The sequence below is a fragment of the Myotis yumanensis genome, unplaced genomic scaffold (genome assembly GCF_028538775.1).
Source record: "Myotis yumanensis isolate MYYU_CA2020_CCGP unplaced genomic scaffold, mMyoYum1.0.hap1 SCAF_3, whole genome shotgun sequence".
Taxonomy (NCBI): domain Eukaryota; kingdom Metazoa; phylum Chordata; class Mammalia; order Chiroptera; family Vespertilionidae; genus Myotis; species Myotis yumanensis.
In genome coordinates, this window is record NW_027223754.1 from 19,480,868 (window position 1) to 19,604,564 (window position 123,697).

The 123,697-nt window shown below is 44.8% G+C and overlaps 4 protein-coding genes and 3 non-coding genes across 11 annotated transcripts; 2 read left to right on the plus strand and 5 right to left on the minus strand.

The window, feature by feature from the left end:
• Window positions 1-1,583: 1,583 nt before the first annotated feature.
• Window positions 1,584-10,852, plus strand: MAK16 (MAK16 homolog). 2 transcript variants are annotated; one of them, XM_070408376.1, is made up of 10 exons: window positions 1,584-1,671; window positions 4,126-4,175; window positions 4,266-4,375; window positions 4,477-4,541; window positions 4,958-5,109; window positions 5,797-5,851; window positions 8,415-8,489; window positions 9,180-9,293; window positions 10,159-10,224; window positions 10,375-10,852. In XM_070408376.1, exons 1-10 carry the CDS (start codon window positions 1,657-1,659, stop codon window positions 10,567-10,569), a joined length of 897 nt encoding a protein of 298 aa, XP_070264477.1. In that variant the 5' UTR covers window positions 1,584-1,656; the 3' UTR covers window positions 10,570-10,852. The 2 variants fall into 2 exon arrangements, with proteins under 2 accessions (XP_070264477.1, XP_070264476.1); XM_070408375.1 differs by lacking the exon at window positions 1,584-1,671 and having other exon boundaries at window positions 4,102-4,175.
• Window positions 10,853-11,103: 251 nt separating this feature from the next.
• On the minus strand, window positions 11,104-21,525 carry TTI2 (TELO2 interacting protein 2). 2 transcript variants are annotated; one of them, XM_070408372.1, is made up of 7 exons: window positions 20,486-21,525; window positions 17,840-18,026; window positions 17,219-17,311; window positions 15,174-15,361; window positions 14,954-15,097; window positions 12,713-12,875; window positions 11,104-11,409 (listed from the first exon to the last, which is right to left on the minus strand). In XM_070408372.1, exons 1-7 carry the CDS (start codon window positions 21,130-21,132, stop codon window positions 11,305-11,307), a joined length of 1,527 nt encoding a protein of 508 aa, XP_070264473.1. In that variant the 5' UTR covers window positions 21,133-21,525; the 3' UTR covers window positions 11,104-11,304. The 2 variants fall into 2 exon arrangements, with proteins under 2 accessions (XP_070264473.1, XP_070264475.1); XM_070408374.1 differs by lacking the exon at window positions 11,104-11,409 and adding an exon at window positions 11,432-11,661.
• Window positions 21,526-21,889: 364 nt separating this feature from the next.
• LOC139007942 (small nucleolar RNA U13) lies at window positions 21,890-21,993 on the plus strand. Its single transcript, XR_011471066.1, has one exon. It is a non-coding gene; the product is annotated as a small nucleolar RNA U13 (small nucleolar RNA).
• Window positions 21,994-45,654: 23,661 nt separating this feature from the next.
• RNF122 (ring finger protein 122) lies at window positions 45,655-58,572 on the minus strand. 2 transcript variants are annotated; one of them, XM_070407387.1, is made up of 6 exons: window positions 58,149-58,572; window positions 52,299-52,455; window positions 48,346-48,391; window positions 47,988-48,029; window positions 46,953-47,032; window positions 45,655-46,693 (listed from the first exon to the last, which is right to left on the minus strand). In XM_070407387.1, the coding sequence occupies exons 1-6, from the start codon at window positions 58,171-58,173 to the stop codon at window positions 46,579-46,581; spliced, it is 465 nt and encodes a 154-aa protein (XP_070263488.1). In that variant the 5' UTR covers window positions 58,174-58,572; the 3' UTR covers window positions 45,655-46,578. The 2 variants fall into 2 exon arrangements, with proteins under 2 accessions (XP_070263488.1, XP_070263487.1); XM_070407386.1 differs by having other exon boundaries at window positions 45,656-46,693; window positions 46,953-47,035.
• A 15,484-nt stretch (window positions 58,573-74,056) lies between these two features.
• Window positions 74,057-81,366, minus strand: DUSP26 (dual specificity phosphatase 26). 2 transcript variants are annotated; one of them, XM_070408378.1, is made up of 4 exons: window positions 81,226-81,366; window positions 78,565-78,856; window positions 76,545-76,759; window positions 74,057-74,920 (listed from the first exon to the last, which is right to left on the minus strand). In XM_070408378.1, the coding sequence occupies exons 2-4, from the start codon at window positions 78,780-78,782 to the stop codon at window positions 74,721-74,723; spliced, it is 633 nt and encodes a 210-aa protein (XP_070264479.1). In that variant the 5' UTR covers window positions 78,783-78,856; window positions 81,226-81,366; the 3' UTR covers window positions 74,057-74,720. The 2 variants fall into 2 exon arrangements, with proteins under 2 accessions (XP_070264479.1, XP_070264478.1); XM_070408377.1 differs by lacking the exon at window positions 81,226-81,366 and adding an exon at window positions 80,738-80,987.
• On the minus strand, window positions 76,042-76,147 carry LOC139007762 (U6 spliceosomal RNA). The gene has a single exon (XR_011470925.1). It is a non-coding gene; the product is annotated as a U6 spliceosomal RNA (small nuclear RNA).
• A 19,071-nt stretch (window positions 81,367-100,437) lies between the features above and the next one.
• LOC139007764 (U6 spliceosomal RNA) lies at window positions 100,438-100,544 on the minus strand. Its single transcript, XR_011470927.1, has one exon. It is a non-coding gene; the product is annotated as a U6 spliceosomal RNA (small nuclear RNA).
• Window positions 100,545-123,697: the final 23,153 nt, after the last annotated feature.

Sequence of the window (123,697 nt, forward strand, 5' to 3'; positions counted from 1 at the left end):
GGTTTGGCTCAGTGGATAGAGCGTCGGCCTGCGTACTGAAAGGTCCCGGGTTCGATTCTGGTCAAGGGCATGTACCTGGGTTGCAGGCACGTCCCCAGTAGGGGATGTGCAGGAGGCAGCTGATCGATGTTTCTCTCTCATCGATGTTTCTAACTCTCTATCTCTCTCCCTTCCTCTCTGTAAAAAATCAATAAAATATATTTAAAAAAATAAAATAAAAAATAAAAGAAGAATCCAGTAAGAAGTGGGAAGGAGCCCAGGCCAGTTTGGCTCAGTGGATAGAGCATTGGCCTGATACCAGCCAACAGCACATGCCCAGCTCGATTCCCCCCAGCAGGGGGCGTACAGGAGTCAGCCAATCAAGGATTCTCATCACTGATGTTTCTCTCTCCCTTCCTCTCTGACATCAATAAAAAAGGGCAATAAAAATATATATATTTAAAAAATAAAAAAAGAATATTTAAAAAAAAGAAGGGGGAAGGAAGGAGCCAAAGACTTATACAGCACTTCACAAAGAAGGAAAGTGACGAGCCAATAAGCATGTGAAAAGATGCTTAACTTTTTTTAAAATATATTTTTATTGATTTCAGAGGGGGAGAGGGAGAGAGTGATAGAAACATAATGATGAGAGAGAACCATTGACCGGCTGCCTCCTGCGCGCCCCCTACTGGGTTCGACCCCACAACCCCGGCAGGTGCCCTGACCGGGAATCCAACCGTGGTCTCCTGGTCAAGCCCAGCCACTGAGCACACAGGCAGGGGAAACTTTTTTAATGAATCAATGTAAACCATGGGTTTAACACACAGCCCCATTATTCACATGAAAAAGTTTGATAAAGGTTAAGTGACTTGCCCAAAGATATTTAGTTAACGCTAGTTGGTTTGTTTTTTTTTTTCTTTTTTCCAGTTGGTTTTTATAACCTAAGCTGGGCTCCAAAAATCCGTGTTGAAACCATGCTGTCTAGCAGGGTGGTCCTAATTCAGAGGTTTCACCTGCCTGCAGCACAATCACTTACAACACATTGAACTGCTGTATGTGACATGCAAAGCCGGGGCCCGTGCTTATTCTGAGATTGTGCCTCTCTTACTCTTTTGGTATTAAAATGGCCTTTCTTTTGAAAAACGATATGAACTAGTAAAGGTGTTTGCCCTCCCCGCCTCCGTCAAAATATATAAAGCTGAAAAAAGTTGTTAGTCCTTCGAAAATATGTTTGAATTTCTAAAACCTGGACCCCATGCCGCACCAAACAAGTGTCTGCGGGCGCGAGGGTCTCTAGTTACCAGGACCGACTTAGAGACCCACTCACTGGGCGAAGCAAGTAGCCCTGACCCGCCTGCAGGGCCCGGCACCCGGGAGGCCGGGGACCAGGGCGCGCCGGCCACTCTCGGCTCCGCGCTTGGGGCCTCGGCGCCTTCTCCGCGGGCTGCCCGGCGCCACGAGCCGCGTCGGGGCCCTCGGCCGCCGGTGCCTGACGGATCGAGCGGGGGCCGGGAAGGCGCGAGCGCACGTCCCACCGCCAGGCGGCGCTGTGTGCGAGTCTGAGACCGCGGAGCTCTCGCGGTAGGTGAGACTAAGGCGTTCCGGAAGTGAGTCGCCGGAAGAAGCATGGTTGCTTCCGGGGATCTGGCCAGCTTCGCACGCTGAATTGCCGGCACCATGCAGTCCGATGATGTGAGTCTCCTGTGCTCTGCACCCGGGGTTTACGCAGGGTGTCTCGCAGGGTGTCTGGGTGTCTCGACTCAGAGGCGCATACTCAGCTCGCCCCTGTCTCGTGTGGCTTCGGAAGCGAGGCTTCCGGTTTCCGGGCGTGGGGCTCTCACGTGTCTGCCCTGGACCTCCAGCCTGTGGCCCCAGCGGGGTTAGGGGGCCAGAACACCCCCCTCAGTCCAAAGGGTCGGCGATTGCAGCCCCTGTGCCCAGCAGTGAAGGGCTGTGCGTCTGGGTCTGGGGGACTTGGGGCGCGGACGGGGGCTGAGGGGGGGGGCGATACGGCGAAGTCTCGGCATCCACTTTAAGGATCCTTTTCATGCTGTGCACTCTACTTTTCGTCTGCTTTTGCTGGGTGTGGGTTTTTCTTTACATGTGTCCCACTGTCTGCCCAAGTTACGGTTTTGGAAGCATCCTAGATTCATTCCTTGAGTCATGTGTAGGAGAAACATCTGCGTGCTTGCAGTGTGCCAGGATGGTGGTCATTCCTAGAGGTGTGGTTGTTAATAAGCCAGGCAGACGACCTGCTTCCCCGGAGCCCTCTGTCGGGGAGACGAGTGAACAAACCAGGACCATTGCGGGGCCTCACAGGGCTTTGAAAGACCAGAGGTGATGGCGTAGAGAGCAGTTGGGAGAGACCACGTTAGATAGGGAAGGTGTCCCTGAATAGAAGACCTTTGAGCTGAGATCTAGAGGATGAGAATGGGCCGCCACGGAGGGGCTGAGCTAAAAGCAGTCAATCCAGGCGGTAGGAGCGTCAAGTACAGAGATCCGGAGGTAAGAGAGAAGGAATATATTCAAGGACACCAAGAGCATGTGAAGTCTTGTAAGAAGTGTTCTTAGGGGTTTTCATGGGAAATGATATCTGGTTTACAATTGTGTAAAGTTCTCTAGTTGTGTGAAAGGTTTTTGAAGGAGAGAAAGAATGGAAGCAGGGAGACTAGAATATCAGGAAGGAAGCTTCAATTAAGGTAGTCATGGCGGATATGGAAAGAAATGGATAAATGTGAGGTTTAATAGAAAAGACTTGGCGATGGGTTAAATGAAAAAAGAGAGATCAAGGATATTTTGAGTGGTGGTTTTATTTCTGGAGAGGGGAAGGCTGGGAGAGGAGCACAGTATTCTTTTGAGAGAGGTGGAGTCGAGAGCTCCATGTGGACATGTTAATGTGTACGATACCTTTTAGACCACCAAGCCGAGATGTCAAGCAGCAGCTGGATGTATATCCGAGTCTGGTGCTCAGAAGAGAAAAATAAAAATTTAGGAATCACAATTTAGAGATATTTAAAGCCACCAACCTGATTGAGTCCTACTTCTCCAGTTTCATTTCCTCTAACCTGTTTCCTTCCATCCCCTGCCAAACACATCCTACAAAATTCCAGACAGGTTTGCTCCCTTCTTTTATGTTTGTGTTTTTCCCTTTAGCTACTTTAAAGCCTCTCCCAGTTCCTCAGGGCAGCTCGCTCAGAGGCTCTCATACAATCTTCACCTCTTTGGTACTTAGATTGCTGCTTTGTGTATGTGTCTTTCTCCCTAACTAGATAGATAACACCCTTTAAGGACTGGACCTTTCTTCATTCAACAAGTACTCCAGTGTCTCCTGTTTGTCAGGATTTGGGGGTGTCAGTGCCTTACATAAATTAAGTACACAGTAAATGCTGGATGAATAAAGAACACATTAGTCCAGGCCAGGTAGCTCAGTTGGATGCAGCGGTCGCCAACCTTTCGGACCTCACAGACCACCAGTGGTTCGCAGACCACCGGTTGGTGACTGTTGGGTTAGAGCATCATCCTGATATTCCAAGGTTGCCAGTTCAATCCAGGGTCAGAGCACATAAGAATAAGACAATGAGTGTATCAATAAGTGGAACAACAAATTGATGTTCTCTCCCTCTTTCTCTCTAAAAAAAATTAAAAATATAAAAAAGTATTAAAAAAAAAACACATTAGTGGAGGATAGCAATAGGATATTTTTCTTGCCCTCAATGAAAAATTGTATGTATTTCCAAAAGTCTAGTACTGTGCAGCCTTTTACACTGGATAGTGAACATTTTGAGTAGAAAAGGAAAGTTACAAAATATATAATATGACCTCATGTTGTTGAAAACATACATATAGGCATACTAGTTCTTGGAATGTATACACATACAGAAAAAGTTGAAAATATTTACAAAATAATAATGAAATATCTGGGTCATGGGTTATGGTTATTGCTAATTTGTATTTACTTTTTCTATAAGAACCTGTTATATGTGTAAAGAAAAGAAGTCAGACTATTTTACAAAGCATTTTTTCCTCATTCCTCAAAGAGTTCTTTCCTCAGTAGAGCAGGGCACTGCCCTAGGGCATTGTTTCTTGGATTACTATGTCACCTATTGGGTCAGAGCCGTTGAAATGGGTTTATACTTTGTCTTGCAGGTTATCTGGGATACACTAGGAAACAAGCAATTTTGTTCCTTCAAGATAAGGTGAGTCTAGATTTGCAGCTTGGACAAAGATTCCTTTAGTTGCCCTCTTGGTGACCCATCTTGTAACGCTTGCTGTTCCTCGCATTCTAGAACCAAGACACAGGGCTTTTGCAGAAATGAGTACAGCCTGACTGGCCTGTGTAACCGGTCGTCCTGTCCCCTGGCGAACAGTCAGTATGCCACTATCAAAGAAGAGAAAGGTAAGGCCCGGTTGCACCTTTCATGAGAACCACTCAGCAGCTTTTCAAAGGATGTTCTTTAGTCTCTAGATAATATTAAAGGTATTAACTTTATCCCGCAGGACAGTGCTTCCTGTACATGAAGGTGATAGAACGAGCAGCTTTTCCTAGGCGGCTCTGGGAACGGGTAAGACTTGGAACATAATTTTACAGTGACCATTGCTCAAGAGCAAAAATGCCACATTTTTCCCTCTTCTGTGATCATATCTAGATGAAACTTTGAAGCCATCCTTATTAGGTCCCATAGTGCTGTTAACAGTGAAGACCTAATCATTTATCCTTGCCCTTCAAGCTTCCTTTTTCTTTTCTTTTTTAAATATATTTTTATTGATTTCAGGAAGAGGAAGAGAGAGATAGAAACATCGATGATGAGAGACAATCGTTGATTTGGCTGCCTCCTGCACGCCCCCTATGGGGATCCAGCCACAACCCAAGCACATGCCCTGACTAGGAATCAAACCATGATCTCCTGGTTCATAGGTTGATGCTCAACCATTGAGCCACACCAGCTGGGCTCAAGCTTCCTTTTTATCTGTTTGATAGGTCCGGCTTCACAAAAACTATGAGAAAGCACTGGAGCAAATAGATGAAAATCTAATTTACTGGCCCCGTTTCATTCGACACAAGTGTAAGCAGAGATTCACCAAGATCACCCAGTACCTAATTCGAATTCGAAAACTTACGCTAAAGCGACAGTAAGTATTTAGACCATTTATTTATTTTTACATCTGTTTTTTCATGGATCATATTATGAAACAGTGTTGTGAAACCTCTAGTAATACTGTTATATTATAATCAAATTCAACTTGGGATAGCCTTTTGTGGTATGCTAAGAATAAACTTCACCTCAGGTTAAAGGCGTGCCCTTCGATTTTGCAGGAATTTAAAAACAGTATAGTACAACTTGACTATCCCCTCCCTGTCTGAAAACCAGCTTCAGAACATTCTGTTTATAACTCCCTGCAGGAACCTTAAAACGGGGGGGATTTTAAAATGACCTAAAAATGTGAATGAACAGGAATGTAAGAACTTTACTTTGAGTACAGTGCAAACTCATTTTTAAAAGAGACATGAAATCCAGACTTAATGGACTTGTGACCTGTGGAGAATACTAAAGCTGTCAGTCTTCTACAACAAAGTCCTTTTAGTTCACTGAAGCATTGTTGGCATAGTGAATGTCCTTAGAAGTCTCAGAACACCTCAAGAAAACAAAAACAGCCACATTAAAGTAGATACAAAAATGTTTGATTTTTTAAGTATATAATCTTGCTGTATTGATCTGAATCCTACAAAATGAATTCCAATCCTTTTCTTCTCATTTTTTAAAGGAACACATAGCACATGTAGTTGAGTTTTCTGATAACGTGTTTTATTTCCCGTAGGAGGAAACTTGTTCCTTTGAGTAAGAAGGTGGAGCGGAGAGAAAAAAGAAGAGAGGTAACGTATTGTTCTGATATTCATAGTGTCTGTGTTTTCATTGAGGGTAGGCTATGTAGGTAGAAAAAGATTCAGTCACCATTGTCTGTGAACTTCTCAAGCCCTGGATAACACTAATGGATAACAGTAAAAGTTGCATAAGATATCCGATATTCTATATTCTAAGATTATGACTTTCAGGGCAGGTTAAAATGTGGGCGCTTGGGGATGTATGTGATGGGGAAGACATAGAGAATCCCTTAGAGAGCCACAACTCCTTGCCTGAAATTCTGGAGGTCAGATGTTTCAGAATTCAGAATTTAGGTATGTCTGATCTTACATATTGCCCTCAGCATTCTAATCAAACGCACTAGTAGTTTTGCAGTGAAATATAAGAACGCTCATTCACATTAGATGGAATTTTTTAAATCGCTTTAATTAGACTCCTGTGACATCAGGTCATATTAGGCCACTAAATTGAGGTGTGTGTTTTTCATTATTATTTTGAAATTGTTAGTAAGGAACAGACTGGAATTATTTCTTAGAAGTAAACTGAGCAGCTTTGTTACCAAAGTAACGACTGGCGATGTTAATGGCCTGCTGTCCATGGAAAATCTAGTCGGGAAACTCCAGCTTTGTCACAGAGAGCAATCAGCCTCTCCACCTCGCTGATACTTTGGTTGAGCTGAATTTTCTTAGGCTTTTCAAGACCCAGGAATTAGCTTTTCCCGACAAGTCCAGCCATTCATTCTAGGTATTTGCTTTGCTTACTTCCTTTCTAGCAATAGACATTTACCTGATTATTTGTCAAGTTCTGTCAAGAAATAACTTTAATAATGTTGATGTTTTTGTTTCCATTAATCCATGGAGTTCTGTATCTCAAATCCATTTTATCATTGGTCTTTAAGCTTTTTTGATCACTTACCCCATCAATAAAATTTTTAGCATATGCTCCCGTTATATCATTTATAAGTGTTGTACATGCATACTTGCGCTCATAGGTATAAGTAATTGTTTGTGATGGCCTGGTTCTCAGCCGAGTATAAATTTGTCCTTATGGGCTCTCATAATTGATAGGTATGGCAGGGATGCCTAGAGAAGTGCATTGTGATTGTTTGCTCTTTATTTTCACTCTCCACCCCCAATAGTTAAACAGGTGTTCATGCAAGTCTTTCAGAAGAAATTAAATTTTTCCATTTATGCCAAATAATTTTGAAGCTCTCTGGAAAATGATTTTTTAATGGTTTGGGAAATTATGTCTCCAGATTTTTAAATTGTGGGACTGAAATTTTTGTAGGAGACATGTTTTCAGCAATATCACATAGATGTAATCCTTTTCTTTTTAAGGTGCTCTATCCACAATTTTTTTTTTCTTTAAACTCACTGGTAAAATATTCCCTTTCTCTTGAAAGAACAGATAAATGTATTTACTTTTTTTTTTTTTTAAATATATATTTTATTGATTATTTTACATAGAGGAAGGGAGAAGGATAAAGAGTTAGAAACATTGATGAGAGAGAAACATCGATCAGCCGCCTCCTGCACACCTCCTACTGGGGATGTGCCCGCAACCAAGGTACATGCCCTTGACCGGAATCGAACCTGGGACCTTCCAGTCCGCAGGCCGATGCTCTATCCACTGAGCCAAACCGGTTAGGGCAAATGTATTTACTTTTTAAAACTCCTGCTACGTTACATAATACGGACAGCCATTTGTCATTTTAAAAAAGGTTGGCAAATGTTCACTCTATCGGACATATAGCTATTTGTTTTATCTTGTTCACTGTATCTGACACAACTATTTGCTCTGTGGACAGATCAAGTCACCAATGTCAGTATGCATAAACAATATTTGTAACATTTAAGTTCTGAGTATTTTCTTCCTACATCTCACTGGATCACTCTTTGAGGTGTAAGCATCTACTTAGAGAATGATGTAGAACACCACAGTAGACTCAACTAACCCATGTGCCCCAGTCTTCTGCATTGTGATTTATCTGACACTGTTCTTCATGCTAACACAGCTTCAGTGTGTAACACTTTGAAATCCTCTATGATTTTCACTAATTAATGCACAATCTTAGGCTAGAAAGGCGGGTTGAGGTGAGATTTGTATGTTTTGGTTGTGAGTGGTACAGGTTGATGCCATGTATAATTTCCTGTGAGAGATCATTGAAGGAAGAGATTTTTTTTTCTTTTTTGTATCAAGGGGTCTACTATGGTGTTAGAAAACGTAAATGAATGAGGGTCTCTGTTCCCTTTTCTGTGAGTCTGCTTCAGGATTGCTTATTTTCTAAGACTCTTAAATGTATGTAGACCTACCTGCTTTGTTTATCTATCAAAGGCTTTTTAGAATTTAAAATGCTATTTATAAAAACTCTAGGAATTTTTTACATTGAAAGGTTACCAAGAAGGGTCGAGAGGTAAAGAAATACATCTGGTTGGAGAGGCAGAAGTCCCCATAATAGCAAGAGGGAGAAGTGGTTACATCTTCTTTCTTATAAAAACTTAATAGTTTCTTCTTCTTGTACAGGCTAGAAAATGAATACTAGTGAGGTAAATGGGTTTGCTCTTTTTCTTACAGGAAAAGGCACTAATAGCTGCCCAGCTGGATAATGCCATTGAAAAGGAATTGCTGGAGAGACTTAAACAAGAGACGGTGAGAAAGCTAGGAGCTTGGGGTACGGATTTTGTTTTAGGTGGTACTGTCATGCTAGGAAATGTGGGACTAGTGAGAAATGGGTCTTATTTTTAAAGGTGCTAGATGTTCACCATGATTTTATTCCTGGAACAAATAACATATGGGTCCTGGCTTCTTCATTTAAGTTCGTTGATGCCAGCACATAAGATGCTTTGGTTGTTCTTGATACTCCATTCGGTACGAGACCTCTCTCTTGCTTTTGCCATTATTCCCAACTCCTGTTCCCAAACGCAGCAATTCCAGATCTTTGTGCAAAAACCATCGTTCTGACCCTCCTGTCTATTCTCCTCTTTTAAAGATTTAATGTCATTTATAGAGACAGTATGAATAAAAAAATTTTCTTTATTCCCCTTTATCAGCAAAATTTTACATCTGTCCTACTCCTTGGGTTTTACAGACTACTAAGTTTTAAGTGATTTTTTCTTCCATCCTTCATAGAAGTTACCAGTTTGGTATTAACCACTGACTATTTAAATGTTAAAATGGGCTTTTTAAAGACACTGCCAGCTCTAGACTTGAAAACAAGATAGAAATATTACACATCAAATTAAATATTCTCATTTCACTGAGGAAAAAGTACGCTTGTTGGACAGTGGACTTTAAATGTGAGATTCAAATATAGTTAAAGCCAATCTGTGTGTTCTTCAGTATGGCGACATCTACAACTTCCCCATCCATGCCTTCGACAAGGCCCTGGAACAGCAGGAGGCAGGGAGTGACTCTTCAGATGCTGAGGAACAAGATGATGAAGATGATGAGGAAGTAAGCCTTGTTTGTATTTTTGTTTTGTCCAGCAGTAATCTATAGGACTAGATCTATTTTGAGAGACAGCTGTCATTTTCAGTCTCTTAACCAAAAGTAATGAAATGATCTTAGTTTTCTATCGTGAGGTTAATTCTGGTTCAGCAGTGGCTTCTGTGTTCTCCAGGTTCAGCTAACCAAATATGCATTGACAATTTTAATCTTACTGATGGGCTTCCTAATATTTTTCCTGTGAAGGACAAAGGAAGAACCTTCATCATCTGCAAGAATACACCATTAAGGAACCTACTGAAAGTTAAAAGGATTTAATCTTACTATTAACATACTATTTTTAGAAGGGCAGATTTAGCAAGTAGATGGTTAGCCACACAGTATACTCTCTCACATTAGGTACAGAAGCATACTTTTCCTATTACTAAACTAGTTTTTGATTATTTGAAATTAATAATTTTAGTTGAATGTTTGTAAATCTTAAATACTGATTTCAGAAGTATTAAACTTGGAAATAGGTAGACTTGAGTTGCCTAGCAAGTAAATACTGATTCTGGTTGTTATTTATGCATTTACTTATCAAAGACTATAAAACAGCGGTTCTCAACCTGTGGGTCACGACCCCTTTGGGGATCAAATGACCCTTTCACAGGGGTCACCTGAGACCATCCTGCATATCAGATATTTACATTACAATTCATAACAGTAGCAGCATTACAGTTATGAAGTAGCAACGAAAATAATTTTATGGCTGGGTCACAACATGAGGAGCTGTATTTAAAGGGCCAGAAGGTTGAGTACCACTGCATAAAACTAGTTGTCTAAGTTGAATTTTCATTATGTATTTTGACCTAACAGTTATGTTTTATTTTAGGATGTGGGGAAAAGAGAGTTTGTGGAAGCTGATGAGGTGGATGAGAGTGACATAAGTGACTTTGAGGTGAGATTTATGGGTGACAGGAAGAAGGGTTTCCAAACACACAGAGGCAGATAAATCCTCTAGTTTGTTCAAAATTGAGAGGACAATGGAGTTTGGGGAGTGAGTCTACTAGCGTCTTCCCTGCTCTTACTTCTTTCCTCCCCATGCTAGGATATGGACAAACTGGATGCCAGCAGTGATGAAGACGAGGATGAGAAATCCTCCAGTGAGGAAGAAGAAAAGGCCCTTGACGCCAAACACAAAGGCAAAACACCCTTGAAAGGAACTTTGCGGAGAAAACGAGCCTATGTGGAGATTGAGTATGAGCAGGAGACGGAGCCTGTGGCCAAGGCCAAAACCACGTGAATTACGTTCAGACATTTGTAACAGGACTGAACATTTTGAACTTTATCCTATCGTCATCACATACATACCTCCAGTTTTCACTCTTTGTTTTGTATGTAACACAATATTTGTGTTTTTTATATTTATGCCACTTCTGTAGAGCAAGAAATCTGGGGGAGAGTGGAGGAAATCCTTAAAGTTGTAAACAGAGTGTTTTTATAGCTTTGGAATGTGTTGAGGTGATAGCTTGACAGATGAGTTTATGATTGTAAATATCTTATCTAATAAAGAGGCAATATGCAAATTGACCATCACACCCTTTACAACATGGCAGTGCCCAGAGCAGGGGCAGGGCCAGCTGCTCCCCCAGCTGCCCAGGGCCAGCCGAGGCCTGCGCTGCCTGTTGGAGCAGCAGAGGTGTGATGGGGTGTTGATACCAGCCCCCTGAGGGCTCCCGGACTGTGAGAGGGGCAGGCCGGGCTGAGGGACACCCCCCACACCTCCAGTGCATGAATTTTCATGCACCAGGCCTCTAGTTTATAAATGATAGCCACCTTAAGTGCCCCCCCAAAACTTTATTCAGAAATGTCCAGACTTCAGTTTTTCTTGTTCTTTGCCTACTTCTATTAGAAGTAAAAGACAAGAAGGAAAAAGATCTAAATTATATTGTCCAGTACAAAAATACCTTTTTCTTTAAATAATTCCATTTATACAAAAAGAAAATCCTCTTCTCTTTAGGAAAGTACTGCAAAGTTTTTAAGTTCCACTGTAGGGAGCGCCTTCAGAAACCAGCTGCACCTTTCTGACACACTCCACCACCTTGCTGTCTTCGCAGCTTTGGGGAATTTTAGCCAGGAGACCCTGAAACATGAAACCAAACAAGTTTTGATTTTTTTTTTTTTTTTTTTTTTTTTTTTGGTAATTTTTTTTCCTTTTACCTTGGTTCTTCTTTCTTGGTTTCATACTCAAAGAAGGAAAGAATAGATGACACTAGGGGACAGTTCACAGAACAAGTGTAACTAAGAATTGTTGGCATGCTTGGAAATGGCTCATGAAGCAGCAGCTTAATACCAGCTGAGATGAATTAGATGGGATCTAGGACTTGAAAACTGCCTGAAATTAAAGAGCAAAGATGAAGTTTAATCTGAATAAATTAATAAAACAAGAAACTATGCTATCTCTAAGTATTTTTAGGATAGAATTTCTTTTCATGCTGCCTTACACCTTTTCAAATGAAGACTTCTAATGGGGTAAGAAATGAGGCAATAGTTTATTAAATATATATGAACACACACATACCTATTATATGCTACCAGTGATTTAGTGCAAGGAATCATGCACATTGAAAGGAAATTAATTAGAAGGTGGCTGGTGGGGCGGGACTGGGCAAGACAGGCCGGACACACCCTGGAGCCAACCTGCGGTCCCTCCATGATCGGCCGCACCTGGGGTGGCACTGTGGCTCGAAGGGCGTCTGTGGAATGAGTGGGGTCCCCTCAACAGGTGGGGTCCCTCGGCCTGGCCTGCAGGGATCGGGCTGAAACTGGCTCTCCTACATCCCCTGAGGGGTCCCAGAGTGCAAGCGGGCACTCTGCAAAGTTGCTGTACAGGGTTTGGAACACAAACACAAGTGCTCAGTTAACCAGATATTAGGCCAGGAATCGAACTGGTGACCTCTTGGTTCCTGGGTCGTTGCTCATCTGCTGAGCCACACGTGGCTGGGCATGTTTTTTTTTTAACTGGAACAGAATTTACAAACACTTGATCATGATCCTTTTGCCCATTTTCTATCCTAGGCCCAGAGATATTTTCTTTTTTTCGGGGGGGAGGGGGTGCGCGAGGGGAATATGTTCATTAATGCTGGGGACAATGAAACCAAGGAAGAAATTAGGATAGAAGAAACACGGCTTAGGCGGTGCTCTGCTTTGGCTCTCGAGAAATGTTACAGGAAAGAAGACCCCAGAGATATTTTCTAATCCTTCTGCCTTTTGAGCTGAACAGTTCTGAATACCTTTGCTCAAAGTCTATAGAAGGTTAGAGGGCTCCAGAAATGGAGCCCTGAACCCTCTACATTCACTTACAGACTTGGTCAGACACATGAATAGCAAACAGGACTTAAGGATAATGAGGCCTAACTGAAACCACGTGGCACACTGTCCCTCACCTTCACTTGTCCTTGAGAGCAGCGATCCAGGAGAAGCAGGCAGTCTGTGGCCTCCTCTAATAAAGCACCCTTAACAGGCTCCGGTGTAAGGCTTGAATCCCTTGCTACATCACATATCAGTTTCAAGAGAGCCTTCAGTAAGACCACAAGTCTACAGGAAACTCTGGAATCAAGAAGAAAAACTGTTCATACTCTAAATCAGGATGTTAAACTGGAGACTTCACAAATGAAGGAACGAAAGTCAAATGACAAAGAGCTGGAAGCAGAACCAGAAACCAGACTCGATTTCCTCAGGCCCCACTGTTTTCTAAGCACTGCTCATACACACACCCTGGCCTGTTCCCCTTTGGAAGCCTGCCTCCACTCTAAGGAAACAGCCGCTCCTGAAAAGGGAACTGTGATTTCCCCTCACCAGGGTCCCACACTTTCGGCCAGAGAACAGGAAGTAGCCCATTATCCTTTAACGTCTATGCAGTCTCAGGCTAGAAAGTTAAAAAGAGGACATAAGCGTGGCTTCAGGGACTTAAGTGTCAATCTGAATTTTCTATCAATCAGTGAAACCCGTCCTATTCACTTATGCTTATTAGCCTTTCTAAGAAAATTGTGATGGTTGCACAAAATTGGAAATGTACCTAATGAACTGTACATTTTAAAATAGTAAATGTTTGTGTGTATGTTTTTTACCACAATAAAAACTAAAAAGCTTTCATGGCAGCTGGAAAGTAATTTTAACATAGTGTGAAAATATGCATAATAAACGATTACGGGCAGAAATATGATGGAAAAGTTTGCATCCCCTGCCTTAATCTAAAAAATGAAATGTTTTCCTATAATCTGTGTATGGCTTAGCCTTCTACCTGTCATTATTCAATATGTAATCTGCTGTTTCCCAAGCCCCACCCCTCCACAATACATCACATTCACTTTCTAACCCTTACGTTTGCTTGCCAATCTCTCTACTTTGAGTCTTGGTCTCTGCTCTTTAAAGGCCTGACAGTATTAGTATGATTCAGTTTCATTTGTCCATCTATTACATTCTTCAAATATTTGTGCACCTAATACCAGGTATTGAGTAAACTCTGGTACGCTCAGTATACCAAAGTGGTCTTCATCCTCCTGGAGCCTATAATTCCGTAGGGAGAAAGAGTAAACAAATGCAACCTGGTTACAAATGTGACTTAGGGAAACACTTGGGTACATTATAAAGAAATGAGATAAAGGCTAGGGGAAGGTCAAGGGGAGAAAAAAAAAAGGAGACATATATAATACTCTTTGTAATACTTTAAACAATAAAACAATTAAAAAATGAGATAATACGGTTCAGAATAGATCTGTATGTAGTTAAGGCACTGGACTCTAGATGAATTAAACTTTGCTATTTCATGCAAGAAAGCCTTTTGTTGCCCTGGCTCAGCTGGAGTGTTGTCTCATACACCAAAAAGTTGTGAGTTTGATTTTCGGTCAGGGCACACACCTAGATTTTGGATTCAATCCCCAGTCTGGGCCCATACAGGAGAATTAAAAAAAAAAAAAAAAAAAGCCTTCTGTTGACTTAACATGTTTGGATACCAGTTTACTGTTCCCGATACCTACTTCAAGCCAGAGTTGCAATGCTTTCTAAGCAATCAGATTCTAACCTGGTATTCTGATCACTGTTCAGTATTGTGCTATGAAGTGCTCTGGTCCCAACTGGATATCAAAAACATTAATATGAACAAAGCTAGGCCTGTCTTTACTGAAGCACTTCTACATGGCCTTTTAAATTTAATGTGCCTATTAATCTAGAGAGATGTACACCTGAAGCAACAATGGGTACAGTTTATCTTTTAAATGACATTTTCCTGCCCTAACCGGTTTGGCTCAGTGGATAGAGCGTCGGCCTGCAGACTTAAGGGTCCCAGGTTCGATTCCGGTCAAGGGCATGTACCTTGGTTGCGGGCACATCCCCAGTGGGAGATGTGCAGGAGGCAGCTGATCAATATTTCTCTCTCATCGATGTTTCTAACTCTCTATCCCTCTCCCTTCCTCTCTGTAAAAAATCAATAAAATATATATAAAAATAAATAAATAAAAATAAATAAATAAATAAATAAATAAATGACATTTTCCTCAGTTCAATAGGTATGGGAGGTATACGTGGCATATCCTTAACACTCTGCACTGCATGGACATCTGGTCAAGTTCTGAAGAGGAAATCTGAGGTTTGCCCCTCTCACCACACATGTCTGCTGGCCGTTATACCTGGGCCAAGTATACTGCATGAGAAGTTTTAGGGTTTCCAATATCTTCAATCTCGCCTCCTCCTCTGGCCCATCATAAACCTCCAGATAACCAAGGATGACTCGCTCTAGCCTCTTCAAGTGCCGGACGGTCAGGATCCCCAGTCTACAAACAAAAGAAAAAATGTGACAGCAAAGGAATGCAGTCTGGAGTATGGCCAACCAGCAGCCCGAGCACTCACCTCTTCACAAAAGCTGGCAGATTCCTCGCGTAGGTCCTGCGTAAGAGAATGCGGTGCTCTGGCTCCATGTGGGTCAGGATCAGCTGCAGGACCTCATCACAGTGTGTGGTGGGTCGAGCTGCACCTCCCTTCCAGTGCAGGCCCTTCTCTAGGACTGGAAACAGATCCAGCAGACACAGCAACACAGCCTAGCAGAGAGTAATGGACAGGAGCTGTAGCCATCCATTCGCATTCACAACCCTCTCTGAGGTTTCTAACAACGTTAATAATCTATTCATGTAATGTCATAAAATTCTAAAACATACTAGTTATAATACATTAAGTGTATATTACTTTATATTTTTTAATCTCTCTTTTTTTTTTTTTTTTACATTATCTCTATCTGACAGTCCCAAATAAGTTAATACTTTCTCCTCAGGACTGTTCTTTGCTCAGCTATAAAATGGGAAGGCAGAGCTGGGACCTTAACCCAAATTTTAGGAGTCTGAGTCTATTGTCACTGTATTACTAAGTCCAAGTGATACTTACATGTACTTAAAACAAAACTGCTTCTAAATAGAATCTAAGATGGTCCTCATTTGTGTCCAATTGGACCACTGTATCTGAGGTTTCAGTGTTTAGGCAATCCCTTCTAGCTCTCCTGGCTCTTTGGTTTTCTTGTAGTTTTTTGGTAGTGATTTTTTCCTCTCAAACACCATCTCAAGAGTCCTAACCTTTCTAGTTGTAAAGTACCTGGATTTTCAATGCCTAGAACAGTGATGGCAAACCTTTTGAGCTCGGCGTGTCAGCATTTTGAAAAACCCTAACTTAACTCTGATGCCGTGTCACATATAGAAATTTTTTGATATTTGCAACCATAGTAAAACAAAGACTTATATTTTTGATATTTATTTTATATATTTAAATGCCATTTAACAAAGAAAAATCAACCAAAAAAATGAGTTCGCGTGTCACCTCTGACACGCGTGTCATAGGTTCGCCATCACTGGCCTAGAATAATATTTAAAAAAGAAAGGTGGCAAAGTGAGGGGTTAAGTGTGGGTAGGCATAAAATAAGAAACATGGTGCCAGCCTGTGTGGCTCAGCATTTGAATGTCGACCCAAGAACCAAGAGGTCATCAGTTCAATTCCCAGTCAGGGTACATGCCCGGGTTGCAGGCTCAATCCCCAGTAGGGGGCATGCAGGAGGCAGTTGATCGATGATGTTTCCTCTCATTGATGCTTCTATCTCTCTATCCCTCTCCCTTCCTCTCTCTCTAAAGATCAATAAAAACAAATTAAAAAAAAAGAAATATGGTTATTTCTACCTCTAATTTTATGTAACTTGTTTATAACTTGTTCCTTCTGTTGTGAGAATATTCTCTTCCTCCTCCCCATCAAAACTCCAATTTATCCTTCATAAGCAAATACTACCTCCTCTGGAATCCTCCTAAAACCACCACCAAACCTGGTTAGCTGCTTATTGCTGGACACCCACTGCACTTTATACAAACCTCTTTTAATAGATTTATCACTTTATACTGTAGACATATGTATAAACATTTATATTCACATAAAAATCTCCCAAAGGGTCTCTGGCTCTAAGAAATCCTGTCTGATTCATTCACTCTTGGAACCTACAATGGTTACTGGCACACAGTAGGTATTCAATTTCTATTGGAGGAAAGAATAAATGACACTAACACATCCAACATACAAGGGATTTCAAATGTGTGTGTGTTTATAATAAGTCAGCCACAAAAGACACTTAAATTAATAAAAATAGAACTTTTCAGACATAAAGTTGCCCCCAAGTGATATGTAATTGACCCAGATAAAGAAAAAACACTGGCTTTTCTGTGGGTACGCAAGAATGTGGATGGTGGCTTGGTATGGAGATATTTTCACCAGTCACTGCTACCTTCATATTCTCAACTTGGCAATGGCTTTTAGTTATCATCCTCACTCTCCAAGAAAATGTCTCTCAACTATTCTTATTCACATAAAGCCACCTTCCACTCAAATTTGAGAACGTAGACTCAGTTACCAACAAATCTTACAATTACCTGAATGAGGTGGTGCTCTGGTGTGTACAGATGGTTGAAAAGGGCATGGTATAGGACCTGGGCCCTGTTATACTGGAGCAAATCAGCAGCTGGCTGCAATCAGACAAATCACCCAATTAAAAGAAAAGTTAGCCAAGGCAGGCAAATGTTGATAATTTAAAAAATTGAATTATGGGTATATGGGATCCATTATACCACTCTCTCTATTTCTGTGTGTATTTTAAAAGCTCTATGACACACAGTTAAGAAAGAAATATACAAACTTCCTCGAGTAATAGCTTGCACATCTGAATATAACCCCTGCCAGTTTGATTTTTTTGATCCTTGAAAGTCAACTGTTAATTACTCAAATCTTTCAGTTTGAAAGTGGCCTATATGCACAATAATAGCCCATGTTTCTTATATATATTACCTATGAGATATAACCTCTACTAGGTTGGCAGATGGAATGAATATAAAGAGAAAAAAACATAAATAAGCTAATTTAGTCACATAACTGCAATAATAGAAAGTTAGTTAATAAAAGATACAAACATACTAGTAGGCAAAATAAACTAGTGACATCATGGATGGGGAACAGCCATATGACTCAGTCTGTCCATCAGAGCAGAGGTTGCTTACCACATTAAGCACAATGTGATGGAGGCAATGGACACCCAGGACTTTGTTCTCAATTTGATAGTCATCTGAGATGAGCAAGGATGGGGGAAGTATCCTTTCTAGGTGTTGGTTCAGCCAGGGTCTAGTGACCTGTTGCAGAGTCCAGGAGAAAACATGTTTGGTGGCAGGGTTATTCTTCCAGGATTCCCTAAGTGGGAGTGTGAAGCCAAATTAAGTACAGTGACATGGTGTTAACTAGCAAAGAAAATTAAGCTAAACAGAGTATGCCCTTGTCATTGAAAAAAATACATCCCACATAAGGTAACTCCTGATGTTAATAACATATATTTTAAGACTTAAATCAAAATAACTTACAGAACTTACACTACATACATTTAACATTTACCCAGAGCTCTGAGTCTAAAGCTTATCCAATGAGAAGAAGCCATTCATAAGCACAGCAATGCAAAGGATCTGTGGCAATGGTGGAAGTGGCTACAGTGAGGATATGTTGAGAAGGGAGAGATAACTAATGAAAATGTCTTCAGATTCTTTTATTTTTTAAATATATTTTATTGATTTTTTTTTACAGAGAGGAAGGGAGAGGGATAGAGAGTTAGAAATATCGATGGAAGAGAAACATCAATCAGCTGCCTCCTGCACACCTCCTACTGGGGATGTGCCCGCAACCCAGTACATGCCCCTGACCGGAATCGAACCTGGGACCTTTCAGTCCGCAGGCCTACGCTCTATCCACTGAGCCAAACCGGTCAGGCCTGTCTTCAGATTCTTGTTGCTGCTGTTGTTACTATTATTATTATAAGGGAATCAAAATTTGAACAGCAGTTTGTAAATCTGAACAGCAAGTAATGAGTTTACACACATTACTCAACTAATCTTCAAAATAACTGTAACAGGCAATATTACCTTTATGTTACAAATAATGAAACTGAGGATCGAAGAGATTATTTGACCTGGTCTTACTCAGAAGCAATAAAGGGAAGCACCACCAGCCTCAAAACTAAGCCTTTTACAGTGGATAGAGCGTCGGCCTGCGGACTGAAAGGTCCCAGGTTCGATTCCGGTCAAGGGCATGTACGTGGGTTGCGGGCACATCCCCAGTAGGAGATGTGCAGGAGGCAGCTGATCGATGTTTCTCTCTCATCGATGTTTCTAACTCTCTATCCCTCTCCCTTCCTCTCTGTAAAAAATCAATAAAAAATATATTTAAAAAAACAAAAACTAAGCCTTTTAATTCCAAGTTCCTAGTACAATGACAGCTATGCACACAGTTTCTATTACTGCAGTGCTACGATACCCTTGCAGCACATTAGGTCCAAACATCCATGAGCATCTTTGGTCCATGCCAAACAGCCCGACATTTGGTCCTGTCAACAATGTCCACACTTAGCAAATGTCGCTGGGCCCAAAGAACCCACAACGTTTATTTATACTCCTGGTTTGCAGGATTCATACATAAAATACTATCACATTTTATTGGTCCCATAATTGTGCTGTGCCTGTATTGCCAATAATAACCCTTCTCCACTGGACAGCCTTGCTGGTCCTAACACATGGGGTTAGGGAGATGAGCTAGCATGGACCAAATGTCTTGTGGATGTTTTGGAAAAGACCTCATTTCAAGAACCTTTTGGCTAAATCAACTGTCTCCATGGTCATCTTGGACAGGAACAAATGTCCACTCAGCACAAACACTAACACACAAAGTAGCAAGTGGAAACTCACAACATAATACTTTATCTAGCCCTAACCAGTTTGGCTCAATGGACAGAGCATCAGCCGTGGACTGCAGGATCACAGGTTCAATGCCGGTCAAGGGCATGTACCTTGGTTGCAGGCTTGATCCCCAGTTGGGGGCGTGCAGGAGGCAGCTGATGGAGGTTTCTCTCTCATTATTTATAATTCTCTATCCCTCTCCCTTCCTCTCTATAAAGTGTTTAAAAAAACAAGTGTTAAAAAAAAAGAGAAAGACAGAATAAAGATTTTTTAAAAAAAAAATACTTTATCTAATAGCAATCTAAAGCTTATATTTTTCATCCCAAACACTGCTTCCATATCTAATAACTATCCCTCCCTATCTACTAGCGATGACTTTCAAGATCCCTAAGTTCAAACTACCAAGTTTAAATCCTCTCCAAGCTCCCACCTCCATCTTATTTCAGAGAGTTCAATCTAAATAAATGAGAACTTCCCATTTCCAGGGTAGTCGTCAGGAGGACCGACAAGAACACCAGAAAGTGGAGTCTGAAGACTTGTATGCTAATGTCAAATTTACCACTCGCTGCCTATGTCATTTATATATTTTATTGATTTTTTACAGAGAGGAAGGGAGAGGGACAGAGAGTTAGAAACATCGATGAGAGAGAAACATCGATCAGCTGCCTCCTGCACACCCCCTACTGGGGATGTGCCCGCAACCAAGGTACATGCCCTTGACCGGAATCGAACCCAAGACCCCCTCAGTCCACAGGCCGACGCTCTATCCATTGAGCCAAACCGGCCGGGGCAACTTATGTCATTTATAGAGACCCAACGTTTCTGGGCCTTAACCGCCTTTGCGCTCTCACATTCTCAAACAGCCTGCAGTACCCCCCCCCCCACTACCCCCCCCCCCCCATGGCCCTTTCTGCAGGGGTAGGTACTTACTTATTCAAATCGGGCTGGAGGAGCCCCATTATCTCAGCAAACCTCCCTTTCTCGCCTTCGTGTTCCCCGCGGAGGAATCCTGCCACAGAACCACACTCAGTAACGCGCAGCAGTGAGGTGAGCACCTCTCTAGCAACGTCCCGAGACCCCGGCCTGGTCCACGGCTGCTGCAGACTGTGTGTGACGGCGAACACATACATGGGTCCGGCCAGGTCGCGCAGGCCTCTCTTCCCTGCGAGGCAACCCGGGGACTCCTTGGCCGACTCCACTCTCCTCAGGAGCTTGGTGAACAGCAGCCCAACCGCCGCCGCCTTCTCGGCCACCGCAGAGCACCCATCCCCTCCGCCTTCCTCCTCCTTGCGGGGCGCTGCGTGCTTCTCCAGGGCGGCTGTCACCTCCCCCAGCGTCCCGGGCGCTCCGCCGAGCGGCGTGTCACTCCCCGCAAATAACCGATCGCACTCTGTGGCTTCCAGGAGAGCGCCGAGGTCCTGGAGAGCTGCATTCCTGGCTCGGCCCCGTCGGGACTCCGGGCCGGTCAGACGGTGCAGGATCTGGGACAGGGCCTGTCCGAGGTCAGAAGCAGGGCCCTCTCCAGGCGGGGAAGAGCCCTCCCGCGGTGGAGACCGCGGAGAGCCCTCCCGCTCCATTCCCGACCGCGGCGAGCGAGGGGCCGGGTTCCCCGGGGGACGAAGATGGAGGCGAGAGGGGGGTCCGCTCAGGAGGCACCGGAAGCTGGACTTCTCCCAAAGAACAGAACTAAAACCAAATTAAACGACGAGACATCATTCTAGAAGGGAGGGCGAGTCTAACCAGCCTAAGAGTCAAGTGTGCGTAAAGGAACCGACGCAGGGAAGGGAGAGCGACCTCTCCGGGGCCAGTAACAGAATCTCCGACTCCCAGCAGTGAAGTGGGGGGATTACTCTCGCCTTCCTGAAGACTCAAAAACAAGCAGACAAAAACAAACTCTAAAGCTAGATACGAAAACGGATGCCGCTACCTGCAGCCCTTGCACACCTGCAGCCCGCCCTGCACCTCTTGAACCTATCCGGACGCGAACTTACCTAGAGTCGTTGCCGTAAAGCACAAGGCTAGCTTCCGCCAATGCTACGTCAATGCTCCGTTATTTCACGACATATTGTCGTAAAGCAATACAGAGTCGGGTTTTATAAAGGGCGGGGCTAATGCGAGAAATTTGCATAGAGAATGATCCCCCTCGCTAATTTTGTTTCTGTTTTCACTTATTAAAGTAGAAACAAAAGAATAAAATCACAGGGTATCGGTGATATTTTAAAAATATACATGATCTTGTGTGTCTACACTGAGTACATGCGGACTATGTATGTCACCCTTTCTGTAAACTCAGTGGGCTGTATCCGAGGTTCCTTAACCAAAACCCTATAACCGATCCTTTCGGAGTTCATAAGCGTGATGATTGGGTGTTCACGCTGCTGTGTGAGATGTGCCGCCCACGAACCTTGTTACGCTTCTGGTACATGACCCGTCTGACGTGAACTTGAAGGATCATTGTAAGCCAGAGTTGTCTCAACAGCACCAAATGTTGCTTACGCTGTTCTTTAGAATGAGCTGTGGCGTTCGGGTTGCAGTTATGAGCGGGGGCTGTAGGCACGCGGTCTGGTCCGGTTGGGGGCACGCTCGCCGCGGGTGGGTGCAGGTGCTGCCGGCTGCGGCGCGCGGGGCTTGGGCCGGGGCTGGGCGGCAGGCAGCGGCTGCTGCCAGATGGCGGGATGGCGAGCGAGGAGCTGCGCCCTGCATGCAGCTAGTCTCAATCCGGTTTTGAATGAGGAAGGGAGCCACAACCCTTTCGTCCCAGGCGGTCTCACAGGGCGTCTGCCGTGCTTCTTTCCCCTGCGGTGGGTTCTCTGAGAGTAGAAGGCCGGTCCCCGTACCTCAACAACTTTGGAAGTTCGTACGTGGCTTCATATATTTTTATAGGAGGAGCCCGGAATAGCAAACTTCATTGGTGCCAAGGCCTGGGCACGAGCGCAGAGAGATGGGCGTCGGACACCGGGAGGGTCGGAGAGCCGGCTCGTGGGGGTGGGGGTGAGGGTGGAGGTGGGGGGTAGGGGTGGGGGTGGGGGTGAGGGTGGGGGTGGGGGGGCGGCAGCTGCCTCGCAGACGGTGGGCCGGCTCAGCCTCGGCGGTGCACCCAGCAGGTCGCCTTCTGGCTTTGGGATTCCTCCAGCCTCCGAGCCCCCAAAAGTGCATAGAAAGCCCCCAAAGCATTTTCCTGTGGGGATCGGGGCGGGGGGGGGGGGGGAGGAAGGGCGGGAGGGAGATGTCACGAGTAGGCTCTTCTCCCCCAGCGAGTGGTGAGGCTGCGGAGAGATTTCAGCATCCTTGGAGAGGGGACTGCTTGCAAGTATCCAATGTTTCCTTCTTTGCTCCCTCCCTCCCTCGCCGTGTGACCTTGGGCAAAAGCTCCCTAATCTCTCTGTGCCTTAATTTCCTTACCTGTAAAATTCGGGTAAATAATAGTCACTGCTTCTCTCTTTATTTTATATTTTTGGCATTGATTTTTTAGCATTGTTGCTTTATTGTTGAAAGTATTACAGATGTCCCCTTCTTTTATTTTTTAAAATTTTTATTTAGCCCCTACTTAAGCTTGTTATGAGAAATAAAGGAGTTAAATAAATATGCAGACTGCTTAGAGCTCTCTGCTCAGTGTTAAGATATACTGTACAGATGTTAGCGCTTGTAGTTAAACCACAGCTTCTGTATTAAGTTACATCTCTTTTCGGGAGAATCGTGGTTAGGGCCCTTCTCTGCCTCTTTCATTTGGTCTTGCCTTTTCTGACCAAATGGTGGCACTCGTGATGTTCTAAGCCATTTCAAACAGAGATAAAAATCATTTCCTCCCAAGGGGGTTCTCCCATACTAAGGACCAGCAAGATGCCAACCCACAGACAGTTACTGCATCGGTCCTGTGTGGGAGCCTGTCTTCCCTGTTGCAGGGGTCCCTGGTGCTAAGTAGATCCAAGATCTCACTCCCTTATGAGGAAAGTACTTGTATTGCAGAGGTCTCCCCCTACACACGCAGTTTTCTGAGGCCAGACACCCTGCACTTACCCTCAGCGCCTGGCACAGTTTAAGTCATGCAATTGTGACCCCCACATGGCCATCCACAGAGGACGGGTTGAATAGACCACCGTACACCCACACAATGCAGCTCTGTGCAGCTGGACAAAGGAATGAAGACCATCTCTGTGGAAGGCCGTGGAACTCCACTACAAATTAAGTGAAAAAGCAAGGCTGAGACCATGTACCAGTATATGTTGCCTTTCTTCTTAGAAAGATGTGTGCATTTGCTTACATTTTAAAGAAGCGAGGAAAGTATAAATTACAAACTCGTAAAGATGGTCACACATAAGAGAACAGGGTGAAAGGAATGGGAATGGAAGCTAGACTTTATATACTGTGTTTTATAGTTTGACTTTGGAATCGTGTGCATGTTTTACATAATTTTTAAAAAGAAAAAAAGCCATTAATCAAAGTACAGAGTGGAGCAAAAGTAAGTTTACAGTTGTTTATATGGAAAATAATACAATAATAAATAAAAATATAAGAACAAAATCTGTGTTTTTCAGACTCATAACTGTAAACTTACCTTTTTCCACCCTGTATTCATGGGGTTACTCCTATAACTGCACAGAACAATAAGAAGCTGACTTTAAAACTCATTATTTTCACTATATATCCTTATGGTAACATATCCTAAGGACAAAAAAGAATAGCAAACAGACCAAACTGCATGTAGGTATAATATTTGTTAGTAATAATGCTAGTATTGTTATTTAGATGCTATTTTATACATTATGTACATTTTACATACATGTATATAAAATAGCAAATAAATATCAATATTGTTGGAAACCAAGGTCTTCAGTCAGAGATAAAAGAGACACAAATATCAAATCAGTATAGGTAGGTATAAGTTCTGTAATCAAAATTTTGAATTGGCAATTATAGTATGAATTTATGATTAAATTTTATCTTTCTACAAAATACATATATCCTAGTTGTGTTCACTGAAAAAGCCAAGAAGCAATGACAATCTAATGATTGTGAGCAACCCTCGTCTTTAAATTCATAATCTAAATGCCATTGTCCACTAAGAGGAACCAGGACTTCTTTAGGCAACTATTGATTTCAGGACTGGGGCAGGCATTTTATTATGCCAGAAAGCCAGGTAGCTATCAAATACCACTGAGGTTATGTCAAAAGACCCCAAGATGATGGGACACTATTTGGCCAAACGTGGAACAATTTGGATTTTAAAAAGAATAATGACTATTGGATAGATATATATATCAACTATAGCCTGGCCGGCATGGCTCAGTGGTTGAGCATCAACCTATGAACCAGGAGGTCACAGTTCGATTCCTGGTCAGGGTACGGGGTGTGCAGGAGGCAGCCGATCAATAATTCTCTCTCATCATTGATGTTTCTATCTCTCTCTCCCTCTTCCTTCTTCTCTGAAATCAATAAAAAATATATTTTTTAAAAAGAAATATATCAACTATAGGCAAAATCCATGAGTTCATAGTAATACTCAAAAAGAAAAAAAAATCCCTCATCATTCACCTTTGGATCAGCTAAGTACCAACTCTTTATTTTAAAAATTGGTAAATTGGGGGGGGGGGGGGAGAATCAAGCATTTATTCTGCTATATATTTCAAGACGCCCAGATTGTTTATAAAGGTAACAAATGCAACAGGCCTGATAGACTTGGAAAGTCAGTAATCACAACTCCTAATGAAGCATTGAGCAGAGGCAACAATCATCTATAGTTGTTACAATTATGGGGTAGAATGTTGATGGGAAGCTTTATGCTGGCTGTATTGAGGTAACAAAACCTGAACCCACTGATTTATCACAAAAAGTGAGACCACCAGATACCATGGGCCTCCTAATGCAATGCAATAGGAAGTGCACACACACCATCTATGAAATATTCTTGCACAAATTGAACCTAAATCTAATCGAACATCTAGTTCTAATTACCCAAATGGGAAGAAATATGGAGAACAAAGAAACAAATTAAACGATACCAGGAAAATATAATCAGCCAAGGTAAGGATGTGGGGAATTCCACAAATTACCCAGTTTCATCAATAAATAACTAGCATGAAAGAAACGGAGTAGAGGAAGAACTGATTTAGATTAAAAGTTTTTGAAGACACCTCACTCAATCAAATGCAACGTTGGATCTCGTATTCAATAAATGAATTGTAAAAAGATATATTCACATCGATTGGGGGCATGTGAACATAGATTCATAACTAAGGTGTTTATATAATTTGTCATCTAAACAGGGCATGTTGAGAGTTAAAGGAGACACTATGAATAATTGTGCTCGTACAAAGGTGGAGCTTGGATCTCTCCCAGGCAAACTTGATTTCCCTGGTATTGCACAACGCTGTGGAGTTACTGTTGGTTATTATGTTTAAGGTTTTTTGCATTATATTAGTTTCAGGTGTACAACATAATGATGCAATCTATGTGTATATTGCAAAATGTTCACCACAATAAGTCTAATTAATATCCATCACCACACAGTTGCAAATTTCTTTTTCTTGTGATAAGAACTTTTAAGATCTACTCTCAGCAACTTTCAAATATACAATGCAATATTATTAACTATATTCACCAGGCTGTACATTATATGCCCAAGACATATTTGTTTTATAATTGGGCATTTGTACCTTTTTATTATCTTTACCCATTTTGCCTGTCCCCCACACCCCTACCTCTGGCAACCACCAATCTGCCCTCTGTATCTATGAACTTGGTTTGAACTTTTTTTTAATGTTTTCTTAAATGTTTTTAAAGCTATTTGTTAGAAAAACAACTCTCAAACATTTTAGTCTCAGAATCTTTAACACACTTAAAAATTACTGAATCATACTCACAAGGATAGCTAGAATCAAGAACACTGAAAATAAATGTTGGCAGGGATGTGGAGAAATTGGAATGCTTACACACTGGTGGTTCAAATGTAAAATGGTACAGCTGCTGTGGAAAACAGTTTGACAGTTTCTCAAAAAGTTAAAAATAGAGTAACATAGAGTTAAACATATGACCCAGCAATTCTATTCCTAGGGATATAACCAAGAGAACTAAAAACATGTATTCATACAAAAACTTGGGCACAAATGTTCATAGCAGCATTATTCATAATAACCCACAGTGGAAACCACATAAAAGTCTATCAGCTAATGAATGGACAAACAAAATGGGCCATATAGGTACAATGGACTATTCGTCATCCATAAAAAGGAATAAGGTCCTGATGTATGTTATAATATGGCTAAACTTTAAAGACATTAGGGTAAATGAAATAAGCCAGACACAAGAGATCCCATTTATATGAAATGTCCAAAATAGACGAATCAGTAGAGTCAGAAGTAGATTAGTGGTTGGCAGGGGATGGGGACAAAGGAGAATTGGGTAGGTATGGACTTTCCATTTAGGGTGATGAGTGTTCTGGTATTAACTGGTGGTGATGGCTACTCAACCTTGTAAATATGCTAAACCTGCTGAATTTTGTACTTTAAAATGGTGAATCCTATGGTATATGAATTAAATCTCAACTTAAAAACTATTTTAAGAACATATTGAGGACTTCAAAGACCTTGGCTTTATGTGAGATATTCAGATATTTTCTATATTAAAATGAAAAAACTTTTAAAATATTGATTTGATTCTTTGAAAAATACCAACAAGGCTGGACTGGCGTGGCTCAGTGGTTGAGCATTGACCCATGAACCAGGAGGTCACAGTTTGATTCCTGGGCCAGGGCACATGCCCCGGTTGCAGGCTTGATCCCCAGGGTGAGGCATGCAGGAGGCAGCCAATCAATGATTCTCTCTCATCATTGATGTTTCTATCCCTCTCTCCCCCTCTCCCTTTCTCTCTGAAATCAATAAAAATATATTTTTAAAAAAGAAAGAGCCCTAACCGGTTTGGCTCAGCGGATAGAGCGTCAGGTTGCGAACTAAAGGGTCCCGGCTTCGATTCCGGTCAAGGGCATGTACCTTGGTTGCGGGCACATCCCCAGTGGGGGTGTGCAGGAGGCAGCTGATCGGTGTTTCTCTCTCATCGATGTTTCTAACTCTCTATCTCTCTCCCTTTCTCTCTGTAAAAAATCAATAAAATATATTTTTTTAAAAAGAAAGAAAAATATCTACAATAAGCACATCACAGAAAAATATCTTTTCCCAGACCCGTGAAAGTCCCCCTCCACAGAGGCCCAGGAGTGACCTAGGGGAGTCCACAGTTTGTAGGAGAAGAACTAATAGTAATGTCAGCTCAGTTGGTCTTCACCCTGCACTGTCCCCTCATTCAATCTACACAATTTAAATTCAGGGAGGAAGCATTATATCCTTTCTCTCCTTGACTTGCTCTTCCTCCAGTTTTTGGAAAGCACCACGACAACATCTCTTAAAAGAATAAATGAATTTAGTGGCAGCTGTACTCCTGAGAATTGATCAAATATGAATACCCATATTTAAGGATATGTGTTCAAGTCCACCAGGATAAACAAGAAGGTTCCCTGTGTCACTGTTCATAGGGCAAGAACCTAAACAAAGTGAAGGCTCATTCCCGGCACATCCACATTGGGAAATTCTCCAGCCATTTATTAAAAGAAGTGGAATGAAACGAGAGGACTAGGAGGGGTTTCCACGAGGGCTGTTCCCTGATGAATGGCAGATGCAAGAGAGGCTATGGTCCCCTGTTTATAAGACAATGCTTTGAAACAATGAATGCCTGCATATGTAGATACATACATATGTGTAGGCCTAAGAGCACTTAAGTCGGGAGAAAATATGGGGGACTATCCCAGGTTCTCGGTGTAGATGACCTTGGGTGCCGATGCAGAGGAAAGGAGGAAGAGAGAGATGGAAGGGCCAAGCCAAACAAAAGGAATGGAAAGAAAAGAATGGCCACACCTCTTTACAAAGCACATAGGCGAGTGTGTATATGTACTTCAGTAAAATGATGTCTGAGTGTGATTATGTATAATGAGATTAAATTGTAAAGTATTTCCTTTACAGAGAAATGGAAGAATGCAATAAATTCCAGAGATTTTGTGGCTAAACATTTAGGCATGCCTCTTTGTTTCCCAAAGACCATATGATTAATGATTTAGGCTGAAACCTCTTCGTAAGGAAAAGCAAAAGTGAGAGGAAGTAAAAAAAGAAGTGCTTTGCCCTAGCTGGTTTGGCTCAGTGGTTAGAGGGTCAGCCTACGGACAGAAGGGTCCCGGGGTTGATTCTGGTCAAGAGCACGAACCTCGGTGGCTGGCTCAATCCCTGGCCCGGGTTGGGGCAGGTGCAGGAGGCTACCAATGGATGTGTCCCTCTCACATCGATATTTCTGTGTGTGTGTGTGTGTGTGTGTGTGTGTTCTCTTCCCCTCCCTTCCACTCTGTCTAAAAATCTATGGAAAAATATCCTTGGGTGAGGGTTAACACCAGAAAAAAAGAAACTTTTAAAAAGAGAAGTGCTTGCTCTCCTTTATCCTAATAAGAATAACACTGATGTGATTACAGCATGACAACTAGTCTTTCAAGGTTCAGATGGTCTAAATGTGGTTAATAACAGGATTTTGAAACACACTGTAAGATAATTACTGCTTGCAGCAGAGCTACTTTTCTGATTACAGGCCAAATGGAAAAATGATAGTGCAATATTTACAGCCCTTAAATTCCTGTGGTGAATGAGGCAACCACTACACTCGTTTGCATATGAAACAGCAACATTTTAAACATTGATCATGAAGACTGGTTTCGGCTAAAGAGCACACTAATTTATTTTGAAGGTTCACATGTTTATAAGATGTGTAGAATAGCAGCGATGGTCCTTAATGACCCCAAATCATTTGAAATGGTGTAAAGAGAGCTATCAACAAAAGAATATCACAAACATACAATATCGGTCAAAATAAAAAATGTCATAGCAACTGAGAAAGACAAATATCACATGATCTCACTTATTTGTGGAGTCTAATGAACAAAATGAATTGATCAACAAAATAAGACCCAAAGCAGGGAGGCATGGAACAGACTGACATACCCCGATGTGGGGTTGGGGGTATGAGAAGAGATAAACCAAACAACTTATATACTTACTAGAGGCCCGGTGGACGGATTCATGCACCGGTGGGGTCCCTCGGCCTGGCCTGCAGGGATAGGGCTGAAACTGGTTCTCCAACATCCCCCAAGAGGTTCTGGATTTTGAGAGGGCGCAGGCCAGGCTGAGGGACCCCACCAGTGCAAAAATTCATGCACTGGGCCTCTAGTATGCATATAAGATCTTTGATTAATCTCTTCCCACCCTCCCCTCTCCCCCCTTCCCTCTGAGATTCATCAGTCTGTTCCATGTTTCCATGCCTGTGGTTTCACTCCTGTGTTGATCATCTGCTTCCTGGTGGTCAGTGAGCGTCATAGCTACCGGTTGGACAGTCGAACAGTTGACCAGTCGCTTAGGCTTTTATATATATACTCGGAGCTCAGCGCACAATTGAAAATCTGATTGGAAATTGCGCAGCACCGCCCACCCTCCAGTCGCCTAGGGATATTTTCCCATTAATTTTTATAGAGCATGGAAGAGAGAGGGAAAGACAAAGAGAAACATCAACGTGAGAGGGACACATCGATTGGTTGCCTCCTGCATGAGCCCTGACCTGGGCCCACAGCACAGCAGCCCCTACAGCCACTGCTGGTCCAGCCCTGCCTCGCTCCCTGGGCCCCGCAGCCTGCTGGTCCGGCCCTGCCTCGCTCCCCGGCCCCGCAGCCTGCTGATCAGGACCTCCCCAGGCGCAGGCATGTGGAGACCCCTGCCGCCCCGCCCCGATGCTGGGCAACCCATTCCTGTTCGTTTGACCAGTTACAGCATTCTGGTTAATTAGCATATTTCTCTATTTGATATAGAGATAGATAGATAGATAGATAGATAGATAGATAGATAGATAGATATAGATATAGATATGCATAGCCCATGGACAGGGACAATAGGATAATGAAGACCTGGGGGAGGAGGGAGGGGCTGGCGAGAGAGTGGAAAGGGGGGGAAATGGGAGATATCTGTAATACTATCAACAATAAAATATATATTTAAAATTTTTTTTTAAGTCATAGCAAGTTTAAAATTTGACTGTAATAAGTTGGCTTTCTCTGTGGTATTTAGTCCACTGCATTGCCAATATACCTTTCTCTCCCTAAAATTCTAAGCTCGCTTAGTTTCCTTTTCATGTCTGTGCCATGAGCTTAATTTACCACAAGTTTTTTTTATTATTATTAAGGTAGTATATGAGTTCAGTACATCTTCCCCCAAAACTGTTCCTTCCACAGGGAGTGTGGATCCTGCTCCCGTGTTTTGCCTTGAGGACCTCATTCCAATGGCATTCCCCTTTTGTGCTCTCTACTCAATTATTCCCATCAGTGCCCCAAAACGCTCACTGTGTTCCATCATTAAAATGTTCCTTCTGTTGCCATATTCCTTCTCAGGAACCACCCTATTTCTCTGCTCACCAAAGTGTCTTCAAACAAAAAACAAAACAGTGAACCCACATATGTTGTCCTCAGTTGTTCATTCACTAAGTTGTTCTTTATTATGGAAAGTTTGCACCTGGTTATATCTTGCAAGTTTTTAAAACTTTATAAGAGTTCCTCTGCCCCTTTTTCTTTAATGCCATTGAAGAAACAAGGCCATTTGTGCTGCAAAAGGACTGAAACTCTGGACTTGGCAGAATGCTTCTTTGTGATGTCACTGAATTTGTTCCTCTATGTGCCCCATTTCCTGTAAATAGCTGTTTAGATCCGGAGGCAGCATTAAATTCAGGACCCATCTTGCATAGGGGTGGGGCTGTGTACTTCTGACTGTAACACAGGAGGCATGGAATGTCCCACTTTTATTGATGATAAGAGGGTTATCTGATATAAACTTACCCACCAATTTCCCCCCTGGTGACTTCGCAGCTATCGGTGATCATTGCTTAATTCTTGTAGTTCATTAAGGGTTACGAAATGGCAATTTTGTAATTCTGTTATTTTCCTTTGCATGTTTTACCTGGAACTCTGCTTTAAATAGAACCTTCCCTCAACTAGTTATTTGATCACCCTGAAATACAGTTTTTACAGGAAAAGCAGGATAAGTGCTTGATCCTTCCCCTCACCAAGTTTTAAAATAATGAGTTTAGTGCTCTAGCAGCCTTCAGTGAATACCTATTTCTTGTTGTTCTTAGATCTCAAAAAGTTCTTATAGTTTCCGAGAAAGACAAATGTCACATGATCTCACTTATTTGTGGAGTCTAATGAACAAAATGAATTGACCAACAAAATAAGACCCAAAGCATGGAGGCATGGAACGGACTGACATACCTTGATGTGGGGTTGGGGGGATGAGAGGAGATAATCCAAAGAACTTATATAGTTATACACATAGCCCATGGACATGGGCAAGAGGGTAGTGAGGACCTAGAGGGTGGGTAGGGGCTGGGAGGAGGGGGCGGTGGGGGGAAAATGGGAGACATCTGTAATACTATCCTATATAATAAAAGCCTAATATGCAAATTGTCCCCTCAACCAGGAGTTCAACCAGGGAGTGGGGCTGGCTGGCCAGCCTCCTGCATCCCCTCCCCTCGATGGCCCAGCCTTATTGGCCCCGATTGGGATGGGCCAGCTGGACCCCACCTGTGCACGAATTTGTGCACCAGGCCTCTAGTCTATCTACACTAATAAAAGACAAACATGCAAATTGACTGTACCTTTGCTACGCCTTCAGCCATGCCCCCAGCCAATCAGAGCGAATATATGCAAATTAACCCAACCAAGATGGCGGCCGGCAGCCACGGAGCTGGAGCGAGCAGGAGGCTTGGTTGCTCCAGTGATGGAGGAAGCCAAGCTTCCCACCTGCCACGGATGGCTCTCAGCTCCACTCAAGGCTACAAAGTTTCAATTATAGAAGGTAAATAAATCCCAGAATAAAAGAAAAAAAAAGAAAAAAAGGAGAAGCTGGGAGCTTCCATCGCTGGGGGGCTTGGTCAGCCTGAAAATGGACCTCAGCCTCTCACCCAGACTGGCCAGGCACCCCAGTGGTGACCCCCACCACACCCTAAAGGGGGTGTGGCCAGCCTGAAAACAGCCATCACTCAGGCTGGCCAAACCTCCATGGGGTGAGGGTCCCCACTGGCCGGGGGGGGTTTGACCAGCCTGCAAGCAGCCATCACCCCCTCACCCAGGCTGGCCAGGCACCCCAGTGGAACCCCCACCCTGATCCGGGACACCATTCAGGGCAAACCAGCCGGCCCCCACCTGTGCACCAGGCCTCTATCCTATATAATAAAAGGGTAATATGCAAACTGACCCTAACAGCAGAAAGACTGGGAATGACTGGTCACTATGACACACACTGACCACCAGGGGGCAGATGCTCAATGCAGGAGCTGCCCCCTGGTGGTCAGTGTGCTCCCACAGGAGGAGCTCTGCTCAGCCACAAGCCAAGCTGATGGCTGCCAGCACAGCGGTGGTGGTGGGAGCCTCTCCCTCCTCCTCAGCAGCACTAAGGATGTCCGACTGCAGCTTAGGTCTGCTCCCCGCTGGTAAATGGACATCTCCTGAGGGCTCCTGGGCTGCCAGAGGGATGTCTGATTGCCAGCTTAGGCCCAATCCCCTGGGGAGTGGGCCTAAGCCAGCAGGTGGTCATCCTCCGAGGGGTCCCAGACTGCGAGAGGGCACAGGCTGGGCTGAGGGAACCCCTCCCCCCCCCCCGAAGTGCACAAATTTTTGTGCGCCAGGCCTCTAGTCTACACTAATAAAAGAGAAAAATGGTAATTGGCGTACGACCGCTACCCTTCCCATTGGCTAATCAGCGTATCCTTATGCAAATTAACTGTCAGCCAAGATGGCGGCCGGCAGCCAGGCAGCTGGAAGCGAACAGGAGGCTTGCTTGCTCCAGTGACTGCAGACTCCAACGTTCCCCGCCTGACTTGACTTGCCGGCCTCTGAGCTGGCAGTTTGAAACATTCTAACAAATATAGAAGGCCGGGATCTCAGAGCTGAAGTTATACATTGTTTCGATTATAGAACCAAAACAAACCAGCAGCGGAAGCCTCAGAGCTAGAGCCAGAGCTAAAGCTGGCCCAGAAGAAAAAAAGAAAATGAAAAAAAGGAGCGGTTGGGAGCTTCAATCAATCGCAAGCCTTAAGGCAGCCCTCAGCCCCTCACCCAGACTGGCCAGGCACCCCAGTGGGGACCCCCACCCTGAAGGGTGTGTGACCAGCTGCAAACAGCCATCATCCCCTCATCCAGGCTGGCCAGGCACCCCAGTGGGGACCCCCACCCTGATCCAGGACACCCTTCAGGGCAAACCAGCCGGCCCCCAGGCCTCTATCCTATATAGTATAAGGGTAATATGCCTCCCAGCACTGGGATCAGCGGAGCCGAGAGGTCTCCTGGCACCAGATCAGCATGACAGGGTGCAGCGCCCAAACCCCCTGATCGCCCTGCGGCTCTGTGTGTGACAGGGTGTGGCATCCCAACCCCCTGATCGGCCCTGCTCTGTGTGTGACAGGGTGCAGTGCCCCAAGCCCCTGATTGGCCCTGCTCTGTGGGTGACAGAGGCCGGCACCCCAACCCCCCCCACCACGGGCCCTGCTCTGTGTGTGACAGGGTAGAGCCATAACCTCCCTATCAGCCCTGCCCTGAGTGTGGCAGTAGTGGTGCCCCAACTCCCTGATCCACCCTGCTCTGTGTGTGACAGGAGGCGGTGCCCTAACTCCCCTATCGGCCCCTACTCCCCTACTCTGTGCGTGACGGGGGAGCTCCCCAACCCCCTGATGGGCCCTGCTCTGTGCGTGATGGGGTGGGGGGGCAGTGCTCCAACCCCCTGATTGGCCCTGCTCTGTGCGTGACAGGGGGCGGTGCCTCAACCCCCCAATCAGCCCTACCCTGAGCGTGACTGAGGGTGGCATCACAACCTCCCAATCCGCCCTGCTCTGTGCATGACAGGGGGCGGCGCCCCAACTCCCCAATCAGCCCTGCTCTGAGCCCGACCAGGGGCTGCACCTAGGGATTGGGCCTGCCCTCTGCCACCCAGGAGCAGGCCTAAGCCAGCAGGTCGTTATCTCCCGAGGGGTCCCAGACTGCGAGAGGGCACAGGCTGGGCTGAGGGACCCCGCCCCCCCGAAGTGCACAAATTTTTGTGCACCGGGCCTCTAGTATATATATAAAAGCCCAGAGACCGGAACAGTGGAATGACCAGAACAACCAGTGACTGTGATGTGCACTGCGGCAGCCAACCAGCCTGATCCAGGCCCTGATCACCCCCCACCCTAGCCAGCCTGGCCCCCGATTGGCCCCCAACACCCCGATCAGGGGTGGGGTCAGCCAATCACCTGCGGCCCCTCCCCCCTGCTGGCCCATCCTGATGGGCCCCCATCGGGGTCTGCGGGCCAGACCTCACCCTCGCATGAATTTGTGCAACCGAGCCCCTAGTCAACAATAAAAATACATTTTATGATGGAAAAAAAAGAATTTTATAGTTTTGATGACTTTTATTTCCTTGTCATTATTCTTTTTATATTCAAATTGTCCTATCCTTTTCCAAGAGGGAGTCTAAAAAATATATTTTTTAATAAACTTTATTTTTTAAGTATGTTTTTATTGATTTCAGAGAGAGGAAGGGAGAGGGAGAGAGAGATAGAAACATCAGTGATAAGAGAGAGAATCATTAATTGAATGCCTCCTGCACACTCCCTATTTGGGATAAAGCCTGCATGTGCTCTGGCTAGGAATCAAACCATGACCTTCTTGTTCGTAGGTTGATGCTCAACCACTGAGCCACACCAGCCAGGTGTACATTTTATTTTTTAGAGCAAAATTTAGTGGAAGGTACAGAGGTTTTTCACATATTCCCTGCCCCCACACATGTGCAACTCAATGGGAGTCTTTTCATTTTGGCTCCTGTATAATTTTTCACATTTTTTATTTTCTTTTTATTGTCTAAAGTTTTACATATGTCTCCTTTTTCCCCTATTGACCCCCCCCCCCCCCTCCCAGCCATTCCCACCCCAGGCAAGCCCCCACTGCCAAGTACCTGTGTTCATTGGTTATGCTAATATGTATGCATACAAGTCCTTTGGTTGCTCTCTAACTCCCCACCTCATCTGTCATTTGTCTCTGGATCTATTTTTGTTCATCAGCTTATGTTGATCATTATATCTCACATATGAGTGAGATCATGTGATATTTATCTTTCTCTGACTGGCTTATTTTGCTTAGCATAATGCTCTCCAGTTCCATCCATGCTGTTGCAAATGGTAAAAGTTCCTTCTTTTTTATAGCAGCATAGTATTCCATTGTGTAGATGTACCACTGTTTTTTAATCCACTCATCTGCTGATGGGCACTTAGGTTGTTTCCAAATCTTAGCTATTGTAGATTGTGCTGCTATGAACATAGGGGTGCATATATGCTTTCTGATTGGCGTTTCTGGTTTCTTGGGATATAGTCCTAGAAGTGGGATTACTGGGTCAACTGGGAGTTTCATTTTTAACTTTCTGAGGAAACTCCATACTGTCTTCCATAGTGGCTGCACCAGTCTGCATTCCCACCAGCAGTGCATGAGGGTTCCTTTTTCTCCACATCCTTGCCAGCACTTGTCGTTTGTTGATTTGTTGATGATAGCCATTCTGACAGGTGTGAAATGGTACCTCACTGTTGTTTTGATTTGCATCTCTCAGATGATTAGTGACTTTGAGCATGTGTTTTCATATGTCTCTTGGCTTTCTGTATGTCCTCTTTCGAAAAGTGTCTATTTAGGTCCTTTGCCCATTTTTTGATTGGATTGTTTATCTTCCTTTTCTTAAGTTGTATGAGCTCTCTGTAAATTTTTTTTAATCTTTATTGTTCAGATTATTACAGTTGTTCCTCTTCCCCCCCCCCATAGCTCCCCTCCACCCAGTTCCCACTCCACCCCCTGCCCTTACCCACCCCCCACCCCCCATCCATAGGTGTACGATTTTTGTCCAGTCTCTTCCCACACCCCCATACCCCTTTCCCCCCAAGAATTTTCAGTCCACTCCCTTTCTATGCCCCTGATTCTATTACATTCACCAGTTTATTCTGTTCATCAGATTTTTTATTCACTTGATTTTTAGATTCACTTGTTGATAGATATGTATTTGTTGTTCATAATTTATTTTTCCCTTTTTCTTCTTCTTCCTCTTCTTAAAGAATACCTTTCAGCATTTCATATAATACTGGTTTGGTGGTGATGAACTCCTTTAGCTTTTCCTTATCTGTGAAGCTCTTTATCTGACCTTCAATTCTGAATGATAGCTTTGCTGGGTAAAGTAATCTTGGTTGTAGGTTCTTGCTATTCATCACTTTGAATATTTCTTGCCACTCCCTTCTGGCCTGCATAGTTTCTGTTGAGAAATCAGCTGACAATCGTATAGGTACTCCCTTGTAGGTAACTAACTGTTTTTCTCTTGCTGCTTTTAAGATTCTCTCTTTGTCTTTTGCTCTTGGCATTTTAATGATGATGTGTCTTGGTGTGGTCCTCTTTGGATTCCTTTTGTTTGGGGTTCTCTGAGCTTCCTGGAGTTGTAAGTCTATTTCTTTCACCAGGTAGGGGAAGTTTTCTGTCATTATTTCTTCAAATAGGTTTTCAATATCTTGCTCTCTCTCTTCTTCTGGTACCCCCATAATTCAAATGTTGGTAAGCTTGAAGTTGTCCTAGAGGCTCCTTACACTATCTTCCTGTAAATTTTGGAGATTAAACCCTTATCTGAAATAGCATTGGCAAATATGTTCTCTCATGCAGTGGGCTTTCTTGTTGTCTTGTTGATGGTTTCTTTTGCTGTGCAGAAGCTTTTCATTTTGATGTAGTCCCATTTGTTTATTTTCTCCTTAGTCTCCATTTCCCTAGGAGCTGTGTTGGTACAGCTATTGCTACGACATATGTCTGCTATTTTGCTGCCTATGGAGTCTTGTAGGATTTTTATGGTTTCCCGTCTTACATTTAAGTCCTTTAGCCATTTTGAGTTTGTTTTTGTGTATGGTGTAAGTTGATGATCTAGTTTCATTTGGCTCCTGTATCATTTTGACATGACTCAGTAGTCTGGATTTCTTCCTTGCTTTCTAGAATGACAAAATTGAATCAGCCATTTTCCCAAAGAGCCCTAGTTCCTTCTAAGGGAAAATGCTATTTAAAGGCTACAGCCCAAACAGTGGGATGCCATTGCTTCAGAGTTTTTATTACTTTTAGGCTTCCGGGCTCAGCAGACACATCTAGGAAATATGTTATTTAGAAAGAGAAAATAAATCATGAATTCATATTGATATTTACAATTCACATGGAAGATTCCAGGCTTCTACTTTTGAAATATGAGACATATAGGTCTTCTTTTTCACTGAAAATATTATTTCCTAATAATAATATTAATATTATTAGTTACTTACTTTGTCCTAAATATACACATAAAGGTACTAAGATAAGAACAACTTAAGATTTTTTGGCTGTTCTTTTTTGTCTTTGGGATGTATCTGGTAAATAATTACAATCAAATACTATGTTTCAAGTCACTTGAAAAAAAAACTTTTTATGGCTGTGTGGCCAACTTCATACATAGTTAGATTCATTCATTTTTGTTCCTTTTGAGTCTTTTAGGAATGGCTTTTTTTTTTTCTCATTCCCTTTTCTTTTTCAAAAAAATATATTTGTATTGATTTCAGAGAAAGGAAGGAAGAGAAACATCAATGATGAGGGAGAAACATTGATCAGTTGCCTCCTGCATGCCCTCCCTCCCCACCCCCCCTTTCCCCCCCCGCCATTTGGGATCGAGCCTGAAAACCAGGCATATGCCCTGACTGACCGGGAATTGAATCCTGACCTCCTGATTCATGGGTCCACACCACCAGGCTCTCATTCCATTTTCAACACACTCAACTCTGCCTCCACCCCACCAATCAGCAAAACTGCTCTTGTCCAGACCACCAATAGCCCCCTCATTGCTAGATTCAGTGGACACTTACATATCCCTCTTATTTGATCTCTAAGGAACATCTGACCCTTGATCTTTCTCTCCCTAAAACCTTCTCTTGCTTGTGGTGAGCTCGCCCCTCCTGGTCCTCCTTCGACCTCTCTGTCACTCCTTCTCCTCTGCTTTCTCCTGCACTTGAAAGATTGTAGTCCCTCAGGACTTGCCATCGACCCTTTTCTCATTGCCGGCCTTGACTCTGGGGGTGCTCTCATGCTCCCCACAGCCTATAACGTGTTCAACTCCCACTGTGGACCTCCCGCCCAGACCCATGGCTGAGCTTCAGAATCACACATTCCAATTCCTACCTAGCGTTTTCTTTTGTATGTCTTATGAGTAAATTTTATATTTCTGAACTGAAATTTGAATTTCTGAAGGCTTCCAAAGCTTTTTGTTCTATATCTTCATTCCATCTACCCACTCGTTTCACCAGAAATATGACTGTCATTCTTGCTCTTTCCTTCCACCTCACCTGCAACCTATTAACAAGTTCTATTGATTTTCTCTCTAAAAATTATTTTTAAAATATATTTTTACTGATTTCAGAGAGGAAGGGAGAAGGAGAGAGAGATAGAAGCATCAATGATGAGAATCATTGATCAGCTGCCTCTTGCATGCTCCACACTGGGGATCGAGCTCTCAACTGCAACCCGGGCATATGCCCCGACCGGGACTCCAACCATGACCTCCTGGCTCATAGGTCGATGCTCAACCACTGAGCCACGCCAGCCGGACTCTAAAAAATACCTTGAATTCATCAATTTTATTTGCTGCCACTATTACCATCTCACTCCAATTCCTCTTCATTTGACCAATCCAATAGCCTTCCCTTCTTGTCCACCATCCCATCTCTATTAAAAACTTAACTTGTGCCCTGGCTGGTTTGGCCCAGTAGGGGGCGTGCAGGGGGCAGACGTTCAATGAGTCTCTCTTATCACTGATGTTTCTATCTCTCTCTCTAAAATTAATTAAAAAAATATTTTTTAAAAGTAAAACCTTAATTCACATAATGTCATTTCCCTGCTTAAATTCCATTATCATAAATTAAAACTCCTTACTGTCACTACTGGGCTCCACCTCACTTGACCCTTGGGTCCCTGCAACCCCATCTTGCCCCTGTATCACTTAGCTCTGGCCGCACTGGAGCTGCTTTCCAACAATCCAAGCTCCATTTTGCCTCAAAGTTCTCACATATGCTCTTTTATCTGGTCTTTCCCCAACTCTTGTCATTCTGGGCTCAGTTTAAATGCCTCTTGCTCAGAAAGGCCTTTCTTGCCTATCCCGCGTCCCCCCCCCGTCCCCCCAGTTTAATTAAGTGGGTACTGCATACTATTTCCTGGTTGGCACATGTATACATTGTGTTTGTTTAGTATCTCTCTATCCGGTTAGACCATAACTATCTTGGGATGGGGAACATCTTGGTTTTTGTTCATTGGCACGGTGGCTATTTGACTGTAAGGGCAATTATCCATATCAGACTTCCATACAAATGGCATATTCAGGGGTTTTCAGCTATGACCAATGAAGCAAAGCAAATCAATGTCTGAGTGCAGCACCGGTGACAATGTACGTTCAATAAAGGATGCTGTCTTAGGATGATTAGGGGGAAATACACCAGCTTTCTTATCAACTTTTCATTTAGCCCCCTTATTCAGAGGGAGGGCTAATCCCTATGACTCTAGAAACAAAAATAGCTTATATTTGAAGATCACTTTGAATCTTTTCAAAACATTCTTTGATGTACTCTTTTGAACCACACTCTGAAGCAGTCACTATATTTCCATTTTACAGAGGAGAAAAGTGAAGCGCAGAGAGATTAAGGAGCAAGGGGGGGGGGGGGGGGTGTCTCCCAGCTAATTAGAGGCAGAGCTGGACTTAAAACCCATTCTTTGAATTCCAATGCTAGTTTTGTTTATTCCACTATACAAATTAACCTCACAATGAGGAGCAGAAGGGAAAGTACCCATGATTTCCTAAAACAGCCACTGTTCATCACTGACCGGACAGTCAACCTTTTCTCAATACTGAGCTTTCCCCCTTTTACAAACCAGCAACCATGAACAAAAATCACTCAAAACTGCTCTTTCTTCAGCTGTGCTAACGCCATGCATTTCTCTTTTTAAGCCAGACTTTAAATAAATTACTTCTGTTGCATTCTATAGGTACGTCTCTTTAAGAAACACAAATTTAAATAAAAAAGTAAAAAAGTCCTTAGATCTTATTTAAAGACTCAACATAGAATTCTTTTTTATTTTTTAATATATTTCATTGATTTCAGAGAGGAAGAGATAGAAACATCAATGATGGGAGAGAATCATTGATTGGCTGCCTCCTGCACACCCCACACTTGGGATCAAGCCCGAAACCGGGGCTTGTGCCCCGACTGGGAATCAAACCATGACCTCCTGGTTCATAGGTCAACACTCAATCAATGAGCCACGCCCACCGGGCAACATAATTCTTTTAAATAATGAAACCCGCCTGGCACATTTAAGGCAATTACACAATTCAGGGCTTACAATTGCCAGATCACACACAGCAGGATGCCTGTTTCTCAACCTGAATATATGTGTTTTTAACCTCACAAACCTGTAATGAATTTGCTGGATTGCTGGCTTTGCCATATTCTCAACATATAATAAAGGAAAAATTTGCTTCTTTGCAGAATAATTAAGTCGAGGACATTGCATTCTAGCCACAAAGAAATGCAGACTCCCTTTTGTAGGCATTTTTCCTTTCAAAAAGGTTGCTTAAAGTGGTTTTTAAAAGATAATTCTAGCTTGCTAAATTTAGGGTGTGGAAAAAGTCCAAAGCAGAAATATTCCATGGCTAATGTGCAAGCAATATTCCATGGTTAATATGTGTAGTAAGGGTAGGTGTCCTACACTGTTGATAATGCACGCCCCCCTCCCCCTTGACACACAACACATAATTTAGCAAAGTGAAAAGTTACCAGAGGCAGTGAAGAACCCTTTAGCACCATCACCACATTTTAAATGTAAAATGATTTCATATTTGAGTTCTTTCTCCCATCCAAATACTAACCAGGCCCAACCCTGCTTGGCTGACAAGATCAGATGAGATAGGATGCGTTCGGGGTGCTGTGGCCATAGTCCTGAGTTCTTTCTAAAATCGCCCTGAAGTCATAGCTACTTTTCAGAATTTATCAGCAAGTTATCGGAAAATGGATATCTGCATTTTTAAGGCAGATTTCTCATTGTTCTCAGTTCACTTGCAAAACAAGATGTTAGCTGTAAAATTTAATACAAGATGTGTACCGGTATCTGAAGCCTGCTTTGAAATGCATTGAAAAATACACTGACTAGCCCTTGGCTGGTGCGGCTCAGTTGGTTGGCGCATCATCCCCTACACGAAAAGTTGGTGGGTTCGATTCCCAGTCAGGGCATATACCCAGGTTTTGGGTTCAATCCCCGCTTGGGGAAGGTATGGGAGGTAACTGATCAATGCTTCTTCCATCCAGGTCTCTCTAAAAATCAATTAAAAAAAAATATCCTCAGGTGAGGATTAAAAAAAGTTAATTAAAGCTAGATGGATGATATTGGATAAAATATAACAAAATGTTTAATGTAGAATGCAGGTGGTTCACACTACAACTCTTCAACCTGAGAAGAATAAAGGTGGCAGGTCCTTTATTCTGCACCTGCAACTTAGCTCCCAGGTAGCATTCTGAGATGGTATCAGTAGAGACAACCGTGTGAGACCTGGACAGCCTGGGCCCTTGACACCTATACCAGCTTCTCACACAGCAAACTGGGTAGGATAATAGATGCGGAGTCTTTGGGGACTCAGAGAACAGGCAGCGAAGTGGTTAGAGTGTATACAGAAGGAAGGGTTGATCTGTGTCACTGAGACTCATGAATTGTTCTGAGAGGAAAGAGCACTGCAGATGGGGAGAAAGTGGGTGGCTCAAAGGTCAAGGGCAATTTAAAGGTTAGAAACCAATACATTTCTGGAAGTCTGAGTTTGCAGTGGAGATTCATGCTTACAACATAATATTAAAGACTACCACCAAGTTCTTGGGCCTTAATCATCCAGATTTAAAATACTACAGGAACTTTTTATAGCTTGTCTATTTTTCTGCAAACAAGACCCATCAAAATGTATTCTTGTGCCTCCTGGAGCTGTGGAGTTCCCCTTCATCTACAGAGGACATGCCCTAGTTTGTTGTTGAGACTGTCACATAGAGACAGAATCAGAAGCCATGCCAAGGCCCAAAGGTGACCTTTGGTCATATCCTGTCTATATAGTTTGCCAGTTTATCACAGGAGGAATCGAATGGGCATGTTTTCAAAAAAATAGAGAGGATCCAGTACTGTTGATGGTCTGAGGCATGGAAAACAAGTTTAACTTGTTTTTATGAGTGACATGTGTTGTATAAGCCTGCACAACTGGTCATCAGTTTGTCCTGGTTTTAACAGAAGATTCACCTGTGAGTGAGGGATATGATCAAGGTCATCAAAGATATTATGACACCCAGACAGAAGAGGGTGGTAGAATGGAGGGCAGAGGTTGGGTTCAGCTTAGGGGATCAATCATTGCAAAGTTGGGGAGGCCTAACAGGCCCTAGTGAGAATGGAAAAAGCCCAGATGAGAAATGGGTGACTTTGAATTGAAATGGAAAAATTGATGGGAGGGAGAGAAGGGGGAACAGAAGGGCCAATTCTTCAAGATACCCATTGTCCCAATCTATCAAAGTCAGTGATTTGCAAATTCTGCTTTGAGCTTCTCACCTTCACTTTAATCACCAACTTTGTAAATGGTTGATCCATTTAAGTTTCTTTAAAAGACACAACCCACTGTGGAGTTAAAAAAAAAAAAAATCCATGGTCCTAGATAATGGCAAGCAAAAAAAAAAAAACATTTGATGATTATCTGGGGCTTTGTCCTTTATGGCTGCATCAGCCCAGGACTTATAGAACCTGCTACTTTATCTTCAAGGAACACAACCTGCCTCCAAAGCTATGTTTGTCGAAGCCAACACTGAACTTAGATCTGTACAATCTGGGTTTGTGCCTTGGTGCTGATGGTTATCTGTGTAATTATGAGTAAGCCATTCATTTGCTTTTGTCCACACTCTATCTCGAACTCAGAGGGGTACACACAGAAAGGAAAGCAAATTGCATTTTTGTGAAAGAACTTGGTGGCTAGGTGCTCATTATCTGGTACACATGATTATCAGCTAGCTTCCTTCAGTTCTGTTCCCCTTTGAAACACGTTTGCAATGCAAACTCCTTTTCAGTAATGGGAACAGTACTAGGTATCGTGTAGATGCCCATGAATATTTCGTGCAAAGAAAAATATAGGCTTAGTTCCCAGATGGTGCCCAGATCTTTTAGAAGACTGATCTAAAGAAACTTTAGGAGTCTCCGTCTATCAAGTCTGAGGTTCCTGGCAGCACACAGCATACCCTGCACAACTCCACACTGAATTGTTTGCACTCTCTGGCACACAACAGGCCGTTGAGTCCTGGGATACTTTTGTCCATATCACTCTCAAGACTCAGCTCAGGTATCCTCTTCCTGCAGAAACCCCTACTGTCCTGGATTTCCACACCGAGTTAAGGGTCTCTCTCTACCACAACGAACTTGCTGACCCAAAATACTGTTATTGCACCCTTTCCCAAGGTAAGGATTGTTCCCTCACACAGTGCCTGGCACAGATGGCAGCAGCCCTAGGAATGCTGACCTGAGTAACAAGACCACACTAATGACTCTAAATTTGGGACTATTTCGCTTGTAATTGACTACTAATAATTCACATTTGGCCAGGCAAAACATATCTAGTTTCCCCCTCTCTGGAGTCCCATCCTGCCTAGTTGTATTGAAGCACTGAGAGTAATACAAGGCATCTTTACACTGTCATTTTGATTCCAGGACAATGCTATTTGAACTCTCAGACATTTCAGTGCCAACATTTTAATGACAACATGCCAAACCTGGATTTCCCTTGAGAGGAAGGGGAAATGGTGAGGGAGGAGCCTGTAGATGAAGCCAGCCTGCAGACCACTGGCTTCCCCGCCTGCAGCAGGAGCTAAAGGGAGGGCTTTGCTTTGCTTAGGAAATGCATTTTATTCCTACACTAAAGCAAGCTGGCAGGACTGGAGGGAAAAGTGGTGCCCCGATGAAGGAAAGACCAGGCCTCATAGGATTGGCAGCAGCAGGCAGGGGGTATAGAGGCATTAAGGAAGATAGACTTACCCCTGAAGATGTGAGGTGGCAAAAACAGGCACATCCTCAGGCAAAGGTCCCCCACTGAGATGCCCCAGCTGCACCTGAGATGTCTAGCATGAGCACCGACTGTGCTGAGCCTCCATGGTACAACTGCAGGGGTGAGGGTGTCACCTACTCCTGGGCCTGGCTCCTCTGGGCACATGGGCATCTCTTGCATGCCCGTGACCCACCAATCCAAATGCTTCTCCTGTACACAGTACCCAGGGCTTGCCCCCTGGGATGACCATTGGCACTAATCTCTTTCACCAAGCAGGGTGACCACAGCCCAGTTGTTCCTGCCACTCTCAATCCATCTTGCATATCCATTATTGACACATGACCCCCTTGGGACACAGAGAGCAAAGTGGCAAGATATGGGGTCCAAGATCTGAGAGCGCACAGGGGCTGCGAATGTTAAGTCCTATTTCCAGATGTGGCATGGGGAAAGGTAGGTCAGTGATTGTCAGCTAACAGGTAAGAAAAAAGTATAAGAGAAAAGAGATCAAGCCTCCATGGTAGCAACCTAAAGCTGTTAAGAGCACAACAGCTTTAAATACAAGTAGAATTCTACTACGTCTTAGTTGGCAGAACGGTATGGTGGCATACACCAACTTTCTTTAAAAATATTCTAGAAATCCAATGAGCCTGGCTTATTCAGGTCATAAAGTACATTGACATTAGTCCCAACCTGTGCTGTACAGGCAGTAATCTATCACCAATTTTTCTTTTTAAGGATTAGGAAACTGTGTGTGTGTGTGTGTTTGATTTGAATGTGGGGAAGTGAGAAGCAGCAGTTACAGAACTTTGTACCTTGTTGGTGGAAAAAAGCCAACAGACACAGCCACAACCACAGGCAAAAGGTTAGAGAAACTTGTTATTAAATTTAATCTTCTTTAAATACATACCTTCTCCCACCCTCACCCACTCTGGGGAGGAACGGAAACCCCCACCCCCTCCATTCCATATATAAATCCTGAGATGGTGAGGATGAAGTATAAAAATACTATTTACAAGGGGGAAGAAGGTGTCTGCTGCTACCTTCACCTTCAGACACCCCCTTCCCCAGGCCCCCTTTGCTCTTTTAGAAAAAGCCCCTGGAAATCCGTGTGAGTGTAGAACAAGCCCTTCCTCTGGAGGGGCACTCAGACTCCGACGTGGACTAGGAAGCTCCGAGATTGACGGAGGAAGAGAGCAAATGGATAGCACCGCAGACCCTAGCAGGGGGAGGGATAGCCCTCCATTACCCTGTAGCCAGGCTGGCCAGCCAGCCTTTGTTCCCATAGGTCCCATGTAAACATTGACTTTGCTTTGATATGTCCCTGCTCTTCCTAACTTCCTACAGAGCCTCCCTCACTTCCACTGGAGGCACTTGGTTCCTTGATCTTTTCTTCCTTCCCTTCTAACCTTCTGATGGAAAGAGGCAGGGACAGGGGAGGACAGAGCCCATCTCATCCCTTCTTCTAGGGCTTTGTGGTCATACGGTCTCTATCTCTACTGTGTGCTTCCAGGGTGATTCTTCCCCCAGAGCAGGGTCAGGCAGGGAAATCATCCAGTACCAGGATACATTGCTCTTGATGGGCGATGCTTTCAGTACTGAGTAGCAGGGAAGAAGACTTCAGGAGGCAGGAAGGAGGGGCAAGTCTGGCCTCTCACTTATGGTGGGAGACCAGCCCTGTACTACCTCCCCTTCAGGTAGGCATGACCATTATCACCCAACAGTCTTGTTCATTGCAGCTGTGCAGAGGGACCAGGCACCCATGAGGCAAGACGTCTTCTCCAGGCCTTGATGTAAAGGCAGCCCTCACACCAGCTCATCCAATAGGATTCCGATGCTCTGAGTGGCCTCGGAGGGGCCAGCGATGGGCTTGTTACACATGGGGCAGACACAGCGTACTTCTAGCCACTTCACCAGACACCTGTGGGCAACAGAAGACGTGAGAAATCCCAACCTGCTCTGGCCGGCTATGATTCAGAGCCCGCTGTTTCTCAGACCCAGACCATCCTATCCTTACTACAATCGAACCTCTCCCTTTGCTTGCTGTCTAGACAGGTTGTAGGACATCGCTGACAAGGGGGAGGTGGGAGGAGGTAGGGATCATAGGTTCAAGAAGACGTTTCCTGCTTATTTCTTTTAAAAGGCACCCCCGGGCACACATCCCCACTGTAGACACTTACTTCCGATGAAAAGCATGCTGGCACGGGAGCACACCTAGCTCATCCTTCCCCTTGAAGTCTTCCAGACAGACTGCACAGGTCTGCTGTGGAGAGCAAGGGGGCAGGGGCAGTGTGAGATCGGGCAAGAACCCCACTCACCACCCTGAACACACATTATCGCCACCCCAGTTTCACAGGTTTCCGTTGGGCAGTGCTAATCTAGAAGAATGGTTTTTAATGCTTTCTAGCCTAGCACATTTAGCAAGGGGACATGTCTCAAGGTAAGGGTGAGGGTATGTGGTCTGTTACCTTCTTTAAATCCAGCCTTCTGTCCATATATATGAACCCCCTCAATCTCAACTGAATTACTCTTCTAGAAGAGGGCTTGGAAAACATCTGAACTTGTTGAGATATAAAAAAAACAGGGGCAGCCCTAGTTGGTTTGGCTTAGTGGATAGAGTGTCGACCTTCGGACTGAAGGGCCCCGGGTTCGATTCTGGTCAAGGGCAGGCTTGATCCCCAGTAGGGGGCATGCAGGAGGCAGCTGATCAGTGATTCTCTCTCATCATTAATGCTTCTATCTCTCTCTCCCTTTCCCTTCCTCTTTGAAATCAATAAAAATATATTTAAAAACAGGGATAAAACAGGGGCCATTTCTCAGTAATCTTGTGTCTGGGTGATATCTGGGATGCTCTCTTCTCCACACAACCACAAACACTGTGTGCAGGAGGTCCTGGTTATGGAAGGAAGTTTTGGGTGGCGAGTTAGGTGACCTCCAGGCACAGGTGGGAAAGGAGGAGGAATGGCCTATTCCTAAAGAGTCAGTGTGGAGGGGAACCCAGGATTTGTTGGGTGTGGGCAGAGTGATGGGGGGACAGGGAGGAACCACAGGCATGGACACACTAGTTAGTTCCATAGTCTGCCAGGGCAGAGTGAATATACAAGGGTAAAAGGACCTTCTTTTCAGAGGTTCCCGAACGGGCCCAGGCTGGAAGCTGAGGGTGCCCTGTGCTTTACCCACGGGGCCCCTCCCACTTGGATTCCCAACACACTCACCCCATATAATTGTGACTTCTTGGCATCCCCTTTAAGCACCACCTGGGAACAAAGGAAGCAGCATGGTGTCCAAAGAAGCCAATCACGGGCCAGGTGGTATCAACCAATGAGGAAAGTCCCCAGCTCTGCACAGGATCCTCCTCCCCTTTTCCCTCCTCCCTCCCTCCCTCCTTCCTATTAAAGGGGTGCTCTGGGCACTGCCTAGGCCAACCAGACTTGAGGATTTAACCCTGGAGAAGGCCAGAGGGGAGGCTGAGGGGGATTCCAGGCCAGGACAGCTCAAGCTTCTTCTCCTCTTCTGTCTCTAGCAGGACAAGGAGCAGAGGAGGAAGTCTCAGGGAAAGATGCGGTGCTTTACCTCCTTATATCCGTATCGTTCACTCTGTGCCTGATTCCGCAGTTTGCTGGGGGAAAAAAAGGGGAGAGAAGCGGTCACTATGGCACCAACAGAGCCATTCAAAGTAGGAGAGGCAGGCGGGCAGGCTGGCTGCCTGGCTTCTTCTGGGGGTGGAGACGGGTGCTCCTCACAGGGGTGGCTCACCCTATAGAGGCCATGGGGTAGGGTTTGGACCTATGTGGGTCACCCAGAGTGAATTCAGGACTCAGGCTCAACAGCCTCAAAATTTTCCGCAGGTCCCACCGACTGGGGGACTCCCTCTTCCTGCATTTCTCAGGAGGTAAATTCCTGCAGGCTCCCAAACCCTATAGATGAACAATTACCGAGTGTAGAGAAGTTGGATATTCTTAAAAGGGCTATTTCCATTAAGCTAGGAAAGCAGAAGAAAGAAGTGTCTGTTGGCCCTGGGGGACGTTCTGCCCGGAGAACACAGTATTCTGGAAACAGAGCACTCTCCCCTCACGGTGCCAGGAAAACACAGGCGAGCCCTTCTTTGTTTGCTCCTTTTTGTTTCAAGCTGGTGGCCTGCATGCTGCCTCTCCCAAGAGCCAAACCCTGGCACGTGTTACTAAAGGCAACAGCACACCATTACCGAGGACTTGCTGTGCACCCATCCCTGCACTAACATATTCATGTACATGCCCACTGACTCCAAACAGCTTTAGAGGGACAGGCTTCCCTTTCCACAGATGAGGGGAAAGGAAGTCCAGAGAAGTAACTTGCTCAAACTTCGGAGCCAGTTGGCAGCATTTGAATGAAAGTCTATCTGATTACAGAGCCCGAGCTCTTTAACACAAAATGTGGCCTGTTTCACCAATTAGGAGAGCGCTCCATAGTCGGGGGCCTGGCCAGGCCATATGTGCCTGGACCCTCTAAAGAATGAACTCCAATCCAAGTGGCTCCTGCCACGGGACTGAGGCCTGGGCAGCACATCTGTCCCCTTTCTCTCCCCTCTTTGGAGGGTTTCTAAAGTGGAGGGTTGGGCTAAAGGCCTCCTCAGGGCTCCCACTGCCCCATCCTTCACTTTGCACTTTCATATGTTCACAGGCAGCTCTGTCCCCACGTCCCAGAGAGAAGGGCGGGAAGGATGCACCCAAAGCTTACATACCCGCCAGCCGACAGACACTGGGGAAGAAGAAATGTTCAGTCGGGTGTGCTTACAGCCACCTTCTGAGGGAGACAGCCACCCTGAGCAGGTATGAGCAGAGTGACTAAGGAAGCGGTGAGGAGCCTGCTTCTTAACCAGAGAATGAGGGGATGCCACACATAATTGTGAGCCTCAATGCAACGTGGCTATTATGTCGTGTGCGCCGCGCTGTACGGGCGGATGCCGGGGGTGCCCTCCTTTTAATGGTCTTATCCGAGGAAACTCCAGAAGCCTGCCTCTCGGAGCCCAGGACGCTCAGAACACTGAGGGGCTTAAAGCTGCACCTGCAGCCTGCATGCAGATTTCTGGATCAGGAAGCTTTGGAGTGTGATGAAATGGGGCCAAACAGGTTGCAAAAGGAAACAAAACAAGAAAACAAAGATGCCGGGCCATCCCAGCAGGGGATATGGTGCCAACAACATTGGACAGGTGGCCCTTTCAGCTGTTGGGTGAGCAAAGTAGCTAAAAATACCCTGATTTCAATGACACCATTTCCAGCCACTGCCAGTGAGCTCTCCCTTCGCTTCTTTTCCCTTTTGGAACAAACAATGCAGCCAGGTCCTGAAAATAATTGTTCCTTTCCTGCCTGTGTGTACTTCACCGGCCCCTCCATCCTGTGGAGGGCAGAGATCAGCCCTTTGGGGGCTGGGGGAGAATGAGTGCGGGGGAGCTGGGAGTGGAGGCTGGTGTTGGCCAGTGAGCTCACCAGGTCATGAGCAGGGGTCATGGGCCTATTTTGGCTGAGGAGGAAACCAAGAAGCAGGGAGAGGAAGTGGCTTCTGCACTTGTGTGTCTTTCTATATATAGACGCCCACAGGCTGCCACACACCAGTGAGCCTCTGGAACCATGAGACTGCGCGGTGGGTTGGCTCGGAGCAAGCTGCAGAGCAGAGTGGGGTGGTGCAGGGGCAGATGACGGCAGAAGGGACAGGTGGTGCCGAGCAGCCCTGCCACGGGAAAGCTTTTGGCACCGTGCGGTTCTGTCGCTCTGTTCCTTCAGGCCAGCCAAACAAAAACTAATCAGCCATCCCCAGCTCCCAGCCTCTCCTTCTGCAGACACCCAGTCTTTAGCTGTAAAGAGGTGGCCACAGCCACAGTTCCCCTCCACTTCACAGTCAAGGACTAAGAATCAGCCATTTATAAAGTGGACTCATACCTAAACTGCAGGGATGTTCTGAGGATTAAGCGAGCTAAATATTTCACAAAATGCTAACCATGATGTCTGGCATGCAGGTGGCACTTGGTAAAGAATAGCTAAAAATCTAAGGTTACACCCATTAGGGGCAGAATTAGGAAATGAACCCTGGTGGTCATCTACTTAGTGGCCCAGAGTGATTTTCTAGGATTTCTTCACTTGGTCACCTTTGCAGTTTGGCATATGTGAGCTCGTGTGTGTGTGTGTGTGTGTGTGTGTGTGTGTGTGTAAAGGGACCAAGTGGAGTTGGCTTTACAGACTCCTCCAGCATCATACACAAATCTTTGGTATTAGAATGTGTCCACCTTCAGTCTCTGGGGAACTGCACAAATTGCTCTAGATGAGAAGATGGGAGTGGCTGGTGGTCAGGCAGATGGAAGTTTGAGGAACAAAACTCAGGCTTGGGGAAAGGCGAGGGAGTGGGGCAATACCAGAAACCTATCCTCACCCCCCACTTAATAGTGAGATGCAAATTCTAGACACAATTGTACAAGAGGAAAAAAATAAAAGTATTTACAGAAGATAATGGCTTCAGTGGAAAATTCTAGTCGTAGGGACTTTTTTAAGTTCTGAGAAAGAACCGAGAGCACTGGGGAGCAGGCCTACAGGCACTTCCTCCTCTTAGAGAGAGATCTTCCAGCCTGAAGAATAGGACAAGCACCTTCTCTAGCCTCCTTCTGGGTGAAGGACTCAAATCCACCAGGACACCTCAGTAGGGAACCAGATCTCCTTCTTCCTCTGTCTTAATTTCATCTTCTTAGATGATTTGATCAGACACTAGCCTAGACTCCAGCTGACATCTACTCAAGCATTTGTGGGGGTTAGTTATCACAATGGCTCTAGCATGTTCTGCTAGTCAGAGGCGCTCAGCACTTCCCAATATACAGCGAAGAATGACTAACACCAAAAGAGTGCTCTTGTTAGAAACGACTCTAATTTCCAGCCTAAATTCCAGTTATGTCCCACATTTTTGGTAGGAAATAGCCACAGTTCCCATGTCTTATCAACAGGAGAAGAAACAGTTCCTGGAGAAACTCCAGTCCTTCCCTGGGTCCCTGTGCAAGAAGGGAGGCTTTGAGTTTTTTCACTCTCAAAAATAAGGGCTCCAAGGCAGAATAAACAAGCAGATCTCCAGACACCAGCTGGCTAATATTAGCATCTGCTGGACATAGAAAGATTTCCCAGGAGGGCAGAGGTACGTGCCACTGGTGTAGCTCATGCCTACTTATCCCCGGCTACCCAGCGGGTGTGAGTGGGAAGAGAGACAGTTAAAGGGCCATCAATGACATTACTTTGTCAGACAGTAAGTCTAGGCCACCTTAGCATAACTGGCCAAGAGGCAGGATGCAGCCCAACCCATAGTGACCTTATATGCTCTGGGACAACTTGATAGGCTGATGTAAACAGAAACACCAGGCCTCGTGGGCCCAGTAAAGGACTGGCTAAGTCCTGTCTTTCAAGCAGGACACCCGCTGGAGGCTAGTGACCGTTGTGAGCCTCGCTCAGCTCACCCTACCCCTGGCTGCCTCCTCCCGGACTCCCCCATTCCAGGTCAGCCAGCGAGTCACTCACCTGATGAAGTAACAGCAGAAGATGAGGCTGAGCATGAAGACAAAGATGCCTGTACCAAAGATGACCATGTAGATGTTCAGAGGAAGGTCTTGGAAACTGATGGGTGGCATTGAGCAGGACTTGTTAGTACTAACCAGTCCCAGGCCGCAGAAACACCCTGCAGAGAAAGGGGGAGGAAAAATAATATTATTCTAGTGGGAAATGTACCTCTGGGGCTGATGTACTCTGTGTCAGCAAGGATGGGAGAGAGAACTGGCAGACTCTGGGCTCCTAAACCTCTGATTCCGGGGCTTAAGTTCATGTTCTAGTTCTAATACTTACTAGCTATGTGATCACGGGTCAAGTAACCAATCTATGAAATGGACTACTACACACAGTACTTAAAGCTGCATTCCCCATCTTGGGAGGTGGGGCGGGGAGGTGGGGGGGGGGGGGGCAGGGTGTCAAGATTTCAGGCAATGGGCAGAAAAATGGAAATACTTCCTTCAGTTAGAGCCCATATGGTGCAGCAGCAAAATGAAGAACCTTAGGTAAGGAAACGTATATTTGAGCTCTAAACTCCGTCTCTTCCTAGCTATGTGACCTTTTATGAGGTTACTTCACTAAGCTTCACTCTGTTATGTGAAAACAAGGAAAATACAGAGAGGACCAAAAAAAAAAAAAAAAAAAAATACTTAGAGAACCAGCATTAAGAAATATGCTTTGTAGCCCTAGCTGGCTTGGCTCAGTGGATAGAGCGTCAGCCTGTGGATTGAAGGGTTGCGGGTTTGATTCTGGTCAAGGGCACACATGCCTGGGTTGCAGGCTTGATCCCCAGTGGGAGGCATGCAGGAGGCAGCTGATCAATGATTCTCTCTCATCATTGATGTTTCTATCTCTCTCTCCCTCTCCCCTCCTCTCTGAAATCAATAAAAATATATTTTTAAAAAAAGAAATATGCTTTGTAAATTGCAAAGTGCAACCCCAAAGGTCATTTGTCATTATGAAGCCACCTGCTCCAGGAGACAAGCTGCAATAGGACCAGAATAGAAATTATTCATTCCAAGGCCGAGTTCCAGAAAGTGGGGTGGAGGTTGCAGTTTACTCTTACTGTCTACTGTCCCGGTTTCTACTCAAAGCCTCACTGTGCAGTCTTGTAGTAGCAATGATATTCCCTGGAGCTTACTTGAAATGCAGAGTATTGGGCCCACCCCAGAAGAAATGAATCAGAATCTACACATTAACAAGGTCCTCAGCCCTATGCATTCAGCGCGGGAAGCACTGGCTAGCCTAGGGGTGACCTAGCTAGGAAGAGACGGAGTTTAGAGCCCAAATATACTTTTTGACTAGAGGGCCACAATGGGTTCTTAAACTGGACCGGAGGGCCGGAACAAAAGCATGGATGGAGTGTTTGTGTGAACTAATATAAATTCAAAGTAAACATCATTATATAAAAGGGTACGGTCTTTTTTTTTTTAGTTTTATTCATTTCAAACGGGCCGGATCCGGCCCGCGGGCCGTAGTTTGCCCACGGCTGGGCTAGCCACTAGTTGCTTCCCTTCTCACATGACCTCAGGGGTATCCTGGTTGGTCTACCAGCTGTGATAGTCATCTTCCCCTTGCCAGGGTTTTGTGTTGAGGTAGGTGTGTGACAGGATTCTGGCCAATGAAACACAGAGAAATGTCTGCTAAAAAAGGGAAGCTTTTTCTCTTTTTTTTGGTCATGTCTGCTCAAAACACTTGTCCTGGTGGGCAGCCAAGTTATAGCTGGAGAGCAGTTCAATATAAAGCCTGTGGCAGGGGAAACAAAGAGGAGGAAAGATTTTATCAGATGAGTTGCTAGATTAGCCAGTCCTGGAGCCATTCTCTACCTTGGGACTACTGGTTCAGACAGTACATTGCCTGTAATGTTTAACCATAAGGAAAAAGGGGGGCGGGGAAAGATAGGATATACGCAATAAGCTGGTTGAGTGTTTATTCATGCTTGCAGGCAAAAATACCATAGTGATCCAAAAGATAAGCATAACCTTCTTGTTTCAGAATGTGGTGAGACAAGCAAACGAGAATTTACCATATACCTGCTACATCCCAGGCATATTCTCATGCTACCAGTTTAATTTCAAAAAGACTCAATCATTGAACTGTCTATATTCCAACAGTTAACAAGGCCTAGCTCCAAAGGCCTCTGTACTCGAGCCCTCAACATGGGTTTTAGGAACTTTCCTCACATTTTGGTTAGGAGCCAGAACCCATTAATATATACTTCAGAATTCTGCATTATAATTACCAGAGCTACAGTTCAGCAGAAGTCTGGCTTGAAAGATGAAGTCATCTTTGATGTACTTCTCATACCTCTCTTCATCCCCTAGATCGATCCAGTGACCATATAATGAGCCTCCCTCCAAACCTCTTTCATATTTTGTGCCCAATTCTATTGCCAAGTCCCTATTCCAAACAGACGTTAGGCCCAATTCTATTCCAAGTCCCTATCCAGCCGCCTAATTGATGTCTAGTCCCTCCTCTAATTTAGCCCACATGTCTCTCATATCCTCCTACTGTTTCTATGATGTATTTCCCAAACTCATGACTGGCTTAAATTCCTCCTAACCATGTGTGCACTGGGTCCCCTCTTAACCTTCCCACCAATGTCCTCCAGCACCACTCCATGTGGGCCTGTCTCCTCACTACTTCTTGCCCAACTTTGTACTCACTGCCTCCATGCCTTTGTTCATCAGCTTTACCTGCCTGAAACTCCCTGCCTTCCTAAAATCCACCAAACTTGGTCTTTGTGATATTCCAGTGACCTTCTCTTCCCAGAATTCTATGTGCTCACAGCTCTATCACATGTTCTGGCTCTTGAATACTTAGTAATTGTCTTACATTGCCCAGTTGTTCCTAGCATCAACTTCACTCAAACATACATTAAGCATTGATTATATGACAAGTACCATGATAGAAACTGAAGATAAAATCAAGGAAAAAAATGAGTAGATGGTTTTACCTTCTAGGGAAGAAGAAAGCCACAAAGGTGTTTTTGTTTTTTGTTTTGTTTTTGTTAATCCTCATGCAAGGATATGTTTCCCATTGATTTTTTTTTTTTTAAAGAGAGATACAGTGGAAGGGAGGGAGAGAGACAGAGAGAAACATTGATTGGTTGCCTCCCTGCAACCAAGGTATGTGCCCTTGACTGGGAATCAAACCCGAGATCCTTCAGTCTGAGAGCCAACACTCTAAACACTGAGCCAAACCAGCAAGGGCCAGACAAAAAGGTTTTCACCATACAAAATGAAGCACAGAGGAGGTGCAACTATAATCCTAAGATCAGAGATGAAAGTCCTTAACAACCTGAATGCTCTGAGGTCTGAGGAAAGCAATTTGGATATTTTCCAGTGCCTAGTCTAGTGTTTGGCTGGTTCTCAAAAACTAGTTAACAGATAAATAACTCCTAATTTTCTCAAAACCTGGCACCCTTGGCAGAAACTCACACTCTGAAGTAAGTAGACTGATGTTTGGGAAAATTGCCTAGAAACTGCCCTCAGCTGAATGGATGACCAGTCAATGAACAAGTATTGTTGAAGGCCTGATTTACGCAATGACCTATACATTGTGGGTAAACAAGAAGTAATTCTTATCCTGAAAGATTTTTTTATTAAGCTGAAAACAATGAAATAATTAGCTACTAAACTTTGCTATACCCAACAATAAGCCCTTGCTTCTAGTCTCCAGCAGGATTTAGAAAGTTTTCACCACCGCTCCACTCAAATATTTGCTCGATGGGCCAAAGGAAATCAAATGTTCTTGAAGACATCATGGTGGACTGAGTCTATTGTGGAAAAGGGTTTTAGGGCTTCCCTTCAAGAAACTGTGTCCGCAATATCAATGAGGCCTTCCTCCCAACAAGAACAACTCCATCCCTCCCTGCCCCCAACACTATTTGATGCTATAAGAGGACCTAACCACCAATCTGCCTTGACTCTCTATGCATTCTTTTACAGGTTGGATCCTGGTGTCTTTGGGGTTCCAAAGAACCTCATTTGGTTTCCTATTCTGGGAGCTCGCAGAGGGGTGACAGTAGCTATTGTAGAGGGTTTGTGTATGCACTCGGCAGGCACTTTGGCCTCAGCAGTCCATCTTCACCATCTTCTCTTGTCTGATAACCCAGGATTGAGTCACTGAGCTTAGGACTCTTATGGGATAGGGGTGTAGGTGAGAAGAGCTTCATAGCCAAGAGATGGTCCATTTGCTTGGATGGTGAAGTTTTCCTCTAAAAGTTGGACAGAACACCAAACCCAGGAAAGAGGGGAATTCAGAGATTTCTCACAAAACGTGGGGGAGAGGGATTGCTTCCTCACTGGAGTCAAAGAACAGGATCTCTCAGTCACTAAGAAGTGAACAGAGAAAGCAGCATGTCCTCTGCTGGCCTAAGAACCTCTCTGAAAGAGGGCTGCTCAGAAGAAAGGCCAGTGTGCCTGACAACCCCCAACCCCTCCCACCCTCCCACCCCCCCACCCCCGGTTCTTCTCCTGAAGTCTCTTCCCCATTGTCTCAGCCGACCTATGCAAGCCCTGACATCAGAATGTTTCATCTCCGTGAGTGGGCTGGGAGTGGGAATGACGTCAAGAGAAGGGCTGGCCAAGGAAGACCAGAGACTCTGGGAAATGCCTCCTTCCCAGCCGAGGGAATCTTTCCCAGATGCCGGGATACACAGCTCGGCCTCACCCCCGTCTTCCGCCCCCTCTCCCGCAATGCCCGCCTATCACATAGCTTGGTTCACTGTCAGGAAATTAGATACTACTTGCAAGAGGAAGGGGGTGGGGGAGGGCATTCTTACACATGCTGCCCAAACCTTGCCTTAAAACAAAAGCCTCTTGAAATAATTAATCCAAGACCTGGCAAGAAGGAGTCTGCTTTCAGAATGAAATTTTCCTAACTAGTCAGTTTGCCCCACTCAGAGATAAGACTAGCTCTCCCCCTACCCCAACTCTACAAGCGTTACAAGTAGGCGGTCAAGATCCCAGGACAATTGGAGAGTATTAGTATTCAAGGTTTTGAACTGATCCCTGAGAAAGGCCCCCAGTTCAATTAGCTTGGGTGAGGAATCAGACCCACGCCGAACCTGTTACCTCCTGAACCGCAAAGGAAGCCTCAGATGAGATAAATTTAGCATCACCCGGGGGGTTGGGAGGGTGGCTAGTGAATGGGATGGTTGGGTCTGGCGGTGAAAGCTCCACCATGAGGCTCCTGGGACCAGTATAGCCTGCGTCCAGGGGTAACCGAGCTCCAGAGATACGTATCTGCGAAGCGTTATCAACTCAATAAAGCCACGCTCTTTAACCCGGCGTCTCCCACGGGCACAGAGCCCCATAGCAGCCAGTGCAAAGCCAACAAAGACACCCCCGGCCGGGCCCACACGCAGCATTGTGTGCACATTTCAAATAGCCTGCAAAGTTTCAGCCCGGGAACTTGAGCTCCCTCTAGTCTAGGAGATCCTAGCCCGAGCGCGGATCTCAGGCTCCTCCGACAATCACAACAAAGAACAGACTCGGAGCGCACAAAGGCAGGGGAAGGGGTAGGAGAGCGAAGCCGCCACACAAAGGCCGCGAACCCCTCGGCTCCCACGCCCCCGCCGCCGCCGCCCCTTCGGAGACCCTTCCCCGCCCGCCCGCGAAGTCGGGGCTTTGCGTTGGTTTGTTTGGTTGTTTTTCCATTTCCGCGCTGTGCAGAGCCGAGCTGGGCTCCAGGACGCCTTCTCGCCCGCCCCATTTCAAGAGAAACTTGGCTCGAGAGACAGAGCGAGCCTCAGATCTTAAGTCTGGCGCCCCCTCCTCGTCCCCGGCGAGCCCCGCGCCCCCTCCTCGCCCCCGGACTCACCGTTACACCACTGGAATGGGTGCATCAATGAACGCGCGGCGGGCTTCCCAGGCGGACGGACGGACGCAGGCGGCGGGGGAGGCAGGCGGGAGGGCGCACCGGCTCGCTGGCCCTCGCCGGTCCGCAGGTGGGGACGGTGAGTTCGCCGCGGCCGCCTTTCTCCGGAAGTCGAGCTCCCTTCGGAGTGAGGGGCTTCGGAGAGGCCGGTTTTAGAGCAACAAAGAGGAAAGAGGAGAAAACAAACAGAAAGTCCCCCGAATCAACGCACCGCCGAGGAAATGCAGGAAGGGCCCCGGGGGTGGGGGAGATGGGGGGCGCCACCGAGCAGGAGGGGGGTACCCAGGCGGCAGAGGCTCTCGGCCAGCTGCGGGGAAAGCCTTAAGGGAGACGGCTCAGGTCGCACCACGCGGAGGACAAGAGCGGCCAGAGACTCCGAAATTGACACAGGTTGTGCACACCCCCTCCCATATATACCCCGTGAAGCCCCGCCCCTCCCGTCACCCGCCCTCCGGCCAATGGGAGTCTTCCTCTGGGCCCCGGGTATTCTTTGCAGGCCCGCCCCCTCCCAGGGCGGAGCGTCTTCGCAAGGTGGGGCGCCCCCCCCCCCCCCCCCCCCGCCCCGGCCCCACATTCCCGGCCCTGGGAAAACTTAAGTGGAAAGAGGAGCGCGCGCCGCCGCGAGTTGGCCCGGAGCTGGCGGGACCAGCCTCCCCCGCCGGGGACCGGGAGACACCGAACAGTTAGTGCCACATTGTTTTCCGCCTCCGGATCGATTACAGTTTCTATCGCTCTTTGAGGAACCAGTTCTTGGAGGAGCGGTTACATTTCTGCTCCGAGGGCAAGGATTTGGCGGCTAGCACGTCCCTTTGTTCACGGTAAAAGGGGGAACTGAAGCCAGAAGGTAAAGAAGATGAATGACAAAAGTGAAATCTGGAATCATCTCATTTTTGGCCAGTCCCGCATTTTACTAAGGAATTCAGGCTTGACGTTTAAGCTTAATGTTGTCCACGTAAGAAATGTACAAACCTGTAGGGAATGTTCATGTGAGTGTATTTGAGCCTAAACTGACGACAATTGCCAGGAAGCCAGATCTAAACTGCTGCAGAGAGTAACAGTTTTACAGGGTTTTTTTTTTTGTGCATTTGAAGTTGAGGTGACATAAGGGAGGTTACATGGAGGTGGGAGAAAGCAAGGTGGGTGGTGGATTAGAAGATAGTTAAGATTATATGCTCTCTCCAGGGAAGTTGTATCTTGAAGGAGGGGTCTGAAAATAAGCATTTCAAAGGTTTGTTAACCTAAATCCACAGAAACGATGGGCAGAGGTAAGCCAAGATAAACCTTTTACTAAAAAGTTGTATGCCTGGGTCTTGACCACCCACCATGACCCAGTTAGGAACTTACGATCCATCACAGCACCCCTTTTTTCATCCACAATGTAAATTTGTCAGGGCTCCTTAATCCTGAGCACCGGGATCAAACCCTGGTATGGACATTGGCAATGCCTTCGGGGTAAAATCTTCAGCATCCAGCACCGTGAAGGTGTTGAATGAATAGTAAGTACTACATGGAAAAAGACGGAAGCTCCTAATTCCCTGTTCAATGTGCTTTCTTTCACCAGACGTTGCAGCGTCTCCTAAGCCTTCTTTTTGTCTTTTTTCAGAATGCTTTTACTTTTATTTGGGTTGGCACCTTTGCACCAGAGACCCATCAGTGTCAACAAGGTTTCTACTCACCTGGGAATTACAGGAGAGTGAGAGGAGACAGTAAATAAGCAAGCAAACAAATAAGAATGGCTTAATCTAATCTTCCTGCAACCCCTTAGTTGAAAGTGATAAGTACTTTATCTCTTGGGAATTTGTGACACTCCAACACGATTTGCATATCAGTGCTTTGTCATATAAATGCCTGGTGTCAAGGTAGCAAATGACTTGGCCAAGATAACACAGCAGTCTGCAACAAATGTTTAGCACTTAATTATATAATTGCCTTAAAAAAATTATTAGCTAGCCTGGAAGGGCAGCCTGTACAGATCTCCCTCATTTCATCTTTGAATTGGACAATTGTGAAACCTTTCTAAGTGGCCTCTGTGACTCTATGGCTCAGACTTATAGGGCCCATGATATTAGAGATGTTATATATGCAGGCTCCCAGGCCTGGAGCCCAGAGATTTTGATTCAGTAGTTAAAGGGTGAACCCCAGAAATATTTATTTAACATCCCTTGTCCCCAAAAATTCTCATACAATTTTGCTGAGAGAAATAATGCTGTGATCTTACTCTGAAATCCATCCTCTCTGCTGGCCGCAGAGTTACCTTTCTAAAACATAAATCTAACCATTTATTTCTTGAGCTTAATAACTTTTATTGGTCCCTGGTGTCCACAGGATACAGTCGAACTCTAGAGTATGGCACTCAAATCAGTCTGGCCTTGCCTGTTTCCTGGCGCTCTCCTTTCCCACACGCTATTCATCAGCCATGAAGCTTTTGCTGTTGTTCCTCGAATACAGTATATTCTTTCTTGACTGATTTTGTACATGGCATGGCTTATGTTTAGAATGCACTCTTTTTCTTTCTGTGCCTGACATTTTGTAAGATTCAGCTAAAAATTCATCTCTACGTGGCCCACCATTCTCATTTCTTCCCTGTCTCCATCTCTTTCAGCACTTTTCATGTACAATGTAGTATGTTACAGGATTTTAAGAATAATGATGTGACTCCCTGAATTTGATCCCTTCATGAGCCTTCCTTATAATAGAATTTTCAAGGGCATGAATCATTTTTGTGGTGGTTCCAGTGTCTTGTTCAATAAATACTTTTGGAATGGATGTATGTATGTGCATGCATGTGTATAACATTTAATTTAAGCCACATTCTAGGTGCAGTGTAAGCAATTAAAAAAGTCATTGTTACTTATCCAATAGTTCTTTATATTCATTGACTCAGGGGAAAGGTGTCTATAGGTGAACCTAATTGTGAGGTGCATCTAGGAAGGAAAATTGTCAGGAGTGAGGAATGTCTCCTCCCCACCTAGACTAAGGAGCTGATGTGGGAAGATGAAGGTGGGAACCATGGGAGTTCTCATGCAGACTGAGCTGGTCGTGCAGGACAGTGAATATCGCAGTGGCACCTGCATGAGTGCAGTCATCAGAATGTTCTATAACAATTCATGTGTTTTTTTCCTCAAACTATAAGAGAACATCTATATATATAAAAGCCTAAGCAACCGTCAGACGGTCCAACCACTAGCTATGATGTGCAATGACCACCAGGGGGCAGATGCTCAACACAGGAGCTGCCGAGGTGTAGTGACTTGGCAGCTGTGGTTCTCGGGTGACACACCCCAAAACCAGAGAGGAGGGAGCCCGATTCTGGGGTGGGTCACCCAAGAATTGCCCTCTCACAATCCAGGACCCCTGGGGGCGTGGGGGGGGGGGATGTCGGAGAGCTGGTTTCAGCCTGATCCCCACAGGCCAGGCCGAGAGACCCCAAGGGTGCATGTGCACCGGTCCTCTAGTTTATTTATAAAATCACAGAGGAAGAAGAAGTAATTTGTAGAAGAAATGGCCTTAGGAAACAAGTTAAAGATAAAGGAAGGGCCCTTGGAGCTTGTGAGTGAGGAAGATAATAGTAACGTGCCTGGGGGTAAAGGAAGAGAGAAGGGAAAGGCGTGGGCATGCTTCCGGGAGGGAGAGCCCCTATGTTATTCTCTGAAGCCTGACATTATAAGCTTTCAGTAAGGTCTTCTGAGACACTTAAGGACGCTAATTTAGAAAACCTGATGCATACCTTTCCCATCTCCCACTCTCAACCCTTCCGGTTATTGTGGCCATGAGGCAATGCCTCATGACAGCTTAGACTGGGAGATGTAGGCTGGAGGAAGGGCTTTGATCTTGGCATTTTTGAAAGGTTGGTTTGGTCCCTGCATTTTCCTAGATTGAAAGTCCCTATCACAAAACAAGTTGATTTCTCACATGTCAATACAATTTAGATGACTCACCCCACCCCCACCCCAACCAGGTGATGCTTCATAGGCCAGCTTCCTGTGAATCAGGAAGACACAGCTGGTTATCTAATGAGGAAGAAACAGAAACTGTAAAGAAGAAGATGAATTACATTCAAAGAGACTTGAAAAATCTGAAGTAGAACTGTGTTTCTAATTCTTCCATGGAAAACTTCTAAGAAGTCGGGGATTCTCTTCTTTCCCACTGCTCCATCCCAACATTTTCTTATTCAGCCCATAAACCCCCTCATTTAGGGCCCTGTAAGCACTAGACTAGAGAAACGCTTTGGGGAGAGATGGCTAATTCTGTGGAGGAGCATAGAAATCGTAAGCGCACCATTTTACCTTTATAAGAGGCTCTCTTCTCTCTTTCATGGCCTCCAAATGCAGCCCTAAAATGCAGAAGAGCATGCTTAACCACGGTCAGTTGTAAAAAGTGATAATTAAATGCAAATAAACATGTCATACTTCAAAGTTAGACAAATTGTCACAACATTTTCCAAAACAGTGTTATTTCTTAAGAAACCGGTTTTCATGAGAGGAACACACAATTCTTTGAAGGAGTTTAGGGTTGTTTATTGAATATTTGAGCAAATGAGGCCCTTCACTCATTTCATTCTTAAAAGGTTTGGTCTCAGTACCAGTATGCTTTTAGGGGACTGATGCCACTCTTGGCCAAAAGTATTCATAACCTACCCAGGAATGTCCCCCAGATCCTGGTCTGTGGTTCTCCAAGAAAGTGAAGTAACAATTTCCCCACCCTCCCCCAGCTTCCACCCACATGGAAGTCCAACCAGAGAAAAAGGCGTTGGTGTGACTGAGGAGGCCGATCCTCCTTTCTCTCTCCAGAGGCTGAGTCAGTTTTGTGCCGGGGTCCAACCCCAGCGGGTCCAGGGGTCCCCAAAGGTGTGGACGGAGTCGGCGAAGAAGGAAGGACACGGAGGCAGCATTCAGGTGATCATCATAGTTGGGTTCCTCAGCCAGGTTCTGTTTCTAGGTTCTAGTCAGGTTCTCTTGCCAGGGTCTATCCAGGTTCTTTTGCCATGTTCTGTCTAGGTTCTCCAGTGAAGTTCTGTAGCCAGGTTCTGTCCAGGATCTTTTGCCATGTTCTCTGGCTAGGTTCTGGTTAGGATCTGACGAGGTTCTGATGAAGATCTGATGTGGATCTGATGTTTATTGTCTTGTTACATCTGTATTTATACCAGTCGATATTAATCCTGTCAATTTCTATTGCAAAGGTTAGGGCGTTTCTTATCTCCATTCCAGGGAGTAAAGATTATGTAGCTTAAGCGTGATTGTTTGTAGTTAAAGTGATTAACTACCCTCCTGGCACTTAGTTAAGGGGTTGTATCCCCTCCTTAACCTCAGGGAAAAATCCCTACCTGGGGAAACAACCTTTCTCGGAGAGGTGACCTTGGTTAAAACACATAGCACCAAGAAGGTGAGCAAACATATTAAGAACAGTATGCCATATATGCCAGGTCCCTTGAAACAGCAAGGATGGACCGGCTCCCAGCAGTTTTGGAAGGATGCCTGGGCTTTCCCCAAGTCTCTCAAGCATCCCCTGAAGCTCCTCCTACAAACCGGAAGGTTGTGAAGCAACAGAAGCCATGGGGTTCAGGCTAACCTGGTTCCAGGAATTCTGCAAGACCTGCTATATTTTTTCATTGGTGGAATGAAGTCATTACACTAGGCCAGATCTGAATCATCTCATGTATGAAAGTGGAGATTCAAGAATAAAGCAGAGGAGAGGAGAGAACCCTCTATTATTGGACCTTCATTGCATGCCAACACCTGTGCTCAGTGCTTCACACATTTTCATTTATTCCTCACCACAACCCTCAGGGTATTATTATTTTCTTAATCCCAAGAAGGTTACGTCTTACTAAAAATCATGAAATTCACGTGACAGAATTCCAACCACACTTGGTATATCTCCACAAAATATGCTCTTTCCCCAACACGAGTGCAGTGGTTGAGAGTGAGGCCTCTGGGATCTGGCATGGTCTTACTACATTAACCCTCAGTTTCCTCACCTAGAAATTAGGGCCAGTAGATTCTACCACTAAGGGTCATACAATGAACAAAGTGTTTGAAACATATGTGGCATGTGCCTGATACATAAAAAGTCTCCCCAAAATGCTCATTATTATTGTTATCAAACTGCAGCACGAAGCATCATGGCTCTGAGGTAGCACTTAACCAGAGCCAGTGCATCTAGTGTATTAATTAGGATGCAGGCTGAGATCCTGTGGTGGATTTGAAAATAAGTCCCCAAATTCTTTGATACTCCCTTCTAGAGGGGGAGCCTGAGTCCCACTCCTTTGAGATTGGGCTGGACTTGTGGACTCTTCAACTAGTAGAATGAAGTAGAGGTGATAATGCTTGACTTTGGAGACTGGGTCATAACAATGCCCTGCACTTACCTTCTTGGCCACTCTCTCTCTCCAATTGTTACCGATTGGGGTTACCAGCTGGGACCTCAGTTTTTCTCATCAATGCAGAAAAGATTTTAAGGTCAACAAAAATGAAAGTAAAACAACGGGGATTTGTGGAAGATACACTCCAAGCGAGGAGGCCAGTGGAGAGAGACAATGGCCCCAAACTCATCTATAATAATAAAAACGTAATTTGCTAATTAGACCGGACAGCCGAATGACCTTCTGGACGTCCTTCCAGACGACCTTCCAGAGGAAGCCATGGCTGCAAGGGCCGAGGCAAGCCACCGCAACTGCGAGGGCCAAGCCCCTTGCATGAATTTCGTGCATTGGGCCTCTAGTGGGTTATATGGTTTAAGCCAAAAAGATGTTACCAGGGAGAAGAGGAGATGAGGAGACCTCCATTCTTGTCTTCTTGAAGGAAAAATTTCAATCAAGAATCAAAGTGTAGAAAAGCAAGCAAGGATTTATTGACCCCAGCAACAACATACTTAAGGCAATGAAACAAGGAAGGGCACAGAAAAAGCAACAGGAGAACCTAGGCTGGGCTGCTTTGACTCTGGAAGTCAGAGAAAAGAAAAGCAGGCCTTGTTCAGGGGGTTAGCCCAGGATGAGCTGCTGCTGCCCATCACTCCCCTGGTTGCAAGCCTTGTGGGGTCCCTTAGAGGTTAGGGGATAGGTGGAGCAGGGGTGGGAATGGAATGGCATAGGCAAGCTCTCTGGAGGGAGAATGTGCTGAGACACTCATTTTTAGGGGTTTTAAAGGCTGGGCGTTTAGGGGAGGTCTTAGGGGCAGATCAATAGAATACTCATCAGCTTTATGCTGATGTACTAAAGTGAGGCTTATTCTCTTAATTTGTCTGTCCTTGGGTGTGGTTGGCAAATGGCACTTAATTGGATTTCTGATATCTGTCTCCCTGAGAAGGGTGATTTAAGCTATTTACCCTCTGGTTGGGGAGGAGAAGTGCAAACCATTTAGTCTTAAGTGTCCTTGCGGAGATTCCACAATGGCGGCAGAGTAAGTGGAAGCTACACTGATACTCTCCCAGGAGCAAACTGGAAATACAACTAAAATACAGAAAAAACACCCTGAAAAATCAACTGAAGACTAGCTGGAGAGAACCCTGATAACCAAGGAGGGAAAGTGGAGACCACATAGAGACTGGTAGGAAGGGCAGAGGTGGGAAAGGACTGGTGGATCCCACAGACAGAAACTGAAGTTATGGGGGGCTGTGGGGAGTTGCCACTGAGAACTCTGGGGTCTAATCCCCAAGCTGGACCCCCTAGCAGAGAGCACCAGAAGTGAAAAATGTGCCCATAGAACATCTGGCTGTGAAAAGCAGTAGGGTCGCTGTCTGCCAGCAAGAGCTGGCTGGAAATGCAGGCACCCTCTTAAAGGGCCAACACACAAAGTTTTGTGTGCAGCCACTCACCTTGGGCTCCAGCAGAGGGAGGGCAGAGTGACTGGAGCTCTGTGAGCAGAAGCCAGGTTTCGGGGCTCTGGGGTTTCCTGTGCTGAGTCATTGTAGAGATTGTAGAGAACATCTTTCTCCAGTAAACCTTTGTTATCCAGTTTTTTCCTGGGGGGAAGACAGTAGCTCCACCCTGTTGGAAGACCTCTCGCCCCATCCTGTGGTTGATAGGCTGAGGCTAATAAAATCTGAGTGTCAATGGGACTGCAGGCAGAAGTGGGTCTCTGGAGGCTTTGAGTCTTTGCCTGATCTAATCTGGCCCAGGGCTAGGAAAAGCAGATGCTGGTGCACATTTTAGTCCTTTCCAAAGGCACCAGCAGAGGGAGCCACTATGGATTGCTGAGAGCTCCAAACAGGGTACTCAGGGCCAATCACAATCATACAGTTGAGCTGTTTCTGAATTCCTGATCACAGAAATTCTGAGACAAATGTTTGTTGTTTTAAGCTACCAAGTTTTGGGGTAATTTACTATTTAGCAATAGATAAATGATAACAGCTACTATAACAAAGAGACATAAAAGCACAGAGACTCAGGCAATCTAGTTTGTTTCCGTGTCATGAATTTTCCAAAGAAAGGAGGTGGTTCTGCTTGATGAAGCCACCAGAGACCAAGCTTCTTTTTTCTTGCTGTTTGTCCCTGTGCTAAGATGTGTTTCTTGTTTATACAGCAGAAGCTGGCTTACCAGGTATACTATATATCTATGTTCTGACCCCAAGGGAGGGTATGAAGAAGTGGAGGACAGCATTTTATTTGTAAGAATTTGAGCATTGCTTTTGTCCCTGTTCCATCAGTGAGGGCTTAGTCTCATGGCACATCTATCTGCAAAGGGAACTGGGGGGCGAGGTCTCCAGCTGGACAGTTGTGAACCTAGCTGAAGCTCAGGGCAATTTTATGAATAACAGGAAGAAGTGGAGAATGAAATCTGGAGGACTCCGAGCCAGCTCCCCATGCCTGAGCCCTGGTGTTGGCGCCTGCTCTGTGACTTCCAGTTATTCACCTCTTGGTATAAACTGAATGATTAGATAAGATCGATGGTTTTCAAACCCTTTTCTCTTTTTGGGGGGGAGGGGGCAGAATCTGTTTTATTAAATAATACTGAAGAACAGAAGCTGCGTGTATAAAAGACGTAAAAATAGAGCTGCTCTGTTTGAATCCCATGGCGGTGGCGTTTCTCTCCCTGTTCCCCTCCACATCAGTGGCCCCAGGGAAAGCTAGTTTGCAGTACTGGAGCCCCGTGAAGCACGATCAGAAAATCACTGAATGAGAAACTCTCCTGGATTCCTTCCAGCCCCGGCGTGTTGGAGGCTGTGATCATTCACCTGTGTGCCCTGAGCTGGGCTGGTCACCGTCTCATCTTGCTTGGCAGCTGGGAGCTGTGGTTCCTGGCATGGATTGGCAGGAAAATGGAGTAAGGCTGGGTATCCTGCCTCACCTCACTTCCTTTCACCCCTTTCCTGGACTTGTGACATACCTCTTCTTTTTCCTAATTCAAGTGAGGGTCCCCGCCCCATCCCTGGACTGGGGCCGAAGTGGCACTGTGGAGGCAAGAAGAAGTATTTTTTAAAAATATTTTTTTATTGATTTCAGAGAGTAAGGAAGAGGGAGAGATAGAAATATCAATAATGAGAGGGAATCATTGATCTGCTGCCTCCTGCACACCCCCTACTGGGGATGGAGTCCGCAACCTGGGCATGTGCCCTTGACCGGAATCAAACCCAGGATCCTTCAGTCCACAGGCCAATGCTCTATCCACTCAGCCAAACCAGCTAGGGCAAGAAGGAGTATTTTTAAAAAAATATTTTTATTGAGTTTATTTATTTCAGACAGGAAGGGAGAGGGAGAGAGAGATAGAAACATCAATGATGAGAGAGAATCATTGACTGGCTGCCTCCTGCATGCCCCACACTGGGGATCAAGCCTGCAACAGGGCATATGCCCTGACCGGGAATCGAACCCGTGAACTCCAGGTTCATAGGTTGATGCTCAACCACTGAGCCACGCCTCCTGGGCAAGAAGGAGTATTTTTGAGTTGCCAGTACAACTTAGCCTAGTGCTCTGGCCCTCGGGTGGGGGGACATGGAGGTTCTTGGATCACACTCTGTCTCCCTCCCCAGGTTAATATTTTCATCATTCCTCTTGCCTTGACCTCTTCAGGGCTGCTGTAGTCCTCACCTGGGATCGAGAGCTCAGGCTCGGTCACGGTTATAGATGGAGAATGTGGACTAGCCCAGCCCTGACCTCGTTTGAGCGAACTCCAGGGACCAGAAGGAAGACACCTGTCCTCTCTGATTTTTCTCTTCCCCAGTTAATCTCAGAATTCTAAAAAATGCAAACTGCCTCCGGCTAAGCTGCCTCAGGGGAAAGGAGCTCCTTTCTTCCAGTCTGCAGACCGTCAGAAGCCAGCTCCTGCAGGATCCCCTCCCCGCTTCCTGAGGCGAGGCTGGGCCTCTTTCCACTCGCCTCCGAGGTTCCTTCCTCGGAGAACAGCTGTACCAGCCCCCTTCACCCCGGCTCCAGATGCTGAATGGGGATCTGGCAGACGACTTCAGTGTCTGCTCAATCAGAGGAACAACCCCAGGCCGTTTGTAAGGCCGGTGACCACTGCCCACAAACAGAACATTCCAGAATGTCTAGGGGCAGGTGGGCATTGGGAGATGAGGGAAGGTAGATTACTCAGGGCTTCTCAGGGTGAGGAGCATCTTACATATCTTGGCAGGACATTAGGACACAGTGGTAGGGGGTGGCTTACCTCCAAGGGTTGTGGCAAATGATCTTTTTTTTTTTTTAATATATTTTATTGATTTTTCACAGAAAGGAAGGGAGAGGGATAGAGAGTTAGAAACATCGATGAGAGAGAAACATCGATCAGCTGCCTCCCAGGTACATGCCCCTTGACCGGAATCGAACCTGGGACCTTTCAGTCCGCAGGCCGACGCTCTATCCACCGAGCCAAACCGGTTTTGGCAGTGGCAAATGATCTTAAGAAGTAAAGCAGGTTCCGTGTGAGAGAACAGGCAGCGATAGGTAGTGATGAGCCGAGAGCCAGCTTTCCCTCCTCCGAATGGGACAGCCCGTACCGACACTGTCACATGCAACCCCGGGCTCCCGGTGCCTTTCAGCTTTGTAAGGGGACCCGGAAACCCACATTTTGGGTAACATTTCCCAGTTACTGAAACACTGCACAGAACATGAAGCACCCTTGGCTGGTGGGGTTTGCTGCCAGGTGCTAGTTTTCACCCTTGTTGAATGACCTTCCTGTCTGTGTGTGTGTTAGAGATTAGTTCCTGCATTTTTAACCAGTGACTGGATGTTCACAGGGAAAAACCTTCATGCGAGTCAAGGGGCTGCTATGAGTTTCCTGTTGCAGTGTAACTGGACAACCAATGGGTCCAGGCTGCCTGTCACTACTTGAGCCAAGTAAACAGAGACAGGGTTGAATCATAGATGAGCGTTTATTCCAAAAATGCTGCATTATGAGAGAGCAGCAGGTCATCCAGGAAAATCTGCTCTGCAACCCCATAAGCCAACAGCTTATATGGGGTAGGACAAAGATTCCATGGGGAAGTAGGCAAAAGGAGTAAGAATGGGTCTACAGTCCTAGCTGTTTGGCTCAGTGGTTGGAGCATCAAAGGTTCAATTTCGATCAAGGGCAGGCTCGATCCACCCCCGAGGGCTGGGGCACGTAGAGGAGGCAACCAATCGGAGTGCCTCTCTCACATCCATGTTTCTCTTTGTCTCTCCCCATCTTTTCAATTCTGTCTAAAAATCAGTGGAAAAAATATCTTTGAGTGAGGATTAACAAAACAAACAAACAAAAAGAATGGGTATGCAAGATGGGTAATACAGGCATGGGGAAGTAGGCAAAAGGAATAAAAATGAGTGTAATGGTTACAGATCACAGGCAATGTGGGCTGGGGTGGGACTCCATTGTTTGGGCAACAAAGTTGTTAATCTTTCCCTTATAATAGGTAGCTCTGGGACGTGGAGGATGGTTGGTATTTCTAGGGTAGCTCCCAGGTCCTGGAGCATACAATTCCCTGCCAGGTTAGAACGTGCTTTCTTTAATGAGCACAAAAACAATCACGGTGAACAGAGCATGATTAATATTTCTTGTAACTAATAACTAGACCCTAATATTCTATTTCTGCCCCTAAGAGTAACAGATTGTCACACACTTAATGGCTTATCCAGTGCCAGTGTATTGACCTGCAGTTTTGTAGATCAGAGGCCTGGCGTGGTTCTCACTGGGCTACAATCAGCCCTGTCAGGAGGGCCCAGGAGGAATCCAGGTTCTTGTCTTTCCCAGCTTTGAGAGGCCACCCGCATTCCTCAAAGCCAGCAGTGGGGGTCTATCCTCACCTCAGATGTCAGATCTCTCCCCACAATTTGAAAAGTTTCTCTGCATTAAAGGATTCCCGTGATCGGACCCACCTTCTAATCCAGTGTGACCTCTCCATCACAAGGTTGTAATTTAATGACACCCACAAACCCCCTTTCATCACCTGGGGCCACATCTTGACCGATTTCAGGGATGAGGGTGTGAGCAGGGCTCTTCCCTGAGCCCTTGGCTCTTTTGCTTCTTTTATCAGAGGACAGAGACCTCTGATCAAGGGTTTCTCTTTCCTGATCACCTGGCCCACTGCTCCAGTGGTCAGCCTTCCTTTTCTTTCTGGGGTGGGGAACCTTTAAAATTTCTGCCAAGGGCCATTTGGATATTTATAACATCATTCAAGGGCCATACAGAATTATCAACTTAAAAATTAGCCTGCTGTCTTTGGTCAAACATGGCCATAAGCCACGTGGGCGCAGGGGAACGCATACCCCTGCCACAGGAGTGTCAGGAACCCATTTCACACGCGGGGGTGGGTGGGTGAGAGGGGGGAGAGAGAGGAAGCACATGTTGTTTTGCGTAGGGGTGGATACATAGCTTGCTAGCTCCTAATTGGTCCTTTCAAAGCATCCTGCCCTAGTAACATCCTTGGGAGTGGTTATAAGCCTCACTGCCTTGTGATTGGTTATCTGTAAGATTCCTATCCTAGTAACATCTATATATTTTAAAGTTCACATCTACTACAGGGGCCCTTCTTTCCCCAGCCAGCTGGGTTCCCCTCCGTGCCCCCTCCCCCATGGTCCCATCCCTGGCTACCTAGCTTTCTTCTGTCTCCTCACCTAGACGGCCAGACCAAATGATTCAGTGGGCCTTATCCGGCCCATGGGCCTGACTTTCCCCACCCTTGTTTTAAGGGATGGTTTCTAGGGGGGTGTGGGGGGACTCTGGGGTGCAGCCCTCTCTCTTGCCAGCACGTTCTTTGCTGCCTCTCTGGTTCCCCTGTGATCTCTCCATCACAGGTTGTTCCCTGTGGAACTTCTCAGCTGGGATTTGTTACAGAGGGGACTGACCTAAGGCAAAGCTTCCTCCCTCTCCCCAGAGGCAGCACAGGCTCCCGAGGGCCTGCCACAAGGGTCTGAGGTCGAGGCTGGAGGCCCCAGCGGAGAACGGGGCAGGATGACAACCTTGACACGGGCCACAGCTCCCGAAGGGACTGTTACCAGAGAGCTGGCTGGAAACAGAGGCCGCATCCAAGAGCACGTTTATTTCTATTCATTGCCACGTCCTCTGCTTGGGTTTAAGCAGTCCGGTGCCCTCAAGAACAGGGTGAGGAAAACTGGACATTTAACTTCGGTTTTGGCAGGGGGAGTGAGACCCACCTGTGACAGGTGTCACCGTCAGCCCCCTGGGAGGATAAGACTGATTCTGTGTGATGATTAGGCTGTGGACCCTTCTTCTGTCCCTTGAACCGCATAGGTCACCAATACACACACACACACACACAACCTTAAATGGTGGAGTTAGAGGGAGGCAGGGCATTGCAGCGTGACGCGGTCACACACACTGTTCCGGAGCCAGAGCACCCAGGCTGGTGTCCCAGCTCTTCCACTGACTGTGTGTCCTGGGGGAAATGGTGTCACTTCAATTTCTCTGTTTCAGAGCAATGACCATGACACCGACCTCACATGGTTTTTATAAGGATTCAATGAGTTAGTTCCTGTAAAGGCAGAAGAGTACCTGGGCACAGCCGCAATATGGCCTTGTACGTAGTAAACACGGATCATCTGCTCTGTGAGGAGAATCCGGAAGCTTGTTTTCTGGTCAAATGTACTTTAGTAGCTACACTACTAACTTCTGCTAGAAGTTAGAATTAAGTTCTCAAGTGATTCAACCGGAAGGAAACCGAGGGGATGAGCTGAGGCACAATCAGACTGCACAGACAGGCTTACGATTGCTGTAGTTTACATGAAGAGTAAACATACTTACTAAACTAGAACAAAGGAGGTTTGTCATTTGTACCAGCCAGATCATGATAACAGTCCCTCTAAGAGCCTGAGTGCTTTTGGGGTTCTTTTTGGTTATACTTAAGTCCTCTAACTCATGGTCTGGTCAGGGAACCAATGCATTTTAATTAGCAACAACATTCTGAACAGAAGCCTCACTCTATCCCTTGCTAAGTTTGTCCCTCAAGAGTAACCAGCATTTGAGGCCCAGCTGATAGATCTTGCTGGCCTCCTATAGGTCTAGCTTGAAGCATTGCAACCATGTCTCGTTGCCACAATTAGAACTGCCAACATGGGCAAGCTGAGGAGGAACCTTGAGACTTGATAAGACTCTGGGAAACAACCAGAGCCATTAGGTTGGAGGTGGGAGGACACAGGAGAGCCATCAGGGCTGGCGTCAAACCACGGAAGGGCTGACGGGAGAGACAGAGTGAGAGGAAGAACATGTGTTAAATGCTGACTGTGCGTGGAGCTTCCTGTCTCATAGCTAATTAAATACCAGAAGCAACCCCGTGGAGGCAGACAGAACTACTGCCTATAACCAGGTGGGGAAGAGGTGGTGACACGCAAAGGTCCCGTCGACCACGTGCTCCAGCCAGGAGCTCTCAGGTCCTCCGGCCTCCGACTGTGATGCGGGTGTTGTATTAGCGCTTCCTAATGTTCGAGCTGGTGAAATGATGTGGAAATGAGGTGGTTGCTCCTTACCATCAGAGATATCCAAACAAATGCTGGATGACTATCCTCATCAAAGACACGGAAAAGACGATTTCTGTCTGTCTCGTTGGAGAGTGGGAATGGAACGGCTATGAAGGCACCACCCCGCTTTGAGGTTCTGAGTTTCTATACTTTGGGGTAGGATATACACGTTAGATATATTGTGACGGTTTTTGCTATATTTCCCCCTTCATCCCCCACCCCATCCCTTTCTCCCATTTAGGCAGATATTCTGTTCTGGGAACACGCCTTTTTTAAAAAGGAGGGAGGTGGTAGCTGGCAGTTTGGCCTTTGGGATAACAGAGAGACCATACTTTTCTCTCTGGTTGTCCAGTCGAATGTTTGATTACTACAGAGCCCGTGTTACACTTCTCTTAGGCAAACCTAGAAAGATTAGAAGAGGAAGCAATTACATCACGTCTCCTCCCTGCTCCTCCTGTTCCTTGGCAACAGGAAAACAAAAAATCTGAAGGAAGGATTTATTTAGGCTGGGATTGGTTTAAGATCATATCCTGCTATCCTATCATAGTGGGGACCTGCTATAGAAACCAGGTTGACTTTTGAGAATAAAGTTACACTGCCTACACACTCAAGCTTGTGAACAGAGTATTCTAAACTTGGAGATGAAGGGTGTGTGTGTGAGCGGCTACGTAAAAATGGTCGCAAACCTGAAGTTTTTGGTCCTCTGCTGCCCCTGTGTGGACACAGCTGGAAATAACAGTTCAAAATTTCACTAAGCAGAAGTGTGAAATTGGACTTGGGAGAAACCTCCCCTAAGAACTGGGGGTGGAGGCTTAAAGGCTAGTGGGTGTGTGTGTGTGTGTGTGTGTGTGGGGGGGGGTCTTGTGACCAATATGAGGGAGTCAAGAACTGTTGCTGCCCCAGCAAGGCTGGGTTCGCAGGGGAGAGACACAGAACTCAAACAAGCTGTCAATGACTTCAGGAGGCTCTCTTCTTGTCCACCATCTTTATTTTTCCTCCAGACACCTGGACCCAGTAAGCGAGCGATCATCTAAAGGCTCCCAGTCATGCACCTCTGTGGTTTTGGGCCACAGTCAGCACCCATGGGCACAGTGCCAACCCTCCCACACCTCCTCTTCCTGTGCTTGGAGTAACAAGTCTGTGGGTTTTTCCCTCGGGTTTCACAGTTTTTCATGCCACCTCTTCACCGGCTGTCTCCACACTACCATCTCCACGAGGCCCTGCGCCATCACATTCAGATTCCCTGCACCAGCACAGGCCAGGGGGACCCTTTTGTTTTGACAATGAAGGAAGGGGAACACCTGGGCACAAAGAGGGGAAGGGGCTCTGAGTCACACCGGGGGGCGCCCTGTATGGACTCCAACGGGGTCTGAATCCCAGGACCGACTTCTGCCAACAGCCTAGCTGCTTCCTTCCCTGGTCAGCTCCCTCCTGGGTGTCCATCACACCCCGACCCTCACTCCCCATCCCATCAAGACAAATAGCAATGGTGGGACCACGCTCCAGCCCTCTCTCTCTCCTGGCTATAGGAGGGGATGGGTTCTCTGGGCCTCCCCATACCTGTCACTGGGCCTCCTCTCTCCAGCTGGGAGCCAGGGACCCACGCGCCTGGCCCAAACTCCCTTCCCCACCCCTCAGGCCTCCAGACCCTGCCGCAGCCTGCGGTCCAGGGCCAGGAGCTGTCTCAAGAAGCCCCGGTTGGGGATGATGCCTCGGTGGTCCTTGACTTTCTTGATGGCCTCCACGAGGGTGAGGTGGTGGTACAGCATGAGGTAGGCCAGCACCAGCGTGGCGGATCGGCTCACTCCCACGGCACAGTGCACCAGGATCTTCCCTGTGAGGACAGACACAGAGGCGGCTGTGGCACTGTTTGCAGTGGGTTGGAGGGGGCTAGGGAGAAGGCTATGCAGAGAGAGAGGAGGAAGATGTGACAGAGGTGCATGGAGACAGGATGATCTGCAGATGAGGGGTGGTAAGAATGCAGATCCTGCCTGGCCAGTGAGGCCCAGTGGTTAAACATCAACCTATGAACCAGAAGGTCACAGTTCGATTCCCAGTCAGGGCACATGTCCGGGTTTCGGGCTCAATCCCCAGTGGGAGGCATGCAGAAGGCAGCTGATCAATGATTCTCTCTCATCACTGGTGTTTCTCTCTCTCTCTCTCTCTCCCTCTCCCTTCCTCTCTGAAATCAATAAAAACATGTTTTAAAAAAGAATGCAGATTCCCCAGCAAATTCTCTAGACTAGTGGTTCTCAACCTTCCTAATGCCTTGACCCTTTAATAAGGGACATAGCTAACACCTCATGCTGTGGTGACCCCCAATTTCATTGTTACAAATTGAACATAATTAAAGCATAGTGATTAATCACAAAAACAATATGTAATTATATATGTGTTTTCCAATGGTCTTAGGCGACCTCTGTGAAAGGGCGTTCGACCCCCAAAGGGGTCGCGACCCACAGGTTGAGAACCGCTGCTCTAGACTGAATGATATGGAGAACAGGCAGCAGGTCAGCATCCATAAACCCAGAGGGGGCTCAAGGGAGAGACTCTCATGAATAATGCAAACCCGAGCTCTGTGCAGTGTGGGGCCTCAGCTGATATTTGCTGAGCTCATCATGGGATACACCCTGAGTCTGACCTGGCCACTCCTTGGTCCCCCCCACCTTCCATCTTGCTGTTTCTATCAACCATTTTTTTTTTTGTGGGGGGTGTTTAATATATTTTTATTTACATACACTTTTTTTTTTCTGATCACTCAAGTAAGACATGCTCAAAGTAGAAATAATTGGAAAGTTTAGAAATATATATAAAGGAACAAAAGATGGAAATATATCACCCATAATCCTACCACCCAGGTGCAACTTGCCACTCTCTGAACATTTTGGATGCATTTCTTCTCCTTTTTTATGTCTTTACATTATTTCATGTATTTTTTATTTTATTATTATTATTTTAAATATGGAACGCTTCACGACTTTGCGTGTCATCCTTGCCCAGGGGCCATGCTAATCTTCTCTGTATCTTCCAATTTTAGTATATGTGCTGCCGAAGCGAACACCATGTGTTTTTTATTTTATTTTTAAAAATATATATTTTATTGATTTCAGAAAGGGAGAGGGAGAGAGAGGTAGAAACATCAATGATGAGAGAGAATCATTGATCAGTTGCCTCCTTCACGCCCCTTACTGAGGATCGAGCCCGCAACCCGGGGATGTGCCCTTGGCCGGAATCCAACCTGGGACCCTTCCATCCACAGGCAGACACTATCCACTGAGCCAAACCAGTGAGGGCAACCATATATTCTTTTCTTAAATGGCTGACAGCATGTTTTCCTTAATATCATATCCTGGGAATTTTGTCATGTCATTAAACTCTCTCGCTCCCCACACCAGGACCCTCGGGCTTTCCCCCAACTCAACGTCCACGGTCCCTTCCCGCCCTGCTCTCCCTCCTACCTCCAGGCAGGCTCAGCGCCCGGTGGATGAAGTCGGCAGCTGTCTGGAAGTGGATGCTCATGTCAAAGGCTGGCGAGTCATGGGCCTCGACACCCAGGTAGCGGATGCCCAGCCCCTCGTAGGCCTCGTGTGTGCCTCGCCACCTGCTGTGTGAGGCGTTGAGGACATGGGTGATGCCCAGGCGCCGCAGCTCACGGTGGTTGTTAGCTATGTCCCTGCATTGAGTAGAGGTTAGAGGAAGGGTGGGGAAGCCAGGCTGTGGGGGAGAGTCCCTTGTCTGTGTACTGTGGAGCTAACGTCATTGGCCCGAGGCCTCCACTCTGCTTACTGATGGCCCAGGAGGGAGGAACCAAGATCAGCAATGACCTGGAGTCTTGCCCTGGGGAGGTTTTGCCTGGAGAAGAAGAGATTAAGGGGGTAGGCAAACAATAGCCATAATAAAACATTGAGGAGAGCTTTGAGCATGGGGGATTTTACTTGATCTGGAGGTAGGATTTACTGGATCTGAACTCCAGGCAAGAAGTCCATACTAACAGTGGAATCTCGCTGAAGGAAGGTGCGAAGACCCTGGGAGAGAGTAATTCTCCTGTCACTGGGGTATTGAAGCAAGAGAGGAGGTCAATGTGTGGGCATGGATGCAACAGAGGGGACTGGGACATCATATGGGACATCAGTTTGGACCAGCTCCCTTTTAACATCCCCCCTAACCTTGAGATGATATGACTCTGACCCTTTCTCCCGCACTTGGCTCCCCTGTTACTTTAATTTCTCTTTGACAACCAGAATCTTCTCTTGCCAATTATTTCATGCTCACATTTAGCTGGCTTTATGACGTCACCTTTAGGTGTTCATGTGGCCCATACCCCTCTGCTTTGTGGCAGACGCCTCTCAGGCAACATGGCCATATCTTAGGGCAGATGCCCCGTCCAGTGCAAACTCCTCAAGTAGAAAGAGCACTGAACTTAAACCTCCAAGTCCTGGCTCTGCTACTTACGACCTGTGTGACCTTGGGCCAGTCACAATGTCTCTGAGCTTCAGTTTCCTCGTCTGTAATCTGGGGATAGTGGTACCTACCTCACAAGGCTGTTGTGAAGATTAAGAGAGAAAATGCATGTGAAAAACTCCTTGTATACTACAGAGCCCTGGAGAGAGAAGCGGACTACGTTTCCTCTAATGCTCTTCCCTCCACAGCCCCACATTGCAGCATAATAGATGGAAGGTAGATAAGTCATCTGTTATATCCAGTACAGAGCCTTCAATAATAAATCTTGCACCCTGGCCGGCATGGCTTAGAGCATTGGCCTGTGCACCAGAGGGTCACAGGTTCGATTCCGGTCAAGGGCACTATCTGTGTTGTATAGGTCCAATCCCTACTCTTGGGTTGTGGCATGTGTGGGAGGCAACCAATCGATGTGGCTCTCTCACATTGATGTTTCTCTCTCTCTCCCCCTCGTCCCTTCCTTCCACTTTCTCTAAAAAATCAATGGAGCCCAGCCGGCATGGCTCAGTGGTTGAGCATCGACCTATGAACCAGGAAGTCATGGTTCGATTCCCGGTCAGGGCACATGCTCAGGTTGTGAGCTCCATCCCCAGTGTGGGGCGTGCAGGAAGCAACCAATCAATGATTCTCTCTCATCACTGATGTTTCTATTTCTCTATCCTTCTCCCTTCATCTCTAACTTTCTTCTCTGAAATCAATAAAAATATATTTTTAAAAAAATCAATGGAAAAAATATCCTCCCTACTAGGATAAACATTAAAAACAAAAAACAAAACAAAAATAAAATAAAAATTTTGCTAAATAAATGACAGTCTTTCTGACCAGAGTTGGGTAGATCAATAATCCTGCCCACCCCCGAACCCTGGAGCCTCCACTCCATGTCCATACATTCCCACCCCTTAAACCTCAACCTGGAACCCACAATTCAACTCACTGCCTGTCTGCACCCTTCTCCTTTCTACACACACACACACACACACACACACACACGGCCCCGGCCCCGGTTTGCTGGGTACATACTGGTCTCCGAGGTAGAGGCCCGGCCAGACCTCGTCGGCGTGGTTACAGGCCGTCTTGCCCGTGTAGAGAAGCCTCTCTAACTCGAAGACATTGAGGAAAGGATGTTGAACAGCGGGCATCTCCAAGGCCGCTCTGGTGCGGACCGGAGACCTGGAGCTACTCCGGGAGAAGCGGGCCATGAAAGTCATGGAGCCCCAGAGCCAGTTCCCAGGGCACATCTTAGAGGCGGCAGAAACCGCAGCGCTGCCCGGGCGGCTGCAGCGGTGCCGGCTCAGTCTCCAGGTAGCTGTTGCTGGAAGAGAAAGGGATGGGAAACACACCTGAGCGAGTCCCGGGCAGTCGCTTCCCTTCCTGCCAACAGGGCTGGGCCCTGGGGAGCGGATTCTCTGGGGAGGGGAGGGAAGTCTGGCCCTGGCAGGGCTCCGGGGTTTTCTTCTCCTTCAGCTGCGGCAGCTCCGATCTCTCTGCTCTTTTGGTTCAGCCACACAAGGAGGTGGGAGAGTCACATGTCCTTGTTTACAGGGAGAGGGAGCTGCCCAGCTGCCCGTTTCTGCTCCAGCGCCCCACCCCCACTGCCCCCCCACACATACACACACACACACACACACACACACATCTGGTGTTTGGGTGGCAGTGCCCACGCTGGAGCTCTTGCCAGCCTGAATCCGGGTTCATCTGCCTGGGGCTACAGCCAGAGAGGCTGGGATGGGAGGTGAGGGTGGCTCTCTCCATCCAGGGAGAATCAGCAGGAAGACAGCGGCAGCTGGGGCCCTGACATATGTCAAGCCTCCCCCTCCTCCCGTGCCCAGAGATGGGCTGCTTTACCCCACGACTCAGAAATAAGCCCGACTGACCACTGACTCAGAGATAAGCCTGTGATGGGAGGTGTATGTTGGGAGCATGGGGTGAGTGGGAATAGCAATAAAGGGGAGTGTAAGTTTGAAGAATACCTGCTGAATGCATGAGCCATGGGAGAAGGCGCCAATCTACGTGCACAACAATCAAACCACCCTCCTTTGATCAGCATCCAAGATTAGACCTCATCTCTAATGTGAGAATTTCTGAGCCGAGGCAGGACTAGAGTGTGTGTGTATGTGTGTGTGTGTGTGTGGGGGGGCGGGGGATGAGGGTGGGAGACTGGAGAAGGGGGAGGAAAGGGAAGAATGAGAGATCCTGCTGGGCCCTGGGGCTCGTAGGCCCTGCCTCTGACTCGCTCTGGACAGCTGGCCCTAAAGGGGGACCATAGGCTGAGCTGCAACGCTGGGTAGGGCCAGCCTTGGACACTTGGGACCTTCAGGCAGAGCGGGGGCTGTGGCAGGAGCCCTCCCTACCCCTCCTTTCCCACAGCGGCCCTCCGTGTGTGTGTGTGTGTGTGTGTGTGTGTGTGTGTGTGTCTGAAAAGGCAGGAAGGTGGGTGTGAAGGCTCCCTCTCCCTCTCCCTCTTCCTGTCTTCAGCCCGAGAGCCCTCAGCAGGAGGTCCAGCAGCACAGGCCACCTCTGTCCTGCCCACACGCTGCGTCCCCATCCCACACGCTCTCTGGTCTTTCCCCTGGGCCAGCAGAGACCACGCACTTACAGGGCGAAAGAAGCGGGGGTATTAGGATAAGGAGTGGTGAGGGGCGACTGGATTGGGGGTGTGCAGGGAGACATTTTTCCAGTGTGTGAGTCAGAGCAGAGAAACACAGCCCCATAGCCTCCGCCGCCACCACCACCGCCACCACCACCACCACCATCTACCTGTCTCCTCAGGCCTAAGGAGCCCATGCCTTTACTCCAATCCCTCCCGGGAAGCAGACCCTGCTGCCTGTGGGATGCTGCGTGGTAACAAGAAGCCCCTCCGGGGGACTCCCTTTCTCCTGGGGGGTCGGGGACGGAGAAGCCCCATCCCGTCCCGGGTACACCCCTCTGCATTCTGCAATCCCATCTGCAGGCTTCCAGGGGCCCCGTCTGCGCCATCCCCCCTCCCCCATCCCCCCAACTCCCGCCGGCTGCTGTAACAGGTTCATGGCTGTCGCCCAGCCCTTGCAACCCAGACAGCCTGGCGCGGAGGGTGCGGGAGGGAGCCCGGGAGGGCGCAGCCTGCGCGGTTCCTAGGCCCCCTCTCCCGCCCCTTCCCTCCCCCACAGCCTCACTGGGAAGGCGACCCCCCCTCCCCTTGCAGGCGCCCTTCTACCTCTCTGAGCCGCGGGGGTCTCAGTCCCGGAGGCCGATCGCAGGCGCCCGCGGTCCCTGGGCCATGACTCTCCTGCTGTTGCCGTCGCCTCGGCCGCCTCGGCACGACCGCTGGACCGAGGAGCAGCTATTTTTAAGCCATGACCCGCGCGTCGAAGCAGGGCTCACACCAGTGTGCGCTGGCGACACACAGGGACGCAGTCGCACGCCCAGCGGTCGGAGGGGGACACGCAGCGCGGGCCGGCCCACACCCCCACCCGGCGCGCACCCCACCCCGCGCGCTCGTGTTTACAGACCCACCCGGACCACGCCACGCAGCGAGCAGCGCCGCCCCGCATGCCTGCTCGCCTGTGTGCATGTGTGTTTTCGGAGCTGCGCCAATTACAAGGCATTTTGCTTAAAGATGACATTATGCAAGTCGGCCCAGACGGTGGCTTAAACACACACGCTCCGGCCCGGGCAGCCTTCATTAATCGCTTAGACACTCACCTGTACCTTCCTCATTCTGAGCACACGCCGCCCATAAATCACAGCCAGGGACTCATTCGTGTGCTCTACCCGCCACGGGCTTCACAAATCCCAGCTCCTTGTATGCTCCCCACAGGTCTATCGGGTAAGCCATCTGACTGCCCCCATTCTAGGGAGGAGGAGGCTGAGGCGGAGGCTCGGAGAGGCTTAGGAATTTGCCCAGGTCACACCCTAGTCAGGGCCAGAGCTGAGCTGCAAATCCTGGCAGGCTGGCTCCCAAGTTCAAGTCCTTAGTGGCTTTCTCAAGCAGCACAGCACAGGGGGAGGGAGGCGCAGCGGTTTCCCAGGGGCCCTTCCCCAGCTCAGCTAGGGGCGAGGTCCCTGCCCGAGGCCTCACCTGTGCTGCCCCTTCCCTTCTTACCTTCCCTCCTTCCTCTGCTGTAAGCACCTGTCAGCTCCGAGACTGTTTTCCTGTTTACATATGCTTAACCTTTATTGTGGAGATGTCCCCTTCTTCCCCCCAGGCCTCCCTCCACCCGGTTCCCAGCCCGTGCCATCTCACTGTTGTCTGTGTCCGTGGATTCCGAATATACCAGCTCTGAGAAGGGAGACACTTTAAGGCGAGACCTTGCTGCCTTCCCCCAGGCCCAGCACGTGCGATGGTGGAGGTGGGACGGTAATGAATGTTACCAGGTGAGGCTGCTGAGAGACAAGCGGACCAGGGAGAACTGTCTGGCCGGAGGAAGGCAGGACGTGGATAAGGTCAGGTGGAACCTGGTTTAGGATGAGAAAATGGTATCTGCTGCAGCTGAAATCTGGACTGACGACATTGGCAGCAGGGCTGGCAGATCAGGCTAGATCTTTGGGTCAGAGAAGATACTGGCCAAAGTGACAGGATCCCCAGGTAATTCTGTGCTAAAGAAGAGGTTCCAGCAGGGACTTAATTTCCCTCCTCCTAGAGGACATGACCCCAATGGCAGGACCGAGAGCAAGTGCTGGAAACGGGGAGATACAGTTCCCTGGGGTGCCCCTGCTGCTTTCTAATCCTCCCCCACTCCCTGAGGAAAAGGGGCACAGAAGGAGTACCCCAAAGTACCCACAGGCCCAGAGTACCCTGAGGCCCTTCTTTCCTCAGCTCTTTCACCTAAAACAGTGGTTCTCAACCTTGGCTGCACCTTAGAATCATCTGGGAATCTTTTTAAAATCCTGATTTCTGGGCCTCATCCTCCGGAAATTCTGTTTCTTTGTTATGGGGTGGGGCCACAACATTAGTAACAAAGAAACAGAGTTTCCGGAGGATGAGGCCCAGAAATCAGGATTTTAAAAAGATTCCCAGGTGATTCTAATGTGCAGCCAAGGTTGAGCACCACTAACCTAAAGGATCAAGTAGCAGAGGCCCAACAGGTGTGACTTTATTCCGCGATGGGAGTGTAGTGAGGGAAGGACACAGAGAAAGACACAATGTCCTTTGAGGTGCCCGGTATTGATGCTGACTTATTCTATATCTGCGTGCCCCCAGTCCCTGTCCTTCTTTAGCTTCTTTCTTGGTCCCTATTTAGCACTTCAGCTCCCTAGGTTCCGGCTAGTATTTTGGGTGCTGTCTTCTCAGGTATTGGGCTGGTGTTAATGGGGATCCCCGCCCCCCTCTTGCTTGGGGAGGAAGGCAAGTAGGCCCTTTGCTTCGAGTGAGAATCTGGTTTTTGCTTTAAGCCGGGATAATACCTTCCTTCTCCACAATGCATTCAGTGGCCACTTTCTCCCTGATGTACCTGGGGGTGAACACATCTTACCACGGTGATGATTAATTTTCTTCCTAGAACCACACATTATGGCAGGTAGCAGATATTCTTCCCATTAGCCTGACTTTGTAATGAAAATGAATTCTAGAGAGAGTGTACCGAGACGAGAAATAAGCCAAAATTATTATTTGCAAATAAAACAGGATACAAAGGAATATACTATAAATCTCAGTATTATTAAAAAAAAGGAAAGAAAAAGCATATAAATACACATTTTAAAAAAGACTGAAGGAAATATGTCAAATATTAAAAGAGGTAAACTCTGGTTTTTATCTTGTGCTTTAAACTGTCTACATTTCCCAAATTTTCTACAATCAGTATAAAGTAATTATAAATGTCAGCTCTATAAAATTGGTTGAGATTTCCCTAGTGGCTTCTAATGTGGCCAATTTTAGGAAATGCCTCACACATGCTTGAAGAGAATATTCAATCTCCATTTTGGGATGCAAATTTCTATCTTTATTTCTCTTCTATATAAGGCTTTAAAATATTCTAAATTCTTAATTTTTGGTCTTGTTTTGCCAGCTTTTGAGAGAGGAATTAAAATCTTTCACATGTTTCTGGGCTTGTTACATTCTCCATCTAATTAGGTAAATTTTTGTTTGGGATACCAGGCTCTGTTATTAGATACACAAAATTCACAGGTTTCTGTTGTTTTTTTAAATTATTCTTAACATTTTAAAAATGTTTTTATTGATTTCAGAACAGAAGGGAGAGGGAGAAAGAGATAGAAACATCAATGATGAGCAAGAATCATTGATCATCTGCCTCCTGCACACCCCACACTGGGGATCAAGCCTGCAAACTTGGGCATGTGCCCTGACCTGGAATCGAACCATGACCTCCTGGTTCATAGGTTGACATTCAACCACTGAGCCACGCTGGCCGGGCTTCTCAGTATAATTTTTCTCATAAATCTTTTTGGGAGCCTTCCGCCTGATTCCCATCTGGACTGGTGGGTCTCTAGACTAATGTTACCCTGGAGTCTTCTCTTACCCTCATGCTGGGAATTCCCTTTACCTTTGGAAGCCCTGTTCCGTGGGCATCCTCTGTTTTTAGTAGGTTACCACCATGTTCAAATATGCTTGCTATCCCCTTATCAAGAGACGCTCTGTTTTACTTCTTTAGAGAATAAGCCTTGGAGCTTATGCTGGGGAGGGAAGGAGCAGGTGCAGTGACAGGAGGTCTGTGGAGTTTCATTTAAACAGACTTCCAATCAAGTCTATGTTTGCAGCTCATCTTCACACTTCCAGAGATACTACTGTTGCCAGTTCCCTGGCCTTCTGGGTGCTCTGTGGAACAAATCAGATTGATCGTCAACATTTGTCAACATTTTGTTGCTACTGAAATATTTCCTATCCTTTCATTCTGGTAGGTTTAATGTTTTTTAAAAAAATCTTTGGACTGTCATTTTTTGTGGGGTTGCAGGAGGAAGCAGAATTGCATGCTTTTTAAAAATATGCTATCTTTAACTGGAGTGCCAGCTGGGTTTTGAAAACACACAAAAATAATTGATATTTTAAGTTTTTAAAAACACTCAATATTTATTTAGACATATCAGTACATTTTAACAAATTTTTTTTTGCATACTCTTGATTCTTTATCCTGTTCTTTCCTTCCAAGTTCATTTATTTAGTAGTTCTTTTTGTAAGGGACTATTGGTATGAAATTTCCAAGTGCTTGCATGTCTAAAAGTTTCCAATTTTCCCTATCTTGGAAATGATATTTTTGCCTGACTTTAGAAATGTAGGTTCCCAATGATGCTTCCTCGGTGCATCAAAGATATTAGCTCATTGTCTTCCAGCATTTATTTTTGTTGATGAGAAGTGTTTTGTTTTGTTTTCAGTGTTCTTGCCATTATTTTATTGTAATCTGCCTTTTTTCTTTATTGTCTTTATTATTTTCTCTTTGTCCTTGTAGATTGCTGGCTTCCCAAATACTACCCAAGTAACCTCTTGATAACACAACATTGAGTTTATTGCTCTTAGAGGAAGGGAGAATGCTAACTCGACACATAGCATCTCAGAGAAAAAAACTGCAGAGCCTGAATTATTGTGATTTTGAAGTCTGGTTTAAGGTGGGTCTTTCAATGCAAGGACTTGATTGGAATTGGATAATTATCATGATATAAGAGTTTAGGATTTGTGGAAACAGCAAAGTGAGGTGTCTAAAGCACCTTGGAATATAAACTCTTATACTGATGCTTTCCTGAGTTGCTGGGTCTTTTGATAAGTTCCTAGGATGAACTATAAAGTTATTTGCAACTTTTATCTTCTGGAGGAGAGTCTCCTGGGGTAGCAAAATTATGCTAATGAGGACAATGGAATAGTAAAGCCATGCTAATGAAGACAGCAAACTGTGTTTTCATCCTCTCCCTTGTGGCCCTTTTTCATCCAGGCCTGAAGATAAGCCCTTAGTGCAGCCATGGGCAAACTACGGCCCGAGGGCCGGATCCGGCCAGTTTGAAATGAATAAAACTAAAAAAAAAAAAGACCGTACCCTTTTATGTAATGATGTTTACTTTGAATTTATATTAGTTCACACAAACACTCCATCCATGCTTTTGTTCCGGCCCTCTGGTCCAGTTTAAGAACCCATTGTGGCCCTCCAGTCAAAAAGTTTGCCCACCCCTGCTAGTGTCTGGGTGTGTGATCAGTGTGATCTTCGCAACTATTTGAGACATCACATCCTGTATCCAGTTTCTGGGAATGGTTGGTTCAGCCTTCAAGATACTGAAGGTGTTTGTTTCAACTTCCACAAAATCAGATATTCCTGCTCTTTTGGTGTGATAATTATTTGTTGAATTATTTGAAGGGACAGCTGTTATTCTTTAGCATTTAGGACTCTGGAGACCACCCATCTGCAGCATTGCAACATAGACACACATACTAAGAGAAGGATCGTGTTCAGAGTTTGTTGTTCTCTTCTCACTGACAGCTGAGAGTGCCCACATAAATCAAGACAATAGGTCAGCCCTAGCTGGTTTGGCTCAGTGGATAGAGCATCAGCCTGTGGACTGAAGGTCCCGGGTTCAATTCCAGTCAAGGGCACATGCCCGGGTTGCGGGCTCTATCCCTAGTGGGGGGCATGTAGGAAGCAGCCAATCAATGATTTTCTCTCTCCATTGATGGTTCTCTCTCTCTCTCCCTCTCCCGTCCTCTCTGAAATCAATAAAAATATACTTAAAAAAAAAAAAGACAATAGGTCAGATCACTGAGGTGAAGATTCCTTCCAAATCCATTTTGGTGTCATTAGACAAATTACCTAATTTTCTGATTTTTTTATTTGCTTCTTAGATCATTTTAGTAACATTAAAGATTCCAGAGAGGTCTCCAGAAATGTATGCACAATATTCTTCCCCTAAAAGAGTACCTATTCCCTATCAGAGACGAATGTCAGGTCTAAGCCAGCTCCTATTCTGTACCACGACCGGGATAATTTCATGAACCAGAAGTAGTATCGCATCATCATAAAGCCAATGGCAATACTTGAGGCCATGGGAGTTTGAGAATCTCCAATAATTTTGCTAATTTTAGTCTTAGAATTCCCTTTTTTCTCTCCATCTCTCCTGAATGTTGGGTGACATGGACAGTGAAGTAGCGGAGTGTGGCAGGACTTTGAAAAGCTCTTTAATAACAGACTAGTAACAGGCCCAGTAAAACAAATGCCTCATCACTTGAGAGATAGGGTAGAATTCTCCAGGCTGTAAACACCTGATATCAAGTAATGTTTTTTTCCCCTAGGCAAATTTGTCTATCCTGTGTAAGCTTTCTAAGGTTTTGGACAATGTCTCTTAGAGCAAGACAAAAACTTAAAATCAACCAAAAGAACATTTCCTTATTCAAAGAGAAGTTTAATTTCAAGGGGTAATTGAGCTTTGAGGGTTTCTGGCCAGCTAGGAGGGAAGGAGAACAGATCAGAGGAAGAGACAGAGGAAAGTTGAAGAACAGATTTTGGGAAGAGGAATTGCAGTATAAAGGCTGTAAAGTTTGGAGTTATGATTTCTAGGGATTGAAAAAAAAATTATTTTAAGTTGTTCACATTTTCTTTTTGCCTTGGCCTAGGAATCTCTTAAGAATGCAATTTTGCTTCCTTAGGAGATGTATTTTATTTTATTTTTAAATAAATAAGCAAGTTCTAAACCCCTTCCAAAAAAAGAAAGCAAGCAATATGGTATCTGAATTTCTTTCATATCAATAAAAAAGTGGAGTTTGATTCGTTAAATTCTAATGTGCCTCTTAAATAATCAATTTTGTTTACATCAAACGTTCCACAGAGTAGCCATTATAATTCTAAATGATCTTTTTTGAAGTTACGTCATTTTAAAAGATAAGTATTCAGATTTGAGTTATAACATATATACATGAAAGTAGCAGAAACCTGGCCCAGAGGGAGTGCAGACTTAGTTTTAGACCAAGACAAGCCCATCAGAGTCCAGGGGCAGTAGGTCTATGATGTTGCATTTGTACCTTATATTTTGGGGTGACAACCCCACAGCTCTGCCATCCAGTTATAAACCCCAGCAAGGTCTATAGTGCCAGTAAAGCCGAGAGGGTTTGGAGAGGAAATCTCTTCCAGAACTAGACTCTCATGTACAAAACAAGACTCAGCGAAGTTCTGAAAAGGGCTTGATGAGTGACTCAAGACAAAGTTTGTCCACAGATTACAAACAGCTATGTCTCCAGGGCTCGTTTGATAAATGAGTGTACTTGGGGGCCTATGCCCATCCTTTCCCTGTGAGGTTTCCTGTAAAAGATGCAGACAAAATAATAACAGAGACAAATACTAGTGTTGTAAGTAACAAAGTAGATTTCCACCAAAAGAAAAGTTTTTAAAAATTAAATCACATGACCAAAGGATTCCTTAAAATGGTTTCTTACTCTCAGGAGACAAAATAAACTGAGCATTTGGATGCTCAAAAAAAAAAAAAAAAAAAAAAAAAAAAAAAAAAAAAAAAAAAAAAAAAGAACTTAGCCATGGCTGGTTTGGCTCAGTGGATAGAGTGTTGGGCTGCTGACTGAAGGGTCCCGGGTTTGACTCCAGTCAGGGCATATGCCTGGGTTGTGGGCTCAAGCCCCAGTGTGGGGCGTATAGGAGGCAGCCAATCAATGATTCTCTCTCATCACTTATGTTTCTATCTCTCTCTCCCTCTCCCTTCCTCTCTGAAATCAATAAAAAAAATATATTAAAAAAAAACTCAGAGTTGTACCCAATGTGAGACCTACTTACCCCACCATCGCTGTCAGCACGCTGACCAGCAGGAGGCTCCAGGGATGTGCTGTTTCCAAGTCCAGGGTCTGGGACTTCGGTGGAAGGAACACCTTGGTCTCAACTAGATCTCCATGGAACCTTCACTACTCAGCTGCCAGGTTATAAATATCACCAGAACAACCTGTAGAGAAGTTGAGGTTTGATTTATTGGTAACTGTAATAAGGGAGAATGCTGCTGGACAGAGTCTGACAGGGACTCTCAAGGGGAAGGGGGAGGTCAGATTAATGGAGGTTTTGAAATCTGGTTCAAGGTAGATCTTTCAGTTTGGGGCCTTCAGTTCAGTTTAGTCCAGTGCTGGGATGCGTGAAAGAAGGTGTTGTCTACAGCCCAGCCAGCATGGCTCAGTGGTCACAGTTCAATTCCACAGTTCAATTGTGGGCTTGATCCCCAGTGTGGGGAGATATCAATTGGTTGCCTCCCGTACGTGCCTCAACTGGGAGTGGAACCCGAAACCTAGGTAGTGCCCTGACTGCAAATTGAATGGACAACATTTTGGTGCATGGGATGCTCCATCCAACTGAACCACCTAGTCAGGGAGGGCTTTTCTATATTGCTGATTCCAGGCTCAATATAGGTAACAAAAATTAATTTATCAAATCTTAATTATCATTAGGAGGAGGAATGATTAGGAGATTAAATGTATGACAGATTAAATGAGAAATTATATCTATGACCTCACTGGGATACTTCCAGCTGCAGTTAGTGAGAGGTTGGTGGAGGGTAATTTTCTTGGTTTGGTGGTGATGAACTCCTTTAGCTTTTCCTTGTCTGTGAAGCTCTTTATCTGACCTTTAATTCTGAATGATAGCTTTGCTGGATAAAGTAATCTTGGTTGTAGGTTCTTGGCATTCATCACTTTGAATATTTCTTGCCACTCCCTTCTGGCCTGCAAAGTTTCTGTTGAGAAATCAGCTGACAGTCGTATGGGTATTCCCTTGTAGGTAATTGAGTCTCTTTCTCTCGCTGCTTTTAAGATTCTCTCTTTGTCTTTAGCCCTTGGCATTTTAATTATGATGTGTCTTGGTATGGTCCTCTTTGGATTCCTTTTGTTTGGGGTTCTCTGCACTTCCTGTACTTGTAAGTCTATTTCTTTCATTAGGTAGGGGAAGTTTTCTGTCATGATTTCTTCAAATAGGCTTTCAGTATCTTGCTCTCACTCTTCTTCTGGCACCCCGATAATTCGGATGTTGGTACGTTTGAAGTTGTCCCAGAGGCTCCTTACACTATCTTCATATTTTTGGATTCTTTTTTCGTTTTGCTTTTCCGGATGGGTGTTTTTTGCTTCTTCGTATTTCAGATCTTTGACTTGATTCTTGGGATCCTCTCGTCTGCTGTTGGATCTCTGTATATTATTCTTTATTTCAGTCAGTGTATGTTTAACTTCTGACTGGTCCTTTTCCATTTTTTTGGCATTCTCATTAAGATCCTTGAAGGTCTCACTAAGTTCCTCGGAGGTTCATAGAAGATTCTTGAGCAATCTTATAACTGTGGTTCTGAACTCTATGTCCTCCATTAATTTGCTTTCCTCCATTTCTTTCATTTGTGACATGTTTCTTTGTCTTCGCATTTTTGGCTGACTGCGAGGACCCACTGTGTCTATAAGAAGAACTGCTGTGCTGGAGACACCCTTATGCGGTAGGACTTGCTTCAGTGGGGCTTCGGTGCTCACTGAGTCTGCTTCTTGAGTGTGTCCCTTATAGATGTGAGGAGTTGAAATCTAGTATCTGACCCGGAGTACCCTGGCTCCTGGATCTCCAAGTCAACCACTGTGTGGGTCCACCCAGCAGGGGCTACAGCAATATCAACAGATTTCTCCTCTTTGTTTGGAGTTTGGAAGTTTTGGAGCTCTCTGATTCACTGCAGTTTGTTAGGCTGCAAAAGCGCAGGTGCCTCCTTTGTGCTGCCGAGCACAGCTTGGGAGGGGATGTAAATTGAGTGGGGTGGGGTCTCAGAGAGTCCCCAGGGCAGAGCAAACAGCAATAGTGTCATCAGCGACCCCGGGACTCCGACTCTGCGACTCCCCGACTCCCCGAGTGCCGCGCACCCCCACAGCAACAATGATCTCTGCGAGCAGCTCTGTGAGAAAGTCACCCTCGCTTTCCGACCCACTGCAAGACAGTCCTGTTTCTCCCCATAGGAGCCTGAGACCCCAGCGACTCGCCATAAATGAGTTCAGTTTTCGAGAGCTTGTCCCCTTCCAATTGAAAAAAACCGTGCACCCAGGTGCAGCAGCCGCGCGCGCCTCCGTACCTCTGTTCTTGGCGCCTCTCCCCTCCTACTCGGTCTCAATGCGCTTTTTTCTTTCCTTCTAGTTGTAGAACTTCCACTTGGTCAGCTTTCCCGTGGTTCTGGATGATAGCTGTTTTGTCTTATAGTTGTGGTTTTAATGTTGTTGTGGGGGGCAGCATGTACAGGTTTGTTTGTACCTTATGCCGCCATCTTGGTCCATTTGAAATTATTTCAACATAAAACATTAAACATAAAGGTTCTGGTACCTAAAATAAATGAAATAAATATATTGACTCTATTTCTATCTGGGTACCACATGCACATTGTAAATATATTTTACTTATATACCCTTATCAAAGCATATTCAACTTTCTCTGGATATTATTCCAACATGATTGGTTTATCCTTCTAAACCTGTAGGAAATTAAAGGAAGCAAATAAAATTTGAGACTGGTGATATTTAGCAACTTAATAGCAATGGGAGGTACAGGAAAAGAAAATAATCCATGTACTAAAACATGTAGAGACAAGTAGCCCCCAAATACTTCAATAGCTCCTTGGGCATGGCTGTTTTGGAGCATTGTAAAATTGTTGAATAAATGAGTTTATATTGATGAAGGAATTTATATATGTGAAGCAATTAGAACAGTGTCTGGCACCTGGTGAGCACTAAATCAATATTAGCTATTAGGTTTATCATGATATTTTTGTGTTGTCACACACAGGGTAAATTCAGCTCTTTTCTTCCTAGGAAGACAAGAAACTTTGCAATATATTGTGCTGGATGAACTGTTGAAGGAGGTTAGTGAAACCTTGGTGCCTCCCATGTGCTCTTGAGAACATGGACCCAATTTTCCTCCACCTCTCCTCAACCGGTTCTCTGTAGCTTCTGTAGTATGTTTTGCTAGGAAACTTGCCCCAGCGGCAATAGTAGCCGTATGTATAGAGAGGATGGTCTGTAGCTCATATTTAAAACCAGTCATATATAGACTATCCCAGATGGTTTGAAAGCAACTGAGGGGGGCAGAGGAGAGGAAGAGGGTTGAAGGGAAGAGGAAGGAGTGGAAATGGGTGATAAGAAAGCTAGCCCTTCGTTATCTAGAAAACTCAGCTATTCACAATGAGTCATTTCCTCCAAGTTCAGCTGGCATCTAGGACTTCTTCCCAAATGATGGAACAGAAGGCTTGTCTACTGAGGGAACTTCAGGGCACAGGGAAGCAGGAGTAAATAAAGGAACACGGGCCCTCCCACCTCCCAGCCCCCAGCACACCCATGCCTTTCTTCCCTCTCAGGAGTTCATCTCCTAAACTCTAAGAGTCCCTACGAGACTTGCAACCAGCGGAGCAATGGCCAGTGGCAGCTGGTCCTGAGCTAACCCCTGAACCTGTCTCCAAGGCCCACTTTTCTCTGACTTTATAGTGGGCTAAAAGCAGCCACGCCTTGTCTCACTTCTGTCACTGTGACTTTTACTTCTCAGTGAGTCTGTGGGAGGCAGTTAGACAGACAAGTTCAGATACGGACTGTAGACCAGGTATGGAAGGTCACCAGGGTGAAACTGGGAAAACAAGGACCTTGCCCCAAGGGTAACCTTTCCTCCCCTAGCACATTGCTGGTCATGTGGCTTGGACCCTCTCCTGACCTTTCCTCCCCTGACATGTTGCTGGTCATGCAGTACACCTCCTTAAAGGAGGAACAAGGGGCCAGAGACTGTCCTCATGCTACTCCCATACAAGCCCTTGCACCACCACTCCCTTAAGCATTAATCTCCAGGGATAACATCTAGGCCTCAGTTGTCTTTCAGCTCCAGGCCCAGAAAAGCAGCAAAACCAGACAAGCAATGCCAAGCTGACTTCAGGACCAACTGCATTGACTAATGCCCGCCTGCTGAAAGAGCATACCTGGAAAGCTGATGAATATTCTATTGAGATCCTCCCCTGGGACCTGCCGACGCTCTATCCACTGAGCCAAACCGGCCAGGGCGACCTCCCTTCTCTTAAAAGCCTGTAGGACAGAGGACCCAGTGCACGCACTCTTCTGGGAACAAACCTGAGTCTCTCCCATCTCCATCCCCCTCTCCTTTCCCCAGGCATGTTTTCCTTATCTCTATCATCTCTCTCTCTCTCTCTCTCTACCTCTACCTCTACCTCTACCTCTACCTCTACCTCTATCTCTATCTCTATCTCTATCTCTATCTCTATCTCTACCTCTATCTCTATCTCTCCTAAGCTCCAAGAGCACTCTTTTGCCTCTGTAACTGGTTTCCTGAGCCCATTTCTTGTACCATTCACTTCTTCTACCTCTGTGACTTTCTAAATAAACTTTCTCTTATAGTTTGAGTCTTACCTCTGTATTCTTTCCTAGCCAGAACTCAAGTATGTACCGAGGTTGCTAAACCAAGGTCTGCTGTAACTCCAAAGGTCTAACACCTGGTGCTATTCTTGTGGCCACCAACAAATCCACACCGTCCAGTGTGGCTCACTTTCTTATAACATGTCTAGAGAGCCCAAAGCAGCCCCACCTAGGCTCTTTCCCGTTGCTTCTTCTATCCTAAGCCCTTTCTTGTCCCACTGTCGCAGCTTTAATAAATGTGCTCTCAAAAAATAAAATAAAATAAAGGAACACACCATTTGAGTATTGGCTTTAGATTTTTTAAAAAAATATATATTTTATTGATTTTTTAAAAAGAGATGAAGGGAGAGAGATAGAGAGTTAGAAACATTGATTAGCTGCCTCCTGCACACCCCCTACTGGGGATGTGCCCACAACCAAGGTACATGCCCTTAACCGGAATTGAACCTGGGACCCTTTAGTCCACAGGTCGACGCTCTATCCACTGAGCCAAACTGGTTAGGGCTTAGACTTTTTTTTCACAGCTTATGGCAAATCACTCAGTCTCAATGGGCCTTAGTTGATCACCTGTAGCCAGGAAATGAATATCTCCACCAAGCCCTATTGATATCACAAGGCTGTTGTGAGGCTCATAGACCACAAACACATACCCTTTAAAGTGCAGTGCAAATTGAAGGGGTGATTTTCAAGTGGAATGGTGAAACACAGAAAGCCTTTTACAGACTCCTGGCTTTCTCCCTGAGTGATCTGGACAAGTTACTTAAAGTCCTTAAATTTCAATCTGCTCATCAATTCTGTGATTTGTTTTGCCGTGAAGATTGGATGAGATAAAAGCATGTGAGTCACTTCCACAGCATCAGTTCCAAGTAAGTTCTCAGCAAATAGCCATTGTTATTCCTCCACAGTGTGTAGGGTATACACTAACCCCTCCTATTTGTTCATTCATGCCTTTATTTTTGTTCATATTTATGTGTGGGTTTATAATGTCTTACTTGACATGTAAGGAGGCACAAAGAAAGTGAGAGAAATACAAGGGATAATTTGAGGAGTTCATCTGTGGTGACTGCATTTTCTGGCCCAAGAATCAGAATGCATGACAAAAACATGAGTACACGTTAGGGCAGTGATGGCGAACCTTTTGAGCTCGGCGTGTCAGCATTTTGAAAAGCCTTAACTTAACTCTGGTGCCGTGTCACATATAGAAATTTTTTGATATTTGCAACCATAGTAAAACAAAGACTTATATTTTTGATATTTATTTTATATATTTAAATGCCATTTAACAAAGAAAAATCAACCAAAAAAATGAGTTCGTGTGTCACCTCTGACACACGTGTCATAGGTTCGCCATCACTGTGTTAGGGGATCATGGGACAGGATACTTGAAATTGGGTTCCCTCAGACAATCTGGGATTTGTTGTCAGGGTAGGTGAAGTGGGAGAAAAGAGAAAAAAGAAAAGGTTTGGGGTTGGGAGAAAGAAATAGAAACCCTAGGAGGAATTCACCTCTCCAGCCACTGGAGGATGCTCTGGCTTTTCTTATAAGTAGCTCCTTGCAGCCAACATGCGTTGCCAGCCAGACAATCTCACCCTGAACACTGCAGAGCCAGAATATGAGGAAATGTGGTGAAAGGAGAAAACCATAAACACAAAGCCATCCCCTCCGTCCCTGCCAGGAGACGGACAGATCAGGAACAGGGGATCTCCTCTGAGAACAAACCGGATGTTCTTTATGAAAGTTTAGTGGGGCAGTAGGTGGGCTAAGCCACAAGGCACCTGAACTTTACAGAACTCAGACTTCCTCCTCATTAGAGAGCATAACGGGAACCTAAATGCCTCTGAGGGTGAGGTGTCAAATTCACACCGAGGTGCAAATGACTAACAGGAGGTGTTTTCCTGACATCTAACTTTCCTGAGACACAGAACGGAAATAAGTGTATTTCCTTCTAAAACCTGTTTCTAATTAGAAACAGTTCCACTCTGGGAAAAATGCAAAACAAAACAAAAAATATGTAAAAAATACCAGAGTACTCTTATTCCCACAATCCATAGATAACTTCTGCTGATTTGGTGAATTCATTTTCAGTTTTAAGATTTGCCACTGCAGGTATAGAATAAGTTTATAAGACAAAACATTTGAGAACAATATTAATTTTTAAGCTCTAGTAGATTAAATATTGTTTTCAATTTGGCAGATGCATTAAGGCACAATAAGGAAATAAAAAATTATTCTAAAATCTCAACAGTCAGAGATAGAATGACATTCTGCTGTTTTACCCTCCATTTTTCCCCTTTGTGTAAAGATTCCCACATGTTTTTATGAAAATTAGAATCATATTGTATGTGCTACTTTGTAACCTGCTCATTTTAACTTAGGAATATTTCATAACTATTTCCCCATTCATTAAATATTTGTAAATACAAATCATTTTAAATGGTTGCAAGTATTTCATTATGTGAATAAATCATTGGGAAACCAATTAGAAAAGGAACATTTAAAAAATATTCAGGAAAAGAAGTTTTCTAGTACCTCTAAACATTTGGAAATAACCACTTCGATCCAAACAACTATAAAGTATGTTTACAAAAGAAGATTCGGTAAGGCAGTTCAAATAGGAGACAGTAAAAACAAAAACCAAACACAGCTAAATAATAATAAGAAAATAAACAAAAAGCAATACAAACATTTTTTATACAAAGGTTATAATTTAGTTTTCTTTTAACAAATTAGTCTCTGTCCAGTGAGCCTCACCAATGAAGAGCTTTAGTATTAGTACCAGTATTTATCCTACAAGCACTCAAACCCAATGCACTCCAAACCAACCTGATTTCTTTCTTATCCCTGATGCTGTTGTAATAATGTGATTATCTATATTATAAAAGGCCCGTGGCCCTAACGCTGTAACGACCGAAGACTGGCGTGGGTGGGTGGGGCTGCAAGCACAGCGAGGCTAGTGGGTGGGAGGGGCCGTGCGATTTCGAGTGCTGGGCTTCTAGTTATTTAATAGGAAAGAAGGAAAGGGAAGACCAGACAATATAGGCATTCCATTTCTATGGCTTTGCTAATTTAACACTCTACAAGTCTGTTCCTGCTGAGCAATGGGGGGAAAGACTGGACAAAGGCAGTTTAGACACATGCCCAGTGAGGTCTGAGTGACCTGGGAAGGTACCTATTTGTCTGTCACACTTGGAAACAAATTAGTGATGGGCATGGTCACTGCAAGAGTGAAACCTGAATATGTAAACTTCCAAACAAAGGAAGGTCTCTCTCTCTCTCTCTCTCTCTCTCTCTCTCTCTCTCTCACACACACACACACACACACACATCCCTCTTGGGACTCCTGTTGCAGGGGGATGCTCTCCCTGCACCCACGTGACCATGTGGGGCTCCCACAATGGACTAATGGATTTTAATTAGCTTGGATGCTGAACTACACCCGGTTGCAACATGGAACAGAAGTTCTGGACACTGGCCTTGCTTTTGGCTTTCCTGGAACACCAACTGTACCTTTTTCAGGACTGGCTTAAGGGGGATGGGACCTTGGAACCCAAGAAATGTAACTCCACGCAACTTCCCGTGGGGGCTTCTGAAAATTCTTATTTCAGCGGTACTCCCATGAGTGAGGGAGGAATTTGATTCTCTGGTAACATCCCCACACCTGCTCTGCTTTCTGTCTCATTAGGGATGCTGCTCCCTTTCTTCAAGTTGGTTCTTTTCCTTCTTCAACCTGATACTAAGACAGGCCAGTAAGTCAGGACAAGTGAAATGGGGAAACTGAGGCAGAGAGCTGAACAAGCTGACAGAGAAGGCCACCTGCCTAGAAACAACATCTAGGGCTTCAGTTATATTTCAAGTCTAGACCAAGAAGAGCAGCAAAACCAGGAGGGCAACACCAGGATCAGCTGCAGCGACTAAGGACCCCCTGCCCTGACACTGACCAGTCAGTGAAGACCACAATCCTGAAGGAGCACACCTAGAAAACTGATGAATATTCTGCTGAAACCCTCTCTTGAGACCTCCCCTAATTCCCACCTACAAGAGAGATAAAAGCCTCAAGAGTAAGGACCCAGTGAATGCTCTCCTTCCCAGGAGCACACCTGTGCTTCCCCCTCTTCTTTCCCCAGAGGCATGCATCTCCTAAACTCTAAGGACCTCATGAGGCTTGCAACCAGGGCGGCAATGGGCAGCAGCAGTTCACCCCAGACACACCCCCTGAACCTGTCCCAAAGGCCCCCTTTTCTGTGACCTCTTAGTGAGTCAAAGCAGACCAGCCTAGGCTCACTTGCCCAGCGCTTTCTGGTTTCACTGTCCCCTGTTTTAATACATCTCCTCTAAAATTCACCTAGACTTGTATTGTGAAATCTTTCCCGCCTGAAGTCAAGAACTCATATACTATGGGCCCAGCTCTAGGCAGACCTGTGTGAGTGTCCCACCTCCCGCGTGGTTCAGGGTTCAGGCTCTGGAGAAGGGGCCGCACGCAAATGACAGAAACAAGACAAGAAATAATAATTTGGAAATTGGGGGGCCAGGCCCAAAACAAGAGGAAGGACTCAGCTTGGGCTCAGACCTTCCATCCTTTTATTCAGTTTGGGATACACCTATAGCCCTTAGGCAGGCAATTTCCAGTAACAGACTATCTTATCAGTAAGGATTTACATGACTATCTGGTGGGGAAGTTGCTTCAGTTACCGCTGTCTTCACTAAACAGTGGGTGCATAGCTCTGATCTTTGCCAGGGCTCCTTGTCCACACCTCTCTGCTAGTGAAGACAATAGGCAGCTTCCCACAGACCCGCCAAGGGCCTAGTCCCCTTTCCAGTAAAAATACAACAGGTCACCAAATTGAGTTCAGTCACCAATAGCCACCAATGATTTAATCAACCATGCCTCTGCAATGAAGCCTCAAAAAACCCCAGATGTTCAGGGTTTAGAGAGTTTCTGGGTTGGTAAGCATGTGGCGGCATAAGCAGAGGGGAACACCCAGGGAAGCATGGAAGCCCTGCTCCCCTCCCCACATGCCCCATCTTATATATCTCTTTTTCCTCCTGTTGATTCATATCCGTTATTGTCTTTTGTAATGATTGGGAAGTGGGGACCTCTGAGTTATTGCCAGATGGTCAGAAGCACAGGTGACTACCCAGAATGTGATTGGCATCTGAGGTGGGGATGGTCTTGTGGGACTGAGCCCTTGCCCTGTGGGATCTGATGCCACCTCCAGGTAGATAATGTCTGAATTGAGTTGAGTGGTAGGACACCCAACTGGAGTCAGAGAAGTGCTTGGTGTGGGAAAAGAACCCAAACGTCAGAATTGGTGTCAGAATCATAGTGAAGATGCTCCAGCAACCCTACAGAGCAGTGGTTCTCAACCTTGGCTGCACATTAGAATCACCTGCGAATCTTTTTAAAATCCTGATTTCTGGGCCTCATCTCCGGAAATTCTGTTTCTTTGTTACTAATGTTGTGGCCCCACTCCATAACAAAGAAACAGAATTTCTGGAGAATGAGGCCCAGAAATCAGGATTTTAAAAAGATCCCCAGGTGATTCTAATGTGCAGCCAAGGTTGAGAACCACTGCTCTAGAGATACCCAAATGGCAAAGATCTGAGGCTGAAAGGGCGAGGGCTAGGCCCTCCATCTTGCCCCAGGGTAAGGGCTATGTCCTCCATCTTACCTTGGCCACGTGCTTGGCAAGGAGCTTCTTCCCGGAAGTCTAAGACTCTGCTAGCCACACCCAGGAATAAGACATCGACTTGCGCCTGGCCAATCGGCAGAGCACAGTCCTTTCTCCTCCCCTTACTCCAACCCCCCCCTTTAAAACCCGTCTCTAGGCGGGGTTCTGTTTCTCAGCCACTTGGCTTGCCATTGTGTCGGTGAGTCTGGTGGACGGGGAGCTCAAGCTAACTTGAAATACAGATGCTTATGCTTTTGCATCGGATTGGCTGGCTCCCTGATGTGGTTTCTTGGGGATCTTGAAATCTGGGCATAACAAGGCTCCCTGCCAAAATCCAGCAAGGAGCTGAGGTCTTCTAACAGCCAGGTGAGGTCTCAAGCAACCTAAGAAGTAGATCTTCCAGCTCCAGTCGAATCTAGGAGTGAAATTGCTGGATCAGATGATAATTCTACTTTAGCTTTTTGAGGAACTGTCCAAGTGTTTTCCATAGTGGCTGCACGATTTCACATTCCCACCAGCAATGCACAAAGGTCCCAACATTCTCACATCCTCACCTACATTTGTTACTTATTTTGATAAGAGCCTTTCTAATGGGTGTCCAGTGGTATCTCATTGTGATTTTGATTTACACATGACTAAGGATGAGTCACGCTGAGCATCTCAGGCCTTAAGATTTCACATACATTTTCTCACTTAGTTACCCAAACAATTATCAATAATCTCATCGTTTTGTGGCTATTGAAACAGGCTCTTACACTCTTACTGTTGTGACTTGACCAAAGGTTCACAGTTTTAAGAGTTGGACCCAGGATGGAAATTAAAGACTTCTGACTTCAATATTCCTTCATAGTTTCAAAATTATTAAGCACCTTAATGCTACTTTAACATGGCAAGGTATAAGTCTAGGTGTAAGTCAAGGTTTTGGGCAAGCTCTCTGTTTCAAGCATGAATATTTCAGATTCATAAGAGCAGTAAACTTTTAAAAAATATATTTTTATTGATTTTAGAGAGGAAGGTAGAGGGAGAGAGAGATAGAAACATCAATGATGAGAATCAATGATTGGCTGCCTCCTGCACATCCCCTGCTGGGGATCGAACTCACAACCTGGGCATGTGCCCTTGGCTGGAATTGAACTCAGGACTCTTCAGTCTGCAGGCCGATGTGCTACCCAATGAGCCAAAACGGCTAACCCCAAGAGCAGTAAACTTTTACCTCTTAGTGTTGACAGCAGTTCCCTCCACCCACACTTAAGGACACGAAGAAAACAGGTGACTTATCACTGAACAGCCTAACAACCATTTATTTATTGAATTTATTAGGGTGACATTGGTTAATAAAATTATATAGGTTTCAGGTGTACAATTCTATACTACATCATCTATCTATTATAGTGTTCACCATCCCCAGTCAAGTCTCCTTCCATCACCATTCATCCCCACTTTACCTTCTCCTCCATCCTTCCACCCCCTTTCCCTCTGGCAATCACCATTAACAGCCAGTTATTGATCAGGAAGGGTTTGGGAGCATCTCTGCTTCCCATTCAACAGTGACAGTTCCAGAGAGAAAATAGAAGACAGAAGTCTGGCCAAAAGCATACTTCAATAATACTGGACCTGAGTTCGATCTCCCTTTTCTGGGGCCTAGCCTCACATTCCTGGAAAGCAAAGTTTCTATATGACTTGGAAGGAAATACAAGTCACTTATGCAAAATCATTTCTGATTTTTTTTTTTTTTAAAAAGCTCAGCACACGCCACCTGGTGGACAGCATCTGAAAGCACGAGGCTGCATTTTCTCTAATTTGACATTTGCTGGCACTTGCTCAAAGCCTCTTGATTGCTCTCTTCTTGCGTGTGCAGTACCCTAACATGGCAGGAATCAGTGTTTTTGGTTATTTGTTGATTTTTTTCTTTTTTAAAATATGGAACGCTTCACGAATTTGTGTGCCATCCTTGTGCCGGGGCCATGCTAATCTTCTCTGTGTTGATACAATGTTAGTATATGTGCTGCCAAAGCGAGCACAATGTTTTTCATTTCGATGTTCATGGCATTTGGGTTTGGGGAAAGGAAGGAGTTATGAGTATATGGAACTGCCATATCCCTTTGTCTTTCAAATGGAATCTTGAGATGAGGAGATCATCCTGGCTGATCTGGGTTGGTCCAAAATGCAGTCACAGGTGTTTTCAGAAGAGGGAGGCCAAGGGAGATCTGACACAGGCAGAAGAGGATGGGTAATGACCATGTGGGATGGGTAATGACCAAGTGACATAGCTACAGATCGGGAATGCTGGGAGTCACCAGAAACAGGAGAAGTAAGGAGCACACGCCCCCTAGAACCTTTGGAGGGAGTAGGGCCCTGCAGACACCTTGATTTGGGCCCAGGGATGCTGATTTTAGTCTTGTGGTCTCCAGAACTGTGAGAGATAAATATGTGTTGTTTTAAGATACCAAGTTTGTGGTACTTTGTTAAAGCAGCATAGGAGAATAATATAAACCCGAAGCTTATGTTTTTATTGTGTGTGTGTGTGTGTGTGTTTTGAAGCTTGCGTTTTATTAGCTTCACACCAAATCCAACTATTTTTATGTTTTAGGTTGTTAGAAGATTGGTGAAGTGAGAGGTTGAAGAGGGTGGGAGAATCTGTCTTCACACAGGTATTTTGGAGCTTCCACATATCTGCTGAGAAAGGCAGATTGTGACTATGGGGACTTCAGGGGCTCATTGAGCCTTAGCCATTTGGCCATTTTTGTCATGGCTCTGTTTATATTCTTGCGTAGCAAGAATAGGAGAGGGCTTGTGTGTGTGTGTTTGTTGTTGTTGGTTTTTCTCTTATAACTATAAAGAAGGAGCCAAAAGAGAACAAAAATCTTTTACACAGTAAGTTGGGAGAAGCAGGGAGTATAATCCTATGAAATAAAATAGAGCTGACTGTTTTGAAGAGGGATTGGGAAAAGAAAAAGATGATAAGTCCATCTCTGTATCTATGAGTCTGTTTCTGTGTTTTTTTTCATTTATTTTGCTCCTTAGATTTCACATATAAGTGAAATCATATAGTATTTGTCTTTCTCTGCATGACTTACTTCACTTAACACAATACCCTCTAGGTCCATTCATGGTAAGATTTCCTTTTTTTCATGGCTGAGTACTATTCTTTTTTAATATTTTATTGATTTTTCACAGAGAGGAAGAGAGAGGGACAGAGATTTAGAAACATTGATGAGAGAGAAACATTGATCAGCTGCCTCCTGCACACCTCCCACTGGGGATGTGCTCGCAACCAAGGTACATGCCCTTGGCCGGAATCGAACCTGGGACCTTTCAGTCAGCATGCCGATGCTCTATCCACTGAGCCAAACCGGTCAGGGTGGCTGAGTAATATTCTAGTGTATACATATGTACTACAGCTTTTTAAAAAAAAATCCTCACCCAAGTATATGTTTTTATTGATTTTTAGAGAGAGAGGAACGGAGAGAGAAAGAGAGAAACATTGATGTGAGAGAACCATTGATCAGTTGCCTCCTGCAAGTGCCCTGATCAGAGATTGAACCCAAAACCTAGGTTTGTGCCCTTACCAAGAATCGAACATACAACCTTTTGGTAATCCAACTAACCGAGCCACCCAGCCAGAGCTGTACTACAGCTTTTTTTAAAAAAAATATTTGTATTGATCTCAGAGAAGAAGGAAGAGGGAGAGAGAGATAGAAACATCAATGATGAGAGAGAATCATTGATTGGCTGCCTCCTGCAGAATGACCCCCTACTGGGGATGGAGCCAGAAACCTGGGCATTTGCCCTGACTGGGAATTGAACCATGACCTGGTTCAAAGGTTGGTGCTCAACAACTAGGCCACACTAGCCAGGCTGTACTGCAGCTTTTTTTTTTTTTTTTTTTTTTTTTACCCACTCATCTATGTATGATGTCAGGTGGGCACTTGAAATACCAGGGGGATCACTTTGTAAAGTACATGATTGTGTGATCACTATGCTACACACCTGGAACCAATACAAAATAATATGAATTATTATAATTGAAAAGAAAAAGATGTAAGTCCTTGGGGCTCAACACACAAGAAATGGGAAAACTGGAGTTACTGCTTATTCAGACGTGTGTGTTGGTGGACTCTGCCTCATCACACGGCACAGCCAAACATGGACTTAATTCTTTCTTTTTCTTTTTAAAAAAATCTTTATTTTTGAGATTATTATAGATGTCCCTCTTCCACTCCCCCCCCCCCCCCATTGTCCCCCTCCATCTAGTTCCCACCCAGCCCAGGCCTTTACCACCCTATTGTCTGTGTCCATGTGTAATGCATATTTGCATATAAGATCTTTGTTTAATCTCTTCTTGCCCCCACCCCCTTTCCTCTGGTAATCATCAGTCTGTTCCATTTCCATGCCTCTGATTCTATTTTAGTCACCAGTTTATTCTGTTCATTAGATTTCTTATTCATTTATTTTGATTTTTAGATTCAATTGTTGATAGGTATGTATTTGTTGCCATTTTGTTGTTCATATTTTTTAAATCTTTTTCTTCTTCTTTTTCCTCTTCTTAAAGAATACCCTTCAACATTTTATATAATAGTGGTTTGGTGGTGATGAACTCTTTTAGCTTTTTCTTGTCTGTGAAGCTCTTTATCTGACCTTCAATTCTAAATGATAGCTTTGCTGGGTAGAGTAATCTTGGTTGTAGGTCCTCACTATTCATCGCTTTGAATATTTCTTGCCACTCCCTCTAGCCTGCATAGTTTCTGTTGAGAAATCAGCTGGGCATTCCCTTGTAGGTAACTAACTGCTTTTCTCTTGCTGCTTTTATTTATTTATTTATTTTTAAAAAAATATATTTTATTGATTTTTTACAGAGAGGAAGGGAGAGGGATAGAGAGTTAGAAACATCGGTGAGAGAGAAACATCGATCAGCTGCCTCCTGCACACCCCTTACTGGGGATGTGCCCGCAACCAAGGTACATGCCCTTGACCAGAATCGAACCTGGGACCCTTCAGTCCGCAGGCCGACACTCTATCCACTGAGCCAAACCGGTTAGGGCCTCTTGCTGCTTTTAATATTCTCTCTTTGTCTTTAGCCCTTGGCATTTTAATTATGATGTGTCTTGGTGTGGTCCTCTTTGCGTTCCTCTTGTTTGGGACTCTCTGTGCTTCCTGGACTTATTAGTCTATTTCTTTCATCAGGTAGGGGAAGTTTTCTGTCATTATTTCTTCAAATAGGTTTTCAATATATTGCTCTCTCTCTTCTTCTGGCACCCCATAATGCAAATGTTGGTATGCTTGAAGTTGTCTCCTTACCCTATCTTCATATTTTTGGATTCTTGTTTCTTTTTTTTTTTTTTTTTAAATATATTTTATTGATTTTTTACAGAGAGGAAGGGAGAGAGACAGAGAGTCAGAAACATCGATGAGAGAGAAACATCGATCAGCTGCCTCCTGCACATCTCCCACTGGGGATGTGCCCGCAACCCAGGCACATGCCCTTGACCGGAATCGAACCTGGGACCCTTCAGTCCACAGGCCGACGCTCCATCCACTGAGCCAAACCGGTTTCGGCGGATTCTTGTTTCTTTTTTCTCTTCTGGTTGGGTGTTTTTTTTGCTTCCTCATATTTCAAATCGTTGATTTGATTCACAGAATCCTCTACTGTTGAATCCCTGTATATTATTCTTTATTTCAGTCAGTGTATGCTTAATTTCTGACTGGTCCTTTTCCATTTTTTTTGGAGGTTTCCAGCAGATTCTTGAGTAACCTTATAACTGTGGTTTTGAACTTTATACCCAGTAGTTTGCTTTCTTCCATTTCCTTCATTTGTGACATGTTTCTTTGTCTCCACATTTTGGCTGCTTCCCTGTGTTTCTATGTATTGGGTAGCTGCTAAATCTCCTTGAATTGTTAGAGTGGCCTTGTGTAGTAGGTGTCCTATAGGGCCAAGTGGCTCAGCCTTCCCAGTCACCTGAGCCAGGAGCTCTAGATCCACCTCTTTGTGGGTTCTGAGCACAGTCTTGTTATAGTTGAGACTTGATTACTGTTGGTGTCACTGGGAGGAATTGACCTCCAGGCCAATTGGCTGTCAGGACCAGCTGTGACTACAGTGGGAGAGCTGCTATGCAGGAGACACCCCTATGGAGCAGGACTTGCTTCAGTGGGGCTTTGGTGTTCACTGAGTCTGCCCCTTGAGTGTGTCACTTATGGAGGTGTAGAGTTGTTAACTGGTATGGTCTGACACTCACCACTGGGTACATTGGCTCTTGGGTCTCCAGAGAGGTGCAAAGTCAGCCACTTCCTGGGGCCACCCAGCAGGAGCTAGAGAGAGATCTGCAGATTCCTCCTCTTTGTATTGGGTTTGGAAGTGCCCAGACGAGGCCCAGCTATGAAGCAAGGCCAGCTGGTGCTGGTTCTTGATCTTGGGCCTTTTATTGATAGGTTTAGGGCTCCCTGACCCACCTGCAACTTGTTTGACAGATTTTAGCCTGAGCCAGGACAGGCCATTCATATGCAAAAGCTGCTTCTCACAGCTTGGGTGGGGTTGTAAATTGGATGAGGCGGGGTTTTAGGGAATCACCAGGGTGGAGCAAACAGAAATGGCTGCCAGTCAGTCACAGCATAGGAACAATGATCCCTGTGAGCACCTCTGGCTGGGAGAAAGCCACCCCTGAGTTCCTGCCCTGATGCCAGAGAATCCAGTTCCTCCTTATATGTGTATGTGTTCCCCAGACTCTCACCCTGACGTTGGAGCTCAGAGGAAGCAGGACCTTGTAAGTTAAGTTCATGGTGCCAGCTTTTTAAGAGGTGTGGGGCTGGGACCCCTTTGCTCCTCCAGGTGGCCTCTGCAGAGATGATCTCCCTCCTGATTAAAAAAAGCGGCCCATGTGGGTGCTGGGCCAGCCCATTCCACACCTCTGCACCCCCTACCAGTCAGTGTGCTTTCTTCTTTACCTCTCTAGTTGTAGGACTCCCATTCAGCCAGCTTTCCAGTGATTCAGGATGATGGTTGTTCTGTATTTTGATGTGGTTGTGGGAGGCAGCGAGTACAGGTGTTTACCTATGTCACTACATTCCTAGAGTTATCCAGACTTAATTTCTATTAGTGAAGATTGAAGAGGAAAACCAGTTGCTGTAGCAGATGGCATTACTGTTCCTGATTATTTTCTCTCTCTTTCCCTGCAAGAGGAGACATCTCTGCCTGTTGTCAGGAGATTTACTGTGCCTGACTTCAGAGGAGGGTACTTCCCCAGCTCAACCATCCCAGTCTTAGCCCAAGGATTTGATTTGGCAATATGATGGGAAAGGGCAGTGTGCCAGTTCCCAGTGGGAGCATTAGGAGCCATCAGAATGTTTCCCCAGCTCTCCTGCTTCTCTCTTTCTGCCAAGGATACTGTTCCTTTGACCTAGACCCTAGAGACAAAGATCAAAGCTATGGCTGACCCTTCACTGACAAGCAGGAAGGACAATTTCTGTGGTTCTCAGCCTTTGAGATTCCGGGTCTGGTTGTTCCCACATTACTCTGTAATTAAGTAGGGGTGAGTGGAAGGTGAGAAAGGCATCCCTCACTTCTTAAAGTGTTAAGGCAAGAATTAGAGTGGTGTTGTGAATGAATTTTCAGAAAAGGAAGCATGTATGGGGGTGGAGGAAAGGCAGTCATTTGGTCTCGAAGATTCCTGGGAAGAATGAACTTGGAACTTTTGGAAGGATATGAAGGTGTTAGCTAAGTGGAAAAGCAGGGGGAACATTCCAGCAGGGAGTCAGGGACACATCCCAGCAAATGGAGAGAAGTGCCCAAGAGGATGGTATCTACAAAAAGCAAGGATGGATGCCTGTGCTGAGGTTGTGTGAGGTGTTGTATATTTCTTGCAAAGGGATTTGGATTTCATCTTCAAATCTCTGGGGAGCTCATGAAAGGTTTTAAGCAAGAGCAATAGTATCACATTTAGATTTTAGAATGGATGGAATGGATGATCTCTTAGGAGGTGGGGGGTGTGTTCAAAACACTTATTGAGTGGCTGAAAGGAAACAGTGAGAGCTACCACCTACTAAATGCTCCCAGGTGCTTAGTTTGCAAAGGTGTTCTAGGTTGACCGCATCACTAAAGGCAACAGCAGCAGATTTCAATTACTATGAACACACAGATACAATATTTTTTGGTAAGAAGGGAACAATGTGAGATTTGAATCTGTTTTGAATGAGTGGCTTGTGAATGAGTGGCAGAGGGGTCATCACTCAGTTGATACCAGTACCTACCATAGTAATCCCTATACCAGCGGTGGGCAAACTTTTTGACTCGAGGGCCACAATGGGTTCTTAAACTGGACCGGAGGGCCGGAACAAAAGCATGGATGGAGTGTTTGTGTGAACTAATATAAATTCAAAGTAAACATCATTACATAAAAGGGTACGGTCTTTTTTTTTTTTTTTTTTTTTTTTAGTTTTATTCATTTCAAAAGGGCCTGATCCAGCCCGAGGGCCGTAGTTTGCCCACGGATGCTCTATACGCTTGTGATTTTTACTCTGTCAGTTATTATTTAATATATCCCTATAATGCGTCATTGGTTGAAGAAAGGAAGTGTAAGGAACACAGATTTTAAATGTGACAAATTAATAGAATTGAAACTATTTCTGCAAATTCTCTTCAAGTAGGTCTTTATCAGCTTAAGTCATCTTCTGCTGATCAAATGTTTTGGCGACACATTGATGTCTCCGGCCTAAAATGTAGGTCAAAAAGAGGAAATAGAGTGGTAGTTATCTGCTGGTTTTCCTCTTCATTAAATGGGAATAAATGCTATCCATGCCCAAAATGTGCTATTTGCAGAGAAGTGCTCTCAAATGTCCTCTTCTCTCCTCTTGTCAATTAAAAACAAAACATCCACATGTTAAACCCTTTCATATATTAATGCAAAATAAATGAATCCAGGTTTAGGTAGTAAAGACATTTTTTGCCTAAACTTTGATGGCTTAACATAGGGTGATTTGAACACATTTTGATATAAATTCAGTCTTCAATGATATGATGCCAGTTTAGAATTTTTGACAACAAAGATATTTTGTCATAAATAGTTTAAGATACATTAAACAACGTATCACTTGCTGAGGACAAGATGTGCCTTTTTGAATTAGCACCGTAACTAGCAAACATCATGGCCTCAATTCATATTTATTGGCTATATATGTTAGATTTATATTAAAATAAACTTTCTTTTTTTTACATTTTATCAATTAAATTTATTGTCTTATCTGGGCATATTTTGTGGTGCCTCAAAACTATTATAATAATAACATCAAGGATCACTGATCACAGATCATCATAACAAATATAATAAATAATGAAAACATTTGAAATGTTGAGAGAATTACCAAAATGTGACACAGAGACAAGAAGTAAGCAAATACTTTGGAAAAATGGTGCCAGTTGACTTGATTGACATAAGGTTGCCACAAACTTTCAATTTTTAAAAAACACAATATATGCAAAATGCAGTAGAGCAAAGCACAATAAAATGAGGTATTTCTATCAATTTTGGAAACAAGGAAATCTAAAGGATATCTGAAAGAGATTTTTAAAAACTTTTTAAAAAATAAACTTTCTTTTTTTTTTTGAGTTTGATTTTGGATATTTTTTTTATTGTTTTATTGCTTAAAGTATTACAAAGAGTATTACATATGTCTCCTTTTTTTCCCCGCCCTTGACAATCCCCTGGCCTCCCCTACCCCCCAGTGTCTTATGTCCATTGGTTATGCTTATATGCATGCATACAAGTCCTTCGGTTGATCTTTTACCCGCCTCCCTCCTGCCCCCCAACCCTCCCCGGCCTTCCCGCTGCAGTTTGACAATCTGTTTGAGGCAGCTCTGCCTCTGTATCTATTATTGTTCATAAGTTTATAATGGTCTTTATTATCCACGAATGAGTGAGATCATGTGGTATTTTTCCTTCATTGACTGGCTTATTTCACTTAGCATAATGCTCTCCAGTTCCATCCATGCTTTTGCAAATGGTAAGAGTTCCTTCTTTTTTACAGCAGCATAGTATTCCATCGTGTAGATATACCACAGTTTTCTAATCCATTCATCTACTGATGGGCACTTAGGCTGTTTCCAGATCTTAGCTATGGTGAATTGTGCTGCTATGAACATAGGGGTGCATATATCCTTTCTGATTTGTGTTTCTGGTTTCTTGGGATATATTCCTAGAAGTGGGATCACAGGGTCAAATGCGAGTTCCATTTTTAGTTTTTTGAGGAAACTCCATACTGTCTTTCATAGTGGCTGCACCAGTCTGCATTCCCACCATAAACTTTCTAATACAATCTTTAAGATAGATAGAGCTAAAATAATATTCTTTGTACATAAAATTACTTAAATATCATAGATTAAGTAAAATGTGTCCCTACAGAACTAGTCTTTTTGAATAGCATTCTGTGCACTGGTCATAGCAGTGGCCAGGGTTGTCAGTTCCTGGGTCAATGTGCTAAAGGGGACTCAGTTCATAGCTCTCCTTTCTAAGCTGCTAAAATCCATTACTTGGAGTTTCTTTCTAAACAGGTAAGCCTGTAGGTTGGGAGAGCAACTCTCTAATTCCTTGCACTTTCTTGAAAACAAGCCAGATCTTTAAAGCATTTTATTGTTTTCTCTAATGAGCTGAATTATATTTCCCTAAATTCATATATTGAAGTACCACCTCTAGTACCTCAGAATGTGATCTTATTTGAAAATGGGGTTGTTGCAGATATAATTAGATAAGATGTTGTCATACTGGAGTAGTGTGGTCACCTTTTTGTTGTTAATCCTCACCTGAGGATATGTTCCTATTGATTTTTTAGAGAGAGTGGAAGGGAGGGGGAGAGACAGCAAGAGAGAAACATCTATGTGAGAGAGACACATTGATTGGTTGCCTCCTGCACGCCCCGCCGCCCCCCCCAAACTGGGCAAGGGATCGAGCCTGCAACCAAGTACGTGCCCTTGACTGGAATTGAACCCAAGACCCTTCAGTCTGTGGGCCAATGCTCTATCCACTGAACCAGGTCTTTTTTTTGTGTGTGAGTGGTCACCTTTTATTAAGTCCTTAATAAAAAGGAATTTGGACACAGTCATGCATATAGGGAGAAGGCCATGTAAAAATGAGGTGTCTGGCCATCTAAGAGCCAAGGAGAGAGGCCAGGAGCAGGTCCTTCCCTCAGTCTTCAGAAGGAACCAACTCTGCTGACACCTTGATTTTGAACTTATAGCCTCCTGAAGTGTGAGATGATGCATTCGTGTTTAAGTCAGCCAGGTTTCGGGATTTGGTTACAGTAGCCAAAGCAAACCAATACACTGATTATTGTCGGAACCGATCAGAGATAACAATCGTGTGGATGCTACAAAAGTAATTAAGTTTCCAGAGTCTGAAAAAACCTTTACTCTCTTGGTGAGGGCAGGTTGCCTTCTGAGTGTCCCCTGACTTTTTGCCTTCTATTAGAGCTTCATCCTATATTATATCTGCATTATAATAGATAATAGAATGTATTATTTGTTCAAATGATCTATTCTTTCCCCATCCTGTTTGTGTTTCCCTGAGCAAAGTTCACATGCCCACTTGCCTGGCTTTGGTTTTGTCCTTCTGACCTGAGTTGGCCAGTGGAGTGTGGGTGGATGAAACCCACAGAGAGAAGCTGTAACTGTTGTTGCTTTCAATGTGAAAACCTCACACTCTGCTCTCTGCCATGAGCTACAGGGTGTCTCAGGAACTTCTCCACTGACTTGGGTCGAGAACACACGTGGAGTCTAGACCGGAGAACTGAGCAAAGTAACACCACCGAGAAACAAATGATCTAGGATTTACTTATTAATATGACAAAATCTGACAAATATGCAAATGAGCAATAATAGGTTTCATTGGTGTGTCGGATTCTGCATTAGGAATTTCCATGTGCTACATTTCACATGGATAGGGTCTCCATGGCCCTGTTGTATTTCTATCCCCATGTGGAGGAAATAGGCCTAGAGAGATTAAGTATATTTATTTAAAAAAAATTTTTATTGATTCCAGAGAGGAAGGAAAAGGGAAAGAGATAGAAACATCCATGATGAGCATCATTGATCTGCTGCCTCCTGCACGCCCCACACTGAGGACTGAGCCTGTAACCCAGGCATGTGCTCTGATCTCAGAATTGAACTGTGACCTCCTGGTTCATAGGTCAACGCTCAACCACTGAGCCATGCTGGCCAGGCAAGTACATTACTTAAACTCCCACGGCTAGGAGTGGCGGAGCCTGGAAATGAATCCAATCCCTAAACCATGTTCACTTTCAGGTATGGCTCCCTTCAGACCCTTCTTCACAGTGAGTGATCACCAAGTGGTCTCTCACATGCAAATGTGACTCTGCTTGTTCCCTGATTAACTCCTTCTGTGGTTTCCTGTGTCACTCACAGTAAACCCCAAAGCCCTTAGCTGTCACATCATCCAAATCTATCTTCCCTTGACAGTTCCCCAAACTATACTGAAGGCTAACTTTCTTGGCATGCACTCTATTGTCTCTGAGCTTCAGCACCCACTGTTCCCTCTGCCTGGAACACTTTCCCAATCCCTCACTCCCCCACTTCATCTGGACTCAGTTCATACATCATTTCTTCCAAGAAATACCTCCTGACTGTTTCACCTAGTTTAGGCTAATTTCCCTCTCTCTAAGCTCCCTTGGCAGCATGTATGGACTTCTAAACTAAAGGGCAGTAAGCACACTATTTTTTAGTTGTTGATTGCTCCATGAGGGAATGAGCCATGCTTTAATGGTCTTTACATCTTTAGGACCTAGCAGAACGCCTGGCTCTTAGTCAATGTTTGTTGAATTACTGAATGCATGTCCAGAATAAAGTAGATCCTAAATGAAGATCTATTTCTCTCTGATTAAATCACACTTGCATCAACATTCCTAAAATTTAAAAAGATGTAGTAGAGAACGGGCATGATGTCAGGTCTTTATTGTAAAGTGAATGCAACATCCAGGTCTCTGGTGCACTTGAATGTGAAGAGAGGTGCTCTTACCCAGCATTGATGGGGTATGGATTTTCAAATTGAATGGAAGTGTTTTACTTTTTTTATTTTTTGTTAATCTTCATCCAAGGATATTTTTCCTGTTGATTTTTAGAGAGAGTAGAAGGGAAGGGGAGAGAGAGAGAGAGAAAGAGAGAGACATCAATGTGAGAGAGACACATAGATTGGTTGCCTCTCACACATGCCCCAACCAGGGCTGGGCATTGAGCCTGGAACTGTGGTATGAGGTATGTGCCCTTGACTGGAATTGAACCCGGGACCCTTCAGTCTGTGGGCTGACACACTATCCACTGAGCTAAACCAGCTAGGGTGATGGAAATGTTTTAATTCTAGCTCTGCCACCTGTAAATCTTATAACCTTGGAAAAATTCTTAACCTTTTTGAATTTTGGAATTCTTATCAGTAAATATAGTCAATCATGGCTACCTTTTAGATTGTTGTAAGGAGTAAGATAAAATATAACATGAGAGGTCTGGTTTAATGTCTGCCACATGGAAGAAAACCAACAAGTTATCCCATTCTTAATTCTTCCTCCCTTCCCCTTCTTTCTTTCTATCTCTTTGCTTGATTCCTTTCTTTCTTTCTTTCTTTCTTTCTTTCTTTCTTTCTTTCTTTCTTTCTTTCTTTCTTTCTTTCTTTCTTCTCTCTCTCTCTCTCTCTCTCTCTCTCTCTTGTCCCACCCCACACAGACACCATGTTAATGGAATATAGAACTCTGGGTATAAAGATGGGAGTTTGCATTTCAGTCCTGCTACTGACTTAGACTCAAGCTGTGTAAGCTGTTTTCACTTGCTCCTTGAGTTACCTTTCTTTGTTTCACTCCCAGCCTCTGCCATAGTGCTATGCATAGAGTTTATTCAGTAACGTTTATTTACTCAAGAAATATCATCTGGGTGCCTGTGGTTTCTAGCTAGAGAGTGGCTGCTGGAAGATTTTCGTGATGGGGAGGAAGGATGAGTTCCGGGGTTGAGGCTGCAGCTGCTGACCTGGCCGATCAGGACCGGCTTGGAGCCATCTGCTTGGCCAGCACTTGATTGGTTGGACATAGAAAGGAATGAAAACCAATCAAGAAAGATGACCTTTTGTAGAATTAAGCAATTTGCAAGCAGCTGCAGAGATCCTGGGACCCCAGTTAGAGTGAGCAGATTTGCCTGGCTTTTATGTTGGACTGACATCAAACTCGTTAATGTCAGTAAGAAAGAAATTGAACTTGTCTTTGTTGTGAGCCTAATGAAGCCTTTGCTGGTTGCATGGAATTTTCCCCTTTGATTTCCCTCTCTTTGCCTTTTTCTGTTTCCTTTTATTTAATGTCCTTCTTGGCAGAGGCTCTTTTACTCTTGATTTTCAAAAAAGGGAGGGGAGATAGAGAACAGGAAGAGAAGTTTAAAAACCAAGAAAAAAACTTTAAAATGAATATTTAGCTTTTCTCCAAGGTGAAGGGCTTAGATCCTCCTAAATCCAAATCTGGAAAAACTCTGCCTTAGACCCATGCATGGTGAGTGAATTGGTGCGGTGATGTGATAGGTCAGAATGCACAGCAGGGGCGGGCTCAGTCCCCCCTTGCTGTTCAATCATTCTCAATACGAAGTATCTTGTTTGGAAAGATTGGTAAATCAAGCCTCTTACTTGATTCTTTTTTTTAAAATACATTTTTTATTGATTTTTAGAGAGAGAGGTAGGGATGGAGAGATAGAAACATTGATGAGAGAGGAACATCATCTACAGCTACCTCCTGCACGCCCCCTACTGGGGATGGAGCCAGCAACCTGGGCCTATGCTCTGACCAGGCATCAAACCAGTGACCTCCAGGTTCCTGGGTGGATGCTCAACTACCCAGCCACACTGGCGGGGCTCTAACTTGATTCTAAGCGGTAGGTTAGGTTGTAGATAACACAGAACCCATCTCAAACCGACTTAAACAGAAGGGAGACTTTATTAGCGCCAGTGGCTGAAAAATGCCAGGGGAAAGCTGGGGTTAGGTAATGCCCTCCATCTCCTTGTTTTATAGCCCCTCCGTCAGCAGGCTTCGTGTGGCAGTGTGTACCCACTTTCCCAGTGACACTCAGATCACTTCTCACTCCTGATCCACGACTGTTCCCAATGTACCGCCAGCTCTGAAATAATGAATTTGGGCCCTCGGAAGAGTTTTCTTTTCCAGCTGACACGATGCTAAGCTTTGTCAGTCGAGGAAGATGGAGAGACATTTCGGGGTAGAGGGGTTTCTTTCCTGGCTCTGATGTGATCTGTCATCGGGCTTCCGGGCACAGGCAGCTTCTCTGATGCCGGGTGCCTGCAGTTAGCACATGGCAGTGGGCAGCGCCCCGAGGCCAGCAGCTTTCCAGGACTGCCTGCTACCGTCGGGTAGTTTTACACAGCATGCCTCCTCTCCTGCAGTGCCCACACCCAGCCACACCCACGGGATCCACTAGCACCCCCTTCATGCGGTTTTTGGGGGCAGAGTTTCCAGTGAGACACACCCAGCACACCGAGAGGGAGAGTTTCTGGCAAACTCTGGAGGGTGGATTTCCAGCAAGTTACACGCATGGCACCAGAGTGAGCCACAGCCGTGCCATCTTCAACAAGGTCTAGACCAGTGATGGCGAACCTTCTGAACTTGGCATGTCAGCATTTTGAAAAACCCTAACTTAACTCTGGTGCTGTGTCACATATAGAAATTTTTTGATATTTGCAACCATAGTAAAACAAAGACTTACCTTTTTTTTTTTTTTTAAATATATTTTATTAATTTTTTACAGAGAGGAAGGGAGAGAGAGATAGAGAGTTAGAAACATCGATGAGAGAGAAACATCGACCAGCTGCCTCCTGCACATCTCCTACTGGGGATGTGCCCGCAACCCAGGCACATGCCCTTGACCGGAATCGAACCTGGGACCCCTCAGTCCGCAGGCCGACGCTCTATCCACTGAGCCAAACCGGTTTCGGCAAAGACTTACCTTTTTGATATTTATTTTATATATTTAAATGCCATTTAACAAAGAAAAATCAACCAAAAAAATGAGTTTGCGTGTCACCTCTGACACGCATGTCATAGGTTCGCCATCGCTGGTCTAGACCCCAACCCTGGAGGAGGGCAAGACCATCATCCCTTGGGCAATCTATCTCAGTGCCAGGGGCATGGCTACTCCTTATACCTGCTATTCCTGCCTACGTTAGAGTTCTCTTTCCTTCTCCCTAAACAATAACACCTTACTCCAATACCCTGTTATAACTGAACCTTCTTTTTTAAAATATATTTTATTGACTTTTTACAGAGAGGAAGGAGAGGGATAGAGAGTTAGAAATATCGATGAGAGATAAACATCGATCAGCTGTCTCCTGCACACTCCCTACTGGGTATGTGCCCACAACCAAGGTACATGCCCTTGACCTGAATCAAACCTGGGACTCTTGAGTCCTCAGGCCGATGCTCTATCCACTGAGCCAAACCGGTTAGGGCCTGAACCTTCTTTTTTAAAAAATATATATTTTTATTGTTGATAGTATTACAGATATCTCTCATCTCCTTCCCCCCCCCCCCCCCCCCCCCCCCCAGTTTACCCCCTTCTCCTAGTCCCTATCCCTGTCCCAGGTCTTCACCACCCTATTGCACATGTCCATGGGTAACTTATCCTTCTTTATATTCAATTTCCTACTCAAATTATTGCATGGGTTCTCTCTCCTGATTGTACCCCCGATTGATATGCTACCTCCCTAAACAACAGTGCAAAAAAGTCCTCATACATATCCCCTTATGGGCTTGAAATTTTATTTGGGCATATATTTCCCCCCAAAATACTTGTTAGATCATAGGATAAATATTTAAACTAACAAAGTACCTCCTAATGGTTCATTCAAATAGCTACCCTGGTCTATGCCTTCACTAGCAGGGCATACTGGTACTTGCATTCCCACATGGCCACCAACCTGTGCCTCCCCAGCGTTCAGGTTTTCGTTTGTCTAATGATGGCAAAGTGGTCCATTACTTTTCTAGATTGCATGTCTCTGATTGTCAATGTCTCTTCATACACTGGTTGGCCTTTCAGAGTTTCCTGTTCTTTAAAAAAATATTTTTATTGATTTCACAGAAAGGAAGGGAGAGGGAAAGAGAGAAACATCAATGGTGAGAGAGAATCATTGATGGGCTGCCTCCTGCACGCCCCCTACTGGGAATCCAGCCCTGACTGGGCCAGTTTCCTCTTTGTGAACTGCCTTTTCCTACTTGCCCATGGGTTTTATTAGTGTTAAGATGTTTTCTTGTTGAGTCATAGTTCTTTGTATAACCTAGAAAATATTCCCTTGTCAGCTTTAGACATTGCAAATACCTTTTCCCAATCTTTTCTCTATCTGCAAACTTTGTCCATGATGTGCTTTATTGAAAATCAACCCTCTTTTTTGGCATAATTATTTAGATTCCATTCTTGCCCCAGAATATTCTGCCATATATTTTCTACCTACATATAATTTTACTTTCATAGTTAGGTTTTAAATGCCCCTAACACACCTTTGATTATGGTGTTAGAAGTGATTCAGATTTTTTTCTTCTAACTTTGAGCCCAAAATGACTATTTTAGTATATGTGCTGCCAAAGCAAGCTCCAAAAAAACAATATTTTAAAGGAGAGGAGAATATGATTATCCGTTTCTGTGAGGGATCAAAAATTAGTGTATGACAAAGTTTAAAGTAAAAATGAAATGAAATGAGACCATGTATCATGAAGTAATCTATTCTATATGATTATGGTAATTACTAAAATGGTGATTATGATAATTACGGAATAAAGCATTAACCCCAGAAACCTCATGGTGATTGTCAAACTGTGGCTTTGAATGGCATTATTCAACTTAAAAGAAATTTCATCTTTATACCCACAACCCAATTTTAGTGGATAATTGTTTAGTTGGTTTGGATGCTTTCATCGCCTCCCACCTTTAAAAAAATGACAATAATACCTTAAATTTTCTTTTCTGTTTTCAGTAGTACAAACCTTTATTCTCAGGCCCTGTGGTTTGGGTTGGATCCACCCCACTTTAGGAGTAGAATGTGTAACCAAGGCTTGACAGTTATGCGCAGTCCCTGATCCAGTGATTGGTCAGTGAGACTATATGACCTAGGTGTGGCCAATTGGCAAACTTTACTCCCCAGCCACAGTGATTGGCTCAATGATCTCAAGTTGGTCAAATTATAGTTAATCCCAGGATTTATACAGGAACTATAGAAAAGAAATACTCTTTTGTTTTCTTTGGTTGAACTTAGACTTAGGTAGACATTATCCTGCAGTTACCAGAAATTACCACCTGAAACCTGTGGATGGAGCTGGCTATAAGAGAAGGAGAGGAACTATTTTCTGATGACATTAACTACATCCAGCTTTACCCTGGGATTTTTGGCTAGATGGGCAGAAGGCTAAACACTCACTTTAAAGTTTTGCTTGTTTTTTTAAATATATGACATATATAAAGGAGATTTTACACACACACACACACACTGTCCCAAAAAACATATACACACTTTAACACTTGATAGCTCAATTGATGTTTCTTTCTTTACAGATTTAAATCATTGGATTAATAATTATTCAAAGTGTGTATACGTTTTTTGGGGACACCCTGTATATACATAGCAACATGGAAAGAATTTAAAATCAGGTGCTGAGCCTGGCAAATGGCTCCGTTGGTTGAGCATTGTCCCGTACACCAAAAGGTTGTGGGTTCAATCCCCAGTCGGGGTGGGTTGGGGTGAGTATGGGAGGCAACCGATTGATGTTTCTCTCATACATCAATGTCTCTCTCTCTTTCTCTCTCTCGCTCTCTCTTCCACTTCTTTTCTCTAAAAAAATCAATGAAAATATCCTTGGGTGAATATTAAAAAAAACAACTAAAAAAACCCAACAACAACCAGGTGCTGAGTGAAGAAAGGAAGCAGCACTGGGACCTGACACACAATGTTATCTCTATAAATACACACACAACAATAATATGTTTTTACTAGATTACAGTCAGACAGAAGGCACACATCAAGCACTTTAGAATGTTTGCTATGTGGGGATGAAAATAAAAGTAAACATAAACTAGAAAAGTGTGTCATGAACTGAAAAGCATGATTCAATTAACTATTGACATGTGGAATATAGACCTTAAAAACTATTTTTTATCATTACAAATGTTCAGACCCTATATTTTCAGTGCTCAACAAGTATTTCTTGATTTATCCAGTCTTTTAGTTTGAATGATATTTTTTTCACTAGTTTAAAGACTATAGGGAATATTACCAAAGCAGTAATATTGGCCAGGCTGAAAAAAATAATAAAAATTAAAAATTGAAATAATTTAAGTTCTATTTTTGAGATAAAACATTTTAGAATACAAAGATTTTTTTCAAAAAGGGCTGCAGGGCAAAGAGGCTGAAGGAGAAGACAATGTTTTTTGAGTAACAGGTCATGTCGATTTACTTATATAAATAGAAAAACAGTGAGATCATAGAAATTGAGTAAATTGTCACAAAGTAGGTGGTTAAAAAATAAGCCTTCTGTGATAAAAGTAGGTTACAACCTTAGTAATCTATCAGTTTATTACAGCAAATCTTTTAATAAATGTGGTTTCCTATAAGAAACATTCATGAATTGTAAGTCAGCAGTCCTTGGGACTATTAAAACAAATCTTTCAATATCGCAGAAAAGTTCTTTGCCGTTCTTAGTAAACATTCTTAGACAGAAATTCAACTTTATGCTGACAAGATACCGACTAATCTACATTTAACTTCAATTTTATGATATGTTGTATGTAAGTGTTCACCAAGCTTTTCCTCAACTCTAACAAGATGGAGTGTCTGGTTGAATACTCTGTCTTCTCAAATCTCCCGTTCAACAGTCTTCCAATTCTTTTCAAGTTTTCTCATTATACTGCTAATTACGTTTTGTAGCCTTTGGCTTCACTTATATTTTGTAGTCAAGACTGAATTAAAAAATACAGGGCACCCCTGAAGGAGAGATGTTATCAGTGGGTAGTGATTTCTCCGGTGGGTGCTATGTGTCAACCATTTACCATGACTGTGAGGTGGGATTCTGGAATTTTACATTTAGCCCGGTGGGGTCGGGGGAAATAGGTTATCACACCAAGTCCGAGTGTTTTGAGGTCAGTGTGCCGATGTCTAATAAAGGCCACACATTCTAAGTGCTCCTGTAGACTCTCCGGCTCGCATTGAGCTCAGCGACAACACCAAAGAGAGTGTGAACAGCAAGTAAATGTTAACAGATTGTTGCCCAGATCCACCCCTGGGATTTTACATTTCACATTTACATTTTCATGCTGCTGTTGTCTGAATATTTCTCTCTGCCGGTGATGCTCTCTTCTGCAGCACCAGAGACTCCACAGTTAAAGATCAGAGCACACAACTTTTTAAAAATATACATATTTTATTGATTTTTTTTTTACAGAAAGGAAGGGGGAGGGATAGAGAGTTAGAAACATCGATCAGCTGCCTCCTGCACGCCCCCTACTGGGGATGTGCCCGCAACCAAGGTACATGCCCTTGACCGGAATCGAACCTGGGACCCTTGAGTCCGCGGGCCGACGCTCTATCCACTGAGCCAAACCGGCCAGGGCTGGAGAACACAACTTTATTTTAAATCGCATAGCAAATCTCATAGGGATCCTATCCTTATCTGTCCCAGATTGTTGAGCAAGTGGTTACTTATCAGGGGGAAATATTAAGCATGAAAATGCCAATAATATCAGTCTCTGAATTTAGGAAGGCAAATTTTGGAAGGACACACTATCATAGGAGTTTGATAGGAGATACCATTTAATTGACTTCTCCATAGCTGTAAGGAAAAACCATCCGACAAGGGATCCTTCTACATAGTTTCTCTATTCAAGTTTGGATTTCCTGTCTGACAGGGACTGCTTCAGCTGGATGGGATAACTCGTTTAAAAGGGGTATGTTGACATATTGGGACGAACTGCGGCTTTCTGCATGAAACCTCAGGGAAAAAGCTATGGAACATTAACCCAAAATGATGAAGGCACTCACCTGATATTTCATGCCAACAATGATCTATGTTTCCCCTGAAGTCCCCCCATTTCACTCCCTGAGCCACTGGGGGGGTGTAAGGTGGCTCCGGTGTCATGGAAAGAGCAAGTGAACTCAGCACCTGGGCCCTCTTCTCTTCTCTTGGGTGAATGGTGTCCAGAGACATTTAGGATGCTTGTGTTTCCAGGTAGATGGCATTTTCTCTCCTTGGACCGGGGGAGATCTTTGTGGAGGTGTAGGTGTGTATCTATGTGTGGGCATACAGCAGAAAGAGGTGTGTGTGCGTGCACGTGAGTGCACGTGTGCATGCATAGGAACCCCTAGATGCAGGCAGAGCAGCTGGCTGCTATCTCAATACTATTATTAAAGGCTGTCATGGAAAGTTTTTCTTCATCTGACCCATCTAAATATCCCCCCTACCTGCCCTGTCAATATTCATGGTGCCTAAAATTTTGTCAGTTATTCATGATTTTAATTATGTTATGGGTCACCAGGGGTCTACTGTATGTCAACATGCAAACACTTGAGGATAGTTAATATATTAACTAATTAGCCGCAGCAACATGGCTCTTGGTTTATGTGATTTGCCAGAAGTAATGAACCAGAGCACTCAGGAGTAGAAAACAGGAAGAGTAAGTTCATATGGGGTGGTGGTGGGTGGTGGTTAAGGAGGAACCAGGAAAGGTTATGCATCTGAGAGGTCCCAGATTTCGCAATATTGCATCTCAAAAGGAAAAATTGGGCATCTAAGGCTCATCAAAATGTTGTGATTGTAGAAAGCAAGAGAAAAGGGAAAATATATCTCCAGGAGGTGAACAGGATGCTGAAGATCCAACTTTGATTATGTCATGTGTTTTCTGAAATCTGGCTTCATCTCTCTTTTGCTTAATTGTGCTTAGGTCACGATGTGTACACTTCGGGTGCAGGAGAGAGTATGGACATGTTTGTATTTAGCTAATTCTTTGTGTGTGTCTACTTAAAAAAAATCCGCTTCTAGTCAGTATGCCTGGGTGTGTACAGATGTAAGACTTGAGAGGATATGTGTGATGTGTGCATATTTATATTCCCAGTAGAAAAAATTTGCTATGCATTTGTTATCTCGGTGCCTTGTACACCGGCTATCTTGAGACATGAGGCCACAGGGCTCATCGTTATAAATCCTGACACTACAGACAGTGTTTCAACATTAAGTAATTCATCTCCAGTAAATGAAAGAAAGAAAAAAGCCAAATTGTTTTATAAGGGGGCAAGTTAGTGAACGAAGGGGTGAGTTAGCCAACAAGTAGGTGAGTGTAGATAGGTAAAAGAGTAACTTACTTCAATAATGTGCTGAGCCACTTGCATGATAGAGTTATTTACTTAAACCCAGCAGTACCAATTTGTCATGCCACTGATTTTTTAAATTCTTTCCCTTTGAGAAGAACAATTTCACTTCCATACAGCAGGTGGCAGCATTGTTGGCTGCAATCCTTGTTCAGCTATGGTTGGCTGAGTTTGTGTGATGAATCTGCCAAGGCAGAAATGCTTGTTTGCATTACAGGAGACTGTAGCTCTTTAGAATTTCATTAAGAAGAGAAAGACCACTCTTATTGCTATTACAATAATTTTACATTTTCAATTTGTCTCTAGAACAGGGAAATCCGGTAGCAGTATTATAAGTTCTTGGGTGCCTACTAGTATTTCAAAATCAGAGGTAAGGATTTGTTAAATTCTTGCCCAGTGAAAATAAAGCTAGTGCTTTTAATTATGTTTACAAAAGAATATTAGTGGCTACATCTTGGTGAGATTATAGTCTGGAAATAGTTATTGTGTTAGGCTATAGCTTTTCTGCTAGTTTTCAGCTGTAGAAGTTATTCTTTTATATATTTTATTTTCTTAATTTTATCGATTGAACAATGCCCTAACTATAATAATAAAAGCGTAATATGCTAATTAGGCCAGATGTCCTTCTGGACTACCTTCTAGATGTCCTTCCGGATGACCTTCTGGACGAAGCCGGGGCTGTGAGGGAAGCATGGGTCCTGGGTGCCGGAAGGAAGCTGGTGCCAGCAGCTGGGGAAAGGAAGGCCTACTCTTGCACGAATTTCGTGCATCAGGCCTCTAGTTAAACAATAACAATTGACAAGTTTCTATCATGTTCTGAGTTTTGTGCAGAACATACACGTTTTTAGACTATGAGTTCCTTGAGAGTGGCCATGTGTCTTTATCCTGGTGTATTCACAATGCTGATAGAATACATGCAAACCTAGTCACCAGACACCAGGAGCCACATGTATAAATACATGTACAAATAATGATATTGAATTCCTATTGCGTGCTTACCATGTGCCAGCCACTGTTTCAAATGCTTTACCTGTATTAACACATGTAATTCTCACCACAATGTTCTGAAGAACGCATTATTATGATTTGTTAAGCCTCACCAGAGGATATTTTTCCATTGATTTTTAGAAAAAGTGGAAGGGAGGGAGAGAGATATATATAGAGAAACATCAATCAATCTGAGAGAGACACATCGATTGGTTGCCTCCTGCAGGTGCCCTGAATGGGGCCAGTGATTGAGCCTGCAACTGAGGTATGTGCCCTTAACCAAAACCAAGCCTGGGGCCCTTCAGTCCACAGGCCCAACTCTATAATAAGAATGTATTATTATTATCCCCAATTTATAAATGAGGAAATTGAGGCACAGAGAGACAAATTAACCTCTAGGAAATTTTCGGGATGAGATAAGCTTGGTTATTTTCTGGCCTTTGAATGGTCTTTTGTTTTGGTATCTCCCAGAATGCTAAAGATGTGAGTACCTTAGAAGTTGATGCAAAGCAACATTCCCCATATTTAAAAATATATTTTGTGCCCTAACCGGTTTGGCTCAGTGGATAGAGCATCAACCTGCGGACTCAAGGGTCCCAGGTTCGATTCTGGTCAAGGGCATGTACCTTGGTTGCGGGCACATCCCCAGTGGGGAGTGTGCAGGAGGCAGCTGGTCGATGTTTCTCTCTCATTGATGTTTCTAACTCTCTATCCCTCTCCCTTCCTCTCTGTAAAAAATCAATAAAATATATTAAAAATATATTTTTTCATTTATGCAAATATTTTGTGATTCCATTTATATATGTTATCTAGAGTAGTTAAATTCATGGAAATAGAAAGTAGGATGGTGGTAGCCAGGGGCTAGGGCAAGAGAGAAATAAGGATTTGTTTAATGGATGTCGAATTTTAGTTTTGCAAGATAAAATATTTCTGGAGTTTTTTTTTAAAAAAATCCTCACCTGAGAGTATTTTTCCATTGATTTTTCAGAGAGAATTAAAGAGTGAGGAAAAGACAGAGAGAAATATCAATGTGAGAGAAACATTGATTGGTTGCCTCTTGCATGCACCCTGACCAGGGCCCGAGCTGGGGAGGAGCCTGCAACCGAGGTACATGCTCTTGATCAGAATTGAACCCAGGACTCTTTGGTCCTCAGGTTGGTGCTCTATCTATTGAGCAAAACTGGCTAGGGAGAGATTTGATTTCAGAGAGGAAGGGAGAGGGAGAGAGATAGAAACATGAATGATGAGAGAGAGTCATTGATCAGCTGCCTCTTGCATGTGTTCTGACTGGGAATCGAACCGTGACCTCCTAGTTCTTAGGTCGACACTCAACTACTGAACCATGCCAGCCAGGTTTGGAGATATTTGTACATTGTTGTATATCAGTGTGAATCTATTTAATATGATTAAACTGTACACTTCTAAAAGGTTAAGATGGTAAATCTTGTGTTATGGTGTTTTAGATCACAATTAAAAATTTAAAAAGAGCCCTAGCCAGTTTAGCTCAGTGAATAGAGCGTTGGCCTGCAAACTGAAGGGTCCCAGGTTCAATTCCAGCCAAGGGCACATGCCCGGGCTCAATCCCCAGTGGGGGGCATGCAGGAGGCAGCCCATCAATGATTCTCTCTCATCATTGATGTTTCTCTTTCTCCCTCTCCCTTCCTCTCTGAAATCAATAAAAGAAATATATTAAAAAAATAAAAATTTAAAGAGAAACTTGTCCAAGAGAAACAAATAAAATCATAATTTGTCATTATGTAATGAATTCAGTTTGTAGTTAATTAAAATTTCATTTGAGGTTCTTAGCACATTAA

What these genes read in the sequence shown, in the direction of transcription:
- MAK16 (XM_070408375.1), top strand. Translation starts at nt 4,102, where the DNA reads ATGGGTTTATACTTTGTCTTGCAGGTTATCTGGGATACACTAGGAAAC. An exon ending in CTAGGCGGCTCTGGGAACGG is followed by an intron (nt 4,542 to 4,957) that starts GTAAGACTTGGA and finishes TCTGTTTGATAG; the next exon opens with GTCCGGCTTCACAAAAACTA. An exon ending in AAACTTACGCTAAAGCGACA is followed by an intron (nt 5,110 to 5,796) that starts GTAAGTATTTAG and finishes TATTTCCCGTAG; the next exon opens with GAGGAAACTTGTTCCTTTGA.
- TTI2 (XM_070408372.1), bottom strand. Translation starts at nt 21,132, where the DNA reads ATGGAGCGGGAGGGCTCTCCGCGGTCTCCACCGCGGGAGGGCTCTTCC. An exon ending in CAGAGCACCACCTCATTCAG is followed by an intron (nt 15,362 to 17,218) that starts GTAATTGTAAGA and finishes ACTCTCTGCTAG; the next exon opens with GCTGTGTTGCTGTGTCTGCT. An exon ending in CTGCCAGCTTTTGTGAAGAG is followed by an intron (nt 15,098 to 15,173) that starts GTGAGTGCTCGG and finishes TTTTGTTTGTAG; the next exon opens with ACTGGGGATCCTGACCGTCC.
- RNF122 (XM_070407386.1), bottom strand. Translation starts at nt 58,173, where the DNA reads ATGCACCCATTCCAGTGGTGTAACG. An exon ending in TTCTGCTGTTACTTCATCAG is followed by an intron (nt 48,392 to 52,298) that starts GTGAGTGACTCG and finishes TTTTTCCCCCAG; the next exon opens with CAAACTGCGGAATCAGGCAC. An exon ending in AGAAGTCACAATTATATGGG is followed by an intron (nt 47,036 to 47,987) that starts GTGAGTGTGTTG and finishes TGCTCTCCACAG; the next exon opens with CAGACCTGTGCAGTCTGTCT.
- DUSP26 (XM_070408378.1), bottom strand. Translation starts at nt 78,782, where the DNA reads ATGTGCCCTGGGAACTGGCTCTGGGGCTCCATGACTTTCATGGCCCGC. An exon ending in GGCCTCTACCTCGGAGACCA is followed by an intron (nt 76,760 to 78,564) that starts GTATGTACCCAG and finishes TACTCAATGCAG; the next exon opens with GGACATAGCTAACAACCACC. An exon ending in GGCGCTGAGCCTGCCTGGAG is followed by an intron (nt 74,921 to 76,544) that starts GTAGGAGGGAGA and finishes CTGTCCTCACAG; the next exon opens with GGAAGATCCTGGTGCACTGT.